We start from the raw sequence: 122,724 nt of genomic DNA on the forward strand, positions 1-122,724 counted from the left end.
TTTAGATTCCTTTTGGCAAACTCCAAGCGGGCTGTCATGTGCCTTTTACTGAGGAGTGGCTTCCGTCTGGCCACTCTACCATAAAGGCCTGATTGGTGAATTGGTGCAGTAATGGTTGTCATTCTGGAAGGCTCTCCCATCTCAACAGAGAAACTCTAGAGCTCCGTCAGTGACCATCGGGTTCTTCCTCTCCAAATGTCTATCTCATCCTCTGCAAGCACTCTCGACCGTGCATCTAGACCTAATAGAACACAGTAAATAAATGCATCAGTCTCAAGTCATGCATATTCATATAATTCATATATAATCTGAACTGTATCCCTTCAAACATCTAATAGGGCCATGTATGGACCAGGAGTAATACAGGAGTAATAAACCTAGTGTTACACGGAAACTACTTTTATAAAAAGGTTTCCCACATTCTCCTTTGGCAACCTTTCTTTGCATTGTTTCCCAAAATAGTGTCGTAAAAAGAGCATTAAGCCTTTGAATCACTTTTTTCCCGTGTTTGAATGAACAGAGAAAATTAAGTAAAACATTAACATCCCGGGACGTGTTCGTGCTCTTTGACATCACAAAGACACATTGTGTCGCTGTAGCTCATCCACCTTCCACCTCAGATGCGGAAGGCCAACATAGGCAGATGTGGTGGATTGAGACGCAGGCCATGCAAAAAAAACATATCTCCAGCTTAAACTGAAGGATTTTGATGCAGATTTCTTTATTATGTAACTTACATTGATGCTTGGGTGCGTCAACAGACCATTTTTAACTGATAATTGACAGACATGGTGGTGTAGCAGGAAGATCTGAATGCCATGAACCAAAAGGTTGTGAGTTCAAATCCCAGGTGAAGACGTGTTGAATCATAATTACTGTATAAATGAACATGCACAATGTAATCATGTATGTCAAAGTGTGTAAAATATGTAAGATGAAAGCACTGTGTGTAGGTATCCCTTACCTTGCCAATAGACAGGTTCACCAATCAGGTCCTTGATGGGCTTGGCAACAGTAACGAGGCGTAATGTGAATTACATTTTTTTGGTAGAACGTTTCTTTGGGACCATCAAGTGACGTCCTGAGAACTGATACACAGAAGTGGTCGAGCAACGTTCCCATGAAACGTGTCTAGAACATTAATATCTTACATTCTGAGAACATGGCAACCATGTTCTGTGTATGTTTGGTGGGACGTTGATGGAATATTCTCCTAACCCTTAGAAAACTGGACACATAAATGTTCTCACCACGTCCCAGAAAATGCATCTAGAACATTAATGTTGTATATTGTAACCACATTCTAGACAAGTTCTTCTGACATTAAGGGAATGTTCTCCTATTTTTAATACCAAAACATGCTAAACAGTTTCTCAGAATGTTTTTGCTAACATAGAATGTTCCCCCAACTAAAAGCACTATGGGTACATTATAGGTAACATTACAAAAACGTTCTCTCTCCCTATAATTGTTAGCTGGGAGGTTCCAACTCATTTCCAATTAATCCATATCTTCCAGTAAAACAACTTGAGAGTTCTTGGTTGCAGTTATTCACACATTTATTACTCAGGTCTAGTTTGTCACTCAGTTCCAAGGTTTGGGTAATGAAGACATTGATCGTAATCAGGTTATTTGAAAAGATTCGAGAACAATAAATTATGAGAAAAAGCTAACTAAAAAACAGCACAAAATTACTCAACAAAAATGCTAAATTAAAAGAAAACGTAAGATATGAAATAAAAAGGACACGGTTGAAAACGCTATCTCTGCTTGGCGTCTATGAAAGTCAGTTGCACCTGTTGCATTTATCTGACTGCAGCCCTCTTCCCAATTATCCCATTAATATAGGTTCTAAGTTGTGGTAACATAAATGGCAAGCAGGTGGGACCATAACCAGGTTTCTATGAACAAACATATTTACTTTTAGCAAATAATAGTCTAAAAACATTTAATAAAGAATTGTTAGACATTTTCTTTTATATCAAAAATGGTCTTTACAGATCCATTCACAGCTCTTTGTCTGTTGGCAATGTTAGTAACACCCACACAAACAGTGCTTTTAACAACTTACATACTTTACACACTTTGATAAACAGTTGAAATCGGAAGTTTACAAGCACTTAGGTTGGAGTCATTAAAACTTGTTTTTCAACCACTCCACAAATTTCTTGTTAACAAACTATAGTTCTGGCAAGTCGGTTAGGACATCTACTTTGTGCATGACACAAGCAATTTTCCAACATTTGTTTACAGACAGATTATTTCACTTACAATTCACTGTATCACAATTCCAATGGGTCAGAAGTTTACATACACTAAGTTGACTGTGCCTTTAAACAGCTAGGAAAATTCCAGAAAATTATGTCATGGCTTTACAAGTTTCTGAAAGGCTAATTGACATCATTTGAGTCAATTGAAGGTGTGCCTGTGGATGTATGGGAAAATCATGGGAAAATCAAAAGAAATCAGCCAAGACCTCAGAAAACAAATTGTAGACCTCCACAAGTCTGGTTCATCCTTGGGAGCAGTTTACAAATGCCTGAAGGTACCACGTTCATCTGTACAAACAATAGTACGCAAGTATAAACACCATGGAACCACGCAGCCGTCATACCGCTCAGGAAGGAGACGCGTTCTGTCTCCTAGAGAGGAACGTACTCTGGTGCGAAAAGTTCAAATCAATCCCTGAACAACAGCAAAGGACCTTGTGAAGATGCTGGAGGAAACAGGTACAAAATGATCTATATGCGTAGTAAAACGAGTCCAATATCGACATAACCTGAAAGGCTGCTCAGCAAGGAAGAAGCCACTGGTCCAAAACCGCCATAAAAAGCCAGACTACGGTTTCCAACTGCCCATGGGGACAAAGATTGTACTTTTTGGAGAAATGTGCTCTGGTCTGATGAAACAAAAATAGAACTGTTTGGCCATAATGACCATTGTCATGTTTGGAGGAAAAAGGGGGAGGCTTGCAAGCTGAAGAACACCATCCCAACCGTGAAGCACGGGGGTGGCAGCATCATGTTGTGGGGGTGCTTTGCTGCAGGAGGGCCTGGTGAACTTCACAAAATAGATGACAACATGAGGATGGAAAATTATGTGGCTTTATTGAAGCAACATCTCAAGACATCAGTCAGGAAGTTAAAGCTTGGTCGCAAATGGGTCTTCCGAATGGACAATGACCCCAAGCATACTTCCAAAGTTGTGGCAAAATGGCTTAAGAACAACAAAGTCAAGGTATTGGAGTGACCTCAATTCCATAGAAAATTTGTGGGCAGTACTGAAAGAGTGTGTGCGAGCAAGGAGGCCCACATACCTGACTCAGTTACACCAGCTCTGTCAGGAGGAATGGGCCAAAATTCACCCAACTTATTGTGGGAAGCTTGTGGAAGGCTACCCAAAACGTTTGACCAAAGCAAACCATTTAAAGGCACTGCTACCAAATACTAATTGAGTGTATGTAAACTTCTGACCCACTGGGAATGTGATGAAAGAAATAAAAGCCGAATCATTCTCTCTTCCATTATTCTGACATTTCACATTCTTAAAATAAAGTGGTGAGCCTAACTGACCTAAGACAGGGAATATATACTATAATTAAATGTCAGGAAATAAATAAATAAAACTCTGAGAATGTCCTCAAAAGGTCCTGACATGGTCCTCTGTGACATCCTCGTAACTTACAGGGAACTAGACAAAGGTCCCACAGAGAACGTTTACTTGGGACCATCACGCAATGTCCTAAGGACTAGTACATTTTATGTCATGAGAACATCCACAAAAGATCTTGACATAGTCCTCAGGGATGTCCTTGTAACTTACAGGGAACTAGACAAAGGTCCCCCAGAGAATGTTCCCTTGGGACCATCCCGCGACATCCTAAGGACTAGTAAAATTAAAGTCCTGAGAACATCATTAAAAGGTCCTGACATGATCCTCAGTGACGTCTTGGGAACTTACAGGTAACTAGACAAAGGTCTCTCAGAGAACGTTCTCTTGGGACCATCAAGCAACGTCTTAAGAACTAGTACATTTTATGTACTGAGAACGTCCTCAAAAGGTCCTGAAATGGTCCTCAGTAACATCCTGGTGACTTACAGGGAACTAAATAAAGGTCTCCCAGAGAACATTCCCTTGGGAACTTCACTCAACGTCCTGAGGGCTAGTAAAATAAAAGTCCTGAGAATGTCCTCAAAAGATCCTGACATGGTCCTCAGTGACGTCCTATTAACTTACTGGGAACTAGACAATGGTCTCTCAGAGAATGTTTCCTTGGGACCATCACGCGACGTCCTAAGGACTAGTAAATTTTATGTCCTGAGAACGTCCGCAAAAGATCCTGACATAGTCCTCAGTGACGTCCTTGTAACTTACAGGGAACTAGACAAAGGTTGCCCAGAGAACGTTACCCTGGGACCATCCCAAGATGTTTTATGGACTAGTACATTTTAAGTCCTAAGAAAGTCCTCAAAAGGTCCTGAAATGGTCCTCAGTGACATCCTGGTGACTTACAGGGAACAAAATAAAGGTCCCCCAGAGAACGTTCCCTTGGGACCAATCTGCGACGTCCTAAGGACTAGTACATTTTATGTCCTGAGAACGTCCTCAAAAGGTGCGTACATGGTCCTCAGTGACGTCCTTGTAACTTACAGGGAACTAGACAAAGGTCCCCCAGTGAACATTTTCCTTGGACCCTAACGTGATGTCCTTAGGACTAGTAAAATGAAAGTCCTGAGAATGTCCTAATAAGGTCCTGACATGGTCCTCAGTGACATCTTGGTAACTTGCAGGGAACTAGACAAAGGTCCCCCAGAGAATGTTCCCTTGGGATCGTCTCGCAACGTTTTAAGGACTAGTACATTTTATGTCCTGAGAAAGTCCTGAAAAGGTCCTGACATGGTCCTCAGTGACATTCTGGTGACTTTCAGGGAACAAAATAAAGGTCCCCCAGAGAACGATCCCGTGGGACCATCCCGCGACGACCTAAGGACTAGTAAAATGAAAGTCCTGAGAACATCCTAATAAGGTCCTGACATGGTCCTAAGTGATGTCTTGTGAACTTACATTTAACTAGACAAAGGTCTCTCAGAGAATGTTCCCTTGGGACCATCAGGCAACGTCGTAAGGACTTGTACAATTTAAGTCCAGAGAACGTCCTCAAAAGGTCCTGACATGGTTGTCAGTGACATCCTGTTGACTTACAGGGAAATAAATAAACATCCCCCAGAGAACTTTCCCTTTGGGACCATCATTCAATGTCCTAAGGACTAGTAAAATAAAAGTCCTGAGATTGTCCTCAATAGGTCCTGACATGGTCCTCAGTGAAATCCTGGTAAGTTATTGGGAATTAGACAAAGGTCTCTCAGAGAACGTTCCCTTGGGACCATCACGCGACATCCTAAGGACTAGTAAATTTCATGTCCTGAGAACGTCCACAAAAGATCCTGAAATAGTCCTCAGTGACGTCCTTGTAACTTACAGGGAACTAGACAGAGGTCCCCCAGAGTTCTAGAGTTTTGTAAAAGGGACGTCTTTGACTAGTGAGACTACTCTGTGAACATTTATGACTAGTGAGGTTAAGCCAAAAGCCTATGGTGTGAATTGTTTCATAAGGGTTTATGACTAGTGATGTTGATACTGATTAAAACTCTAGGGTGTAGGATATTATCAGTAATTAGATCAAATGTAGGTAATGTAAAAAATGAGTTACGTATCCCAGGAACTAACCCTGAGATAGAAATTAGAAAATATTCCTGCTGGTTATTAAAAAAAAAAAAAAAGTATATAACAACAAATTGATTAGTGTGTTTTGGGAACAGTACTATGTGAATGTGATATGTGAGAGAATTGGAGAGAATTTGAATTTTGGATAACAAGAGATTTACATTTGCATAATAAACTGATTGAAATTTGGGTAATACGTTTTTATATATAATGGTTATCTAGGGGTTTCCATCCATCACTGCCCATTTTAGTAATATCACAAGGTACGTGGTGCATTATTCCGATCACCAGCCGGGCAACGTCCGGGAAACCAAAGACTGGGTTCCGGGGGGAATTATGGTTGCAAAGCTCAAACTTTGCAGCAGCGGAGAGTCATTGGAATGCACATGGAGTTGTGTTGACCTGAGTAGCTAAGATTTATAATGTTATATATGGATTCTGTGAAGACATGAAGATTTTTTCTTTTTATTGTATGCGTGTATAATCGATTACTGGCGATATGATGAAGTAATAATAATAATAATATGCAAACTTGCACATACCCCTAACCAATAAAACTATAAATGCTTATGGGATTTCCTCCGTCCTGATAACACATTTTGAAAAAACATATGCCCTGTTAAATGTTGAACATGTAGAGATTAGTTTTTTAACTTAAGGCTAAAATGTATTGTAAAATGTTTATTTTCCAAACGTTGACGTTCTAAATCAATTTGTGAGTAGGCAAAATGGAAAGTGTCTGATTTCCTGTCTACGCCAGCTCAGGTACCAGACTTATTATGGACAAAGAGCGCCATCTACAGGAGACTGATGGATAGTGCAAAGCCAGTTACCTTAGAAAGCTCCCTCCAAAGTTTATATTTTCCCTTCTGAAATTGGCAAATGTATTTTATAAATTTGGCGCATTACATGTTCATCTTAAAATAATAGACACAAATTATTAAAGAGTGGAGGGAGGACAGTGGCCTCCCTGTTAACAGAAGTGACATGTTTTGTTTTGTCTATAATTTAAAACGTTTTGTTCACCTGGTAAAGTAACGTTCGACGGAGAGATTGTAGTGGGAAACAAGTATTTGAGTGGAAGAGAAATGTACTGGGTTATGGTGATTGAGAGGGCTTCTGAGTTAAAGTAAACAGATATGTAGACTTGTGAAAGTAACAAAGAAAGTGGGAAAGAAAGGAAATGGGAAGTTAGTTGGAAAGTAAAATGGAAAGTAAGAATTACAATGTTGAATTGTTTAGACTGATTAAGATTTCACGAAATGTTTATGTTCTCTTTAGGATAGGATGTGGTGTCCCTATCTCTCCATTTGAAATGTTTCCGGAGGCTGTTGCCTTGGGAGAGCAGTTAGTGAAATTCCGCAGTTCCATTAGGCATCAAGGTACCCACATCCGGTCATAAAGGGAGCTCCCAATTAAGTAAGGCCTGGCCACTTGTTTGTTTTTGTCCTATGTTTTACCACACATACACCAGCACACACACACACAAGCCGCCTGTTATGAAAGCTTTGTTAGTAGTGTTAATATCATGTTTGATTTATTGTATGGGGTCTTTTCATTTGGTTTTAGTGGGTTTTTCACAGGTTAGAGAGGGTGTACGTTAAGGGTCACACCAATTAAATGTTTAGACGTTTTTATTTTCAGAGTTTTAATGGTGTAAATGGATCTACCAGCCTCAAGAATGGCTCAAAAGTCATCTGCAAGGTACGTGACAGACAGCTGAGCCCAGAGCCCTTAATCAACTCTTCAGTGCTTTCACTCAACTTCCATTCCTCCCGTATAGAATGGAACATTAAATGGACAGTCCTCTGACCATTCCTTTTCACCTTCTTCTCACAGGTCGAAATCGATGTGCACCACAGAGCGCTCCCTTAGCGAAGTCATTGACGTCGACACAGAGGGTTCCCCTGTGTTCACGCCCGCTGCTGGTGCTGAGGCTTTCCAGGCTTTCCAGGCAAAGTATACGAAATAAGTAGTTACCAAGATGATCTCCCCTTTCCTGAACAGGAACTCCCTGAAGGTCATGGTTGAGGGACAGAGGTGTGAAACTCTTCCCTGAGGAGGATGAGACCACCACCATCTTGAACATCCAAAGAGGAATTGTCTCTGCCTTAATCGTGCCTGCTTTGACAACAGTAATTTCCTCACCTGCCAATTATTCTGTGACCTAACATAACAGTCATAAGGTCCATATAGGTCTGGTCATCAAGGCAATTGGATTTTGGGTGTGATATATCAGGGTGATAAATACCAAACAACAAGTTGTTAGAATGACACTAAAGCTGCAGGTCAAAGTCCTTAATAGCCTTGTCTCAAGACAGAATGGCTCCTCCTGTGCTCTATCTATTATATGGAGTTGATCATTCTGGATCTATATACTATTTATAGCCTTTTTAGTAACAGTCGTGAAAAGGAAACACAGATACCAAAGCACATTTTGTAAACCTAATAATCGATACTTCCTCTCCTGAAATGGATGTATGGACCTCGCTGAAGTCCTGTAGCTCACTTCATTTACCTTCTTGTTTACAAAGCTCTGTTCCACAAGCTTCCATCATACCTCACTTCCCTTTTGAAATATAAAAATATGAGATGCCAATGTTTGTCAACTCTTGAGGTCCCGCTTGTCGCCACAACATTTGGTAAATCCGCCTTTATTTTGAATGCATCACAGTTATGGAATACCTTACAAAACAAATGACACCTAGATTGCCTAGTGCCGATGGGGCAATTTAAAACTGCTAAAGGAGTTCACTGAAGTGTGTTGTTTTAATTGATTATTATAACTTGTTGTAATTACCTGATGTAACGTATTTATAGCTTTCTTGTAGTTTTTTATATATATTTTTGTTGTTGCTGTATTGATGTCATTTGTGTCCTCGGGGCACTATTGTAAACGAGACAGTGGTCTCAATTGGGTTCCCCTGAATAAATCAAAGTTATTAAAATAAATAATAATCTTTCACTCTTACAAAAACTCTCACAACTTTCAGGCCACCCTTCGCGGAGTGTGACACCGACTTCGCCGTTAACTCCAGGGAAGACATAGCCACTGACGTCACCGTCACCAGACACCTGTCCAAATGCGACAGCTTCATTGCCCAGAAAGATCACACCAGCCCCATGTCTATCATCTCTGGCATGGTAAGAGGAGGGAAAAAACCCAAATTTGATGGCGATCCTTTACAAAAAAACATTTGGTAATTATTCGATTAAGCATTACATTTGAATAGAATATAATAGTTGTATTAATTTACACCATAAACCCACCATGATTGTTGTTCCTGACAAAGTGTTTGATTCTGGTTCCCCATCAACAGCAATACCCACTGTCCAAGCTGATCAGCAGCACCCAGACTTGCAACTACAAGTTTGACAATCAGAAGAAGCACATGACTGCTGGATCCCGCACTGAGAAGCACATATTCCTGCCTTTCTCCCACCAGTAAATCCAGACAATTAAAAATCTGTTTTTCCAGTGAATAGTATACTGAGTCTGCAATAATGGTAGCCAAGATATGATCCTGGCCAGTTTGTCATTCATCAAATGTTCTTCCATCCTCTTTCCCAAATGTAGGTCTGAGTATGGAGTGTCAACACTGGTCAAACAGACTTTGACTCTCCTAGAGACTAGCAAGATCAACGAAAGAGTCTTCAACCACAGTGAGAATTTCCTCTCGTAGTTCCTTTTACTGTTCAACCTTAAAAACTTGACACAACTCAGCTTTTACCAAAATGATGAACAGTATGTGTACTGTACCAGGCGACCATTACAACATTTCTTCTATTTTACTCTCTGAAGATGAAGTCAACCTCAAGGGTCTGCCCATGGAGGCTGCTGAGGACAAAGCTGTCGTCCAAACCGGAAATGCTGCTCTTGCCACCATGAGGGAACTGAACACCCATGTCCAAGACCAACCAGGGCCACCAGCGTGCCAGCACCTTCCAGAGACTCGTGGCCGAACTCCGTGGACTGAAGGGTGACACTTTGAGCCCCGCCGTCCCCGAGATGGTGTCCGTGTCGCACACCCTGACCTGGCAGGCCCTGACTCATTGTGGTACCCCCGAGTTCACCATGGGACCTTAGGACCTTTGGGACTGAACCTATTGAGGTTGACACTGCCGTCTATGCCCTGGGACTCCTGCCCCACCCCTCCCGCCTCCTGGTCAAAGACATGCTCAGCATGGCTCAGTACAAACAGAGCAAGCCCATCATGTTTTCTCTAGGAAACGTTGTCAGAAAGTAAGTCCAAAATGTATACTGTACTTGGTTAACGATGGTGACAGACAATGACTTATGGTTTCAGTTTAGTTGAATAAACATTGTGGTCAAAATGTTCATTGCCACCCTCTTGTTTTGTGTTACTATGCTCTAACAGGCTGAGGGCAAAGTCACCCCCAAGATCGCAGCTGTGTCTGAGTTCCTCGCCTTCCTTCTGGCTGCTGAATGCACTGGAGAGAAGGATCTGACATTCCTGACCCTGAGGGTATGTTGTTGCTCAACCAATCAGCTTCTTCCCACCTAATCACATGGCATGGAAAGTTCGACATCATTGCTTGTTTATCTGAATCTCTCTTTATGTAATGGCGTCCAGGTTGTTGGAAACGTTGGAGAGGCCATGGAGGCTGCCGACGCCATCATGAAGACCACCCTGCTGAAGTGCATGAGACAGTCCGCCACAACCCTGTAGGTGCAGCTCGCCGCCATCGAGGCCTTCAGACGCCTGTCTGTGAACGATGAGGTAAACTATATGCAAAAAATATCAATAAAATGGGCCTGTATTCAAAAAGTGTCTCTGAGAAAAGTGATGATCTGGGATCACATACCCCCTTATCCATATAATGTTATTCATTATGATCTAAAAGGGCAAACTGATCCTATATCACCACTCCTACTGTGAAACTCTTTGTGAATAAGGGTTCTGCACTGATATACTGTAGCACACATTCTCCTTTCTCGAATGCATTGACTTATTAGCTGCCATTTTGTTTTCATTTCCAGGTTTGCTCTAACCTCCATTGAGTGAGCTCATACGCTAAGGGTGCCGTGCAGAAGAGACTGGCACCCTACCTGATTCTGATGAGGACACCTGAGGCAAGTGACCTGGAGCTAGTGAAGAAATACTGAAGGCATCGATGCAGGAGCAGAAACCAGAGGTCCAGGAGCAGAATGCGCTGGTCAAGGCCTTTGTGACCTCTCACATCTACAACATCATCCACTCCAATGACCCCGAGCACTTGAAGTATGTATAAACATCCTCTGAAACAGACTGTCATAATATTGACCACCAAACCAGTCAACTAGGGGCGGCAGTGGTTAGAGCGTTGGATCAGTAACCGAAAGGTTGCTGGATCAAATCCCCGAGCTGACAAGGCAAAAAATCTGTCATTCTGTCCCTGAACAAGGCAGTTAACCCACTCATCCCCGGTAGGTCATCATTGTAAATAAGAATTTGTTTTTAACTGACTTGCCTAGTTAAAAGGATCGGCCCCTTTTTTTCAATTTTCGCCTAAAATGACATACCCAAATCTAACTGCCTGTAGCATATTCTTAATACCATTTGAAAGGAAACACTTTTAAGTTTGTGGAAATGTGAAATGAATGTAGGAGAATATAACACATTAGATCTGGTAAAAAATAATACAAAGAAAAAAAACATGCGTTGTTTTGTATTTTTTTGTACCATCATCTTCCAAATGGAATAGAAAGGCCATAATGTATTATTCCAGCCCTGGCGCTATTTAGATTTTGGCCACTAGATGGCAGCAGTGTATGTTCAAAGTTTTAGACTGATCCAATGAACCGTTGTATTTCTCTTCAAAATATTGTATCAAGACTGCCCAAATGTGCCTAATTGGTGTCTTAATCAATTTTAAGCTCATAACTGTGCACTCTTCTCAAACAATGGGATGGTATTCTTTCACTGTAATAGCTACTGTAAATTGGACAGTGCAGTTAGATTAAATGTCTATTATTGTAATATTCATATGTAATACTTTGGAGGGATCAATATGTATGAACTGAGTTTGCACTGTCTTAGTCCCCAGTAGATGTCGCTCTCCGTCCATAATAAGTCTGGCACCTGAGACAACAGGGAAACAGATGCAGTCTCCATTTTGCCTACTCACAAATTGGTTTAGAAATCATCTTTTGGGATATCAATGAAAACTCCATCGGGAGAACAATAAATTGTAGTCTTAAGTTCAGAAAATCATGTTCAACATTCATTGGTTCTATTTAACATGGTATGGGCTTAAAAAAATCACAAACATTATAATTCCATTAGAATATCCTGGTCTCAGTTCGCAGGTACTGTTGCCACACGCGGACGCTATGGTGACTGGCAGGCCATGACAGCCACTGAGCATTTTGAAGCACAAACACCAGGAGATTTGGTTGAAAGGTTACAGCCAATCTACTAATGATGCGGCTGCTGACAACTCATATAAAGGGTCTGACCTTTTCGTTTGTGCCTCTGACACCAACACCAACCACTAGTGGGGGGGGGGAATACTATCCCAGACCCATGATGAGCCTCGTCGAGGCAATGTGGGGGGATCGAGACTACTACAACACTGTATGAGGCTGCCCGATCAGGAAACAAATCAAGTTGTAAACTTCCCCACGAGAACAAAGAGGAGCGGACAAGCCCCTCGACGGGGATAACCTTAGAATACATCTGAGATATCACTGAGGTGTTCCATACTTGTTGTAAAAGAAGTCCAGTGGACTTTCCACCTCCAAAAATAAATGGTAACAATAATCATTCCTTGCCATGTGTAGTCCCAACTACAATGCAACTAGTTGGGACTACACATGGCAAGATCTGGTAAAGGAGAAAATGATGGAAAAGAAAGAAGGAGAGACATGGAATATTTTTTGAATGAATATAGATTGGAGGATCGCACAGAACTTTTGGAAAGGATTGAGGAGAAAATGGGACAGGATGAGTGTGAGAATGAATTAAATGTGGTGGTGTTACACCCCTGAAAAAGGGGAGAAAGAATCACGATTGTGATACGGAATGTTTACTCATTGAACTTTTAGTGCAATGAGAAAAAGACCGCGAATTCTCCGTGAACTTGAGTGGAGACCAGAGCAATCGATCTAATGCTCATAGATTAAGAGCATTTAGTAGATCACAGATTAACACTTTTACCCACGACAACATAAAGTAATCAACATAACGTTTACACATTCCTCTCACAATTCGTACCCTTTGTATGCTTGACGGATTTTAACACAATTATATAAATGTTATCAATCTATCAACTAATACTGAATGCATGATCTTCTTAACCTTAGATGTTTTAAGATCCTCACATACTATGAACTTACTAATACTTTTTAATGTATAACAGGCTATTAGTATTTCCTTTAACCTGTCACACTGGCAGGTGCAGTGATGACTTCTGAGAAGAAGTTGAGTGTAGAGGGAAGTAGTGAGGTGAGGAAGGTGGGTGTCAAGTGCAAAAACAGGGATACGAGGATCGCCGAGTTCGGGCCTCATCCCAAGGATGATAAGGATGATTTTGGCCCAGTGGGAGTGAAATTTGTAGAGGGAATGGATCCTTACTGTTTGGTAGATCCATATGTGGTGTCAGGTTGGGTGGAGGAGAGGTTGGGGACTGTTGAGTTGGTGAAGGTAACTCTGAGTGACTCGTGATTATTTATTGTGTTTTCTCTGCCCAGAGGCAGAGGGCGCTCTGGATTACAGAGGCAGAGGGCGCTCTGAATTGTGACGTGCTTTGCAGGGTGCTGTTGAAAGGAGTGATAACAGGGGTGGCAAAAGTCTTGAGGATGAGCAGTTGAAATGGAAGAATACGGGTGTCTGTAACGCTTGCCGTTTGATGAAACGTAGATCTGGCGGGTAAACTGAGAAGACATTATATGTCATGCTGAGTTTTGATGCAGAGTCGTTACCAGACAAGGTCAAGATAGGAAGTGTCAGTTATCCAAAAAATATTACAGTGTTTTAGGTATCAAGGTTATGGGAATATTGCAGCAGTGTGTAGGAGAGAGATGCCAAGATGTGTGCAGGAGGGCATGAGACGAAGGAATGTGTGGTATCAGTGGAGAAAGTTGTGTATGTTAGTTGTGGGGGTGATCATGGGGCTGGAGATCGGAGGTGTCCGGTGAGAGAAAGGCAGATTGAGGTTGCCAGGGTTAGAGTAATACAGGAAGTTTCATAAGCCGAAGCAGTGAAGAGTGGTAGAGGAAGATGGGTATAGGGTGAGGTATCCTGAGAGGATTCCTGTGAGTAGGCAGAGATCAAGAGAGAGTGATGGGAAGAATATGCACTTCAGTGTTGATCACGATAGAGTGAAGGGAAGAATATGTGTTTCAGTAAGGTGGGCTATTTAGCATTTATAGCCATGGTTGTTAATTGTACTGCAGAAATTAATCAAAAGTCACAGAAAATAGAGGTTGTAGTGGCAGTGGCAGAGAAGTACTTGGGATTGTGAGGATTTACTGCTGAACAGCTGCAGGGGGTGTTGAGTGGTCTGGAGTAGAACTAGGTAGGGTTAAAACTTCTTAATGCTAGGCGTCCCGCTAGCGGGACAACTTCCGGTGACACTGTAGGGCGTACAATTCAAATAAATAATCATAAAAATGATGGATATTGAACATTTAGATACATACAAGTGTCTTATGACAGTTGAAAGCTTAAATTCTTGTTAATCTAACTGCACTGTCAGATTTACAGTAGGCTTTACAGCGAAAGCATGTCATGCGATTGTTTGAGGACGGTGCCCCACATCAAAATATTTTTCCACCGGCACAGGTTTCATAAATTCACAAATAGCGATTTAAATATTCACTTACTTTTTGAAAATCTTCCTCTGATTTGTCATCCAATGGGTCCCAGCTATAACATGTAGTGTCGTTTTGTTCGTTAAAATCCTTCTTTATATCCCAAAAAGTCAGTTTCGTTGGCGCCATCGATTTGAGTAATCCACTTGTTCAACATGCCAAGATAGGAATCTGAAAATCTACCCCTAAACTTTGTTTTAACAAGTCAAAATACATTTCTATTTAATCCTCAGATACCCTAAAATGTAATCAAACTATAATATTTCATACGGAAAGAAGTATGTTCAGTAGGAAACTAATATTAGCAGGTGCGCGTTGTCTTCATTGCGGGCGCACACGAATTTCCAAGCAGGTGTCCTTGTACTAAAACTCATTATTCTTACTCGTTTTGGAAGAAACAAGCCTGAAACCTTGAACAAAGACTACTGACACAGAGTGGAAGCTATAGGAATTGCATGCTGGGAGTTAGATTTAATTATTTCCCTATACTTTCCATTAGAAGAGCATGGGCTCTCAAAAAGAAATTCTGGTGGGTTTTTCTTTGGATTTTCTTCTACCATATCTATTGTGTTGTAGTCTCCTACATTATTTTAAAATTTCTACAAACTTCAGAGTATCTTCTTTCCAATGGTACCAATTATATGCATATCCTAGCTTCAGGGCCAGGCAGTTTACTTTGGGCAAGTCAGTCAGGCGGAAATTGAGAAAAAAAGGACCCTAGCCGTAAGAAGATTTAAATAGTGGAATGGGTGTTTTTTGGGGGGGGAGAGGCCTAATCAAATAAAATAAAATGCGCCAAATACGACAGAGAAATGCTTAACCAACAATGCAGTTTTAAGAAAAAGAAGTGTTTAATTTAAAATAAAAGTAGCAAATAATTAAAGAGCAGCAGTAAAATAACAATAGTGAGGCTATATACAGGGGGTACCGGTACAGAGTCAATGTGCGGGGGCACCGGTTAGTCGAGGCACCGGTTAGTTGAGGTAATATTTACATGTAGGTAGAGTTATTAAAGTGACTATGCATAGATAATAACAGAGAGTAGCAGCAGCGTAACAGAGGGGGGCAATACAAATAGTCTGGGTAGCCATTTGATTAGCTGTTCAGGAGTCTTATGGCTTGGGGGTAAAAACTGTTAAGCAGCCTTTTGGACCTAGACTTGGCACTCCGGTATCGCTTGCCGTGCGGTAGCAGAGAGAACAGTCTATGACTAGGGTGGCTGGAGTCTTTGAAAAATGTCCTTCATCTGACACCGCCTGGTATAGAGGTCCTGGATGGCAGGAAGCTTGGCCCCAGTGATGTACTGGGCCATACGCATTACCATCTATAGTGCCTTGCGGTCAGAGGCCGAGCAGTTGCCATACCAGGCAGTGATGCAACGAGTCACGATGCTCTCAATGGTGCAGCTGTAGAACTTTTTGAGGATCTGAGAACCCATGCCAAATCTTTTCAGTCTCCTGAGGGGGAATAGGCTTTGTCGTGCCCTCTTCACGGCTGTCTTGGTGTGTTTGGACCATGATAGTTTGTTGGTGATGTGGACACCAAGGAACTTGAAGCTCTCTACCTGTTCCACTACAGTCCCGTGCTCGGTCCTCCTTTTCCTGTAGTCCACAATCATCTCCTTAGTCTTGATCACGTTGAGGGAGCGGTTGCTTTCCTGGTCTCATCGTTGTCGGTGATCAGGCCTACTACTGTTGTGTCATTGTAAAACTTAATGATGGTGTTGAAGTCGTGCCTGGCCATGCAGTCATGAGTAAACAGGGAGTACAGGAGGGGACTGAGCACGCACCCCTGAGGGGCCCCTGTATTGAGGATCAGCATGGCGGTTGTGTTGTTGCTTAACCTTACCGTCAGAAAGTTCAGGATCCAGTTGCAGAGGGAGGTGTTTTGTCCCAGGGTCCTTAGCTTAGTGATGAACTTTGAGGGCAATATGGTGTTGAATGCTGAGCTGTAGTCAATGAGTAGCATTCTATTCATTTTAATGGTGGTAGCGTAATTTTCCTTTTTCCCTATTTTGTATTATTGTATCTAATAATTTAATGTACCGTAGATAGGCCGTAACTGAACTCACATACCAGTAAAGTAGGTGGCGGTATATGCACCTAAAAGTTGGATGCGATCTGCCAAGCAAATCCTAAAGAAGAAGAAGAATCTGCCTGGATTTAGGACCACACAGACACCACAGAGCGTGCTGACAGGCTGTGTGAAGGCAAAGCTTCTTAAAGGCTACCGTATAATACCAGCACGGGACGGATGAACAGAGGCAGCTGCTGTCGAGTTGTAAAAACAAGCTGAGCATAAACTGGCTACTCTTTCGTTGACTGATCTAGCTGGCAAGGTAACTGCTGTTTGACAGAAAAAATATATAGTATTCTCAGTGCTGAGCTAGTAGTATAACTGACTTGTTACGTTAGCTAATGTTTCATTCCCTCTCGACTGAAGTGAATGAACTACTAGCAGCTAGTTAGCTAGCTAATAGCTACCACAGCCAGTTCAGCTCTAGCTATCCTCTAGCAACAGCTGTTTTGTGTATAGAAATGTTTTGTAGCCTTTGTTTATTCCCATTTCAACACAAGTACATTTGATGATGTACTATTGTACCATTAGCTAGCAGAGCTAGCCAAAAGTTGGCTAACGTTACCTAGCTAGCTCACTAACTTTAGCTATTATTTTTACCCTCAATCACACTAGACCTGAATTAACGATGAAACCAGCGGCCAAAAGATTGAAGACCGATATTCTGACCTTTTTTCAATGCAATGTGAGTTTTTATTAGTTAGTATAGCAATGTAACATTATTGATCTGTCAGTTTCCGTAGCTAATTCCCTACTTTTCACACCGACACGGTATAAACAGGTCATGATGCACAGTCAGTACATAACACTATGCTCATAATTTCTTAGCAGGATCAGATGTAGGGAAGGATCAGACATGCAGGGAAGACTAGTCTACAGAGCTCAGGTGAATTTTGCAGTATATTATAACAATCAGTGAATGGTTTTAAAGTTACATCTTGAGTTGATGGGTAGGCTATAGTCTGGGGTATGGGAATAATGGTAATTTAAATTGTTGATCCCTTTATTCTATTCATGGATAATAAAATGTATAAATGTACACCAATGTAAATCTTTGTCATGCATCATCTGAGCAGGATCAGATGGTGACAGGGGTCTCATCAGTGTCAGGTAGCCAGGGAAGACCAGTCTGTGATGGAGCTGAGGTGAATTTTTGTATTTGTAAATACTGGACAAGCAAGGAGATTCAAAGATTGAAACTATTTTAAAGCAGTCTGACAAAACTCTAAGTTGTTTTCAAAACTGTATCAATGGTTGATAGAGTCCCGATGACACAAAACATGTAAAACAAAAATGTGAGGAAGACCTGGGAGACGCTATTGATGATGATGAATGGATACAGATATGTTAGAATGCACACTCATGTTCATATAATCTCAGACATAAACGACTGCAGTTTAAGACCATCCATATGTCATGACGTTGCCTGCTTGGGTATAGCAAGCCCCATCCCCCTCTCCCTGCCTCTCCCTGCCCCCTACAACCCATGCTATGGTCACAGAGAGACGTCGTAAATTCCTGAGAATCTCCTCATGGCCAAACAGTATTAGAGAGAGGGTAAACTTTCAGGACAAAGAGGTTTCTTCCACCTCACAGAGCTTGAGGTACGAACAGATTTCATGTTCCGGAAAAAGTATAAAAGATCGGTGAAGATTCCAGCTATTGACATGCCCGTTTGTCACCACGTGGGAAACTCATGGGAGACTGTGTGGCTACATTACCATACCGCTGTTTATATAATAACCTCAGATATGAGGTTTACATCTGATTGTTGTATAAAATGAATGAGTGAGTATGATACTGTTTGTATAATTGTGTAATATGATTTTGGACTGTTTAATGAAGAAAAATACAAATCCCTTTTGATTTGAACTAAATCCGAGGACCCGCCCCTGAGCCAGTTGGGTCAGACATCCTGGGACAGCCCCTTTCTGCAATTCCGAATTAAACCCAACTTTGAGAAATTATCAGCAGACCATGTTTTTTCTCCATAGGAGGAGAACGAAGGTTAAGTACCATTGCTGAATCTTTAACCATACCATGTGGTTAAACTCTTAGACGAATAAGAACAAGTCTTTGATATTGACTACTAGTCTGCAGCTAGGAATTCAGTATCATTGAACTCGAAGAACGACAACCGCCGAAACATCCATTCTATAACGAATGTCACTCTGAACTATCCACAATAACCAAGACAGAAAGACGGACCAAACTCTCCAACAAAAACTAACTTCTCTCCAGCGATCAAGACGACACACTGAGCGTAAATATATATATATTGATTGCAATTGTTCCCGAATGAGTGAGCGTTCATGTGTAAAGGATTAGCATGTCAATTGTTATAATTATGGACTCTGTAGTGACTTCTTAGTCGAACCCAATTTTCCCTTTGTCTAACAAGCCGCCATGCTGGTTCAGCCCACTAGGGCATATTTCTCCCATCATTTCATGTAACCATTTTAAGTTTGTTTGTTTGTTTATGCATTTCTGTGAATTACTTAGTTAGTAATAAATAAATAATTTAAGACAATTGATGTATGGATGACTCATAGTGAAGACTGGGTTCGTGCAGATAACCAACAATTTATGACGTTTGGAATGAGACTAACGTGAGGTAAAATAAATAAATCATTAATCAGAAGACTATTGATCAGATATGAAAATATCTGAAAGGTTATATTGGGAAATTATAACTTTGTAATCTGACTACTTTCCCTGGTGCCCCCAAAATTCATAGTTAATTAGTTACGTTATTAATCAGTTGATCGCGTAATCCCTAATTACAGGAATCTTTGATATAAATTATAAGTCTTCAATTTAATGATAGCAAAGACACGACACATAGAATGTACTATGTGCCAGTGAAACTGAATTTCATGCACACAGAAATGTAATTATTTTGCTGGAGGTGTAAAACGCAAAAGGGGACATAATTGCATATGTTATGGTCTTGTGAAGGCTGGCTGAATTCGGGCAAAGAGTATGTTCTTTTATCACAGGATGTTGACAGGTTCTCCCTTCTCCCTGTTATTGTTTGCTTGGAAATGTTGATACTGGAGACTTATCAGAAGAAATTGTGTAACCTAGCATTTACAGCGGCTAAGAAATGCATTGCCATTAATTGGAAGGTTGGTTATCCTCCCACAATGGATGAAATGAATGTCAAGTTATGTATCACTCCATTTGATTTATTACAAGATTAATGGTATACTGTGCAACTTTCATAAGGTCTGGATGCCTTATATGGAATACACTATGACAAAAGGAGTCTGTATTGAAAAGGGGAGATATCTATTTAAGCAATCCCTAACTGTTGGGCAGCTCAGTCCTGAACCTTAGGGGTCTGCCGTACCATTGGTTGACACTGGCCTTGGCATAACACACCTGAAACCAATAAAGAATATTTGACTAAGATCCTAAAGCTGAGTGGGGTGTGTTGGGGGCGCTGCAGGGCCGTGGACAGTAGTGGAGAGGGTAGTAAGTTTTAAGTTCCTCGGCGTACACATCACAGACAAACTGAATTGGTCCACACACACAGACAGCGTAGTGAAGAAGGTGCAGCGGTGCCTCTTCAACCTCAGGAGGCTGAAGAAATTTGGCTTGTCACCAAAAGCACTCACAAACTTTTACAGATGCACAATAGAGAGCATCCTGTCGGGCTGTATCACCGCCTGGTACGGCAACTGCTCCACCCACAACCGTAAGGCTCTCCAGAGGGTAGTGAGGTCTGCACAACGCATCACCGGGGGCAAACTACCTGCCCTCCAGGACACCTACACCACCCGATGTCACAGGAAGGCATAAAGATCATCAAGGACAACAACCACCCGAGCCACTGCCTGTTCACCCCGCTATCATTCAGAAGGCGAGGTCAGTACAGGTGCATCAAAGCAGGGACCGAGAGACTGAAAAACAGCTTCTATCTCAAGGCCAGCAGACTGTTAAACAGCCACCAGTAACATTGAGTGGCTGCTGCCAACATACTGACTCAACTCCAGCCACTTTAATAATGGAAAAATTGATGTAAAAAATGTATCACCTGCCACTTTCACTAGCCATCTGTTTCAATGAATGATGGAGCCGAGTTGTCTTTTTTTCCCAAAATGTTATTTAAGGTGCCCCAAAGCTTTTTACTGTCATTCTTTATATAACTTATCTTTGTTTCATAGTATAGTAAAAAAATATATTTTTTGTTTAGTCAAATGATTTCTTAATTAGCAGAACGTTTGCCAATCAGTTGGGCTTATAGACTTATTTGCCATACCTTTTGCCTCATCCCTCTTAACCATACAATTTTCCAATCCCTCATCAATCCAATGGGATTTAACAGTTTTTACAGTCATTTTCTTAATGGGTGCGTGCTTATTAGTAACTGGAATAAGCCATTTCATAAATGTGTCAAGTGCAGCATCTGGTTGCTCCTCATTACACACCACAGACCAGCAAATATTCTTTACATCATCAACATATGAATCACTACAAAACTTATTGTATGACCTCTTATACACTATATTAGAACCAGCCCTTGGAACTTTGGTTTTCCTAGATATGGCTATTATATTGTGATCACTACATCCTATGTATTTGGATACTGCTTAAAGCAAATTTCTGCAGCATTAGTAAAGATGTGATCAATTGTAACGGGGTGAGTGACTGGTTGCCGGGAAGTCAGGCGCAGGAGAGCAGAGATGGGTGATAACAGGAGAACTTTAATATACACCCTGGCCCAAAGGCACAGGCACAGCACAACCACAGTAACATGAACCGGATTAAACAACACAAACCTAGGTTTGAAACAAACCCCTATTGGATTAATAAATATTGTAAGACTCCAACCATCTGCCTCCTGTGTCTGCATCTGGGTCTTACCTTGTGTCATGATAATACGAACTGGCCATGACAGACCCAGCAGACTTCGACCAGCTCCGCCACGCTGTCTCCCTGCAGGCAGCCACCATTGGGAGACATCAGGAGTTGCTACAGGGCCTTTTGGAAGGGGCTCAGTTCCTTGACGGAACGCCACGACCATGGGTTAAAGGCTATTATGGAGCAAATCAGGGAGTTAGCTCAGACTGTCTGCCACCTCTGAAAAACCGCAATCACCAAGTAATTATTCTATTGTCTGTGGTGAGTTTGTACAGCCTGTCCCAACTCCCTGTGAACCCTGCTGACCTCCTCCAGAGCGATATTCTGGGAATCCTGGTACCTGCAGGGGTTTTCTTTCTCAGTGCTCGCTTATTTTTGAGCTACAGCCATCTTTGTTTTCTTCAGACCGATCGAAGATAGCGTATATAATTACGCTAATGTTGAGAAGGGCGCTCTCCTGGGCTACGGCAGTTTGGGAACAACAATCTGCCATTTGCTGTAATTTGGAGAAATTCATGGCAGAGGTGAGAAAAGTTTGTCTCCGGTATCCGGGAGAAAGGCAGCCAGCAAACTGCTTGACTTAAGTCAAAACCCCCGTAGTGTGGCAGACTACGCGGTGGACTTTCGCACGTTGGCTGCCGAGAGTGCTTGGAATCCGGAGTCTCATTTTGATACTTTTCTGCACGGATTATCTGAGGAGATAAAGGATGAGCTAGCTGCTCGGGAACTGCCGGTGGACCTTGACTTCCTTATCGCCTTAACCATTAAGATTGATGGACACCTAAGGGAACGCAAGAGTGAGAGGAGGTCTGGTCTCGTGCACCCGATATGGCGCGTTCACCTCCTATGAAATCTGGAGGTTTCAGAAGGCAGCTCTTCCGAGAGGAGTCGAGGCCACTCGAGCTCTCTTGTGAATCTACGATGGGCGAGTTGGATACTCCTGAGCCTATGCAGTTATGAAAAACTAGGCTCAGTTTGGGAGCGCTCACGGAGGTTGAATAATAACTGTTTTCTGTACTGTGGAGGGGCAGGACATTTTTATAGCTATCTGCTCTATTAGGAAACCCTTGTCCCTAGTGAGTACCAGTACTATGGTGAGTCAGACTGGGAGTTCCCTAATTTCCATCACCCGCACACCCTTTTATGTCCTTGTGCTGTGGGGAGACCAATCTAAGTCTCTCCGAGTGCTCATCGACTCTGGGGCTGATGAGAGTTTTTTTTATGGATGCCACTATTGCTTCGGAGCTTGGTATTCCCACTCACCCTCTCTCTGTCCCCATGGATGCTAGGGCACTGGACAGCCGCTCTATAGGGGAAGTCACCCATAGTACTGTGCCCGAATGATCAAACAGGCATTCTATTTTTGCTCTATTATAGTGGCCACTATAGTAGACATCGATCAAGTGCACAAGGCTACATGTGTGCAAAAATAACATTCACAGAGTAAACTTTTTTATAATTCTCCCTCACTCAGACAGACACAAGTGGTACTGTCAAGTTCAACACAACAAAAGCAATTTCTTTGGGCTACACTGCAGGTTACTACATTGTACACTTTTTACCTGTGGACATCTGTTCTACAATGTGCCAGCAGAGCATGATACTCTTTCTTGTCATAATTTATCTCTTTCAGGCAGAGAGTACACCTGGCATACCCCTTTTTATCCATTGTATTGAGTAAGAGGGAAAGTGTGGTGTTCCTTTCACCTCTATAGTGGCATCCAGCTTAAGCCAGCTCCAGCTACGCTTGATCACTGAATCCACTTGTTTAACATCCACTTGAAAATTAACCACATATTGTAGAGGGAAAACATGAGTTCACAGATAGTATTTAGTTCGTTAGCTAGTTAACTAGTCAACATTTCACACAGATTGCCAGGGTCCAGTAAGCAACTAACGCAAAGAACGGCAAGGAGTTGTAACGTTATACCAGATAATACTATAGCGAATTGGTTAGTTTACTGATGTTAGCTCATCTGATGTTGTACCGTTAGCTAGCTAAAGTTAGCTGTCTGACTTTATTAGCCAGCTAATCTTCACACAATGAACTCAAATATTTGATCAGTTAAGTTTGCTAATGTTGCTCAACATTTCTCTGGCTAGCTAATGGAGAATTCAATCCAGCTAGGAAGATAACGTCACTTAACAATGCTAACAATACTCGTTCCCTCACCTCAAACTTTCCAAATGCCAGTTATTTTTCAGTAACTGCTCATGAAGTACGCTTCATCACCTTCTCAGCCCTGTCTCCGTGGTCAGGCTTCTCACCTACCTCTTCGTTATTGTTCAGGGGACGCGCTGCTGTAAATGGCAAACTGCCTTTCTACTCTCTGTGTCTTTCCGCTGATGCTGTAACTAGCAAATTGGTTGTCTTATCTCTCTTCAGTTGCATTCTGTTGTTATGTGAACAATTGGTGTGAGCCTTGGATACAGCCAGTATTGTTCCAAACGCTCATCACTCGTTCTCATACAGCCAGTAGTTTATGTGAACGCCATCCCATCTGGTTTGGACTTAGTGGGACTATCATTTGTTTTTCAACAGGACAATGACCCAACACACCTCCAGGCTGTGTAAGGGCTATTTCATCAGGAAGCAGAGTGATGGAGTGCTGCATCAGATGACCTGGCCTCCACAATTCCCCGACCTCAACCAAGTTGAGATGGTTTGGGATGAGTTTGACCGCAGAGTTAAGGAAAAGCAGTCAACAAGTGCTCAGAATATGTGCAAACTACTTTAAGACTGTTGGAAAAGCAATCCAGGTGATGTTGGTTGAGAGAATGCCAAGACTGTGCAATGCTGTCATCAAGGCAAAGGGTGGCTATTTGAAGAATCTCAAATCTAAAATATATTTAGATTTGTTTAAAACTTTTTTGGTTACTACATGATTTCATAGTTTTTATGTCTTCACTATTATTCTACAATGTAGAAAATAGTACAAATAAATAAACTTTTGAATGAGTAGGTGTTCTAAAACTTTTGACCGGTATTGTGTGTTTAATTGTTAATGTAACAATTAACTCATTAGGAATTTGGGGCACAACGAGAGTGGTTGTTAAAGAGTTGCCATCTCCCGAATTAAACTCTCAGGTCTTTACCTATCACATCCATTATACAGTCAATGTATCAAATCATAACCTCTTATCATATCGTCATTCTGAACAGTCGTAACCTTCTTGGATCTGCAAAAACCCCAGCCTGACTTATGATTCAGTACTAGACAAATTGGTTAATTACTTATTTACTAGCTAACTAAATAATAGCACAGAATAAACATACACACGGACTGACACAATATGGTGGCTTTTTACACAACAACATGGAGATAGAAAGAGACACGTATCATTGATACACTTTAGAAACTATTCTCACAGTAATCATATACTTTGCACAAGAAAATTATGAATGTATTTACGTGTGACTGCCTTTGATCGCTGTTTATCTCTGTCGGAACCAGCCCTCCTTAGGAAGGTTGTTGGCCTTTCAGCATTTCGCTTGTATGGCTCTGATTGTCCGAAAGGCATCTCCCCTTTCCCGTCTTCTACTGTTGTTCACTCTGGAAGATGCTCCTTGGAAGATAGCTTGCCAGCCGTGTCAACAGTTCCCATTGGTAATGAGAGTAGTAGGACACAGTGATTTGAGGAGAGTAGTAGGATGGTCCCTCTTAAAATAGTTTTTCTAGATATTAGACTTAGAACAGCTCATCAGCCTGTAAGAATTAGAACAGCTTACCTGTAAGAATAATGAATACTGAGGGTAGCAGTGCAAGGTCTTTTTAAGCAGATTATTTGGATTATTAGCATATGAACTACTTGCAATTTGATAGCTGGACAATCGACACTATCCATCCAACCCATTTATTCAGATCTGGCAGTTCAAAGAGGATAGTTTCAAAGGTAATGGATTGGGCCTCGTTATTGTTCATTAGCAACATACGTTTGCATTCATTCTCTTAAATATCTTAAAATAGCCTATACTCTTCTTGTGCAATGTATAGCCTATTGTACTGTTTGTTGGTCTGCCTGGCTGGTGAGAATCTTAAGTTAATAAAATACTAAAATGGTCTTCTTCAGTTTGTGTGCCTATTATTATTCACCTGAGTGTCCTCACCAGCCACGGTAGGGCAGCACTTTACAACATTCCAATGTTATATTCTTGCGAATCTCTCAGGTATATTTTTTATTGAAAATGGGAACAATTCTCATGCATATTATCAAGACATGAGGTGAATATCAAAATAGTTTAAAAAGATGCCCTTGCCTTAAAGTTCAACCTTGGGTAGATCTTCAGTATAGCCTATAGCAGGGATCGGCAACTGGTGTCACACTTTTTCCCCATCCCTAATCAACACAGCTGATTAAATTAACTGCATTCTGAACTGAAAATCATGATTCGTTTATTATGATGTTTTCCTATATTAATTTTACTTATTAGACTGCTAACATTAATTCACGTCACTTCATGTTGAACGCAGAAAAAGGGAGAGCTCGGTTTGTTGTTTTGGAAAGTTTTGAAAGTATATTGAAAAGTTTCTTAGTAGCTAGCCTCCTTTTGAGTTTGGATCCCGTGACGTGGTTGGCATCCGTTATTGGGACTACTACTATCTGTCCAGTGATTCTGCTGAACAAGGCCGGGTCTGAGGAGCTGTTTGGTGTAGCAGCAAGCCTAGCTGCTAGCTAGGTGCCTATCAAGCTAGCGGGGTTTTCTTGAGGGCTTGAACGCAGCCCACGATGAGGTTGGCCATTTATCTTTAAATCTTTGTCCAAATACTGGTGGAGTCAACAAAAAATGTATTACATTTTTTTTACCACATGACCAGAGAGGTTCAGGACATGAAGAACAGTTGGCAGTTCGCCCAGGGTCAGCTCGATGAGTTTAAACAGGAGAACGCCAAGATGGCAGCAATCGTTAAGTCATTGAGAAAGGACATCAGTTCTGTATGTGAATCCATGATGGAGAAATCAGATTATCTTGAGGGACACTGAAGGTGGAACAACATGGTTGTGGAAGGAATTGCAGAGTCTTCATATGAGACCTGGATAGAGTGTGAGGGAAATGATATTTGAGAAACTGAAGATGGACCACAGGAAGATTGAGGGAGAGCGAGCCCACAGAACTGGTAAACCCACCACCAGCCCAGGTGACAGGCCCAGGCCGATAGTGGTCAAGCTCCTGAGGACAAGGCAGCTGTTCTGGAAAGAGCCAAGAACTTAAGAGGAACGAGGACTATCCTGAAGCTGTACACCAGAAGAGGAAAGAACTTATCCAAGCCATGAAAGCTGTCAGAGCGCGTGGGGACATTACTTACATCCGCTATGACAAGCTCATTGTCCACCCTCCCTCCCAAAAGTCTGAAAAGGATGAGAGAGCCAAGCCTATGGGTTCGTAGCTTCAACTCCCGCAGCACACGCACACACTTACACACACCAACTGATTAATGGACTGCTGAATGTATTTTATTTTTTCTTGCTTTGTTTGCTCTTTTCCATATTATTTATATCTCTGATAAGCTACCCAGGAAGGGGCTGAAAATAGCCCATATTAATATTGTCACGGCCGTCGAAAGAAGTGGACCAAAGTGCAGTGTGGTGAGCATACATTTCCTTTTATTTAAAAATGTCGCCAACAAAACAAGAAATCAAATAAACGACCGTGAAGCTTACGAGGGCTAAGTGCCACTAACAAAAGTCAACTACCCACAATCACAGGTGGGAAAAAGGGCTGCCTAAGTATGATTCCCAATCAGAGACAACGATAGACAGCTGTCCCTGATTGAGAACCATACCCGGCCAAAACATAGAAACACAAATCATAGATATAAAGAACATAGAATGCCCACCCAAATCGCACCCTGACCAAACCAAATAGAGACATAAAAAGGCTCTCTACGGTCAGGGCGTGACAAATATATGTAGCCTTACAAATAAGTTTCATGAAAACAATAACTTGTTAACATCAGATAACATTCATATATTAGCCATTTCCGAAACTCACTTAGATAATTCATTTGATGATCCACAAGGATATAATATCTATAGAAGAGACATAAATGCTTATGGGAGAGGTGATCCTGTATAAGCCAGCATCCCGGAGTCGCCTCTTCACTGTTGACGTTGAGACTAGTGTTTTCCGGGTACTATTTAATGAAGCAGTCAGTTGAGGACTTGTGAGGCGTCTGTTTTTCAAACTAGACACTAATGTACTTGTCCTCTTGCTCAGTTGTGCACCGGGGCCTCCCACTCCTCTTTCTATTCTGGTTAGTGCCAGTTTGTGCTGTTCTGTTAAGGGAGTAGTACACAGCATTGTACGAGATCTTCAATTTTTTGCCATTTCTGGCATGGAATAGCCATTTCTCAGAACAAGAATAGACTGACGAGTTAACACAACGTGCCATTGGAACACAGGAGTGATGGTTGCTGATAATGGGCCTCTGTACACCTATGTAGATATTCCATCAAAAAATCTGCCGTTTCCAGCTACAATAGTCATTTACAACATTAACAATGTCTACACTGTATTTCTGATTAATTTGATGTTATTTTAATGGACAAAAAATGTGTTTTTCTTTCAAAAACAAGGACTTTTGAATGATTGTTTATGTGTTAAGGCTTTTCAACACCTGCCATATCGTGGATTCAGAGTTATATATCTAATAGAACTCAAAGGGTTTTCTTTAATGGAAGCTTGTCTAATGTCAAGCATGCAAAGTGTGGTGTACCACAAGGCAGCTCTCAAGGCCAACAATTTTCTATTTTTACCAATGACCTGCCACTGGCATTAAACTAAGCACGTGTGTGCATGTATGCTGATGATTCAACGGTATACGCATCAGCAACCACAGCTAATGAAGTCACTGAATCCATAAACAAAGAGTTGCAGTCTGTTTTGGAATGGGTGGCCAGTAATAAACTGGTCCTGAACATCTCTAAAACTAAAAACATTGTATTTGGTACAAATCATTCCCTAAATTCTAGACTTCAGCTGAATCTGGTAATGAATGGTGTGGCTGTTGAACAAGTTGAGGAGACCAAATTACTTTGCGTTAGCTTAGGTTGAAAACTGTCATGGTCAAAACATATAAATGCAATGGTTGTAAAGATGGGTAGAGGTTTGTCCGTAATAATGAGATTTTCTGCTTTTTTGACACCACACTCCAGAAAGCAAAGTCCTGCAGGCTGTAGTTTTGTCTTATCTTGATTATTGTCCAGTCGTGTGGTCGAGTGCTGCAAGGAACACCTATGTGAGAATGCTATTCACTGATTATAGCTCAGCGTTCAACACCATAGTGCCCTCAAAGCTCAACACTAAGCTAAGGACCCTGGGACTAAACACCTCCCTCTACAACTGGATCCTGGCATTCCTGACGGGCCGCCCCCAGGTGGTAAGGGAAGGAAACAACACACCCGCCACTCTGATCCTCAACACAGGGGCCACTCAGGGGTGCGTGCTCAGTCCCCTCCTGTACTCCTTGTTCACTCATGACTGCATGGCCAGGCACGACTCCAACACCATCATCAACTTTGCCGATGACACAACAGTGGTAGGCCTGATCACCAACAATGATGAGAGAGCCTATAGGGAGGTCGGAGACCTGGTCGTGTGGTGCCAGGACAACAACCTCTCCCTAAACGTGATCAAGACAAAGGAGATGATTGTGGACTACAGGAAAAGGAGGACCGAGCACGGGACTGTAGTGGAACAGGTTGAAAGCTTCAAGTTCCTTTGTGTCCACATCCCCAACAAACTAGAAAGGTCCAAACACACCAAGACAGTCGTGAAGAGGGCACGACAAAGCCTATTCCCTCTCGGGAGACTGAAAAGATCTTCAAAAGGTTCTACAGCTGCACCATCAAGAGCATCCTGATTGGTTGCATCACTGCCTGGTATGGCAACTGCTCGGCCTCCGACTGCAAGGCACGACAGAGAGTAATGCGTACGGCCCAGTACATCATCAGGGCCAAGCTTCCTGCCATCCAGAACCGCTATATCAGGCGGTATCAGAGAAAGCCCCAAAAATTGTCAAGGACTCCAGCCACCCTAGTCGTAATCTGTTCTCTCTGCTACCGCACAGCAAGCGGTACCGGAGGGGCTAGTCAAGGTCCAAAAGGCTTCTTAACAGCTTCTAACCCCAAGCAATAAGACTCCTGAACAGATAATCAAAGGGCTACCCAGACCCCTCTTTTACGCTGCTGCTACTGTCTGTTCATAATCTATGCATAGTCACTTTAACTCTACCTACAGTTGAAGTCTGCGGTTTCCATACACTTAGGTTGGAGTCATGAAAACTAGTTTTTCAACCACTCCACACATTTCTTGTGAACAAACTATAGTTTTGGCAAGTCGGTTGTGTCATGCACAAAGTAGATGTCCTAAGTAATTTTTCCAACAATTGTTTACAGACAGATTATTTCACTTATAATTGTATCACAATTCCAGTGTGTCAGAAATGCACATACACTAAGTTGACTGTGCCTTTAAACAGCTTGGAAAATTCCAGAAAATGATGTCATGGCTTTAGAAGCTTCTGATAGGCTAATTGACATCATTTGAGTCAATTGGAGGTGTACCTGTGGATGTATTTCAAGGCCTCCCTTCGAACTCAGTGCCTCTTTGCTTGACATCATTGGAAAATCAAAAGAAATCAGCCAAGACCTCAGAAAACAAATTGTAGACCTCCACAAGTCTGTTTCATCCTTGGGAGCAGTTTACAAACGCCTGAAGGTACCACGTTCATCTGTACAAACAATAGTACGCAAGTATAAATACCATGGGACCACGCAGCCGTCATACCACTCAGGAAAGAGACGTGTTCTGTCTCCTAGAGATGAACGTACCTTGGTGCGAAAAGTGCAAATCAATCCCAGAACAACAGCAAAGGATCTTGTGAAGATGCTGGAGGAAACAGGTACAAAAGTATCTATACCAACAGTAAAACGAGTCCTATATCGACATAACCTGAAAGGCCGCTCGGCAAGGAAGAAGCCACTGCTCCAAAACCGCCATAAAAAAGCCAGACTATGGTTTGCAACTGCACATGGGGACAAAGATCGTACTTTTTGGAGAAATGTCCTCTGGTCTGATGAAACAAAAATAGAACTGTTTGGCCATAATGACCATTGTTATGTTTGGAGGAAAAAGGGGGAGGCTTGCAGGCCGAAGAACACCATCCCAACCGTGAAGCGCGGAGGTGGCAGCATCATGTTGTGGAGGTGCATTGCTGCAGGAGGGGCTGGTATTGGAGTGGCCATCACAAAGCCCTGACCTCAATCCCATAGAAAATCTGTGGGCAGAACTGAAAAAGTGTGTGTGAGCACGGAGCCCTACAAACCTGATTCAGTTACACCAGCTCTGTCAGGAGGAATGGGCCAAAATCCACCCAACTTATTGTGGGAAGCTTGTGGAAGGCTACCCGAAACGTTCGACCCAAGTTAAACAATTTAAAGGCTAATTGAATGTATGTAAATGTAACGGATGTGAAATGGCTGGCTAGTTAGCGGTGGTGCGCGCTAATAGCCTTTCAATCGGTGACGTCACTTGCTCTGAGACTGAAGTAGTGGTTCCCCTTGCTCTGCAAGGACCGCGGCTTTTGTGGAGCTATGGGTAACGATGCTTCGTGGGTGACTGTTGTTGATGTGTGCAGAGGGTCCCTGGTTCGCGCCCGGGGCGAGGGGACGGACGTACAGTTAAACTGTTACATAAACTTCTAACCCACAGGGAATGCAATGAAAGAAATAGAAGCTGAAATAAATCATTCTCTCTACTATTATTCTGACATTTCACATTCTTAAAATAAAGTGGTGATCCTAATTGACCTAAAACAGGGAATTTTTACTAGGATTAAATGTCAGGAATTGTGAAAAACTGAGTTTAAATGTATTTGGCTAAGGTGTATGTAAGATTCTGACTTCAACTGTACATGTACATATTATCTCAATTACCTCAACTAACCGGTGTCCCCGCACATTGACTCTGTACCGCTTCCCCCTGTATATAGCCTCGCTTGTTATTTTACTGCTCTTTAATCATTTTGTACTTTTATTTTCTATTTTCTATTTTTTACTTATTACTTATTTGTATTTATTTTCTTAACTTCTTAAAGCATTGTTGATTAAGGGCTTGTAAGTAAGCATTCCATTGTAAGGTCTACACCTGTTGTGTTGGGCGCATGTGACAAATACAATTTGATTTGAAAGACCTAGTTAAGCTGCAGCTGGCCCAGCATGTCTTGCTCTTCGTTGTAAATAGAAGGCTTATATAAATACGATGAATGCCAGTCTCTCTTGGCTAAGAGTTGAGAAGAGACTGACTGCATCACTTTTTATTTTTATAAGAAACCCCAAAATCGCAAATTGTTTGCATTGTCAGCTTACACACAGCTCTGAAATACACACTTACCCCACCAGACATGCCACCATGGGGTCTTTTCACAGTCCCCAAATCCAGAACAAATTCAAGAAAGCATACAGTATTGTATAGAGCCATTATTGCATGGAACTCCCTTCCATCTCATATTGCTCAATTGAAAAGATGAAGCAACACCTCACGGCAAAATGCCTCTCCCCTATTAGACCTATATAGTGTATTTATTGATATGTAGGCTACATGTGCCTTTTTAAAATGTATGTAGTTCTGTCCTTGAGCTTTTCATGTCTATTAATGTTCTGTATTGTTTCATGCTTTGTGTGGACCCCAGGAAGAGTATCTGCTGCTTTCACAACAGCTAATGGGGATACTAATAAAATAGAAAATATAAAAAATAAAAAATGGATGGGTCAAGGCAGACATTTTATATAAACATTGGATTTCTGTTCTGGAAATTCATAGTCCTTTTCGTTTTCAGACGTTTTGCTTTGGTAGGCTTACTCACTGATGTCAATACCAAAACTGGTAATTGTGACTTGATTCAATTGGAATGATGTGAATAATGATAATGATGATGGTGAGAGCCCAGTATAGCCTAACCCTTTAATCATATACTATTGTTAATTTATGTCTCTAAAATCACAATGTTTCAATTTCTATAGTCACGTGACAGGCTTTTTTAATTCATCCCCTGTCGACTGAAGTTCTGTCTGAAGAGAATGAACTAGCTAGCTAAATGTTACCACAGCCAATTCAGCTCTAACTAACTGTACCCAACTGTCATACTTGAGTAAAAGTAAAGATACCTTAATAGAAAATGACTGAAGTACAAGTAAAAGTCACCCAGTAAAATTCAACTTGAGTAAAAGTCTAAAAGTATTTGGTTTAAAATATACTTGAGTATCAAAAGTAAAAGTATAAATAATTTCAAATTCCTTACATTAAGCAAATCAGATGGCACCATTTTCTTTTTTCTTTACGGAAAGCCAGGGGCACACTCCAACACTCAGACATAATTTACAAACAAAGTATTTGTTTTTAGTGACTCCACCAGACCAGAGGCAGTAGAGATGACCAGGGATGTTCGGTTGATAAGCGCATGAATTTGACTATTGTCCTGTCCTGCTAAGCATTCAAAATGTAACAAGTACTTTTGGGTGTCAAGGAAAATGTATGGAGTAAAAAGTACAATATTTTCTTAAGGAATGTAGTGAAGTAAAAGTAGTCAAAAATATAAATAGTAAAGTAAAGTACAAACACCCCAAAAAACTTCTTAGGTAGCTAGCTCATTAACTTTAGTTATTATTTTTGCCTCAATCACACTAGACCTGTATCAAATGATAAAACCAGCAGCCAAACGATTGAAGAAAGATATTCAGAAATGTTTTGACAGCGCAATGTGAGCTTTTATTAGTCAGTATTACTGACTAATTCCCTACTTTTCACACTGACCCGGTATAAACATATCTACAGGCTACATTGTCATGGTGCACAGTCAGTACACAACACTATGCTCATCATGTCTTAGCAAGATCAGATGGTGACAGGTGTCCCAGCAGGGTCAGACAGTCAGTGAAGACCAGTCTACGGAGCTCAGGTGAGTTTTGCAGTATATTATATTAATCATTGAATGGATATAAAGTTCCATCTTGAGTTGATGGGTAGGCTACATTCCGGCGTCTGGGAATAATGGACATTTCAATTATTGAACAATGGATTATATTATTGGATAATATAATGTATAAATGTACACCAAGGTAATTCTTTGTCATTCCTCATCTGAGAAGGAAAAGATGGTGACAGCGGTCTCAGCAGGGTCAGGCAACCAGGGGAATACCAGTCTGTGACGGCGCTGAGGTGAACTTTTGCAGATACAACACACCAAACAGCAAACAGTGCAGCAAACACTGGACAAGACAAACTATTTTAAGGCAGTCTGACAACCCTTAAGTTTTATCTCCAAACTGTATCAAAGGTTGATAGAGGCTTTTCCCGATGACACAAAACATGTCAAACACAAATGTGAGGAAGACCTGGGAGACACTATTGATGATGATGAATGGATACAGATATGTTTGAATGCCCAGTTATGTTCCCGAGGGGGGCTCCCGACTGGCACAGCAGTCTTAGGCACTGCATCTCAGTGCAAGAGGCGTCACTACCGTCACTGGTTCAATTCCAGGCTGTATCACATCCGGCCGTGATTGGGAGTCCCATAGGGCGGCGCACAATTGGCCCAACGTCGTCCGGGTTTGGCCGGGGTAGGCCGTCATTGTAAATAACAATTTGTTCTTCACTGACTTGCCGATAGTTAAATAAAATATATATATATATATAAAATATATATATATATATATATATATATATATATATATATATATAATCTCAGACATATTCAGTTTCACTGGCATATAGTATGTTCTATGGATGGTCTTTAAACTGCAGTAATATATTATATTAGTGCAGTTTAAGACCATTCATAGAACATACTATATGCGAGTGAAACTGAATATCATGCACTCTGAAATGTAATTCCTCTGCTCAAGGTGTAAAACACAAAAGAGGACATATTTGCATGTTATGATCTTGTGAAGGCTGGCCGAAATCAGGCATTGAGTATGTTCTTTTATCTCAGCATGTCGACAGATTCTCCCTGTTTTTGTTTGCTTGGAAATGTTGATATTGGAGACTTATCAGAAGAAACTGTTTAACCTCTCTCAAGCCATTTTGTGGGTATTCATTGTTTCATAACTTAATTGTGTGCATTGTTTGCTGTGTATCAATTCCCCATTACATATCACAAGTAGTAGCCTACATTTGCCATTAATTCACATAATGTCTAATCTGCAATGTTTGTTTGGTTACGGTCATTTCTGTTAATGCATTCAATATATTATCAGGGCCTAAAATTAACTTTTTGGTCCACCAGCCGCTGTGTCAGGTAGATTTAAAAAATCGACCTGCTTTGTAATGTTTCTAAAACTATAAATGTATTACTAGTAAGAAGTTATGTGGTATATTGTTTCATTTTAGATTTTTTGTGGTCTTTTAACCAAAATATCAGTCAAAATTTTTTTTACCTGCCCCTTTAAGGGCGGGGGTTACCGTGGTAACGCGACTCAAGAGTCATGTGCCTGTGGGATTGAGTCTGACCAATAGCTGCGTTGTCTTCTCTTCCCTAGATGTTGAAACGGAAATGTTAAATAATAACCTAGTTTGTGAACAAAACAATGTAAATAGGCAAGAAACACAAGGACAAACTCTCTTCAGTAGACTTTCGTTTCAAGTAAATTAGACCAACTGTTCTACCAACTGTTATGCTGTGCACAGCGCTGCTAATAATGAATATTTCACGTGAACGCGCACATCCACTAGCCAGGCAGACCTGCGCTCGAGGTGGGATAGGCTATAAGATTTGTAGTTATTCGACTTTGTGCGATTAATTTAACAGTTATGAAACAAAACGGCAGAGATACTTTGAAAACAGTTACAGCAGCTTTTACTTTGCTATGTGGTCATACTTTACTATTTGTATTCATAAATGGGAGTGAAATGCTCGCACTGTGGACCCCTGGCCAACAGGCAACGTAGCTGGTGAAATGGAAATCTTACCCGCCAATGCCAAAATCTACCAGCATTTGGCAGGTGTTAATTTTAGGACCTGTATTATTATTACAGTCATTTACAGTTCTCATTGTCAGAGTGGACATGTGTTTTGCTGAACTCACAACCTATGCTACACTTGTGAGAAACACGTTTTTGTTTATTTCATTCCATTTATGAGTTTTGTCAATTTATCTTCTTGTTTGAAACGTTCCTGTCAATATTGAGTAAGGACCCAGCACCTGATTATGCATATAGAAGTAGGACTAGTCTACATGGCCTGCGAATGTGCCCAGCCATTTGGGGATGTCTGATAATTAACACCACTAATGAGCTGTGGAGCTTCTCAAAAGTATTTTTTCTTTAACTCAAACAGCAAGTTAACAAAGTCTGTTTTTAGAATCAATTGAGAATGACAACAGATCCTCCAGTATTTGAACAATATTTCCAGCTTTCCAACGATATTTACATTTTTCCCTTTCATGAAAAAATGTAATGCTCTGATCCACTGCAAAATATCTGATTACTTCGTATCCCTTGCACAAATAACCTACAGCTGTATCTGTCCTGAGGTCACTGGCGCAGGAAACTCTGAGGGCCCAGAATATATTATACAATGTTTCAAGCTTGCTATTACGAAAGGCGTCCCAGTTGATAGTTGGTACAATATTTAAAGTTTGTTGCAGACATGCCATGCCTAGTCAATGTGATTTATAGGATATTTATTTTTACCAAGATATTCTCTACCTGCAGGATGCAATGTTTTATGTATTGGCTTTATGTAGGCTATTTTTACATAGATGGCAATAAGTTAAGACATTCGTGAAGAGGGCACAACAACACCTTTTCCCCCTCGGAAGACTGAAAAGATTTGGCATGGGTCCCCAGATCCTCAAAAAGTTCTACAGCTGCACCTTCGAGAGCATCCTGACCGGTTGCATCACCGCCTGGTATGGCAACTGCTCGGCATCTGACCATAAGGCACTACAGAAGGTAGTGCGTATGGCCCAGTACATCACTGGGGCCAAGCTTCCAGCCATCCAGGACCTATATGATAGGCGGTGTCAGAGGAAAGCCCCCAAAAATGTCAGACTCCTGTCACCCAAGTCAAAGACTCTTTGTTTTCTCTGCTACCGCACGGGAAGCGGTACCGGAGCGCTAAGTCTAGGACCAAAAGGCTCCTTAACAGCTTCCACCCCCAAGCCATAAGACTGCTGAACAATTAATCAAATGGCCACCGGACTATTTACATTGACACCGTTTGTTTTGTACACTGCTGCTTCTTGCTGTTGATGATCTATGCATAGTCACTTCACACCTACCTACATGTACAAATTACCTTGACTAACCTGTACCCCTGCACATTGACTTGGTACCAGTACCCCCTGTATATAGCCTCGTTATTTTATTGTGTTACTTTTTATTATTTTTTACTTTAGTTTGGTAAATATTTTCTTAACTCTTCTTGAACTGCACTGTTGGTTAAGGGCTTGTAAGTATGCATTTTACGGTAAGGTTGTTGTATTTGCATGTGACAAATAAAGTTTGATTTGATTTTGATTTGATTTACTTTTAGATTTGTATCATTTTCACTTAGATTTAGATAGAATCTGGACCACAGACCATGATTTTGAGATACTGTAACGCCTTCTCCCGCTCTGCCTCCCTGGTGCTCGAGGGCGCCAGTCTGCCCTGCACTACGCACTTCTGCCACCATCATTATGTATACCTGCTTCCCTCGTCACGCGCATCAGTGATTCATTGGACTCACCTGGACTCAATCACCTGTGTTATTACCTCCCCTATATCTGTCTGTTCCCCAGCTCTGTTCCCCGCTTCAGCATTAACTGTTGTATGCCGCTGTGTTACCAGGTTCTGACGCTGTTCCTGTCCTGTTCTATGTCTGTGCAAAATTAAATGTTCCCTCTCTGTACTTGCTTCTCTACTACAGCGTCGGTTCTAACAGAATGCTGAAGCCACCAAATGAAGTATCAGGGAGTGCTAGCTTGTCGGTTGGTGGTGACGTCGGGTCCGCGGGCCGCCGCCGATGGAACCAAGGGTGCCTCAGCCGGCATGTTGGGCTTCCACGCCCCAGCTGGCTCGAGAGGTTTCCTTGCCCCGGTTGGCTTGGCAGGCGCCCATCCGACGTCAGGCCTCTGCTGGATCGTCAGGTTCATACACCTCAGCCGGCTCGTCAGGCATCTACAACTCAGCCGGCTCATCGGAATGAGTAGGTGTTGTGATGTCAACTTACTGTTAGAAAGTTAGAATAATAGAATACACAAGGTTGAATTTTCTAGTCACTCAATTAGTCCATGTCAGCAATTTTTTTTAGATTAGTAAGTTAGTCTAGTGGCTCAAGTTCATTTCCTGCAATTCTACACATTTTGCCATGGGGCGGAGAGAAACATTTGCAGTTTTACAGCTAATTTCCTGCAATTCTATACATTTTGCCATAGGGTGGAGGCAAATGTTTGCAGTTTTTAATATAACTGATGATCAATGGGCTCCACGTGTCACGACCTCCGCCGAAGTCGGCTCCTCTCCTTGTTCGGGCGGCTTTCGGCGGTCGACGTCACCGGCTTTCTAGCCAATGCCGCTCCATTTTTTATTTATCCATTTGTTTTGTCTTGTTCCCTGCACACCTGGTTTTCTGGTGTAAGGCTAGTGTAAGGCTCCTAGACACCTGCCCAGAGGTAAGCTACATCCCTTACCCGTTCCACAACGGCCTTGGTCACACCTGTCAGTGGATTTTCTGACGGATCTTCCTCCTTCACAGGGAAACACCACGATCCTGGTCGTTGTGGATCATTTTTCTAAGTCCTGTCGTCTCCTCCCTCTGCCCGGTCTCCCTACGGCCCTACAAACTGCAGAGGCCCTGTTTACACACGTCTTCCGGCACTACGGGGTGCCTGAGGATATAGTGTCTGATCGAGGTCCCCAGTTCACTTCGAGAGTCTGGAGGGCGTTCATGGAACGTCTGGGGGTCTCGATCAGCCTCACCTCAGGTTTTCACCGCGAGAGTAATGGGCAGGTGGAAAGAGTGAACCAGGATGTGGGCAGGTTTCTGCGGTACTATTGCCAGGACCGGCCGGGGGAGTGGGCGGCGTTCGCGCCCTGGGCAGAGATGGCGCAGAACTCGCTCCGCCACTCCTCCACTAACCTCTCCCCCTTTCAGTGTGTATTGGGGTACCAGCCGGTTCTGGCACTGTGGCATCAGAGTCAGACCGAGGCTCCTGCGGTGGACGATTGGTTCAGGCGCGTGGAGGAGACATGGGAAGCCGCCCATGGTCACCTCCAGCAGGCAGCGCTGCGCCAAAAGACCAGCGCGGACCGTCACCGCAGTAAGGCCCCGGTGTTTGCACCGGGGGACCGGGTCTGGCTCTCGACCCGAAACCTGCACCTCCGCCTGCCCTGCTGGGTCTGCGGTTTGTGGTGCCATTCAAAGTCCTGAGGAGAGTGAACGAGGTATGTTACAAGTTACAGGTTACAGCCCCGATTACCATATTAACCCCTCGTTCCATGTGTCTCTCCTCAGGCCGGTGGTGGTTGGTCCGCTCCAGGAGTCTGAGGTGCGGGAGGTTCCTCCGCCCCCTCTGGACATCACGGGGGCCCCGGCGTACTCCGTCCATTCCATCTTTGATTCAAGGCGTCGGGCGAGGGGCCTTCAGTACCTTGTGGAGTGGGAGGGGTACGGTCCGGAGGAGAGGTGCTGGATTCCGGGGGCGGATGTGTTGGACCCTGAACTGCTGCGGGAGTTCCACCGTCGCCGGCCGGATCGCCCTGCGCCTCGCCCTCCGGGTCATCCCCGAGGCCGGTGTCGGCGCGCGGGTACTGTCGCGACTTCCGCCGAAGTCAGTCCCTCTCCTTGTTCGGGCGGCGTTCGGCGGTCGACGTCACCGGCTTTCTAGCCATTGCCGCTCCATTTTTCATTTATCCATTTGTTTTGTCTTGTTCCCTGCACACCTGGTTTTCATTCCCCAATCACACTACATGTATTTATTCCTCTGTTCCCCCTCATGTCTTTGTGTGAAATTGTTTTGTGTTACGTGTCAATTTTGACGTGCTAGACTGGTGTTCGTTTATTCCGTGTTTAGTCACGAGGTATGTTTATTTGTTTGAACTTAATTATTGTGACTGTTTGCGCGTTTTGCACTTTTTCCTCTTGGCTGGAGATTTCGACGCAGGGGTGTCTGTCTGTTGGTTTCTCCTGCCTCAATAAAGTGTGCGCCTGTTCACAACTCCCTGCTCTCCTGCACCTGACTCCGCTCCCAGTATGCACACCATTGACACCACGCCGGTAGGTAATTCGACCATGCTTACTACAAGTTTAGATAGCTGGCCGCTAGACTAACTTACCAATCTAAAGAATGTTGGCTGACATGGGCTAATTGAGTGACTGCTGATGCACAACCAAATTTCTAAATTGCACCTTGTGTAGTCTATTAATCTAACTCTCAACAGTAATTTGAGACCCCAACGGAGTTCCCTTAAAAATATATATTTTAGGAGGGAAATTGGTCCGCTGGCACTTCAAAAGGGGATGCCAGTTGCCCATCCCTGCCCTATGCATATTTAACCCAATATCCTTGAACATTATAAATATGGTATTGACACTGACCCTGGAACTCACCCTGTATATACAGTAGCTTACTTACTTTCTCGTGTTCATCTTATTTCTATTTATTGTGTGTTTTTGTTCTACTTTAATTTTTTATAAATGTTGTATGGTTCTACTGATATTGATGACTGCATTGTTGGGAAAGAGCAAGCAAGAAAGACATTTCACTGTACTTGTGTAGGTGACAATAAAAACTGGAAACTAGAGTGGCCAAAAGTTTTGACATAAATCTGTTTGAAAATCTATGGCAAGACTTGAAAATTGCTGCCTAGCCAGGATGCCCAACACCTTGACAGGGCTTGAAGAATTTGGAAAATATTAATGGGCTAATATTGCACAATCCAGGTGTGCAAAGCTCTTAGAGACTTACCCAAGACGACTCACAGCTGTAATCGCTTCCCAAGGTGTTTCTTACAGTATTGACTCAGGGGGTTGAATACTTATCTATTCAAGGTATATTATTATATCAGTTAGGATCACCACTTCATTTTAAGAATGTGAAATGTCAGAATAATAGTAGAGAGAATTATTTATTTCAGCTTTTATTTCTTTCATCACATTCCCAGTGGGTCAGAAGTTTACATACACTCAATTAGTATTTGGTAGAATTGCCTATACATTGTTTAACTTGGGTCAAATGTTTCAGGTAGCCTTCCACAAGCTTCCCACAATAAGTTGGGTGAATTTTGGCCCATTCCTCCTGACAGAGCTGGTGTAACGGAGTCAGGTTTCAAATCAAATCAAAGTTTATTTGTCACGTGTGCCGAATACAACAGGTATTACAGTGAAATGCTTACTTACAGGCTCTAACCAATAGTGCAAAAAAGGTGTTAGGTGAATGTTATGAGAATTATGTTCTCAATGTTCATAAACTGAACCTCAATTAACTACTGTCTGCAACCCAGAATTTATAAGATACCAGTTGAAATGAAAACAGACAGAGGCCCAGCCAACAATAGTTGAATGTTTATTCACGAGGACGTCCTAGTCCGTTGTACAAAACCATCCATTTTATACTGGCTCCTTACGCACATACCTTCACACACAAACAGCAGGTATCCTACGCACATACTGTATCACTACCCAGCCGACAAAGATTAGGGAGACCGTGAGAAGTACTCCCTGTCCTCCCCCAAGATTAGGGAGACCGTGAGAAGTACTCCCCGCTCCTCCCAAATCTCTCAGAGGCCTAGCCAGGTCGGCACCGAATTTTGCACAGACAGTCTGTGTTTAAGATACTATAAAGATATATTGTACAGATATATTGTTTTACTCTAATTCTGACTAAAACTACACACATTAATTATAATTATACTGACTAAAACTACACACATCAATAATAATGTTATGATTCTAATCCATTTCATACAATTATAAGGTTTCAGAGTGAATTTCATCATTATCTTTCAATATTAAATTATTTTATCAGTGAACAATAGGTAAGTAAAGAAATAAAACAACAGTAAAAAGACAGGGTATATACAGTAGCGAGGCTTTAAAAGTAGCGATGCTACATACAGACACCGGTTAGTCAGGCTGATTGAGGTAGTATGTACATGTAGATATGGTTAAATTGACTATGCATATATGATGAACAGAGAGTAGCAGTAGCGTAAAAGAGGGGGTGGCGGGTGGCGGGTGGCGGGACACAATGCAGATAGCCCGGTTAGCCAATGTGTGGGAGCACTGGTTGGTCGGCCCAATTGAGGTAGTATGTACCTGAATGTATAGTTAAAGTGACTATGCATATATGATAAACAGAGAGTAGCAGCAGCGTAAAAAGAGGGGTTGGGGGGGGGCACACAATGCAAATAGTCCGGGTAGCCATTGTTCAGGAGTCTTATGGCTTGGGGGTAAAAACTGTTGAGAAGCCTTTTTGTCCTAGACTTGGCACTCCGGTACCGCTTGCCATGTGGTAGTAGAGAGAACAGTCTATGTCTGGGGTGGCTGGGGTCGTTGACAATTTTTAGGACCTTCCTCTGACACCGCCTGGTGTAGAGGTCCTGGATGGCAGGCAGGCAGCTTAGCCCCATTGATGTACTGGGCCATACGCACTACCCTCTGTAGTGCCTTGCGGTCAGAGGCCGAGCAATTGCCGTACCAGGTAGTGATGCAACCAGTCAGGATGCTCTCGATGTTGCAGCTGTAGAACCTTTTGAGGATCTCAGGACCCATGCCAAATCTTTTTAGTGTCCTGAGGGGGAATAGGCTTTGTCGTGCCCTCTTCACGACTGTCTTGATGTGTTTGGACCATTCTAGTTTGTTGTTGATGTGGACACCAAGGAACTTGAAGCTCTCAACCTGCTCCACTACAGCCCCATCGATGAGAATGGGGGCATGCTCGGTCCTCCTTTTCCTGTAGTCCACAATCATCTCCTTAGTCTTGGTTACGTTGAGGGATAGGTTGTTATTCTGGCACTACCCGGCCAGGTCTCTGACCTCCTCCCTATAGGCTGTCTCGTCGTTGTCGGTGATCAGGCCTACCACTGGTGTGTCGTCTGCAAACTTGTTGATGATGTTGGAGTCGTGACTGGCCATGCAGTCGTGGGTGAACAGGGAGTACAGGAGGGGACTGAGCACGCACCCCTGTGGAGCTCCAGTGTTGAGAATCAGCGTGGCAGATGTGTTGCTACCTACCCTCACCACCTGGGGGCGGCCCGTCAGGAAGACCAGGATCCAGTTGCAGAGGGAGGTGTTTAGTCCCAGGATCTTTAGTTTAGTGATGAGCTTTGAGGGTACCATGGTGTTGAACGCTGAGCTGTAGTCAATGAATAGCATTGTCACATAAGTGTTCCTTTTGTCCAGGTGAGAAAGGGCAGTGTGGAGTGCAATAGAGATTGCATCATCTGTGGATCTGTTTGGGCGGTATGCAAATTGGAGTGGGTCTAGGGTTTCTGGGATAATGGTGTTGATGTGAGCCATTACCAACCTTTCAAAGCACTTCATGGCTACGGACGTGAGTGCTACGGGTCTGTAGTCATTTAGGCAGGTTGCCTTTGTGTTCTTGGGCACAGTGACTATGGTGGTCTGCTTGAAACATGTTGGTATTACAGACTCAATCAGGGACATGTTGAAAATGTCAGTGAAGACACCTGCCAGTTGGTCAGCACATGCCCGGAGCACACGTCCTGGTAATCTCTCTGGCCCCGCAGCCTTGTGTATGTTGACCTGTTTAAAGGTCTTACTCACGTTGGCTATGGAGAGCGTGATCACACAGTCGTCCGGAACAGCTGATGCTCTCATGCATGCCTCAGTGTTGCTTGCCTCGAAGCGAGCATAGAAGTGATTTAGCTCGTCTGGTAGGCTCGTGTCACTGGGCAGCTCGCGGCTGTGCTTCCCTTTGTAGTCTGTAGTAGTTTGCAAGCCCTGCCACATAAGACGAGTGTCAGAGCCGGTGTAGTATGATTCAATCTTAGCCCTGTATTGACGCTTTGCCTGTTTGATGGTTCGTCGCAGGGCATAGCAGGATTTCTTGTAAGCTTCCGGGTTAGAGTCCCGCACCTTGAAAGCGGCAGCTCTACCCTTTAGCTCAGTGCGAATGTTGCCTGTAATCCATGGCTTCTGGTTGAGGTATGTACGTACAGTCACTGTGGGGACGTAGTCCTTGATGCACTTATTGATAAAGCCAGTGACTGATGTGGTGTACTCCTCAATGCCATCAGAAGAATCGCGGAACATGTTCAGGTCTGTGATAGCAAAACAGTCCTGTAGTTTAGCATCTGCTTCATCTGACCACTTTTTTATAGACCGAGTCACTGGTGCTTCCTGCTTTAATTTTTGCTTGTAAGCAGGAATCAGGAGGATATAGTTGTGGTCGGATTTACCAAATGGAGGGCGAGGGAGAGCTTTGTACGGGTCTCTGTGTGTGGAGTACAGGTGATCTAGAATTTTTTTCCCCTCTGGTTGCACATTTAACATGTTGATAGAAATTTGGTAGAACTGATTTAAGTTTCCCTGCATTAAAGTCTCTGGCCACTAGGAGCGCCGCCTCTGGGTGAGTGGTTTCCTGTTTGCTTATTTCCTTATACAGCTGACTGAGTGCGGTCTTAGTGCCAGCATCTGTCTGTGGTGGTAAATAAACAGCCACGAAAAGTATAGCTGAAAACTCTCTAGGCAAGTAGTGTGGCCTGCAATTCATCACAATATACTCTACTTCAGGCGAGCAAAATCTAGAGACTTCCTTAGATTTCTAGCACCAGCTGTTGTTTACAAATATACACAGACTGCCCCCCCCTCGTGCTGTTCTATCTTGCCGGTGCAGCGTATATCCCGCTAGCTGAATATCCCTGTCGTCATTCAGCCACGATTCCGTGAAACATAGGATATTACAGTTTTTGATGTCCTGTTGGTAGGATATTCTTGATCGTACCTCGTCTAATTTATTGTCCAATGATTGCACGTTGGCGAGTAGTATTGACAGTAACGGCAGCTTTCCCAGTCGCCTTCTCCGGGTCTTGACCAGGCCACCGGCTCTTTGTCCTCTGTACCTGCGTCGCTTCCTCTTGCAAATAACGGGGATGTCGGCCCTGTGGGGTGTTTGGAGAATGTCTTGTGCGTCGTACTTGTTGTAGAAGAAATCTTTGTCAAATCCGAGGTGAGTGATTGCTGTCCTGATATCCAGAAGCTCTTTTTTGCTGTAAGCTACGATTGCAGAAACATGATGTACAAATTAAGTTACAAATAATGTGAAAACCCCCCACATTTTAGCACAATTGGTTGGGCGCCCGTAATACTGCTGCCATTTCTTCCGGCGCCATTTTTAGGTTTGTAGGCCTCCTTGCTCGCACATGCTTTTTCAGTTCTACCCACACATTTTCTATAGGATTGAGGTCAGGGCTTTGTGATGGCCACTCCAATACCTTGACTTTGTTGTCCTTAAGCCATTTTGCCACAACTTTGGAGTATGCTTGGGGTCATTGTCCATTTGGAAGACCCATTTGCGACGAAGCTTTAACTTCCTGACTGATGTCTTGAGATGTTGCTTCAATATATCCACATAATTGTCCTGCCTCATGATGCCATCTATTTTGTGAAGTGCACCAGTCCCTCCTGCAGCAAAGCACTCCCACAACATGATGATGTCACCCCGTGCTTCACGGTTGGGAGGGTGTTCTTCGGCTTGCAAGCCTCCCCCTTTTTCCTCCAAACATAACGATGGTTATTATGGCCAAACAGTTCTATTTTTGTTTCATCAGACCAGAGGACATTTCTCCAAAAAGTACAATATTTGTCCCCATGTGCAGTTGCAAAACACAGTCTGGCTTTTTTATGGCGGTTTTGGAGCAGTGGTTTCTTCCTTGCTGAGCAGCCTTTCAGGTTATGTCGATATAGGACTTGTTTTACTGTGGATATGGATACTTTTGTACCTGTTGAGTTTGAGTTTATTTTTATTTTTACAGGGACCGTGCACATTAATCAATGTTTCAGTAAAAGTGCCGGTTTTAGCCAGCCGGCTAATTTTCAACCGCAGTCCCTGGGCAGGTTTCCTCCAGCATCTTCACAAGGTCCTTTGCTGTTGTTCTGGGATTGATTTGCACTTTTCGCACCAAAGTACATTCATCTATTGGAGACAGAACGCGTCTCCTTCCTGAGCGGTATGACAGTGCGTGGTCCCATGGTATTTATACTTGCGTACTATTATTTGTACAGATGAACATGGTATCTTCAGGCGTTTGTAAACTGCTCCCAAGGATGAACCAGACTTGTTGAGGTCTATAATTTGTTTTCTGAGGTCTTGGCTGATTTCTTATGATTTTCCAATGATGTCAAGCAAAGAGGCACTGAGTTCGAAGGGAGGCCTTGAAATACATCCACAGGTACACCTCCAATTGACTCAAATGATGTCAATTAGCCTATCAGAAGCTTCTAAAGCCATGACATCATTTTCTGGAATTTTCCAAGCTGTTTAAAGGCACAGTCAACTTAGTGTATGTAAACTTCTGGAACACTGGAATTGTGATAAAGTGAATTATAAGTGAAATAATCTGTCGGTAAACAATTGTTGGAAAAATGACTTGTGTCATGCACAAAATAGATGTCCTAACCGACTTGCCAAAACTAGTTTTTTAACATGAAATTTGTGGAGTGGTTGAAAAATGATTTTTAATGACTCCAACCTAAGTGTATGTAAACTTCCAACTTCAACTGTATATAACCTGACTGGGCATCCAAGAACTTCTGTGTCCTACAAAAAAAGTCCCCCCTCTATGTTGTTCCTGCATCATGTTTTTCATGTCTCTTTCTCCACTGCACCTGTTTCTAGACAATGTATTGTTGTTTTACAATTATTGTGTAATATCCTGACAGTTCTCTTGATAGAACCATCCCCATTTTAGAAACAAAAACTGTCTATCTTATCTCCCCCAGCTTAAACCAATAACGTACACAATACAGTAGAAGGGGAAAGAATTGTGTCATTGTTGTCTTAAACCACTAAGCTGACCACTGCAGACCACCTTCACATTTAGTAGGCCTACCAGTGTTTCCAGTCGTTTCTATGTAGTTGGGGTGTAATGGAAAGCAGTCTCCATAGTCATCCTGTTTGCCCTGTCTTTATATGTTTTCTGTCCTTTGAGCTCATTTCCTCTTTTTGTGCTGTCATACTATTTCCAGTGTTGTTTTTTTCTGTTTTATTTCTCCTCTTGCTTTTGATAGCTTTCCACACCACCTAACCCCTTCCTGCATCAGGGGTAGTTGGTGGTGTCCTGAATTGTTTTGCCATTTATCCTAAACAAGGCTGGAGTGAAAACATGCATGATGTGGGTGAGCTGCTGCTAGCAGTAAGCTATAGTTGCATTACATAAGTGGATTGTTTTGTGACCCTGAGGAACAGGAGACACATATGTCAGGGTTGAAATATATATATTTTTTTATCTCTATATTGCTGGTGATGTTAAATTCCTGACTTTGGAGTTAATTCTTGCTATGATGATCCACTATGAAACTGTCCCTATCAATTATGGGACAGATAGTTATACACAAAAGTAAAATAATGAGGTTTTACCCATGTGCATTTACAGTTTACATCCCCAGCAGAGGCCAAACAAATGGAATTCAACTGGCAGTAGGCTATACATTATGATCATATCTTTATTTAAAAACAATAGAAATAACAGTGACACAAACTTGAAGACAAAAACATATTGCACTTGTGGGGTCTTTTTGAAACTCCATATACAATATGCGAAATAATTGCATTCATTCTTTACATAGTGCTGCAGACCCTGTCATCTTAATGCAATGTCAACAATTTACACACAAAAAAACCCCACTGGAGGCAGGATGGACAGCCCTTTTGATCAGTATGAGAGCAGCTTGGCCCAAAAAAATTTAGTCTAAGGCTTACACTTCAAAACAGTCATGTAGGCGCCAACACTTTGAGCAAGTCGAATCTTTGCTTGAAAGCTGGGCAATAACCTCTTTCACATTAATAATGCAATGTGACCATATAAGGGGATAAAGCGTTCACTAAAACTCGAGGTTGTGCGTTGCTTTTCCCTTTTGAGCACTGCTTTCAGCTATAGGCCTATATTTCCCTCCACAGATTCCATAAATTGCCAAACACACTGGTTGCATATCAACAAGCCTTGGCCCCCGACACTCAAGTAGGCTACTTGGAACAAGATCCTCAAAGACTACAGCATCATTTCAGGCAACATCTTGAATATTTGACAAACGTATTTCTTCAGTAAATTCTAAATCACAGGGAGTGTCCGTTGTACTTGTATTTGATTATATATTCGAGTCAAATAAGGTAAATTGGTCAGAATAGATCCAGATCATTTATTTTTAACATTATGCTACTGGCTCGCAAGAAAGTCTTTAATGGGAGACACGCACGGAGTTTTTATTTATTTTTTACTTTTCAAGCACAAGGACAACAGGTCTTGATGGTGTTGGCAGCCGTGGGGCTATATTATCGCTTACGTCAGCCGTTCATTCAATCACAACAACAGACAGCAGTTTACACAACCGCTGGAGGGTTTTGATCTCTTCTGTAAAGCTGCACGTGTCGCAGTGTCGAACACCTCCCGAATACCATCCTTTGTTTTAGCAGAACACTCCAAATAGTCATATGCACTAATGCGCACGGCCATGGCGCGCCCGTCCTCTGTTTTCACGGGTTCCTGTTTCATTCTGGACAGCTCGGTCCTAACATTGTCGTCGTTGCGCAAGTCTCTCTTGTTGGCAACTAAAATAATTGGCACGTTGGGACAAAAGTGCTTAACCTCTGGCACCCATTTCTCGGGGATGTTTTCGAGGGAGTCCGGGCTGTCCACGGAAAAGCACATCAGGATGACATCGGTGTCCGGATAGGACAGCGGGCGAAGGCGGTCGTAGTCCTCCTGTCCAGCCGTGTCCCATAGTGCTAGTTGGACTTGCTTGGTGTCCACTTCAATGTCCGCCACATAGTTATCAAATACAGTTGGCACATAGACCTCAGGAAACTCGTCTTTGCTGAATACTATCAGCAAGCAGGTTTTCCCACACGCGCCGTCACCGACGACGACCAGCTTTTTTCGTATCTCTGCCATTTGTTGCTTTTGACACAGATAGACCACTTTCCCTTGATTCTAGCTTTTAAACAAATATGACATTCGAAAATAATTATGTATCAGCTGTCTTTGTGTTAGCTAGCTACGGATTCTGGCTATGAGTCTTGTTAAACTTCCCTGAATGTATGCTAGTGCGTTTAGCCGCTCGATTCGATAATTCCCAAATATTTATCCCTGTCCAACCACTGAAGCGCTTGCTTTATAAAGAGCACGGCGCTTTCCTAATATAGCAATCCAATCGTAACTACCGAGGTGATATCATCATTTCGAAAAAAGGAGGTGATTGGATCCCAGTCCTGCTTTGTCGGTAGGGGAGGGTAGTGTACCACGAGGATCATGTCTCGCCCAGATACCGACCTGGGATCAACTAATTTGGCAATGTCTTTGGAATATTTCCTACATTTTTTTCAATAAATGTTTCCTAATTCACAATCACATAACTTCATGTATGATTAGTCATTTGACATAGGCCTATATGCCACTAACCATCTGACAAACACATAAGGCCTATACTAAAGTAGGGCCAGCTCTAGGCCTACAAAAAAAATATGTTTATATTTCAATAAATTGTGTGTCGCAGCTGGCCATCAAATAACAAGATAACAATTCCCAATGCGACGTTTTTTTCCAGGGCCTACGCACGGGCAGGCCTATGTCCCCCATGTAACAACTTGCTTTCTCTCCCCATGAAACAAAGATGATAAAATATTGAAAAATTGCTCAAAATGGTTTTTGTTACACCTATGGAATTAGTCATATTGATTAAACATCATGAAAAATATTGATCAGCATTACTGAAATTTTACGCTGGACGGACTCCCTAGTAGACGTTCATTGATACAGAGAAATCATGCATACTACATGTAAATAATTGAGAAATTATGAGTGGGTCATTTTTCATAGTCTATTTTATTATAATCGCAAATATTGGCTTGTTTGACATGTTAGTGCGCAGGTCTAACGTACAACATGCATATAGACTGCAGGGAGGGCACTAGCGTGGTAGTCAAACTCCTTCATTGCACGTTCAATCGTAGCTAATCATTAAAACACCGATCTCCACGGAAACAAAACAATATACATTTCAACCACTGACATTTTGTACAAACATCGCTCTTCACTCTAAAAGACAGCGCGTGAGTATCTAAGTTTATATAATGCGATGTATTACGCATTCTCACTATTTTAAGTGTGGATTATTGCCTTGGTCGTTGAGTATTTCCCCTTTTGTTTAGCGGGTAAGGCCCCTCTGGAACTTGGAGGGGGGCCATGTTGTTAGTGTAGCTAGTTACCCAGCAATGGTGTTTTGTTAATACAGCTCACCAGACGGCATTTGTATGTTTCACTCGGTTAACAAGGTTTGCTTACTGTTCAACGGCGTTTGCACAACGGAGAGTTATGCCTTCATTGTATGCAGTTATTAAAATACACTAGTAATTTTACAGCGCTGATTTTATCAAACTGAAAAGGTAAGGGGCCTCCCTTACTCTGCCTAGCTAGCTAGGCTAGTAGCTAACAAACAAATTAAACGTTGACGCTAGATTTGCAAGTGAACTGGCAACGTTAGCTAGTTAATTTGGCTTCTGTCTACCGTTAGTTTAACGAACAAATGTGATAGCCAGGTAGCTAGGCATTATAGCTAATTAATATAGCTAATTATCTAGTTATCTAACTAGTTCACGAACGGTTGTTTTTCCAGTCTGAACCAATGACTGTGGTCTGAATTATGAAGCCAGTTGTCATGAACAGGGAAATCGTGAACGTAGCTAGCTACTGTAGTTAACTGTTTTTCTGACGTCAGTTTCATGCTAAACTAACCGAGTCTGCAAGCTATACAGTAGACGTCGTTTGTAGAGTTGGTTTAGCTAGCTAGTTAAAGTAGCCAGCTAGACACCTAACTACTCGTGGTATTCAACATTTTCGTGAAAGCAACAACCACACAACCAACATTAACGTTCGCTAACTAGTAATCTAGAGACTCTATGCGCCGAAATTGCCAGCTAACGTTAGCTAGCTAGCGAATGTTATCAATTTCGCGTAAAACGTGTTTGAATGACGTTACTACTAGCTAACGGTAGGTAGTTAAACTAACGTTAACGAACTAGATACAATATGTGGCTAACGTTAGCTAGCTACTAACTAGGTACACCGGCTTTCTACACTACTACCGTGTGTAATATTTATTTAGCTAGCAAAACACACACATCCGACAACGGCGACTTGAACACTCCAGCCAGACATTCATTGTTCGATTGGCTACGCTAACAAATTAGCTAGCAACGGTAGGCTGGCTAGCTAGCTATCCATCGATCTAACATTGTTTTGCTAGCTATATCCATAACGTTACATTGCTTTCTACTGTCTGTGATGTAGGTAGCGTATGTTCACGATTGATGTTAGTTAGTTAACTTTAGCTGTTTGGCTAAGAAGGCCAAAGCGCATATTACACGGACTTTCGGGACACTTCCGCAACGTAATGGAGTTAGCTAGCTAACCTTTCATAGCTAATTTAGCTTAAAATACGTTAATGTTAGCAATGTATAACAATGTAATAAATAAGTTGTCTAGATAGCCAGGTAGCTAAGTCAAAGCAGGGGCATGTAACGTCCCCAGAGAAGATTATGTTGCTGTTGCTAGCTAGAGACGATGCTTATTTATGACGCTGACAGTGCTTCTGCTGCAGTTCTGCAGACATTATAGCTAATTTATTAAACAAATAAAATAACGGAAACTGTCTTAACGTTAGGGACCAAAACAGTATATATATATCGATATTTATTTTACTAGCTACAGTTAATACACTTGTATGTTTGGTTGGTTCAATAAGCTTACGTTCAATATCAGAAACCTCAGCCTAATGTTTGACTAGTGCTATCCATAACCAATGTAAATCAACCCTCTGACATGTTCGATTAATTTCCCCTTCCATAGGCTTCCTCGTGGAATGAGCATTCCATGCAGCATCCTAGGTATGAATGACGTGGCCTGGCAGGAGACACGAGGTGGGATGCTGCACACAAACGGTGCCCCTGAAGTTGGGGTAGTCAGAGTTCATGGAGGGGGTTCCCTGGCAGCCATAGGGGGAGCAGGCCAGGGTCCCGGAGGGCCACACCCTCTGCAGGGCATGGATAGGGGCCCCAACCCCACCCCAGGCACCCCACAGCCTCCACTGAGTGGGCGCTCTCAGGACGATGCCACAGTTGGCTACTTCTTCCAGAGGCAACCTGGTGAGCAGTTGGGAGGTTGCACCCCTAGCAAGCACCGTTGGACTACAGGAGATGGAAACCACATTGACCAGGTATGAGGATTTTGCCAGGGCCAAACTGCTTTCTGTTTGATGAAGGTACAATATTTGAATGAAGCAAACCTCAAACCTTTTAGAAACGACTTTACCACCGCAGGGACCTTATGCCGTTTCAGCCCCAAGCATGACAGAAATTTCACAGGTCATGCTTATGTCTACAGGTTAATTTGCATAATTTAGTGCAATTAAGTTGGCACGTGTGCATCTTCGTTACTTTATCCAGTGTCTTATTTATCACACATGCACAGCGTTTAGAGCCTAGTTTGAGCAGAATAATATCACCTGTCAGACAGTGAGAGCTGCTGCTTGAGTGGAACGTGCTCTTAGAAACCCAGTCATTGCGCTGCAAATTGTAAATGCAATCGTGTGTTAACACTTGATGGCCACGGCTAAAAAGAGGATCTCAGCTTTCTAATGCTACTATTTTTATTTCTCAACTCCTAATTGAAGCCCGTGCTCCATTCGAGTGCCTAGGCAATGAATACGGTAGGTAGGCTACCAGCGCGTCACCAACCACCTTGCAATTGGAGTATGCATTGTTTTAAACCTGGATGTTTTTTACTTCATATTATGAGGCATGTCTTACCTTGCTCCAAAGTAGATGAGCCAAAATCCCATGACAGAAACATGGAGTCAATTATTTTATAAAGACTTCCTCATTTGCCATTGAAACCAGCATTTATCTCCTGTTCAATTGGTTTTCATATCTACTTTCTTTTGTTGTCCAGAAGCCAAAGGCACAAATCTAGTTAATCTTTTTGTTGCGTCTTTAGATTCCCCCATCTAATTTTAATCCCATATATGGAACTGTTTGCATCAGGTGCGCTATTTACAGTGCCTTCAAAGTTTTCACACCCTTGACTTTTTCCACATTTTGTTAAAGCCTGAATTTAAAATTGTTTCAATTGTCAAATTAGAAATGTGTATTTAGACCCCCCCCAAATGAAAAGGTTAAATGTCTTGTCAATAAGTATTCAAAACTTTTGTTATGGCAAGCCTAAATAAGTTCAGGAGAGTAAATTTGCTTCACAAGTTGCATGGACTCAATCTGTGCAATAATGGTGTTTAACATTACTTTTTTTAATGGCTACCTCATCTCTGTACCCCTCACATACAACAATCTGTAAGGTCCCTCAGTTGAGCAGTACAGTTCAAAAACAGATTCAACCACAAAGACCGGGGAGGTTTTCCGATGCCTTGCAAAGAATGGCATCTGTTGGTAGGTTGATTAACAAATAAACAAGCAGACTTTGAATATCCCTTTGAGCATGGTGAAGTTAATAATTACAACTTGGATGGTGTATCAATACACCTAGTCACTACAAAGATTCAGGCGTCCTACCTAACTCAGTTGCCGGAGAGGAAGGAAACCGCTCAGGGATTTCGCTATGAGGCCCATGGTGACTTTAAAACAGTATAATGGCTATGGTAGGAGAAAACAACTGAGGATGGGTCAACGACATTGTAGTTACTCCACAATACTAACCTAATTGACAGAGTGAAAAGAAGGAAGCCTGTCTAAAGTACAAATATTCCAAAAGATGCATCCTGTTTGCAACAAGGCACTACAGAAATATTTTTTAAAAAGTGGCAAAGCAATTAACCTTTTGTCCTGAATACAAAGTGTTATTTTTGAGGAAAATCCAATACAACAGAATATCACGCTCTACATTTCCAAGCATAGTGGTGGATGCATCATGTTATGGGTATGCTTGTAATCGTTAAGGACTGGAGAGTTTTTCAGGAACAAAAAAAAACTGAATGGAGCTAAGCACAGGCAAACACCTGCTTCAGTCTGCTTTCTACCAGGCACACAAATTAATTCACCTTTCAGCGGAACAATAACCTTAAACACAAGGCCACATCTACACTGGAGTTGCTTACCAAGAAGAAAGGAAATGTTCCTGAGCGGCCTAGTTACAGTTTTGACTTAAGTCTGCTTGGAAATCTATGGAAAGACTTAAATGGTTGTCTAGCAATGATCAACAACCAATTTGACAGAGCTTGAATAATTTTGAAAAGAATGTGCAAATATTGTACAATCAGATGTGCAAAGCATTTAGACTTACCCAGAAAGACTCACAGCTGTAATCACTGTCAAAGATGATTCTAACATACACTACAAGTGAAAAGTTTGGACACACCTACTCATTCAAGGGGTTTTCTTTATTTTTACTATATTCTACATTGTCAAATACTAGTGACAACATCAATAACTATGAAATAACACATGGAATCATGCAGTAACCCAAAAAGTGTTAAACAAATCAAAATATATTTGAGATTCTTCAAAGTAGCCACCCTTTGCCTTGATGTTTCTTTGCACACTCTTGGCATTCTCTCAACCAGCTTCATGAGGTGGTCACCTGGAATCCAGAAGCAAAAGGCACAATTCTAGTTATTCTTTTTGTTACATCTTTAGATTCCCCCTCTAATTTTAATCTCACATATGGAATGCATTTCAATTAACAGGTGTGCCTTGTTAGTTTGTGGAATTTCTTTCCTCCTTAATGTGTTTGAACCAATCAGCTGTTGTGACAAGGTAGGGGTGGTATACAAAAGATAGCCCTATTTGGTAAAAGACCAAGACCATATTATGGCAACAACAGCTCAACTAAGCAAAGAGAAATGACAGGCCATTACTTACAGACATGGTCAGTCAATCCGGAAAATTTCAAGTACTTTGAAAGTTTCTTCAAGTGCAGTCGCAAAAACCATCAAGCGCTATGATGACACTGGCTCTCATGAGGACCGCTACAGGAAAGGACGACCCAGAGTTACCTCTGCTGCAGAGGATAAGTTCATTAGTTACCAGCCTCAGAAATTGCAGGCCAAATAAATGCTTCACAGAGTTCAAGTAACACACATCTCGACATCAACTGGTCAGAGGAGACTGCGTGAATCTGGCCTTCATGGTCAAATTGCTGCAAAGATACGCCATCCCACCTGGTTTATGCTTAGTAGGATTTTCATTTGTTTTTCAACAGAACAATGACCCAACACATCTCCAGGCTGTGTAAGGGCTATTTGACCAAGAAGGAGAGTAACAGAGTGCTGCATCATAATACCTGGCCTCCACAATCACCTGACTTTCACCCATTTTGAGATGGTTTTGGATGAGTCAGACCGCAGAGGGAAGGAAAAACAGCGAACAGGTGCTCAGCATATGTGGGAACTACTTCAAGACTGTTGGAAATGCATTCCAGGTGTAGCTGGTTGAGACAATGTGTGTGCAATGCTGTCATCAAGGCAAAGGGTGTCTACTTTGAAGAATCTCAACTACAAAATTTATTTTAATTTTAACACTGGGTTATTACATTATTCCATATGTTAATTCATACTGTTGATGTCTTCACTATTCTACAATGTAGAAAATAGTAAAAATAAAGATACCGTTGAATGAGTAGGTGTCTGAACTTTTGACTGGTGCTGCTGTATATAAACTCAGGGGTGTGAATACTTATGTAAATGAGATTTGTTTGTTTAATTTTCAGTACAGTTGCAAACATTTCTAAACGGGTTTTCACTTCGTTATTGTGTGTGTGTAGAGGGGAGATCGACTTGGATCATTTTTGAATTCGGTCTGTAGCACGTGGAATAAGTCAAGGGGTATGATTACCTTCTGAAGGCACTGTATAGAAAGGTATTTTCCTGTGAAATTGCATTTTGCCAAATGTTTGAAATTATGTTTTTACATTTGCTGCTTCATTACAATAGTTGTAAATTCCATAATAAATCCTTTTGGCTGTGAGACGATTGGCTTGCCACTGCATGTTTCAATTAACCTCTGAAAATGTTAAATTCCTTGTATGTATGTATGCATAGTGTTTTCAATTGGTCACATTATTTTACTATTTGCTAAAAAAATTACCGGTTAACAAGGTTAGGTTAGTCGGCAGAAAAATTTACTGAAATTTGCATCCCTAGTTAAAATCTTTTTCAAAGTTGAGTGCAATTTTTTTTTTACGTTTAGGTTCCATTCCCAGGAAACGCCCAACTTGTAGACAACTGACTTGGGTTGTGTGTAAAGTTGGGGGGGGGGGGGGTCTCAGTCAGTGATCTCTTGCACAAGGGTATAGGCTTGGCTTATATCTAACACGGAACCCAAACCGGCTGCACAAATGTATTTTGTCCCCCTACACCAAACGCGATCACGACACGCAGGTTAAAATATCAAAACAAACTCTGAACCAATGACATTTAATTTGGGGACAGGTCGAAAAGCATTATTAAACATGTATGGCTAGTTAGCTTGCACTTGCTAGCTAATTTGTCTTATTTAGCTAGCTTGCTGTTGCTAGCTAATTTGTCCTGGGATATAAACATTGAGTTATTTTACCTGAAATACACAAGGTCCTCTACTCTGACAATTAATCCACACACAAAACGGCCGACCGAATTGTTTCTAGTTATATCTCCTCCTTCCAGGCTCTTTCATCTTTGAACTTATATGGTGATTGGCATCTACACTTTCATAGTATTACCACGACAACCGGCAAAACAGTTCGTCTTTCAATAACCCACGTGGGTATAACCAATGAGGAGATGGCACGTGGGTACCTGCTTCTATAAACCAATGAGGAGATGGGAGAGGCAGGACTTGCAGAAATTGTAATGACTTCTATTTTAGCCCTTGGCAACGCAGACGCTCGTTGGCGCACGCGTAATAATTGAATAACATATTCCCAAATTTATTTTGGTTTAGTCAGGGTATAATGTCAATGACTTACAAAGGGGAAAATAACATCTATTGTGTTTAGGGATGTTAACCGCTTATCGGTCTATAGTTTAATTTGCACAATTTAGTGGAATTAATTAGCCTCGTGTGTTTTCATTAGTCGCCATGCATCTTATTTATCACGCGCACAGTATATAGACCCTAGTTTGAGGGGAATGGCCTATCACTTGTTTTGACAGCATGAGAGCATCCTCAAAGCTAGTACTGAATTGAAATGTGCTTCTAAAAGCCCAGTCATTGCACAACAAATAACAAATCCCAATGGAATCGCAATATTTTTTTAACGCTTATTTCTCAACTCGTAGTTAAAGCGTGTTTCCCATTTGCCATTTGAGTGCATAGGCTATAGTCAGCGGTAGGCAGGCTATCAGCACGTCACCCATCACTTTACAATGTGAGCTTGAGGCATTAGTAATTTGAAAACTGATTAAGAAAATAAAATCTTAAAAAAAAATGTTTATTTACCTTCAGATAATGAGCCTTGCTTTGCTTCAAAGTAGCGTAGCCAAAATCCAACCATAAAGCGAGACGGAATTTCCTTCACATTTTTATTTGAATTTAATCTTATGAAGGCTTTTTAAGAACTACAGATTCCTCACTAATCATCTATAACCGTATATTATGCTCTAAAGAGTAACAATGTGACATAACCAATTTATTTGTTCACATTTATACATTTTTTATAGAGCATGAAGTACGGTTATTGATCTGACCTATTTATGCAGTGCTTTATCTCAAATATTTTTCATTGTGCTCCTTAACTTATTTGTGTGCGCAGAGCCCTGCTTGAATAATGCAACGCGGCATGTAGAAATGTTAATTACTGTTTGCAAAACTAGATTCATTACAGGCTTGAACACTTTACAATGCAAGGAGATACCAGTAGCTTCCAGTTTTGTAGACTTACCTACCTTAGGTTTCAGCTGAAGCCATCGTCAATTCACTACCCTAGTACTTTGTTTGATAATATACATAATTCAAAATATAGTGATTTCAAAGCTGATTGTCATTGCCATTAACTTTATTCATTCACTTTGTCTCCCTCAAGTCACTTCTCTCTCACTGTGAAGGACATCATTAGGTCTTAACGAGACAAACTTTATTTTATTTTTTATAAAACATGTGGTTGCTTCATATGAAGAAATGTTGATCAGTACAATAAGTCCCATATGGAAGGGGAACATCTGTAGCCCCATGAAATCAGCCAAAACAAGCAAAATAACTTGATGCATGCACACTCGTATTGAATATGCATTCTACGGTATTGTGAATTGGCTAAGTTTCATCTTGATTTACCCAGTTTATCAATACAGATTTACCATTAAATATTAATCCCAGAAAATGTGATTAACTCAGAGCGTTGAGACAACCTCCATCTTGTTTCTTGGCTGAAAGTACATTTGGCCAAACCTGTGCTCACCAAGTTTTGTCTTCAAAGTCTTTTCCGTTTGAGAAAACGGCCATGTCATTTGCAATATACAGCCTTTTCCGATACAGCAGAAAAATATAAATATGTGTAATGCGGAAACTAAATGACCTAGACTTTATTTGATGATTTCCCAGAAGACTGGGCCCTGAGGGACAACCTGAGGCCGTCGGCCTATTTTAATAACACCCGCGGACGTCTAGTAAGGGACCGTACATTTGCAATATGGAGATCCTCAATCAATCATACGGGAAATGCCACTCGCGTCCCTTATGTAGGACACCATAACAAAATTGGAAGAAAGCAAATGGATGCAAACTCCTGTAGTACTTGCAAGGTTCCTATAAAACGTCACACATTGACATTTTATTGGTGAACATGAGTCAACATTAAGAGTCTAAATAAATTAACCTGTTCATTGAAAAGTAATATAGAAATCACTTACCAGGGTTCTAGACAAACTTTTTCCACTGGTGCTACCAACTTTCAGTTGATGGCACCAGCACATGATTTGGTCGCACCAACAAGGACATGACCCGTGTCATTTTTTTTTTTACCAAAGTCAAATTGCTTGTATAAACAAAGTACATTAAAACCTCTTATGGCTAAGATCGATTTGACAACAGCCAGTGAAAGTGCAGGGCGCCAAATTCAAACAACAAATCTCATAATTAAAATGCCTCAAACATACAAGTATTTCACACCATTTTAAAGAACCTTGTTAATCCCACCACAGTGTCCGATTTCAAAAGGCTTTACGACGAAAGCAAACCAAACGATTGTTAGGTCAGTACCTAGTCACAGAAAAACAGCAATTTTTCCAGCTTAAGAGAGGAGTCACAAAAAGCAGAAAGAGACAAAATTAATCACTAACCTTTGATCTTCATCAGATGACACTCATAGGACTTCATGTTACACAATACATGTATGTTTTGTTCAATAAAGTTCATATTTATATCCAAAAATCTCAGTTTACATTGGCGCGTTACGTTCAGTAATGTTTTGCTTCCAGAACATCCGGTGATTTTGCAGAGCCACATCATTTTACAGAAATAGTCATCATAAACTTTAATATAAGATACAAGTGTTATGCACAGAATTAAAGATATACTTCTCCTTAATGCAACCGCCATGTCAGATTTCGAAAAAGCAAACCATGCAATAATCTGAGTACATCGCTCAGACAACAAAACCATGTTGGAGTCAACAGAAGTCAGAAATAGCGTTATAAATATTAACTTACCTTTGATCTTCATCAGAATTCACTCCCAGGAATCCCAGTTCCACAATAAATGCTTGATTTGTTCGATAAAGTACATTTGTCCAAATACCTCCTTTTTGTTCGCGCATTTAGCCCAGTAATCCAAATTCATGAGGCGTGAGCAGACCAAGTCCAAAAGTTCCGTTACAGTCCGTAGAAACATGTCAAACGATGTATAGAATCAATCTTTAGGATGTTTTTTTATCATAAATCTTCAATGTTTAAACCGCAGAATTCCTTTGTCTTCAGAAATACAATGGAACGCAAGCTAACTTTCACGTGAATGCGCCTGGTCAGCTCATGGCACTCTGCCTGACTCAAAGAGCCCTCATTCCCCCCTCCTTCACAGTAGAAGCATCAAACAAGGTTCTAAAGACTTGACAACTAGTGGAAGCCTTAGGAAGTGCAATATGACCAATATCCCACTGTATATTCGATAGGCGATGAGTTGAAAAACTACCAACCTCAGATTTCCAACTTCCTGGTTGGATTTTTTTCTCAGGTTTTTGCCTGCCATATGAGTTCTGTTATACTCAGACATCATTCAAACCGTTTTAGAAACTTCAGTGTTTTCTATCCAAATCTACTAATATCTTAGCTTCTGGGACTGAGTAGAAGGTAGTTTCCTCTGGGCACCTTATTCATCCAAGCTACTCAATACTGCCCCCAGCCATAAGAAGTTAAAGCTAAAAATCGGTAATACAGCACTACAGCACAGACCGCTTCACGTCAAAGTACATAAACCTACGATGTAAGGAAAGATAAATGGCTGGTTCTCTTTATCGTAATTTACGCAAAATTGTTAAACAAGTGTTTTTTTGAGGGGTCCCCCCCCAAAAAAGAGGTATAGATCCAGTTGCGGCGCGTTAAGGTGGGTTTCGTAGCTCGGCGTGATTTTCTGTACACACACAATGTGGAGTGACACAGTGTGGGGCTTGCAGACACAGAGCCTGCAATAGTTACCTGTGTTTGAACCATCAAAGAACAGTCAGACCTAGAGCTCTGAAACTTTATGAACCTGTTCTAGACCTCTACTTCATCACCCTCCCGGATCCGGGATCCTCCTCATCAAAAAAGCTGACTAGCATAGCCTAGCCTAGCCTAATGGGACAGGGATATAATATAATTTTCATGAAATCACAAGTCCAATACAGCAAATGAAAGATAAACATCTTGTGCCATTTCCGATTTTTAAAATGTTTTACAGCGAAAACACTATGTATTTCTATTAGCTAACCACAATAGCCAAACACACAACCACATATTTTCACCATGTTTCCACCGCATAGGTAGCTTTCACAAAACCGACAAAATAGAGATAAAATTAGTCATTAACCAAGAAACAACTTCATCAGATGATAGTCTTATAACATGTTATACAATACATTTATGTTTTATTCGAAAATGTGCATATTTGAGGTATAAATCATAGTTTTACATTGCAGCCACCATCAAAAATAGCACCAAAGCAGCCAGAATAATTACAGAGAGCAACGTGAAATACATAAATACTCATCATAAAACATTTATGAAAAATACATGGTGTACAGCAAATGAAAGATAAACATCTTGTGAATCCAGCCAATATTTCCGATAAAAATAAAAAAAAAGTGTTTTACAGCGAAAACACAATATAGAATTATATTAGCTTACCACAATAGCCAAACACACAAACGCATTTATTCACCGCAAAGGTAGCTTTCGCAAAAACCAGCAAAAGATATAAAATGAATCACTAACCTTTGGACAACTTCATCAGATGACAGTCTTATAACATCATGTTATACAATACATTTATGTTTTGTTCGAAAATGTGCATATTTAGAGCTGCAAATCGTGGTTATACATTGTGAATACATAGCAACATTTCCCCAGAATGTCCGGAGATATTTTGGACACTCACCTAATCTGACCAAAGAACTCATCATAAACTTTACATAAAAATACTTGTTGTATGGCAAATGAAAGATACACTGGTTCTTAATGCAACCGCTGTGTTAGATTTTTAAAAATAACTTTACCACAACATACAGCTTGGGTTATTGTGAGACAGTGCTCACCAACACGGCGGAGAATAGACATCAACATATTACACAGAAATACGAAATAACATCATAAATGTTGTCTCACTTTTGCTGAGCTTCCATCAGAATGTTGTACAAGGAGTCCTATTTTCAGAATAAATCGTTGTTTGGTTTTAGAATGTCCATTTCTTCTGTCGAATTCACGCCACAATGCTAGCCAAGGTTGCTAACATTCCCATCATCTCTTGGCGCAAAGAACGGAAAACTCAGTCCCAATAAACGTTCAATAAACTGATAAAACTCGGTTGAAAAAACCTACTTTATGATGTTTTTAATCATATGTATCAAATAAAATCAGAGCCGGAGATATTCGCCGTGTATACTGAACGCTTTTCAGAAGACAATGTCGAGGTCCCTCGCGCGCCGTCGAAGACAAAGAAAATACCGGGCCTGTCACTCCAAAAGCTCTTATTCGACCTCAGATCAAGCTAGACACCCCATTCCACCTTCCACTGCCTGTTGACATCTAGTGGAAGGTGTATGAAGTGCATATATATCGATAAATAAAAGCCAGTTGAATAGGCAGGCCCTGAAACAGAGCCTCGTTTTCAGATTTTTCACTTCCTGTATGGAAGTTTGCTGCCAAATGAGTTCTGTTTTACTCACAGATATAATTTAAACAGTTTTAGAAACTTGAGTGTTTTCTATCCAATAGTAATAATAATATGCATATTGTATGATCTAGAATAGAGTACGAGGCCGTTTAATTTGGGCACGATTTTTTCCAAAGTGAAAACAGCGCCCCCCTATTGACAAGACGTTTTAGGTCAGTTGTGCACGGTGAGTTATGTGGCTCTAGAAGGTTCTCAGACCGAGAAACAGCCTTGTCCATTTGCAATAACTTCAAATAATTTTTAATGGCGCGAGAATGACATTTAGAAAAGTCCCAGAATCACAAGGCTAGGTGCATTGAAACCACCTCGGCCCATAATAGACGACCCTAAAGTTTCTGTCCGATAGCTCTTTCAGGGACCCCGAGCAACGCCTGGGAAAAGTGAATTTTCAGCACTAATTAATGTCGCTGCTCGGGCTCCAAATGACCTATTGACCCGACACGCCGGATTCAGGGTCGACTCAGCTAGGCCTACACACAATGTCAGAACTGGACCCACGGCTCGAAAATAAGTAACTTTTTGATTTTTTTTAAATTGTTTTAACAGAAGGTGCTATGAATTGTGGGCTGACTCTGAAATATGTGAGTTGGCTTCTAAAAGAGTTGGACAAAGTGAGTTTGGTGTCAGTATGTCTTATTGGCTGACTTGATGGCAGTATAATATGTATGTACATTTTTATAATCCAAATGGACAGTGTACAGTTCCAATGTATTTAATGAGTGATTTACCATCACTAAATAGACTGGCTGAAATCAACACCAACAAGCGATGGAGAGGAATCACTATCACTGCTAGGCCATCCCGAGTTCAACGTGCCAGTCAATTGGGCATTTCTGCAGTATATTAGAGCATGTCCAATTCGTGTAGGGAAATGCCCATTGTAAGACATTGCAAATGGACAGTTTACATTTGTCCATTTCCAATGTATTAATGAGGTATTTTCCATCACCAAATGGACAGGCTGAAATCAACACCAACGAGGGTTTGGACAGTGTCCATTACACACGTGCTATGTTGTCAGTGTGAACATGCTCTTCTGGAAGTTGACTGTGTCCATTGCCAATATATATCCATAAGGAGTTCCCATTACGAAATGGACATGCTGAGTCAACAAGAAATTCTTACTTCCTATGATCAAACATAACAAGTAGACCTTCTAGGTTGATTTCAGGGATTAACGTATATGCCATTTGGACATGGTTAATTGACTTTTGGGTTCGGAAGCCGACTTCCTATGATCATATATGGCATATATATGGCAAACTCAATAAAATAAGAGACATGTCCATACGATTACTACATATGTATAATTTTACGAAAAAACCAGTCCAAAAAGCAGTTTTTTTGAGGGTTTAAAATTGTGAAAAGAAATTGAGATTTTGAACATTTCACCCTTAGGACCTGGGTCTTACCAAAACTAGCCTATTACGAATAAGGATACCATATTCACCGGGTCGAAGTGTGTGTGTGTGCTGTAACTGTCTAAAGGAAAATATTTTTTCCTATCTCAGGTTCGCACTGTGGATGAGATGAACTATGGTTTTCAAGCCCTTGCTTTGGAGTCCAGGGGCATGGGTGAGGTAGGTTGACATCTGCCACATTGCAAGTTTCTTCCCCCGTAAACTTAGGATAGGTTCTGTGCTACATCTTCCATTGAAGTCTTCCAGAATGTTCAAGTTGCCTTTTTGCCTTCTCTTTACAGATGCTGCCAGCAAAGAAACTGTGGGATTCGGATGAATTGGCCAAGGATGGAAGGAAAGGGATGCTCCTTGGAGAGGAGTGGAGGGTGAATGCCTGGGGATCTTCTCGTGAGTAGTTTTCTGTGCCTCTGCTGGTCTGTCTGTGTTTTACCCTCAGGTTTTTTGAGAACCGCAGTGATAGGAAGTCTATTGATCTGCTAGCAAGTAATTGCGCTAATGCTAACGCTAGTTAGCATTGGCTCGCAAAACTGCATAACTTTCTTCATACTGGACACAGAGACATAAACATGGTATCTATGAGTTCATCTGACTCGGAGGTAGTACCAAAATTGCCAATTCAACCCAAAATGTCCTATGCATAAATAAATAGGAGGCGTGGCCCGTATCCAGCTTGTCATACCTTCATTACCGACCTTGTGCCGTCCCGGGATATCCGGAAATACCGGCACTGAACACAAGTGCCACTGTTTACAATCCGCATTGTCTGTAGATTTTCAATACCTTGCTGGCTTGTGTGCTACGCCACTGCTTATTATAATATTATTTATTATTATTATGTGTAAAATCATATCCAGCTCAGGGTTACAGATATGCATTTGAAGGTCTCTATGGTGACCTTTTTTACAAGGAGCATGCGTGCGCCTAAGTAAATAAAATAAAATATTCCATACTTCTAACTAGATCACCTGGCGCATGCTGCACAACCATGAGTGACTCACAAGGCTCTGGTCTTGCATCGTTGTGCGCTTGTAAACAAAACGTGACTGGGGACCGCCGGTAAACTTCAGAATAAAAAATTGTGACCAGTGAAATGAACACGATCAGCTTTATCTCCTAATGTATTCCATGAGTTGACTGCAAGTATTTACTTAAAAAGTAGCAAAAAATATTCAAATGATTACAAAAAACTTCAATAGTTTCAACGGTATTGATGATATGGAAAAACCATCCCATGTCTATTTCCAAATACCCCGGTACACCGCCCAAGCCTAACAAATAGCCTTACAGTTTAGTGCGTGAAATTGAAGTACTGCATTTACTACTCAGTTCAACTGGTACCATCAAGACCATGCAGATAGCTTTTTCAAGAAACATGCTGAAACTCAAAATCTCCTTTTGTTGAATGCTTGGTCAACGCTATCTTCCTATTATGATCATGTCTCAGTCCTTGATGTCTCTATTCTTTGCTCCACCCCCATTCCTCTGATGAGCAGATCACTCAGTGTCCCAGCCTATCATGGTGCAGCGGCGACCCGGACAGGGTTTCCATGAGAATGGAGATGCCAGCTCCGTGCTGTCCCCTCGCTCTGAGGGCGGAGGCCTGGGAGTGAGCATGGTGGAGTACGTCCTGAGCTCCTCCCCCGGTGACAAGATGGATGGCCGTTACAGGAACGGTGGCTATGTAAGTCTTTCTGCCAAGGTCTCTTTTGCTCTTTCCTTTTTGCCAATCCATACAGAACCAAGAGAATACCTACATCCGGCTCAATAGATGTGTTGGCTGACTGTCACAAATGATGTACTTGCTTCAATGGGGCAGAAGTCTGTGTGTTATGATTATGGATGACCACATGGCTAGCAACAAGGACAAGCTGCCATGTGGGAAATCGTAGGTGGCTTGTTTCTGCTAGTTTTTGATACCATCTTGTTCTTGATACCATGTCATGTTTTCAGGTGATTTGACTGTCACATCTATGCTAATATGGGCCAAAATTTGCAAGCTAATGGTGTATTTGAGACAACGTGTGCATGTTTATTTATTTTCAATAAACATTGGAATCGAAATATAGTATAAATGTTGTCAACAATCTCTAAGCCAACCTCATCTGTGTTTCCCCCATAGTTGTGCACGTGTCGGTTTTGTGCCTAACCAGTCTATAGTGATACAAAAATTGTTTAGAGTTATTCCAGAAATGAAGCTTCAAATGTTCTTATTGCTTAGTGTTGGGCTCTACCCTCATGTTCTCCAATGGAGTATTGCGTCACTTTGGAGAAACAAGCCTCAATTTTGGGGGGTTTTGCAGGGCGGAGTGGACGTTGACACGGACAGGAGGGAGAAGGGCGACGCGCAAGACAAGACGTCTCCGTTCGAAGAGGACAAGAGCCCTGAAATGAAAGTGGGAGAGGAGAATGACGCCAATGGGAGAGGCCTGCTCAACGGCATGGACAGAGACTGCAAAGACTTCAAGTACGGTTCCCTGTTAATGGTTATTTGGGGGTGAATGGGGGAGGTCATGAAAGAATCATAAGATGTATTTACCAATCCTTCACTGCACTTGTAGTTTCCTCTGGAAAATGAAATCTATTTTAATTGAATTATGCAGATAAGACATTCAAGTCACTTCCAAGCTGTATTAGATTTATTTTTGGTTCAGGCAGTCAATGTCATTGAGACTTTGCTTGGAGACAGTTGTGAACAAAGCCTCAAAGACCATATTGTCACATGTACTTCTCCAGCCCCACCCCAGGAAGTCGCCAGGCCTCCCCGATTGAGGCGGTGGAGAGGATGGGTCCCGGCCAGGCCGGGCTGGAGATGATGACTCAGCACCAGCACCACGCACAGCACCATGCCATGCAGCCCCAGAATCCAGCCCAGAACAAGCCCCAGCAGCAGGAGGACTTCCAGAGCCAGGAGACTCAGAACATAGGCAGCATGGAGCAGCAGCAGGGCGTGGAGTCCCTCCAGTTCGACTATGCTGGCAACCAGATCCAGGTGGACTCCTCAGGCACCCCCGTCGGCCTGTTTGACTACAACTCCCAGCAGCAGGTGGGTTGAGCTAGGGACCAGATTTTTATCAATGCCTAGATAAACCTGCTTGAGGAGTGGAAACTGCCGTAGAACAAGTACACACTTTTTAATGTCTGTTTTCCAGTTGTTCCAGCGGTCCAACCATCTGACTGTCCAGCAGCTCACTGCTGCCCAGCAGCAACAGTATGCCCTGGCTGCTGCCCAGCAACAACACCTTGGTAAGTTGTAGCTTTATTACTTTAGACAGTGTATGTACTGTGGATTTATTTATACTTCTACTTGGCTCCAAACGGTACACGTACGTACAAGGATTAGAGCATGTTTGTGCAAGATTTGGTAGTCATAGTTAGAATTATTTGTAAGTGAAAAATTTACAGAATGCCATACTAGTTTGAGTTTGACGGCTGTTTCATGTGTTATTCAATATGCACGCATGGTTAACTGTTTTCTCCAGCCGGCCTTGCTCCCGCGTTCGTGCCTAACCCATACATCATCAACGCTGGACCCCCCGGAGCCGACCCCTACACCGCTGCAGGACTTGCCGCAGCAGCTACACTTGCCGGTTAGCAATCCACACACACATACAGTGGTGGGAAAAGTACTCACTTGTTATACCTGATTAAAAGTAAAGATACCTTCATACAAAATGACCCAAGTGAAAGTCACCCAGTAAAATCTTACTTTGGTAAAAGTATTTAGTTTTAAATATACTTAAGTATCAAAGTACAAGTATAAATCATTTCAAATTCCTTATATTAAGCAAAGCAGACTGCCACATTTTCTATTTTATCTACAATAATTTTCCTGTCCTGCTAAGCATTCAAAATATAATGTACTTTTGGGTGTCAGGGAAAATGAATGGAGTAAAAAGTACATAATATTGTTTAGGAATGTGGTAAAGTAAAAGTTGTCAAATATAAGTACTCCCCCTTCCCTCCAAAAAATACTTAAGTATTTGAATATACTTAAATATTTGAAAGTACTTAAGTATTTTACATCACTGCACACATACACTGTACTCATACATGGCACCTTTTTCACTCAATGTGTACCGTTAATAGCTTCTTGATCCGCACTGACGTAACAATCTTCTACGTTAATGAATGCAACAATTTTATCAAATTGTTCATGCCACAGGTTTGGTAGTAGTAACTGAGGACTCCCTTCCCTTAGGGCCTACAGTGGTTCCCCCCCAGTACTATGGTGTTCCTTGGGGCGTGTACCCTGCCAACCTCTTCCAGCAACAGGCGGCGGCTGCGGCTGCCAGTCACAATGCTAACCAGCAGGCATCCAATCAGGGACCAGGGACGGGACAGCAACAAGTAAGCATTTCACCAACTTACTGGAGAATTAATTTAAGTATCAATGAGTTATGATGGAGAATTTAAAGGGATAATGATTGTATTTGGAGCATGTGACAAATAGTTTGATTTGATCTTATCATTTGTCATTGCAGTCATTTTTTAATGAGGTTGGGGTGCTCTTCTTTCCAGGTGATGCGTGCCGGGAACAACCAACGCCCCCTCACCCCTGGTCAGGGCCAGCAAAGCCAGCAGGACTCCCTGGCAGCAGCCGCCGCCAACCCGGCCCTCGCTTATGCTGGTATGCCAGGTCGGTGACACTATACACAGAGTAGCGTTAGTTTAGGAGCAGACATAAGGGCTTTTAACACTGCCAAACCAAGCTATGCTGAGCAGGCCTGGTTAAGCATCTACTTAGGCCGTGTCTAGACTTTACAGTTCATGCAGCTTTATTATTCTGATCATGAAATTCCCAACGTGTCATGCATCTACACCTACATTTTAAATGTGTTTACGGTGTGTCCGGATTCCCTTTCCCCACGCTATATTCAAATGCCCGTATGTATTCTACAAAAGGTGTAATAGGCTAAATATGATAATAACATAACTACTGATGGCAGTAGCGAACTACTGTAGCTTACTAGCCAGCGAACCTCTAAAGCTAGCCAGCAAGCAGCAATAAAAGGGATTGCAAAAGGGTTAGAATAACTAGCCCAAAACTTTTGATTCTCTAAATATTAGCTAACTGGCTCACATTTGAGGCCAGCAAACACATTCCTCACATGCTAGGAACGTATTTCCTTTGTTATAATGAAAGGTGCCTCTCGGTCCCAAAACAGATTTTCTGGAGACTTGTGGGATGAGTTCTGATGACGTCGCCCACTATTCGCTTTCGGTGGCCTGTTTGCTTCCAGACTGAGAATATTCGTTCATACTGTTGGAATACCTTTTGTGTGCATACTCCTTCAACCTGCCTTTCTCTTGCTTATGATTATGGTGCCATAAGATAGCTACTCTTCAGTGCCCTCACGCTCCCTCTCGTAGGTCACACACCTGGCTGGTTTTCATAAGTGCGTTTCCCCTCAGTGTGTCTGTCTCCTGCCCACCCAGGTTACCAGATGCTGGCCCCCGCCGCCTACTACGATCAGAATGGAACCCTGGTGATGGCCTCCGGAGCCCGTGGCGGTCTGGGAGGGCCTGTCCGCCTGGTCCAAACCCCGCTTCTCATCAACCCACAGGCCGCAGCGCAGGCTGGTGAGTACCAAGGGTTGTCTGGCCCCATGCTTTCATAATGTTGCAGTGTGGGAAATGGTGCCTTTTTAAAGGAGGCTTAGCAGCCAGTGGAATGAGTGCCACATTTAGTGTGAACACACTGTGCTTGTGGAAATTTGTCAGGATTTTATAATCTCCGGACTCACACTTGCAATGACGTGAATGAATTGCTAATGCCAATGGTCCTGTCCCACAGTTTTATGGCACTAACCCACCTCCTGTCCTCTCCCAATGGGCACCACACTGAGCTGTGTTGACCTAGTTTTGATCTCTTTTCATCCCTCTCCCTCCATTTAGCCGCTGCGGCGTCAGCGTCCGGCTCGGGCAACAACATGTCGGGCCCTCAGCCCAACGGCCTGTACCGCTCCATGCCGCAACAGCAGCCCCAGAACCAGGGCCTGCCCTCCAGCTCCTTCTATGGCACTGCGTCGGTGCCGGCCAGCTCCCAGAGCAGCTCCCTGTTCTCCCACACATCCCAGGCCCCGCAGCCCACCTCCTCCCTGGGCTTTAGTGGCACTGGCGGCTCCCTGGGCGTGGGCCTGGGCTCGGCGCTCGGAGGCTTCGGATCCTCAGGTTAGTGGAGAAGGAACTTGCAGCTTCAGGTTAATCATTGTACATATGCAAAAAGCATGCATAAAATGTAATGCCATGCACCACAAAAAAAGTATACTTTTCTCTTGGCAATTAACTGAGTTTTTCAAGATAATGCATTCGTCACAGAGAGAAATGTAATTTCAGTCTTCATCTGTCTCTCCCTCCCGTAGTGTCGAGCTCTGCCAGCAGCAGCGTCTCTCGCCGGGACTCCCTGCTGGCAAGCTCTGACCTGTACAAGCGTGGCGGCAGCAGCCTCACCCCCATTGGCCAGCCCTTCTACAACAGCCTAGGCTATTCCTCCTCGCCCAGTCCCATTGGCCTAACTCCGGGCCACTCCCCCCTCACACCACCACCCTCTCTGCCATCCTCTCACGGCTCCTCCTCCAGCCTTCACCTGGGTAAGGCCGCAAGTTTAAAAATAAAAATCAATATTTTTTATTCGCGCATATACAGTTGTGGCCAAATATATTGGCACCCTTGCACTTTCCTTAAATAATTCACTTTCTTCTCAAATAAGTTGAAATTGGAAGAAACTTTTGGTCTCACCTTATTGGATTTAATATTGCAGGAACATATTGTATTTGGGGGAACTTGGGTTAATAATTTTTTTATTTCGAAAATAAAGACCAATGGCACGGATAACATTATTGGCACCGTGGAAGTAGTGCACCCCAGAGGGGAGCAGCACAGCCTTGGACCAAAATAACTGCAAACAAGCACTACTTGTCGCTATCAATGACCTAGCTACACCTTTCTACTGGCAATTTGGTCTACTCTTCAACAGCAGCAAACTGTGCCCTCAACCAACTGCTGTTTTCAGATCTTGCCATAGGGCTTTGCTGGCCATTTCAGAACAGTCCATTTGTTTCTTTAACCATTCCTGGATGCTTTTGGATGTGTGTTTGGGATCCACAGAACATTTTTCCAGGATTTAAGCTTCAGGTGGGTTTTTGAGAAGTTCTTGTCTCCTTCAGCAGCGGGCTTTACCAAATGAAGCATTCAAAGAAAAGAACACCCACTGCTTTGATAACTTATTAGACAAATATGGAATTATTTAAGAAAAGTGCAAGGGTACTGATATATTTTGCAGTAAACTATACATGAACTTCACTCAACCACTATTTTGCGTAACTGTGCTGCTGTACATGCAACATCTGTAGAAATAGGACTAGAGTCTGAATTCAAGTTAACGTAGTGAGGGTGGAAAAATTATATTTCTATAGCAACACCCATTCATCGTTTTGTTCCTCCCTGGCATCCCCAACCCCCAGGCGGCCTGACGAACGGCAGTGGGCGCTACATCTCGGCAGCGCCGGGTGCGGAGGCAAAGTATCGCAGCGCAGGAGCCACCTCCAGCCTGTTCAGCTCCAGCAGCCAGCTGTTCCCGCCGTCGCGGCCCCGTTACAGCCGATCGGACGTCATGCCCAGCGGGCGAAGCCGCCTGCTGGAGGACTTCCGCAACAACCGCTTCCCCAACCTGCAGCTGCGTGACTTGCCCGGCCACATGGTGGAGTTCTCCCAGGACCAGCACGGCTCCAGGTGGGTGATAGACGTACGGATCAACGGGGACACACACACACACACACACACACACACACACACACACACACAGTGATACACAAACACATCCGTTGCTGCATATTTCACCCTCCTATCATGCTCTTGAGACACTTCCTTATCACTATATGATGTTTGTGTTACCACTGAAATTCCCTTCCCATGTCCCTCCTTCCTCTTCCCTGTCTGTCTCCAGGTTCATCCAGCAGAAGCTGGAGAGGGCCACCCCCGCCGAGAGGCAGATGGTGTTTGGGGAGATCCTGCAGGCGGCCTATCAGCTGATGACCGACGTGTTTGGCAACTACGTCATCCAGAAGTTCTTTGAGGTGGGGACCGTTGTCACAGTTGTAGGGTTACATTTGATGGTACTTGGGATACTTGTGTCATCATTGAATCATAACCATACCAAGTTTTAATGTGCCTTCCACCAGTATGTGTCTGATTTTAGCTTTTTACTAACACTGATTTTGCTAACACCGATCTTTTTAATATATATATATTTAAAAAAAAAAATAAGGTTAATCATGACGTGGTTGTCTGAATGACTTGGGATGCACCTATTGTAAGTTAATGTGGATGAGAGTATTGCTTTAAAATGCATGCAGTACCAGTCAAAAGTTTGGACACCTACTCATTCAAGGGGTTTTCTTTATTTTTACTATTTTCTACATTGTAGAATAATAGTGCCGACATCAAAACTTTTAAATAACACATGGAATCATGTAGTAACCAAAAAAGTGTTTAACAAATCAAAATATATTTGAGATACTTTAAAGTAGCTACCCTTTGCCATGATGAAAGCTTTGCACACACTTGGCATTCTCTCAACCAGTTTCACCTGGAATGCTTTTCCAACAGTCTTGAAGGAGTTCCCACATGTTTAGCTCTTGTTCGCTGCTTTCCCTTCACTCTGCTGTTCAACTCATCCCAAACCATCTCAATTGAGTTGTGGTCGGGTGATTGTGGAGGCCAGGTCATCTGATGCAGCACTCATCACTCTCCTTCTTGGTCAGATAGCTCTTACACAGCCTGGAGGTTGGTTTTGGGTCATTGTCCTGTTGAAAAACAAATGATAGCCCCACTAAGCGTAAACCAGGTGGGATGGCGTATCGCTGCAGAATGCTGTGGTAGCCATGCTGGTTAAGTGTGTTTTAAATTATAAATAAATCACTGACAGTGTCACCAGCAAAGCACCCCCACATATCACACCTCCTCCGAACCACACATGCTGAGATCATCCGTTCACCTACTCCGCGTCTCACAAAGACACGGCGGTTGGAACTGGTCTAATGTCCATTGCTCGTGTTTCTTGGCCCAAGCATGTCTCTCCTTATTGGTGTCTTTTAGTAGTGGTTTCATTTCTGAGGCTTTCTGCAGCAGAGGTAACTTGGAGTCTTCCTTTCCAGTGGCGGTTCTCATGAGAGCCAGTTTCGTCATAGTGCTTGATGGTTTGTGACTGCACTTGAAGAAACTTTAAAAGTTCTTAATTTTCCGCATTGACTGACCTTCATGCCTGAAAGTAATCATGGACTGTCGTTTCTCTGTTTGTGAGCTGGTCATGCCATAATATGGACTTACCAAATAGGGCTGTCTTCTGAATACCACCCCAATGGGTTTTGACTCCTAAACTTGAAATATTGTTAATTCAGGTCTCCTATGGAAATTAGTGCCATTGTCTGGTTTCTACACCAGAAGTTAATGGTTATCTGTAGGAGGAATGTATATGGTGGAGACAATTACTCAGTACATTGCAAGCTTAAAGGCAATCACATGGTTGCAGTCACTGATAAGGGTGGGGAATGGGGGCCGAGGTCCGGTCACTTTAAGGGAGAAGGAACAGTTTATTGCCCGCATCACTTAACTTCCTGCTTAGTAATAAAGATGTAATGTTTAGAGGGAAGGAGAATACTTCACCCAATTTGGGGTGTGTGTGTACATACATACATACATACATACATACATACATACATGCATGCATACATACATACATACATATACATACACACACACACACACACACACACACACACACACACACACACACACACACACACACTTGTGCTGGTGGAAACAAGTCTTTGTCTGTTCAACTGTCCGACCCTTTGGGTGAATACAACACAACTGATTGGCTCAAACGCATTAACTTCTCTGCGCTACGGATCTCTTTAGCGGGATCATTTTCCTAAACAACCGCTGAATTGTAGGGCGCAAAATATTACAAAAAATATTTATAATCATGCAATCACAAGTGAAATATAACAAAACACAGCTTAGCTTATTGTTAATCCACCTATCGTGTCAGATTTTGAAAATATGCTTTGCAGCGAAAGCAATCCAATCTGAGTGTATCAATCAATGCTAGAACAGCTAGCCCCAAATTAGCATGGTCAGAAAAGCAATAAAATGAATCGCTTACCTTTAATCTTCGGATGTTTGCACTCACGAGACTCCCAGCTACACAATAAATGTTCTTTTTGTTCGATAAATATTACTTTTATAACAAAAAAACACCATTTGGGTTGCGCGTTATGTTCAGAAGTTCCGTTCGACGAAAATTCCAAAGAGTATCCGTAATGTTCGTAGAAACATGTCAAATGTTTATTATAATCAATCCTCAGGTTGTTTTTAACAAACATAATCGATAATATTTCGACCGTAACCTATTCAATAAAAGAGAGAAAGAAAATGGAGAGCTACCCCTATCGCGCGCAGGAACTAATCAGAGGACACCTGACTAGTTTTGAAAAATCTCGCTCATTTTTCAAAATAAAAGCCTGAAACTATGTCTAAAGCCTGGTCACAGCCTGAGGAAGCCATTGGAAAAGGAATCTGGTTGATACTCCTTTAAATGGAAGAAGGACGGGCAAGGAAACAGATTTTTTTTTATTTTTTATATAAATTGAAAATTACAAAATCGGTTCCGGGTTAGATTTCCTCAGGTTTTCGCCTGCAGAATCAGTTTTGTTATACTCACAGACAATATTTTGACAGTTTTGGAAACTTTGGAGTGTTTTCTATCCTAATCTATAAATGATATGCATATTCTACGATCTGGACCTGAGAAATAGTCAGTTTACCTTGGGAACGTTATTTATAAAATAAAAAAAATAAAATAAATCTGACCCCTAGCGTCAAGAGGTTATTAAGGAAAGACATTCCACAAAATAACTTTTAATAAGGCACTCCGGTTAATTGAAATGCGTTCTAGGTGACTACCTCATGAAGCTGGTTGAGAGAAGGCCAAGTGTGCAAAGCTGTCATCAAGTCAACGGGTGGATACTTTGAAGAATCTTAAACAAATCTAAATGTATTTGATATTTAACACTTTTGGTTACTACATGATTCAATGTTTTACACTGCTCAAAAAAATAAAGGGAACACTTAAACAACACAATGTAACTCCAAGTCAATCACACTTCTGTGAAATCAAACTGTCCACTTAGGAACACTGATTGACAATACATTTCACATGCTGTTGTGCAAGTGGAATAGAAAACAGGTGGAAATTATAGGCAATTAGCAAGACACCCCCAATAAAGGAGTGGTTATGCAGGTGGTGACCACAGACCACTTCTCAGTTCGTATGCTTCTTGGCTGATGTTTTGGTCACTTTTGAATGCTGGCGGTGCTTTCACTCTAGTGGTAGCATGAGACGGCGTCTACAACCCACACAAGTGGCTCAGGTAGTGCAGCTCATCCAGGATGGCACATCAATGCGAGCTGTGGCAAGAAGGTTTGCTGTGTCTGTCAGCGTAGTGTCCAGAGCATGGAGGCGCTACCAGGAGACAGGCCAGTACATCCGGAGACGTGGAGGAGGCCGTAGGAGGGCAACAACCCAGCAGCAGGACCGCTACCTCCGCCTTTGTGCAAGGAGGATCAGGAGGAGCACTGGCAGAGCCCTGCAAAATGACCTCCAGCAGGCCACAAATGTGCATGTCGGCTCAAACGGTCAGAAACAGACTCCATGAGGGAGGTATGAGGGCCCGACATCCACAGGTGGGGGTTGTGCTTACAGCCCAACACCGTGCAGGACGTTTGGCATTTGCCAGAGAACACCAAGATTGGCAAATTCGCCACTGGCGCCCTGTGCTCTTCACAGATGAAAGCAGGTTCACACTGAGCACAGACGTGACAGAGTCTGGAGACGCCGTGGAGAACGCTCTGCTGCCTGCAACATCCTCCAGCATGACCGATTTGGCGGTGGGTCAGTCGTGGTGTGGGGTGGCATTTCTTTGGGGGGCCGCACAGCCCTCCATGTGCTCGCCAGAGGTAGCCTGACTGCCATTAGGTACCGAGATGAGATCCTCAGACCCCTTGTGAGACCATATGCTGGTGCGGTTGGCACTGGGTTCCTCCTAATGCAAGACAATGCTAGACCTCATGTGGCTGGAGTGTGTCAGCAGTTCCTGCAAGAGGAAGGCATTGATGCTATGGACTGGCCCGCCCGTTCCCCAGACATGAATCCAATTGAGCACATCTGGGACATCATGTCTCATCCACCAACGCCACGTTGCACCACAGACTGTCCAGGAGTTGGCGGATGCTTTAGTTCAGGTCTGGGAGGAGATCCCTCAGGAGACCATCCGCCACCTCATCAGGAGCATGCCCAGGCGTTGTAGGGAGGTCATACAGGCACGTGGAGGCCACACACACTACTGAGCCTCATTTTGACTTGTTTTAAGGACATTACATCAAAGTTGGATCAGCCTGTAGTGTGGTTTTCCACTTTAATTTTGAGTGTGACCCCAAATCCAGACCTCCATGGGTTGATAAATTTGATTTCCATTGATAATTTGTGTGATTTTGTTGTCAGCACATTCAACTATGTAAAGAAAAAAGTATTTAATAAGAATATTTCATTCATTCAGATCTAGGATGTGTTATTTTAGTGTTCCCTTTATTTTTTTGAGCAGTGTATTTCATAGTTTTGATGTCTTTACTATTATTCTACAATGTAGAAAATAGTAAAAATAAAGAACCCCTTGAATGAAATGAGTAGAGTCAAATTTTTACTTACTGTATATTCAGCAGTGGTGGGCCGTCAGGGCCAGCAAGGCCTTCTCTGCTGGCCTAAACATCAGAATATATATATTTGTAAAATATATTTTCCCACAAATATGTATTAAATTAATCCCCAGAGTAAGAATTATACTCTTCATTTCATAGCTTTCCTCTTGGTTGCACTGCTTCCAGCCCCAGGTTGAGATTTGGAGGGCTGGTCTTTATGTTAGATCTTTTATCCAATCATATTCAGCCATCATGTGTTGCCAGAGGTCTAAAATCTGCCCTCAGGCCTTCAGAATCAACAGTGCGGGCGCTTGTAGCTTAAAGTGAATGGAAATGAAAATTTAGTGTCAACCAATCAGCTTTAGAGTTGGCTATTGTACGCCTGCTAGCTGGCTCCAGTGTTACACAGGAGCCAGCTAGCAGGCGTAGTGCGTGCACGTCTTTTGATTGGATTACCAATATTGAGAAGCAGGTCCTATGGGCAGGTCTATGCAGATCCTCAGAACTAGGAAACTGAATTTGATAAACAAATTAATTTGCGTACGACTAAGCTGTTTTTTCAACCCACAATGGCGGAAGGAGGAGAAGATATCGATTTGGTCGAGGATATAATTATAACGCCATTCTCAAGACGAACCTTTCAAGAAAAGTTAGACGTAAGGAGAGGTCGCCCGACGCTACAAAGCCTGTCACAGGCGGGAAAAGGGTTCGTTCGCCACTTTCAAAGTTCCAACTACGAGCGCTATCAATGGCTAACAGGCTCCGAGAAGCACTGCAAACTGTACTGCTGGGAATGCCTATTATTTGGTGTTTGGAGCCACACTGGCTTTGCAAACTTGAGTTGTCTAACCAAGGCAGCAACGAGACACCAAAGTATGGCTGGGCACTTACAAGCAATGGTGCTTTTGAAAACTTTTGGGGACACCAGAGTGGAGCTACAGCTCAACGAACAATCACGCAGGGCAACGGAGCTGCACAATGAAAAGGTGAAGAAAAATTGGGAAATATTGAAAAGACTCATTGATTGTGTCATTTTTTTGGGTAAACAGGAACTTTCTTTTAGGGGACACGATGAAAGTGCTGACTCCACAAACAAAGGGAACTACGTGGAGCTTCTTTCTTTTCTTTCTGAAAGCAACACAGATTTACAATACCACCTGTCCACTAACAAAGTGTTCATTGGGACGTCAGGCAAAATACAAAATGACCTAATTTATGCTATTGCTGAAGTGATGGGAGAAGAGATCATTTTACATTTACATTTAAGTCATTTAGCAGACGCTCTTATCCTTATCCAGAGCGACTTACAAGTTGGATCAAAATGGAGATTAAAAAAGCTCCCTTTGTTGCTGTTATGGTGGACGAGACAACAGATGTGGGAAATGCAGCACAGCTCTCACTCGTCCTGCGTTATGTGACGGACACGGGAGTCAAGGAGCGATTTATCCGGTTTGAAGATGTGACAAGCGGCAAGCGAGCTGATGACATTGCCGCTCTTATTTTCCGTTTCTTGGAGGAAAATGAATGTAGTCTGGATAAAGTTGTGGCACAGTTTTGATGGCGCAGCAGTCATGGCATCTGGACTCAATGGGGTGCAGGCTAAAGTTAAGGAGAGGGCACCGATGGCCTTATTCATTCACTGCTATGCACATCGACTAAATTTAGTACTGACTCAAGGAGCCTCAAAGCTTAAAGAATGCAAGGTCTTCTTTGCCAACCTCAATGGCCTTGCAGCATTTTTCTCACAATCCCCTAAGCGCACGCAACTGCTGGATGACATCTGCAAGCGTCGTCTTCCTAAGGTTGCACCAACGAGGTGGCAATATACATCTAGATTGGTCAATGCAGTCTTTGAAAAGAGAGTTGCCCTAAAGGAGCTGTTTAACCACTTACTGGAACATCATGATGACCATGACGGGGATACTGTGCTTATGGCTGATGGATTTAATGCACGTTTGGATGATTTTGAGTTTTGTTTTTTGCTTGAAACATTCAATGGGATTTTTAATTATTCGGATGTGCTTTTTGGAATTCTACAGAAACAAACTTTGGATGTACAATTCTGCCTGACAAGGGTAAACGAGTTTTGTGACACAATTGAGCGAGAGAGGTGCAGGTTCAGTCAAATCTACGATGACACAGCGCGCATCTCAAGTTCACCCAGTGCACGCAGAGGCCCAGCACAAGGAGACCCTCGCACATACTATCAACAACTCCACAGCAATATTCTGGATAACATTCTTTGCCAGATAAGAAACAGGTTTCAAGACCACGAAAAATTAATGTTTCTCTCCCTCCTGGACCCCCGGCACTTTCAGACCTACCGGAAAAAATTCCCGCAAACAGCCTTCTCCAGCTTAACAGAGAGTCACGGAACACTGTTCGACCTATCCAAGCTAAAAACAGAACTGACTGTAATGTATGCTATGACTGATTTTGAAGGGAAAAGTCCCTCTGATCTCCTTGATTTCCTTAAGCAGAAAAATCTGAATGAGGACATGGGGCAACTTTACACATTGGCATGTGTGACAGTGACTATCCCTGTGTCCACGGCTTCTGTCGAGCGGTCATTCTCGGCCTTAAAGCGAATCAAAACGTATTCCAGAAATGCTACTGGACAGACTCGGCTTTCAGCATTAGCCTCCATGTCGATAGAAAAGGACTTATTGGTGGAACTAAAACGCACAGATAGACTGTACAACAGAGTCATTGAAGTCTTCTTGAGGAAAGAAAGGAGGAAGGATTTTGTGTTCAAATAATCAGTCTTTGGTGAGTAGGCATACAATGCATGCTATTTTTTATTAAATGTGTATGTATGTTTCGCATTTTATTTCGTTAATATTAAATAGCCTATATATTAACAAAATAAAATGGCAAATAGCCTATGTTGCAAATTATTTGTTTTCTTCTATTTTCAGTGAATAGTTATCATCACGGTGAAACTGCTTTGGGTGCGACAATGCGCTGTTTAGTGAACACACTGTATTTATTTATTTTTTGACTTAAAGCTCAAAGTTTGTGGACCAGAAATGGATAGAAGAAGAATATTAATATAACTCTGTTGCACTCGACTATGTTCTTGCCTATTAGTTGAACTGTACTGTATTGTACTCTTCCCCTGCAATTCTCTGAAAAAAATGTCTATTTCAAGGTGACGCAACGCCTGGTTATACTGCGTTTCTGTCTAAATGTATAGTGTCTAGAGCCATGGCATCATAATGATGGTAATAAGAGGTGGATTAATTCGGGTGGGACTGTGTAGGACCTCACTGAAGGCCCAGGCGCCAGGCCCACGGCACGCTACTGATATTCAGCAAACACTTTTTTTTATTTTATATATCCAAAGTGACTTAATCATGCTTTCATACATTTTCGTGAATCAAACCCACATTGTGGTGCTGCAAGCACCATGCTCTACCAACTGAGCCAGAGAGGACAGGTCGTCATAATTTTGCATCATCATTGAAATGTTCTCTGTGCAGTTTGGCAGTGCAGATCAGAAGCTGGCTCTGGCCACCCGAATCCGCGGCCACGTGCTGCCCCTGGCCTTGCAGATGTACGGCTGCCGAGTGATCCAGAAGGCCCTGGAGTCCATATCCTCCGACCAGCAGGTAATTGTAAGTGGATCTTCACTTCTCTTCTGATTTTTTTTTTTGGGGGGGGGGCTTTTAGGACGAGTCCCAAATGAATCCCTATATACGATGCACTATTTTTGACCAGAGCCCCATGGGTCCTGGTCAAAAGCTGTGCACTATAAAGGGAATAGGGTGCTGTTTGAGACATTGCCCTGGTGTTATTGTTAACTGGTTGTCTGAGTGTGGTGTACTCTCCAGCATGGGGGATGGATACCTATGTATTATGGTCCTGTTGTCGTCCTCTTTGAATTGCCCTTTACATTGAGGACTATGGGTGACAGACAATCTATCATCAACGAGCCATTAGAAGGAAAATGGATGTGTACTGTAGAAATGACTTGGGCATTCTATTTCCATGGAATTAACATAGACTGGCTGAAAATGTTCAGAAGATCTATGGAGGGAGAGCTGGATGAATTACTCCGCTCTCTATCCCCTTCCTCAGAGTGACATCGTGCGGGAGCTAGACGGCCACGTGCTAAAGTGTGTGAAGGATCAGAACGGAAACCATGTGGTGCAGAAGTGTATCGAGTGTGTTCAGCCCCAGGCCCTGCAGTTCATCATTGATGCCTTCCAGGGCCAGGTGAGAGCCAATTCATTAGGTCATGCAATGGAAAACTGTTTGCAACATTAAAGGAAAATGTGTTTCTGATAGGAGAATTTCATGTCCCTTCCTGTTATGTAGTTTTTCCCCCTATGTTTAGTGATAAAATGTACCCGTCCCAGAAAACATCAACCCAACCGCCAGTCACATTGTGTTCAGCAGGGCACACTGCATCAAAGCAGTATCCAACAGGGAAACAATAATATATGTTCTCATTGCACTAGTTCCAATAGCTGTACCTGCCCCTTTCTGAATGTTTTTCACCTACTGAAAACGACCCAGACACGCACATATTATTCAGTTTCCCCCTCAGGATTCAATGTATGGACCAGCCTTTTCAAGTGTTAAAAAATGTACAAACATTTCCTAACATCCACATATTCCTATTATTTAATACATCTTTAACACATTTTGTTGACGTGTGTCGTCTCCCCTGCAGGTGTTTGTGCTGTCCACCCACCCTTACGGCTGCAGGGTGATCCAGCGGATCCTGGAGCACTGCACCCAGGAGCAGACCCTGCCCATCCTGGAGGAGCTGCACCAACACTCTGAGCAGCTTGGCCAGGTAAATGCAGCCAGGCGAGCCCTAGTCTCAACTCCTAACTAGACCCCAGTCGCTCACACATGGCCAATGTAATGCTTTGCACGGTTTTTGCTGGATCAAAAAGGGGCTTAGGTGGTGGGTATAGCATGGGCCGTGGCTGTATTTTAGAGGCCCACATCTTGGCCGTGTAGATGTTTTCATATTTAAGCCAATTTCCTGCAATTCTACCTATTACTCCATGGAGCTGAGAGAGTTTCAGTTTAAAGCTAGTTACCTGAAATTCTACAAATTGTCATCTAGCTGAGAGAGAGAAAAATCAGCAGTTGCAATGTCCATTTCTGGATGTATAAATTAATGATATGTACCCATTGACTATTAGCTTCATGAGGTGGTCACCTGGAATGCATTTCAATTAACAGGTGTGCCTTGTTTGTGGAATTTCTTTCCTCAATGTGTTTGAGCCAATCAGTTGTGACAAGGTGGGGAGGGGGGTATACAAAGATGGCCCTATTTGGTAAAAAACCAAGTCCATATTATGGCAAGAACAGCTCAAATAAGCAAAGAGAAACGACATTCCATAATTTCTTTAAGACATGAAGGTCAGTCAATATGGAACATTTCAAGAACTTTGAAAGTTTCTTCAAGTGCAGTCGCAAAAGCCATCAAGTGCTATGATGAAACTGGCTCTCATGAGGGCTGCCACAGGAAAGGACGATCCAGAGTTACCTCTGCTGCAGAGGATAAGTTCATTAGATGTACCAGCCTCAGAAATTGCAGCCCAAATAAATGCTTCACAGAGTTCAAGTAACAGACGCATCTCAACATCAACTGTTCAGATGAGATAGTGTGAATCAGGCCTTCATGGTCGAATTACTGCAAAGAAACCACTACTAAAGGACACCAATAAGAAGAGACTTGCTTGGGGCAAGAAACACGAGCAATGGATATTAGATCGGTGGAAATCTGTCCTTTTGGTCCGAGTCCAAATTTGAGATTTTTGGTTCCAACTGCCGTTTCTTTGTGAGACGCAGAGTAGGTGAACGGATGATCTGAGCATGTGTGGTTCCCACTGCGAAGCAAGGAGGTGTGGGGGTGCTTTGCTGGTGACACTGTCAGTGATTTATTTAGATTAAGGCACACTTAACTTCTCTAGGATATGGCCAATAGCCAGGGAAAATGTAGAGCGCGAAATTAAAAAAAAATGATATAAAATCAAACTTTCATTAAATCACACATGTAAGATACCAAATTAAAGCTACACTCGTTGTGAATCCAGCCACCATGTCAGATTTCAAAGGCTTTTCGGCGAAAACATAAGATGCTATTATCTGATAGCACAATGTCAACAAAGAGAGAGTAGCATATTTCAACCCTGCCGGCGCTACTCAAAACGCAGATATAAAATATAAAACATGCATTACCTTTGACGAGATTCTTTTGTTGGCACTCCAATATGTCCCATAAACATCACAAATGTTCCTTTTGTTCGATTAATTCCGTCCATATATATCCAAATTGTCCATTTATTTGGCGCGGTTGATCCAGAAAAAAAACAGCTTCCAATTTGCGCAAAGTCACTACAAAATATCAAAGAAATTACCTCTAAACTTTGCCAAAACATTTCAAAGTACTTTTGTAATACAACTTAAGGTATTTGTAAACGTTAATAATCGATCAAATTGAAGACGGGTCTATCTGTTTTCAATACAGGAGAGCAACAAACTAACCCTACTTTTTTAAGTCTTGCGCAACTCTCAAACAGTACACATGACGTTACACTGCTTCCTGATGGCCTTCTTCATTGCACAAATGAATAACCTCAACCTATTTCCTAAGACTGGTGACATCCAGTGGAAGCGGTAGGAACTGAAAACAGAGTGATTAGAAATCCAGTATTCCAATGGAAACTCATTGAACAGACAGTGACTTAAAAAATAATATATATGGTTAATCCTCAGGGTTTTGCCTGCTACATAAGTTCTGTTATACTTACAGATATTATTCAAACAGTTTTAGAAACTTCAGAGTTTTCTATCCAAATCTACTAGTAATATGCATATCTTATATTCTGGGGATGAGTAGAAGGAAGTTGAAATTGGGCACGCTATTTATCCAATAGTGAATTTGCTGCCCCCTATCCTAGAGAAGTTAACCAGCATGGCTACCACCGCATTCTGCAGCGATACGCCATCTCATCTGGTTTGCGCAATGACCCAACACACCTCCAGGCTGTGTAAGGGCTATTTGACCAAGAAGGAGAGTAATGGAGCGCTGCATCAGATGACCTGGCCTCAGCCCAATTGAGATGGTTTGGGATGAGTTGGACCACAGAGTGAAGGAAAAGCAGCCAGCAAGTGCTAAGCATATGTGGGAACTCATTCAAGACTATTGGAAATGCATTCCAGGTGAAGCTGATTGAGACGATGTGGGTGCAAAGAGTGCAAATCTGTCAAGGCAAAGGGTGTCTACTTTAAAGAATCAAAAATATATTTTGATATGTTTAATACTTTTTGGGTTACTACATGATTCCATATGTGTTATTTCATAGTTTTGATGTCGTCACTATTATTCTACACTGGAAAATAGTAAAAATAAATGCTTGAATGAGTAAGCGTGTCTAAACTTAGGACTGGGACTGTTGTGTGTACACTACCGTTCAAAAGTTTGAATGTTAGAAATATCCTTGTTTTTTAAAGAAAAGCACTTGTATTTTTAAAATAACATCAGTGTGGACATTTAATGTTGTAAATGACTATTGTAGCTGGAAACAAGAATAGATTGGCGAGTTTCAGAAGGAAGTTCTTTGTTTCTGGCCATTTTGAGCCTGTAATCGATCCCACAAATGCTGATGCTCCAGATACTCAACGAATCTAAAGAAGGACAGTTTTATTGCTTCTTTAATTAGAACAACAGTTTTCAGCTGTGCCAGCATAATTGCAAAAGGGTTTTTCAATTAGCCTTTTTAAAATGAGAAACTTGGATTAGCTAACACAACGTGCCATTGGAACACAGGAGTGATGGTTGCTGATAATGGGCCTCTGTACACCTATGTAGATATTCCATAAAAAATCAGCCGTTTCCAGCTACAATAGTCATTTACAACATTAACAATGTCTACACTGTGTTTCTGATCAATTTGATGTTATTTTAATTGACAAATGTGCTTTTCTTTCAGAAACAAGAACATTTCTAAGTGACCCCAAACTTCTGAATGTGTGTGCGCATGTTTTGTTCTTGTGATGTTTTCATTGTTAATGTGGCTGTGCAGCATGTCGTGTTCATTAGGGCACGAAAGGGTGACTGGGGGGAAGGGGGAAAAAATGGGCTTTTCTCATTGAACAAGTCAGGAAAGCCCCTTGTTTCAGTACGTTTTCTTCCCTATGGTGCCTAATGAACATGACCATGCTCAGTGTCCATTTTTATCCTAAGGTTAATGATATTCATGCTGGCAATGACTTCTACCTATGATGTTTATTTAACCCCCCCGCCCCCACTTATTCCATCTAGAAATATCAAGGCGTTTCATTGGAGATGACACCCAAAACATACTATACAGTGTCCAGCGATGCACTGTTCAAGGTCAGCAATTCGCCTCCCACGCGGACGTACTCCTCGTGTCGCCTCCCTCACTATTCCTCCTCCATATTTCTCTTTCTCAATAACCAGTCTGCTCTAACACTGTAGAGGCCTTTTACCTTCACCAAACTCTCTATCCCTCTTTTCAGACCTCCTCCTAAACTCAGAGCACGCCTCTTCCTTCTTCCGCCGCCTCCCTCTCCCCTCCTTTTTCTTGTTCCTTTGTTTAGAATAAATATTTCTGTCCTGTCACGTAGAGGATTCGCAGCACCCCGCTTCTCAGCTCTGTTTGGATAATCTCTCTGGTCACAGACGCCTCCTGATTCTAAGTCTTTTTCCCCCCACCTCTCTCCTGCCTGCCTTCTCTGATTTTTAGTTATCAATACTTGCTAGAAAGACTCCCCAAGTCAAGAGCTTTTTTTAGCCACAATTTGGACCCCCAACATTGACATTGTCCCATATGTTTCGAACTTACTGTGGTTTCTTGGATTTTAGGGTTAAAGTCCATCAGACCATGTTGAGCAATGAAGCAAAATGGTTGGGCAAAGTTTGTAAATCAAATCATGTAAATTGCTTCAAATAATTGGGAGGGGGACATCTGTAGTATGAGGCATGCTACTAATTTCAGGTGGTCAAATGTTGTCGAGTCACTATTGATATCTGGTCAGGTGAGTTTGTTCGTTTTCCTGCACAGCTTTAGGTATATTAAGTTATTTTTCCTTAAAACCACACCCATAACTGTCTTATCACCTGTCCCTGAAGGGGCAAATATGCTGCTGGTTCCACATGGACCTGAATAGGCCTGTGTCTAATGCAAATCAGAAGCGTCTTTCTTGTCGTTTGACCTTCAGCAATCTGCGGTGATATTTAATAGTTTTATAACATTTCAATGGTGCTTTTCATAAGGTTCTCAAAGCTTGTCGAAAACCGAAAAGCAATACATCATGAGTAGCCTAGCTGTAGTTGGGTCAACCAATAGAGGCCAAGTCTGAGTGCATCCTCCCAAAGATGGAGGGGGACAGTTCATGTCTTGATCAGAGGAAGATGGTCAGGGAGATGATGGATGAAGAGTCTGGTGACGATCGTGTTGAGGTCTACTCAGAGAACCAGCCGGAGTTGTGTAGTTACTGGACTTCTACTCCGTCACAATGTGTAGCACCCACTTGGGTGATGTCTCAGCAGCTCTGGGCCCCAGAAGCTCACTACACACAGTTCACAGTAGTAGCCAGTCATCCTCACGATGAGCCCTCTGCCTCCGTACTGCATTCCTTTTACTGCATCTCCCATGCCGCTTAAGCTTCAGGTGACTTTTCAATTGAATTATTCAACGGTCAGGAACTAGCAGGCAGGTGAAACAAAGCTGGTACCGTGTCCAGATGCATCATTCAAACAAAAACAATTAGCTAGCCAAGCCAGAAAGTGTTGACCTGCCAGTCAATCTGCACATTCTGGCAAACAACCACCAGAAATATTATAATAAATAAAATGGCTGATAAAAAAACATACAATTTAACACTTACCAGTAATTAAATGTGGACACCTGCTAGTACTAAGTAAAAGGGTCTGAATACTTATGTAACAATTAAAAAATATATATATATATTGATTAAAAATAAAAATAAATATTTAACCAGGCAAGTTAGTCAAGAACATTCTTATTTACGATGATGGCCTAGGAACAGTGGGTTAACTCATGTTCAGGGGCAGAACGACAGATTTTTACCTTGTCAGTATAGGATTCGATCTAGCAACCTTTCGGTCACTGGCCCAACACTCTAACCACTAGGCTACCTGTCGCCCCATATAAATGTTCAAGCATTTCTAAAAACTGTGTTCGCTTTGTCATTATGGGGTATTGTGTTTAGATTGATTACCTTTTTTTGTATTTAATCAATTTTAGAAAAAATATTTAATGTAACAATGTGGGAAAAGTCTGAATACTTTCCGCATGCACTGTATGTGACCTATCACCGGGATTCGGTCCGATGTAGCAATTTGATTGTACTTAAAATAAAAAAATGTATTGATAAAAGTAGACTTAGCGCTAGAAATGGTATCATACACTACAGTTTAGGGAAAATGGGGAAGTAATTCTGCTTTGAAAGTTGATAACTCTGTAACCCCACTTTTGAGGAAAATGGCCCTTGAATGTTTTGGGACATCTACTGGAGAGCTCTTCGTCTACACCCATTCAGCATCCTTCACGCCCTCATAAGCTTTAGCCCCACCCATCTCTTTAAGGATTCACATGAGGCCATGTGCTATACCGACTGAGTAGTGTAGTAAAAACCCAAAGATTTCAAGACTAAAAGTAGTAGCCTACAATAAGGAAACTCCAGATAAAAATACATTATCTTGGCCTATATCCTAATCTGACTTTGGTGCAGGTCATGTTCTTCCCATTACCTCATTAGTCTCTGGTAAACACACCCCATATCAAGGTGTATTTGTCACATGCACAGGATACAGAAGGTTACTTGCATAGCAGCAATATCAAAAACAAAGTGTCCAGATGGAAATATTTTATCATTATTAGATGTCGCTAACCCGACACGTGTAAATTGTACACGTGTTAATGAAATAAAATAATGGCCATACACACCTGTCTAACTTGATTGGTCATTGATGGGTCATCTGGAATCTAGCTAGCTACAATGAACAGGCATAATCCCAACTCCCTACGAATAAACATGTTCATAGCTGTAGTATGACTCTGCAAGTAGCTGAAGCGAACCAACTAAACTCAGCAACAACAACAAAGTCCCCTTTTCAGGACCCTGTCTTTCAAAGATAATTTGTAAAATATCTTTATTGTAAAGGGTTTAAACACTGTTTCCCATGCTTGGTCAATGAACCATAAACAATTAATGAACATGCACCTGTGAAACGGTCGTTAAGACACTAACTGCTTACAGCAGGTAGGCAATTAAGGTGACTGTTATGAAAATTTAGGAGACGAAAGAGGCCTTTCTACTGACTCTGAAAAACACCAAAAGAAAGATGCCCAGGGTCCCTGCTCATCTGCATGAACGTGCCTTAGGCATGCTGCAAGGAGGCATGAGGACTGCAGATGTGGCCAGGGCAATAAATTGTGATGTCCGTACTGTGAGACGCGTAAGACAGAGCTACAGGGAGACAAGATGGACAGCTGATTGTCCTCGCAGTGGCAGACCATGTGTAACAACACCTGCACAGGATCGGTAAATCCGAACGTCACACCTGCAGGACAGGTACAGGATGGCAACAACTGTCCGAGTTACACCAGGAACGCACAATCCCTCCATCAGTGCTCAGACTGTCCGCAATAGGCTGAGGCTGGACTGAGGGCTTGTAGGCCTGTTGTAAAGGCATGTCCTCACAAGACGTCACCGGCAACAATGTCGCCTATGGGCACAAGCCCACCATTGCTGGTCCAGACAGGACTGGCAAAAAGTACTCTTCACTGGCGAGTTTCTGTTTTGTCTCACCATGGTCGGATTCGCGTTTATTGTTGACGGCATGAGCGTTACACCGAGGCCTTTACTCTGGAGCGTGATCGAGGTGGAGGGTCTGTCATGGTCTGGGGCGGTGTGTCACAGCATCATCGGACTGAGCTTGTTGTCATTGCAGGCAATCTCAACGCTGGGTATTACAGGGAAGACATCCTCCTCCCTCATGTGGTACCCTTCCTGCAGGCTCATCCTGACATGACCCTCCAGCATGACAATGCCATACTGCTCGTTCTGTGCGTGATTTCCTGCAAGACAGGAATGTCAGTGTTTTGCCAGCGACGGGCCCGGATCTCAATCCCATTGAGCACGTCTGGGACCTGTTAGATCGGAGGGTGAGGGCTATAGCCATTCTCCCCCCCCCCACAGAAATGTCCGAGAACTTGCAGGTGCCTTGGTGGAAGAGTGGGGTAACATCTCACAGGAAGAACGGGCAAATCTGGTGCAGTCCATGAGGAGGAGATGCACTGCAGTACTTAATTCAGCTGGTGGCCACACCAGATACTGACTTACTTTTGACCCCCCCCCCCCCCCCCCTTTTTTTCAGGGACACATTAAATTTCTGTTAGTCATATGTCTGTAGAACTTTTTCAGTTTGTCTGTTGAATCTTATGTTCATACAAATATTTACTCATGTTAAGTTTGCTGAAAATAAATGCAGTTGACAGTGCGAGGACGTTTCTTTTTTTTGCAGAGTTTAGGTTCAATGTTAGCTAGCTAACATTAGGCTATAACTAGCAATGCAAATGGTTTTCTGATTCTAATAATATTACTACACATACGCTTAAAGTTCGCTAGCTAACAGTATGCTTTAACTTGCAATGAAGAAAATTGCTGACAAAATTAGGAACGTATAGTATCTGAAAATGTAGCTAGACTCTTACTTAGAAATCTGGTTTCCCAATGAAAACTAATTGAAAAGTGACCTCACACAAAAAAAATCTAAATGGTTTGTCCTCGGGGTTTCGCCTGCTAAATAAGTTCTGTTATACTCACAGACATGATTCAAACGGTTTTATAAACTTGTGTTTTATATCCAAATCTACTAATAATATGCATATCTTATTTTCTGTGGATGTGTAGCTGGCAGTTTAATTTGTGTATGCTTTTCATCCAAACGTGAAAATGCTGCCCCCTACCCTAGAGAAGTTAAGGCACATGAGGGTTCACATGCATTTTGATAAGTATAAAACATAATCTAATGCCTATCCTGTGAAGTAATGACGTGCGATATAGGCCCAGCTTCCTGAGACGGGTCACATATTTTCAGGAGCTCTCGGCTTAGGTTGCTACTAAGGTGCCTTAGCCGCTACATAATTAGGGCTTTTGCTACTATGGGGTGTCATTTATAGATGTCTGTGTCAAAGGAAAATCTCTCGACTATCTGAACATTATTGAATCCGTAGTGTGGGTTATCTAAATGATATTACATGATGGTGAAATTTACTATTTTTCTTTTGGTGTGAATGGGAAATGTGATCCCACACTGTCTTTTGCTTTCATCGCCCCCTGCAGGATCAGTACGGCAACTACGTCATCCAGCACGTCCTGGAGCACGGCAGACCCGAAGACAAGAGCAAGATTGTGGCAGAGGTCCGCGGGAAGGTGCTCCTCCTGAGCCAGCACAAATTTGCGAGGTAAGGCAACACAAATCGACCCCTTTTTTATTTTTTTATAGCTGGTGAGAGTGAGACTCGTGAAGATGTGCTTTCCAGTTATGCCATTCCAATGAGGCCCACCTCCAATTTTAAAGTGACCCTAGCCTCCACTGAGTGAGACAAATTACGTTCATGGGCGGTTTTCCAATGAAGATTTTCCCACGGACTTTCAATGGAGATGCTCCATTGAGTTAAGCCGGGCGGACATTACCGTAATTGCTGGACTATTAAGCGCACCTGAATATAAGCCGTACCCACTGATTTAAAAAAAAAAAAAATATGTATTTTGTACATAAATAAACCGCACATGTCTATAAGCCGCAAGTGCATACCGGTACATTGAAACAAATATACTTTACACAGCCTTTAAATGAAACACGGCTTGTAACAAAAATAAATAGGCTTTTAAACGAAACACGACTTGTAACAAAAATAAATAGGCTTTTAAACGAAACACGTCTTGTAACAAAATTAAATAGGCTTTAACGAAACACGGCTTGTAATAAAAAATTAAAAAATAGCAGTAAACAGTAGCCTACCAAGAAAGTCAAACTTCATTGCGGTGGCGATTGTTTTGGCTTTCAGTCGGATCTGCACAGTTGAAACGCCTCGGCCGTCTGCTCTCTGTGTGTTGACCCAGTCTTCAATCTCATTTTCTAGTTCGGGCCATCCGCTTTTCTTCCTTGAAAGCTTTTGTTGTCTTTTTGCACTGAGTCCGTTCCTCACGCTGCTGTTTCCAACGTCTTATCATAGACTCATTAAGGCCAAGCTCCCGTGCAGCAGCTCTATTTCCTTTTCCAACAGCCAGATCGATCGCCTTCAACTTGAAAGCTGCATCATATGCATTTCTCTGTCTTTGCCATGATGAGGGTGACAAAATGACTACCGTAATCAGAATGATGGGAAGTTTGAGCGCGCTCGATTTACGTCACATTATGTGATGGTGCTCAGTTTTTTGGCGGCGTGAATCTTGTGAAAAAAAACATAAATTAGCCGCATCATTGTATAAACCGCAAGGTTCATAGCGTGGGGAAAAAAGTAGCTGCTTATAGTCCGGAAATTACGGTACAAGTTTTTTTTGCCCGATCTACGGCCTTTCGATCAGCTCCCAGCGCATTTTTTTCGATTCAGAGCAAACCCGACGTAAAACTTAATGACACAACCCATAAAGTGTAGCACTTACCCGATTTTGCGGTTGATGGCTGGATCCGGGCGTAATGATTTTCAAACATTTTGAATATATTCAGCCATTATTGCCAAGTGTGAGCAGTGCTCAGAGCAGATGCGAGCATGTCCCACCGTCAGCCAATCAGCTACTCGGAACTAATATAAAGATTCTGGCAGATGCTATAAGGTCCCCACATGTAAGCTGTATAAGTATTTCTTTTTTCCCATGTCCAACAAATACCTAAACAGCAATAAGTAAAGCTGTGCCGTGTTAGTACGCCACTGACAGAATAAGGGAATATGCGAAGTGTTATGTATGTGGCTATATGAGAAGTGTATGACAAGGGTAATGTGTTATGTTGATTGTCTTTTGTATACAGCAGTACTGTGTGTCTAAGACAATTTTCCCCATGGAACATTGAAGTTCATCCTACCTCAAGTTAATCTCACTCACACAAAAAGCTGGGCTAGGTTACATGTCGCATTTAAAGCTGTTCTTACCTCGAACTCTTTCTGCAAAACCGTTAATCCATATTGTCCTCTTCACGTGCCCAAATTTGCTGCTTTCTTGCTTTTGTCTTTAGCTTTTTCTGAGCATACAATCAGTGATGTAGTGCTATATTTTTAAGGACAGAACTGCATTTTTATGTCACCTATTGAACTATGTAATTTTATAATATACATTGCGTGCAATGTATCACCAAAATAGAATAACTGCCTATTCCTACACATGGCTCAAATACATTTTTCTATTTTTAAAATCCTCAAACACCAAATTAGGCCTACCTTTTAAAAAAAATGATATGCTATCATCACTGTCAATCGTGAATGATAATTCTTCACATTTAACAGGTGCTGCGTCCATGCTGCAACTGCATGCTGACTATTTGATCCCAATCAGTTTCATGGGAATTAGCATTTCTATCTTCTTGAATGATGTAGGTCAAAATCTTGCTTAAAGCCCCCAAAAGGCTAGGGCCGGCTCTGACTGCATGTGTCGGTATACACTCATCTCAGCCAATCATGGCTAGCAGGAAGGTTGCTGCCCTTTTTCCGTGGCTAAACCAACTAGTCTCGTAATTTAACAATTTTATTCTTATTTACAGATGGCATACAAGTTTGTTGTTAAGGCACATGAAAGTTCACATGTTCCAGAAGGCATTTTGGCGAACAAATCCATTTAGATTTTTTTCTCTTTTTTTTAATAGTTCAAATGGCTTTCCTGTGAAGTAGTGATGCGTGACATACACCTAGTTTCCTGAAAATAGTAATGTTTCAGCCTTTAGCTTTTTAATTAAGGACTAGGCAGACTCTGTGTTCAGGACACCGGCCCGTATAGTTTGTTTTTAACTGAGCCCACGTCTCTCCCTAAGTAACGTGGTAGAGAAGTGTGTGATCCACTCATCCCGTGCCGAGCGGGCCCTGCTGATTGACGAGGTGTGCTGCCAGAAGGACGGCCCCCACAGCGCTCTCTACACCATGATGAAAGATCAGTACGCCAACTACGTGGTGCAGAGGATGATCGACATGGCCGAGCCCGCCCAGCGCAAAATCATCATGCACAAGGTGGGTTGACATATACCATCAAGTGAATTCACGGTAAACATTTTGCTACATAAACAGCTATTTCTCATTGGAGAACTTCAGGTTAGTCCCTCCCTGTTTCGGCCTGTTTGGTTCCTCGTGAGTACACCCAACGTTTCCCATTGTTTGTTAATTTAGATCAGTTTAATTTAGGCCAGGTATTGCTATAAAACCAAAGGTTGGTGGTACTTTTGGTACAGCATTTCTAGTTATCCAAATTCTAATTGTTACCCATAGCAGTCTCCTTTCCATGTGGTGTGAAAAGTATTTTACACTGAACAAAAATATAAATGCAACGAGCAATGATTTTACTGAGTTACAGTTCATCTAAGGAAACTAGTCAATTGAAGTAAATTCATTAGGCCTTAATCTAATCTATGGATTTCACATGACTGGGAATAGAGATGTACAGTTGAAGAGATGTATAGAGATGTACAGCGTTATTAAAACTTGTTTTTCAACCACTCCACAAATTTCTTGTTAACAAACTATAGTTTTGGCAACTCGGTGAGGACATCTACTTTGTGCATGACACAAATAATTTTTCCAAAAATTGTTTACAGATTATTTCACTTATAATTCACTGTATCACAATTCCAGTGGGTCAGAAGTTTACATACACTAAGTTGACTGTGCCTTTAAACAGCTTGGGAAATTCCAGAAAATGTCAGCCTATCAGAAGCTTCTAAAGCCAGTTGACGTCAATTGGCGGTGTACCTGTGGATGTATTTCAATGCCTACTTCAAAGTCAGTGCCTCTTTGCCTGACATCTTGGGAAAATCAAAAGACATCAACCATTGTTTTTAGACCTCCACAAATCTGGTTCATTCTTGGGATCAACTTCCAAACGCCTGAAGGTACCACGTTCATCTGTACAAACAATAGTATGCGAGTATAAACACCATGGGACCACGTAGCCATCGTACTGCACAGGAAGGAGACTCGTTCTGTCTCCTTGAGATGAATGTACTTTAGTGCAAATCAATCCCAGAACAACAGCAAAGGACCTTGCGAAGATGCTGGAGGAAACGGGTACTAAAGTATCTATATCCACAGTAAAACGAGTCCTATATGGACATAACCTGAGGCCGCTCAGCAAGAAAGAAGCCACTTCTCCAAAACTGCCACAAAAAGCCAGACTACTGTTTGCAACTGCACATGGGGACAAAGGTACTTTTTGGAGAAATGTCCTCTGGTCTGATGAAACAAAAATAGAACTGTTTGGAAATAATGACCATCGTTATGTTTGGAGGAAAACAGGGGAGGCTTGCGAGCTGAACACCATCCCAACCATGAAGCATGTGGCAGCATGTTGTGGTGGTGCTTTGCTGCCGGAGGGACTGGTGCACTTAACAAAATAGATGGCATCATGAGGCAGGAAAATTGTGGATATATTGAAGCAACATATCCAGACATCAGTCAGGAAGTTAAAGCTTGGTTGCAAATGGGTCTTCCAATGGACAATGACCCCAAGCATACTTCCAAAGTTGTGGCAAAATGGCTTAAGGACAACAAAGTCAAGGTATTGGAGTGGCCATCACAAAGCCCTGACCTCAATCCCATAGAACATTTGTGGGCAGATCTGAGAAAGCGTGTGCGAGCAAGGAGGCCTACACACCTGACTCAGTTACACCAGCTCTGTCAGGAGGAATGGGCCAACATTCACCTAACTTATTGTGGGAAGCTTGTGGAAGGCTACCAGAAACGTTTGACCCAAGTTAAACAATTTAAAGGCAATGCTACCAAATACTAATTGTGTATGTAAACTTCTGACCCACTGGGAATGTGATGAAAGAAATAAAAGCCTAAATAAATCATTCTCACATTCTTAAAATAAAGTGGTGATCCTAACTGACCTAAAACAGGGAATTTTTACTGGGATTAAATGTCAGGAATTGTGAAACTGAGCTGAAATGTATTTGGCTAAGGTGCATGTAAACTTCCGACTTCAACTGTACATCTGTTGGTCACAGATACTTTTGGTCATGTAGTGTATGTGGACACCTCGTCGAACATTTCATTCCAAAATCATAGGCATTAATATGGAGTTGGTCCCTCCCCTTTGCTGCTGTAACAGCCTCCACTCTTCTGGGACAGCTTTCCATTAGATGTTGGAACGTTGCTGTAGGGACTTGCTTCCATTCAGCCACGAGCATTAATGAGTCCGGTACTGATATTGGGCGATTACGCCTGGCTCGCATTCGAATTCATCCCAAAGGTGTGCGGTGGGGTTGAGGTCAAGGCTCTGTGCAGGCCAGACAAGTTCTTCGACACTGATCTCAAAAACACTTTTCTGTATACACCTTGCTTTGTGCATGGTATCTTTGTCATGCTGAAACAGGATAGGGCCTTCCCCAAACTGTTGCCACAACGTTAGAAGCACAGAATTGTCTAGAATGTCATTCATTGTATGCTGTCACATTAAGATTTTCCTTCACTGGAACTAAGGGGCTTAGCCCGTACCATGAAAAACAGCCCCAAACCATTATTCTTCATCCACCAAACTTTACAGTTGGCACTCTGCATTCGGACAGGTAGCGTTCTCCTGGCATCCGCCAAACCCAGATTTGTCCGTCGGACTGCCAGATGGTGAAGCGTGATTCATTACTCCAGAGAACGCGTTTCCGGAGTCCAATGGCGACGAGCTTTACCCAACTCCAGCTGACGCTTGGCATTGCACGTGGTGATTTTAGGCTTGTGTGCGGGTGTTCGGCAATGGAACCCCATTTCATGAAGCTCCTAACAAACCAGTTGTTGTGCTGACGTTGCTTCCAGAGGCAGTTTGGAACTTTGTAGTGAGTGTTGTAACCAAGGACAGACGGTCCCGTTCTGCGAGCTTGTGTGGCCTACCGCTTCGCGGCTGAACTGTTGCTCCTAGACGTTGTCACTTCACAATAACAGTACTTAGTTGACCAGGGCAGACATTTTACTAACTGACTTGTTGGAAAGGTGGCATCCTATGATGGTGACACGTTGAAATTTGACTGCTCTTCGGTAAGGCCAATGTTTGTCTATGGAGATAACATGGCTGTCTGCCCGATTTTATACACCTGTCAGCAACGGGTGTGGCTGAAATGGCAGAATACACTAATTTAAGGGGTGTCCACATACCTTTGTGTATATAGTGTACCTTTAAAAAAATGGAAGGGGTGTAGATCAGAACCAGTCAATATATGAGGTGACCATTTGCCTCATGCAGCATGACATCTCCTATGCATAGAATTGTTCAGGCTGTTGATTGTGGCCTGTGGAATGTTGTACCACTCCAATGGCTGTGCGAAGTTGCTGGATGTTGGCAGGAACTGGAACACTCTGCCGTACTTGTCGATCAAGAGCATCCCAAGCAAGCTCAATATTTGACATCTGAGTATGCAGGCCATGGAAGAACTGGGACACGTCTCCAGTGCACAGCTGAACACTGTATGCTGGAGAAGACTCTGTTATTTTTTATTTAAAACAAACCGCTATGCATTAAATACGAATACCAAACTTTGTGGATTTACGTGATGTGGTTAGCTTTTAACAGCTAGGAAACACCGCTAACCAAACAGTGCTAGGTGGCTGTACTACAAAGACACCGGTTGTCATCGTGGGAAAGACACGTTCACTTTTGAAAAACAACTGGTTGCAGTAAAGAGCCAACCTGGATACTAAGGAGATCCTGGGGGAAATCGACGAGTATCAACAGCTTTACGCTCTGGAGGAACAACCTACTCCATCATGGAAAGATCCGGCTACCTCACAAAAGAATCCAACAAAAAAAGATATTAATCGACAGACGATTTACTTACTGTTGAAGTAGAGGCTAGTGCTGTTGCTGGAATCCATGCAACACTGAAAGTTGTGTGAGGAGGTAGCAGGGGGGAGTTTGGCTAAACTCCAGAGTGAAATTCTCATGCTCCAAGGAGGGAACAAGGCACTCGCAGCCGAGGTAAAAATTCGCGATTCCAAAATGGATTGTCTCCTCACGGAAAACAGGGTGATGAGGGAGTTGCTACTAGACATACAAAGCCGTAGCATGCATGAAAATGTAATATTTTCTGGGATTCCTGAGGACGCATCCAATAATCCAGAGGGCGCGATCAGAGAATTCATGCATTCGCCTTGAAACTTTCTCTAGAGACTAAACAAGACCAAGGGTCCCCGACCGATCTTCACCAAATTTGAATAATATCAACAAAAGGAGCTGATCAAAAGCAAGCGAAGGGTGCTTGAAATGGACGGGGGTTGAAAGGGGGGTGAGTGTAACGGATGTGAAATGGCTAGCTAGTTAGCGGGTACGCGCTAATAGCGTTTCAATCAGTTACGTCACTTGCTCTGAAACCTAGAAGTAGTGGTTCCCCTTGCTCTGCAAGGGCCGCGGCTTTTGTGGAGCGATGGGTAACGACGCTTCGTGGGTGACTGTTGTTGATGTGTGCAGAGGGTCCCTGGTTCGCGCCCGTGTCGGGGCCAGGGGACGGTCTAAAGTTATACTGTTACACTTAGATGAAGTTGCGTGGGAAAAGGAATCGGGTGGTGAAATTTTGTCATGGACAAAATAACTCAAAAGGTGTGATATTAATTAACAAAAATGTTGATCTGAATGATTCGCGAGGAAAGTGGACGAAAAATATTTGGCCCATCTATATGGTCCAAATCAGGATGATCCATACCAATTTTCTTTTTTTTAATTTTTTTTTACTTACAGGCAGCAAATTATCAAATCATTATGTTGGGAGACTAAGTGTTAAGTACCTCAATGGACTGTAAAAGAAATCAATCTACAAACTATCGTCACCCTGCGCTTAAGGAAATTAAAAAATATTATGAAAACATTAGAAATAGTGGATATTTGGATACTATAAAACCCTGACCTAGTGAGCTATGCATGGACTTAATCAAGCTAGTTGTTTTGACTACTTTCTTGTCTCTCACTCTTGCATCAGAGGTTAAAGTTTTAATAGGAGACCGAATGCGATCGGATCATCTAATTGGCCTTCACATAACTCCTATAGAATTTCCACGTGGACAGGGATATTGGAAATGTAATCAAAGTTTACTGGAGGATAACTTAGTTAAAAATAAGACAAAAGAATTTAACAGAATTTTTCCAGTATAATATAGATTCAGCAAATCCCCTTATTGTTTGAAGGTACCTTTAAAGGTATCCCAGAGGTCATTCAATATTCATTGATAATAAGGCAGTTTCTGGCTAAAGAGACAGACAGGACTAACAAGGGAATACATCAACTAATAGTACAGGTAGATACAAAATAAGAGGAAAAACAAAGCACTAGAGGGACATATTGAAGACCGACCGAATGTAATCTATTACAAAAATTAGGCTAACTGGATGGAATATGGAGAAAAATACACACGATTCTTCCTGAGTCTCCAACACAGGAACGCTAACACATAATTTGCAGAAACTCGTTACTGAAGACGGAGTCTTATGATTCTCCGAAGCTAAATATTTTAAGCAGGTGTTCTTTTCTGTCTCATCCTCTCCCACTGAATGAAGATCATGGTAAGGAGTTCTTTCCAAATAATACAAAAAATGAACAAATGTACAGAGATCAGTGCGAAGGCCAAATTTAGAGAGGAAAAACTGAGGCTATTAATTCCTTTCAGTCTGGAAAAAAACCTGGGCTTGATGACCTTTTGATGTACTAAAAGCTCCATTGTTAGATTGTTTTAACTACTCCTATAGAAATGGTAGTCTGCCAGGTACTCAGCAGGAAGGTCTGATTTCACTATTATTAAAACAAGACCCAGATAGACAGACAGGATCTTTATATTTGCTATCTAAGAAACTGGAGGCCCCTTACACTTCAATGTTGTGATGCAAAATACTAACAAACTGCATAGCACTCAGAATAAAAATGGTTTTACCAGGTATTGTTCATCCTGATCACAGTTTTTTTTTACATGGATGATACATTGGAGATAATGTACTACAAATACTAGAAATAATAGAACATCATGAAACATCTAAGAAGCCAGGCATGGTATTTATAGTGGATTTTGAAAAGGCATTTGATAAAGTATGACTGGATTTTATTTATAAGTGCCTGGATTTTTTCAATTTCGGTGATTCTCTTTTATAAAATGGGAACCCCGTTCCGCTAGCGAACCCCTCGCCAACAGCCAATGAAATTGCAGGGCGCCAAATCCAAATCAACAGAAATCTCATAAATCAAATTTCTCAAACATACAAGTATTAGGCACCATTTTAAAGATACAATTCTCGTTAATCCAGCCACAGTGTCTGATTTTAAAAATGCTTTACAGCGAAAGCTCCACAAACGATTGTTAGGTCACCAAGTCACAGAAAAACCCATCCATTTTTCCCGCCAAAGAGAGGAGTCACAAAAAGCACAAATGGAGATAAAATGAATCACTAACCTTTGATAATCTTCATCAGATGACACTCAGGACTTCATGTTACACAATACATGTATGTTTTGTTCGGTAAAGTTCATATTTATATCCAAAAATCGAATTTTACATTGGCGTGTTACGTTCAGTAGTTCCAAAACATGCAGTGAAACATGGAGAGAGCCACATGAATTTACAGAAATACTCATTATAAATGTTGATGAAAATACATGTGTTATACATGGAATTATAGATAAACTTCTCCTTAATGCAACCGCTGTGTCAGATTTCAAAAAAACTTTACGGAAAAAGCATAATCTGAGTACAGTGCTCAGAGCCCAAACCAGCCAAAAGAAATATCCGCCATGTTGCGCAGTCGACATTAGTCAAAAATAGCACTATAAATATTCACTTACCTTTGATCTTCATCAGAATGCACTCCCAGGAATCTTAGTTCCACAATAAATGTTTGTACTGTTTGATAATGTCCATCATTTATGTCCAAATAGCTTCTTTTGTTAGGGCGTTTGGTAAACAAATCCAAACAACGTTCAGGTCCAGTCGGACAAAAAGTTATATTACAGGTCGAAGAAACTTGTCAAACTAAGTATAGAATCAATCTTTAGGATGTTTTTATGATAAATGTTCAATAATGTTCCAACCGGAGAATTCCAGTCTGTAGAAAGCAATGGATCGAGAGCTACCTCATGTGAACGCTCGTGACTGAGAACGAGGCTGCTGCCAGACCCCTTAGTCAAACAGCTCTCATCCGGCCCCCCTTCACGGTAGAAGCCTGAAACAATGTTCTAAAGACGGTTGGCATCTAGTGGAAGCCTTAGGAAGTGCAAAATAACCCATATCCCACTGTGTATTCGATAAGGGCTGAGTTCAAAAACTACAAACCTCAGATTTCCCATTTCTTGTTTGGATTTTTTCTCAGGTTTTTGCCTGCCATATGAGTTCTGTTATACTCACAGACATCATTCAAACAGTTTTAGAAACTTCAGAGTGTTTTCTATCCAATACTAATAATAATATGCATATATTAGCATCTTGGACTGAGTAGGAGGCAGTTCACTCTGGGCACGCTATTCATCCAAAAGTGAAAATGCTGCCCCCTATCCCAAAGAAGTTAAACAAGGTTGTCCGCTGTCACTATATCTATTTGTTATGGCCATCGAAATGCTAGCTATTAAATTCAGATCCAATAACAACATTAGAGGATTAGAAATCCAAGGCAAAAAAACAAAGGTGTCCGTGTATGCCGATGACTCAAGTTTCATATTAAGTCCACAAGCTAGATCCCTGCAATGTCTCATTGAAGATCTAGATAACGTTTCTGGCCTTTCTGGACTAAAACCTAATTATGATAAGTATACCATATTATGTATTGGATCTTTAAAAAATCTAACTTTCACATTACCCTGCAGTTTACCTGTAAAATGGGCTGACGTTGAAGTAGACGTACTTGGTATTCATATCACAAAGATAGAAATTAGCTCTCCACAATGAATTTTAATAGAAAACTTGTAAAAATAGACAAGATCCTGCAACCATGGAGAGGGAAATACCTGTCTACTTGTGTAAAAAATGTCCCTGAATAACTCAGTCATATCTCCGTTTGCTCACTTATGGCGCTGCCTACTCCTGATTTTTGTTTTTCAAATCATATGAGCAAGAAATATTTTGCTTTATCTGGTACGCTAAACCAGACAAAATAAAGCGTGCCTGTCTATATAATGAATATGAATTGGGTGGGTTGAGATTAAATATAGAAGCACTAAACCTCTCTCTAAAAGCTTCACTTATTCAAAAGTTTTACTTGTTCCTTAAATGGTTCTCAAGTAGATTACTAAAATCTCATCCTTTGTGCAGATTGCCATGTCTGATTTTCAATTAATGAAAAGGATACTTTTTTTTCAAACAAGCATTGCAGAGCTGGCTACAATTTCAATTTCATCCCCCTGAAAAGATAAGCCATAATATTTATTGTAATATATGTTATCTCAAATGTGCTGGTTGATTAAAATACCTGTAATTATGGGAAAGATGTTTGAAACGTGTATTTTGTTCTTAAATTATATTGTAATGTTGGAGTTATCAGAATTGTACGGGAAGGTCTGCTCAATCCAAGAGCACAACCAGTTGATTACAGCATTACCCCAAAAATGGAGGAGGCAGCGGGATGAGGTGGGAACTGGTCTGTCTGCTCAATATAAAGGATCAAAACTTGCGGAGGAATAAAAATAGCATAAATAGAAAAGTTTGAAGTTTCATTTGAGGACCAGGATGTTGACAACTGTGCCATACAGATTGCAAAATGGTTGGGAAGAGATTTTTGATGTACCGATTCCATGGCACCGGGTGTATGAGCTGATATACACTGCTCAAAAAATTAAAGGGAACACTAAAATAACACATCCTAGATCTGAATGAATTAAATATTCTTATTAAATACTTTTTTCTTTACATAGTTGAATGTGCTGACAACAAAATCACACAAATTATCAATGGAAATCAAATTTATCAACCCATGGAGGTCTGGATTTGGAGTCACACTCAAAATTAAAGTGGAAAACCACACTACAGGCTGATCCAACTTTGATGTAATGTCCTTAAAACAAGTCAAAATGAGGCTCTGTAGTGTGTGTGGCCTCCACGTGCCTGTATGATCTCCCTACAACGCCTGGGCATGCTCCTGATGAGGTGGCGGATGGTCTCCTGAGGGATCTCCTCCCAGACCTGGACTAAAGCATCCGCCAACTCCTGGACAGTCTGTGGTGCAACGTGGCGTTGGTGGATGGAGCGAGACATGATGTCCCAGATGTGCTCAATTGGATTAATGTCTGGGGAACGGGCGGGCCAGTCCATAGCATCAATGCCTTCCTCTTGCAGGAACTGCTGACACTCCAGCCACATGAGGTCTAGCATTGTCTTGCATTAGGAGGAACCCAGGGCCAACCGCACCAGCATATGGTCTCACAAGGGGTCTGAGGATCTCATCTCGGTACCTAATGGCAGTCAGGCTACCTCTGGCGAGCACATGGAGGGCTGTGCGGCCCCCCAAAGAAATGCCACCCCACCCCACGACTGACCCACCGCCAAACCGTTCATGCTGGAGGATGTTGCAGGCAGCAGAACGTTCTCCATGGCGTCGCCAGACTCTGTCACATGTGCTCAGTCTGAACCTGCTTTCATCTGTGAAGAGCACAGGGCGCCAGTGGCGAATTTGCCAGTCTTGGTGTTCTCTGGCAAATGCCAAACGTCCTGCACGGTGTTGGGCTGTAAGCACAACCCCCACCTGTGGACGTCGGGCCCTCATACTACTCATGGAGTCTGTTTCTGACCGTTTGAGCAGACACATGCACATTTGTGGCCTGCTGGAGGTCATTTTGCAGGGCTCTGGCAGTGCTCCTCCTGCTCCTCCTTGCACAAAGGCGGGGGTAGCGGTCCTGCTACTGGGTTGTTGCCCTCCTACGGCCTCCTCCACGTCTCCTGATGTACTGGCCTGTCTCCTGGTAGCGCCTCCATGCTCTGGACACTACGCTGACAGACACAGCAAACCTTCTTGCCACAGCTCGCATTGATGTGCCATCCTGGATGAGCTGCACTACCTGAGCCACTTGTGTGGGTTGTAGACTCCGTCTCATGCTACCACTAGAGTGAAAGCACCGCCAGCATTCAAAAGTGACCAAAACATCAGCCAGGAACTGAGAAGTGGTCTGTGGTCACCAGCTGCAGAACCACTCCTTTATTGGGGGTGTCTTGCTAATTGCCTAATTTCCACCTTTTGTCTATTCCATTTGCACAACAGCATGTGAAATTTATTGTCAATCAGTGTTGCTTCCCAAGTGGACAGTTTGATTTCACAGAAGTGTGATTGACTTGGAGTTACATTGTGTTGTTTAAGTGTTCCCTTTATTTTTTTGAGCAGTGTATAAAACGATGCAAGATTCCAGACTTCGTGCTTTTCAGCTAAAATTATTATATAGAATTCTTGCCACAAACAAAATGCTCAGTATTTGGGGCATAAAATCATCGAAGTTCTGCAGATTTTGTGAGGATACAGAATCAATAGACCATTTTATTTTGGTATTGCCTTCAGGTAGCCTGTTTCTGTTCTCAGGTTCAGGAATGGCTGAAAATGCATAACATGTATCTAAAATTGACCCTAGAAATAACTGTTAGGAGATCTGGAGAATCCGGGTCAGTCAATTACTAATACTCTTAGTAAAAATATTTATCTTCAACTTGAAATCTGTGGATTCTATTTGATGGATTGAAATTGTACGTAAAACATCACAGCATAGTTGAAAGATATATGTTGCGTATAAATCCGAAGAGGGTGGGCATCAGCGATAGGTGGGATGGGCTGAGGGTTGGGATGTGGAATTGGAGACACGTGGGATTGGAGTTGCTGGTCGGGATAGACTGATGGTCAAGATAAAAGTATAAAAAATAAGTTTGAATGGCACTGAGGGGGAAGTGTTTTTTTTTACTGCTAATGCAGGTTTGCCTGAGGCTGATGCCGTTCGGGTGCTTGTACACATGCATATACACACACTCATGCAAATATATACACACACACACACACACACACACACACGTAGATAGTGCTAGACATGCACTCAAACATATACAGTTGGCCTTGCTGTTATGGTTGTATTAGTCCTTGATGTCCTTGTTAGGGGTTTTTTGCATTTTTTTTCTTCTTCTTTATAGTAAATGTTCTTGTTTGTTGGTGCATTGGGGGGTGTTCTTGGGGGTTAATGGAATTAATGTTATTATTTTTTTTAATTGCAGGGGAGGGGTCACAGATGTTTGAGGGGCAGCTATTGGGGAACTGTGGGGTGGGGATCTTGGAGGGTTCCCGTCCCTGTTTTTGGCCTTGTGGGAGATCTATCGACATGCCCTTGAGCAGGGCATTCACCCTGCATACTTCTTTGTGGCTCTGAATGGGAGTCTGTTGGATGAGTGGTGTAGCTGTTGAGTGGCTTCACTGCAAGTATATTGTATGTTTTGGATAAAAAATGTAATTTAAAAAATACAAAAAAGAACTTGGACATTTTCAGCTTCCAGGAGTTGTGTACAGATAGATCCCTTGCGACATGGGGCTGTGCATTATTAGATGGAGGCGGATAAATGGCACGACAATGGGCTTCAGGATTTCATCACTATCTCTGTGCTTTCAAATTGCCATTCATTAAATGCAATTGTTTTTGTTGTCCACAACTTATGCCTGCCCATAACTCCACCGCCACCATGGGGCACTCTATTCACCACGTTGACGTCAACAAACCGCTTTGCCTGTACATTTGAAACCAAGATTCAGACGTGACGAACACACTTCTCCAGCGTGGCCGTCGAAGTTGAGCATTTTCCCACTGAAGTCGGTTACGACGCCGAACTGCAGTCAGGTCAAGACCCTGGTGAGGGCGACTAGCACACAGATCAGCTTCCCTGAGATTGTCCGTACAAACGGTCAAGCATTCTTCAATTGTGCAAACCCAGTTTCATCAGCTGTCTGGGTGGCTGGTCTCAGACGATCCCGCAGGTGAATAAGCCCGATGGGGAGGTCCTGGGCTGGTGTATAAATGCAATGTGTAAAGTGTGGGTTCCATGTTTCATGAGCTGAAATATTGGATCCAATCAATTTTCTGTTGGCATAAAAAGCTTCTTTCTCTAAAATTGTGCACATATTTGTTTATCTCTTTTAGTGAGCATTTCTCCTTTGTCAAGATAATCCACCCACCTGACAGGTCATATCAAGAAGCTGATTAAACAGCATGATCTCTACACAGGTGTACCCTGTGCTGGGGGCAAAAGGCCACTCTAAATGTGCAGTTGTCACACACCGCAATGCCACAATGTTAAGTTTTGAAGCGAGCGTGCAATTGGCAAGCTGACTGCAGGAATGTCCACCAGATAATTTAACCAGCCTCGCAACCTCAGACCACTTGTAACCACGCCAGCCCAGGACCTCGACATACGGCTTTTTCACCTGCGGGATCGTCAGACCTGCCAGCTGATTTAAACTGAGTATTTCTGTGTGTATTAAAGCCTTTTTGTGGGGAAGAACTCATTCTGATTGCCTATGCCTGTCTCCCCAGTGGGTTGGCCTATGCCCACCCATGACAACTTGTATGGAAAATTACTGAGGATAATGGTGGACAATATTGCCGCTCCTATTTGCCATATTTTCAATTTAAGCCTACTAGAAAGTATGTGCTCCCAGCCTGGAGGGAAGCAAAAGGCTTTCCGCTACCTAAGAATAGTAAAGTCCCCTTTACTGGCTCAACGAGCCGACCAATCAACCTGCTGCCAACCCTTAGTCAACTTTTGGAGAGAAAAAAATATTGTCACATGCACCGAAAACAATGGGTACAAGCACTGCTCTACCTTAACTAGGGCCTGCCATGTTACTTCTGTTTTGTCTCACCTGGACTACTGTTCAGTCGTGTGGTCAGGTGCCACAAAAAGGGACTTAGGAAAATTTTGCAATTGGCTCAGAACAGGGCAGCACGGCTGGCCCTTGGATGTATACAGAGAGCTAACAATAATATGCATGTCAATCTCTCCTGGCTCAATTTGGAGGAGAGATTGACATGTTGAATGTACCGAGTTGTCTGTCTGCACAACTCGAGACACCCATGCATACCCCACAAGACATGCCACGAGGTCTCTTCACAGTCCCCAAGTCCAGAACAGACAGTGGGAGGCGAACGGTACTACACAGAGCAATGACTACATGGAACTCTATTCCACGTCAAGTAACTGATTCAAGCAGTAAAATTAGATAAAAAAAAAACAAAAACAGAATGAACCTTATGTTACAGTGGGGACTGAAACGACACACACATGCATACACACGATCACATACGCACTCCACACACGTATACATGGATTTTGTATTGTAGATATGTGGTATTGTTTGAGTAGGGGCATGAGGGCACACTCTATTGTAATGCTTTAATTTTGCTGGACCCTAGGAAGAATAGGCAGCAGCTAATGGCTGCACCCCTGCCCAGTCAGATTTCAACTGTAGATTACAGCCTCATTTATTTAAATTGACTGAGTTCCTTGTGAACTGTAACTGAAAAAATTGCTGCATGTTGCGTTTATGTTTTTGTTATGTATACATGACCTTTTGCTGTTGTAAAGCACTTGAGTCAAATCAATACAAATGTTGACACGGACATCGAGTGGCGACATTACGATCTGCTTTTCACTGCAAAGTTTGAATTTGTGAGCTGAACAGTTTCAGATTGAGACAGTTTAATTCCTTCAGCCCGTGTTTATTAGTGTACTTGTGGTGCTTCAGCACAAACACTTCTGCATTCTTAACCACTGACATAGATAGCCTTAGATTTGTCTAACTGAACAAGTGTTTTGTATTTTGAAGTTAATTGTGTAAACCAAGTTTACACAAATAATTTATAGTGTCTGATTCTTTAAGCACAATAAGTTTGGTTTTTATATTCATTCCAAAAATATATATATTGGTGACTTTTGCCTCCCCAAAATCTGAAATATTTTGCCTCCCTAAACAGACCTGAAAGTCCCACACCGGTTGGTTTAGTCCTAACACAAAAAACATTTTCTCCGTTAATACATTACAATTTCACGGAAAATGTACATTGATCCTTCATTACAAATGTACAATACTCCATTTAATAAGAATGTGTATCCACAGTCTGTGTTGTCCTGTTACGTGGAATGTTGGCGAGATTGACTTTTGCTGTCCAATCACTTTTTTAATCTCTTAGAATCCTTCAAGACAATGTTTAAGTGGGAGGCAGGTGGCTTAGTTCACAACAAGGACTTTTAAACCTGTGTGGCCAGTACCACTATAAATGTTAATGATTTCATCTTTGTTCTCTGCTACCCCAGATCCGACCCCACATCGCCACCCTGCGCAAATATACCTACGGCAAGCACATCCTGGCCAAGCTGGAGAAGTACTACATGAAGAGTGGCTCTGACCTGGGGCCCATTGGCGGGCCCACCAACGGCCTCATGTAGACCTATCCTCCCTCTCGTGTCCCTTGACTAAAGAGCACAGTAGGAGCCCACCCCCTTTTTTCTAGTTCTGTAAAGAGGCGCTCCATCAGGGCTGACCTTTGACATACCCTTTGTGTCCCCCATTTTGGGGGAATTACCACTCAAAATTATTCAACTTCACCTAAGAAATGTTGTGACATCTGACACTCTAATGCCATCCTCGGAGCTGGTCCCCTACGTGGCCGGTGGGGGGGAGGGGGGGTGCAGACTGTCTTGCAGGCAATCTCTTGCGGGTAAAGCACAACCCGCCCCCATTGTTTATGATGTAATAGATATAACTGGCTGGTTTTTGGTATATAATCTTGTACATTTTTGTTTTTTTACTTTGTAAATCCCTTTGTAGGGAAAAAGGAGAACTGCATTTGCTGAAAATGTACAATTCTTACAATTACACCAGCAAGTGACTTTATAAGGCCAAATTTGAGTGATCCTTTTAAACAATTTTCCATTTGTTTTTGTACCCAGACTTAGTATCAGCTGTTCTAATTAAAAGCCTAGGTGTCTTTCTACTACCACACAATGATCCCAATGCAAAAACAGCTGATGGATCCATTTCTACTTATAGCACTGCATAGTATGAATAGATTATGAAACCGATCTTTCCCACCGGTTACTATGTCTTTCGTGCCAATGAGTTAGTCACCCATTGGTCTGTATTGGACCAACTAAAATACTTTGCTTTGGAGAGCTCTGTGCTTAAATTTTTTGGGGTGTGTCATCCAGTTGGCTGCTCGTGATTGTCTCGATTTTGTTGCGTCTTTTTTCGCAGACCGGGGTGTAAGGCCTACTCTCCGTCTCATGCTGTTGGTGAACAGCTTGCAGTTGGCTTGATTTGATTAGTTGGCTCCAGTTGATGACTGGCATCGTTACTAAACGGTGTACTTTGAGAAATGAAAACATGCACTGTTGCATCCATAGGCAGTGATTCCACTATACTCCACCTATACCGTCTTAAGCAAAAAATGTTTTGCCGCCCACTCAATGGTTACTTGGGGGCTACACCGGACACGGCTACGTAAGACGTTTATTCTTTTTCAGAAGCAAAGCATGAGGTCGGGTTGTATAGTGAAAGTTTAACCTGGTTGTAATATTTACATGAAATGACCGTAGCGGGGCTTTGGGGGGGGGGGGGGGGGGTTATGGGTGGGTGCAGGTTAAGCATAGGCATGCTTTGACAGGTTTTTATAACTTGGAATGATTTTTCTTTATCATGTTATGTGGGACATCTTGTAGTTTGAGATGAACACTGCCCTAGAAAAGGTATCTTTATGTACTGAATATTCATCTCTTGCATAGAAGTAGCTTAGCAAAAATGTATAGCATCTTTATGTATGAGTAAATATTAAATTGTTGCTTTTTTTGGTAGGGGGCTTTGGCCTAATGATGGCACCCTCACCACATGCAGTTCAGAGCAGTAGGACGACTTTATTATTATTATTTTTAAGTGGCTCATTCCAGGTGTGTAAAGTTGAGAATAGATTTGGGGATGAGCTGAGAAAAGGATCCTTGTTTATAGGATTGTGAGACCGTCATAGAGGTGGTTTTAATTTCGTTCTTCTTTTTTATTTTTTGCAGTCTGAATATGCAAGCGATTTGGGTATTGGGGCCGTCTAAAAAGCTATACAACTCATCTGTAATACTAGTAGTATTGGCTTTTGTTTTTTGCTTCATATGAATAATTGTAGAATACATGTAGTATATGTGCAGTTAATAAGTGTAAGTTTATTAGTTGACAAAAAAAATTATAGTTGTGATGTTTGACAGGCCTTGCTAAATTGGTAGTGATGCTTTTATTTCGTCTGTACAGTTGTACATTTGTAAACGTTGATGCTGTAAATGGGATGTCTTTTACACTTTTGGGGGGGAAAAATTGCAAAAATGTGCATTTTGATGTGTGTATATTCATCACTCCTTTCCCCTAAAATATAATGTATACAGTTTTATTTGATCAAGCGTTATTTTAAAACTATTTTTATGGCTTCACAATCTGACTTGTTTTTTGTTTTTAATCTGTTATGAAAAAGGTTGGCCTTGTTTTGTATGCGGAGCTGTATAACATCTCCTGTTGATATTGTCTTTCTGACATGTGACAGTTTAAAGGAACACCAATGCTCTGTACTTAAAATGAGGCTGCTTCCGGTCCTCTCTGCTACCATGGAAAACTTCACAGGATATGACAGAATTATTTTTGTACAGAAGAGGGCTGTATTTTGGAACAGCTACTACCTTGTAAGTGAAAGAAATGTAAGATATTGTCAATTATATAAATATGAACATATGAGTTTTGTCACACTGTCAAAGTCATGTACATTTTCAGGTGGCCTTATGTACATTTCCAGATGTTAGATGAAGAAAAAAATACTCATTTTTTGGGGGGAAGCAGAATTGTGACTATGTATGATTAAACCGTTCTAACATTTGATAACTTTGTTCTGTGCCTTTCATTTCCATATCTTGTTTCTGAAGTTGTTGTGCAAACTGCAGTACATGAATTGGACTTGAAGTTGTTTTGACATGAACCTGTTTCGAGCAGCAGATGCTGTTTGTCAGTCACCAGTTAGCCTACTTCATTATCAGTTGTTTCATAAAGGAGTTTCTAACGGGTTGCTGAATTTTATTTTATTTTATTTATTTTACCGTTATTTTACCAGGTAAGTTGACTGAGAACACGTTCTCATTTGCAGCAACGACCTGGGGAATAGTTACAGGGGAGAGGAGGGGGATGAATGAGCCAATTGTAAACTGTATGTTCACATTCCCTAGAACAGACTTTTAATTTGCACGATATAGCCTATATCTACAAGGAAGAATAGTTGTCTGACTCACCCTGTGTCTATAACGGTGACATGATCACTGTACTACAGTTATTTTTTATTTAACATAACTAGGCAAGTCAGTGAGGAACAAATTCTTATTTTCATTGACTGCCTAGGAACAGTGGGTTAACTGCCTTGTTCAGGGGCAGAATGACAGATTTTTATCTGTACCTTTTTTTACTTTTGTTCCATGATAAATTCTTTCATTTGGTATTTTGTTGATGCACTCATTTGACTGGTAAGGCGAAAGCAACTAAGTAGAGAAGTTGGGGGAGGTGCATCTGCGACAGTCTGACACTGATGCACCTCCAACCCCCCCCTCCCCCCATATCACACTAACAAACTGAAAATATACTGTATGAATGTTTTACAATCAGTTGGTGAGAGACTGCCTCAAATCATGTTAATTTGTAAATATACTCTATACAATAATTGGGGCAAAGTTGGGTCCTGTTTCAGTCACGTCTTTGGTCACGTTCGTGTGGGTCAAACGAACACCCTAATGATTGGTTGACAATAGAGCTACTGCAGAAACTTGCAGTCAATACTACATGACCTTGGATCACATGATTTTTGTAAAGTTCATGCAGTTGACATGTAGGCGAAGGTCAGACAGTTTTTCTTCCCATAATGCAACACACTTTGAAAGTAGGACTGGGAATTGCCAAGGACCTCACGAAAAAATATCACAACACGTATGTGCCGATACGATATATTGCGATTCTATATGTATACTGTGATTATTGCGATTCATTGTCCCAAACATATTGCTAACCATATGTCTTCTATAAAGGGACAAGAGAGCATGAGGACATTAATTTTGAGCAGTCATGGAAATAAAAGTGCTGGAAACAAATTGTCTCCCCTATTTTAAAAAGATGGGAAACAAGCTATGAAGGAAAAATTGTCGTTTTGGTGCAGGTACAGCCAAATAATGCACAAATAATATTAAAATGATAGTCAAAAATAAATTTTAAAAATGAAGTAAAAAACGCAGCCAAAGTGATTTACATGTTATGAATGTAAATTTGAGCTGTGGACATTTCTCTGTCACCTCCGCTATGACGTTGCATTGAATGAACATAGGCTTAAGCATAAATATATGCAGTGTGAAATATGAAATACCTTGTGATCGATTGCTTGTTAATCTTTTATAAGTATTCACAGTAGGCCATTGAAATTCTATGTATTTTATCATTAGGCCTATGAGATAGTATATGGAGGATCAGCTCTCAGACAGGCTTTCAAGAACATAAAAAAATATGTTGAAAAAAGCAGCAAGCTATGGTATTGCACAATACAGCTGTCTGGCAGCCCACCTTTTGTGTGTCTGTCTGGGCCCGTATTCATAAAGCATCTCAGAGTAGAAGTGCTGATCTAAGATCAGTTTTGCCTCCTAGATCAGCACTCCTACTTTGCTTTATGAATACCGACCCTTATGTTCACGTTCAGATCCCACCGTCTATGGTTCAGATAATTGTCCAACATGGTTTCCATATGTTTGATACCGTTCCATTGATTCCATTCACGCGGAACGAGGGAGAGCTCGGTTTGTTGTTTTGGAAAGTTTGTTGTTTTGACTCAGAGGCTACTGGCTACATTGAGACCCAATCACTGGACACTTTAATACATGGAAGTCCTGCAGGCTCTAGTTTTGTCTGATCTTGATTATTGTCCAGTTGTGTGGTCGAGTGCTGCAAGGAGAGACCTATTTAAGATGCATTAATATGTTGAAAATCCCAAATTGTTTGCCTAGTCAGTTTACACACAGCTTTGACACACACACTTACCCCACCAGCCCTGCCACGAGGGGTCTTTTCACAGTCCCCAACTTGAGTTGGACCAGTCCCTCTGCCTCCCCAATAAATGTTGATCTGTCGTTTGGGGTAAAGGACTAATATGAGAAAGGAAAGGGGCATATCATTGTGGCCCTGGTACAAAATCAAAGGTCTGAGTGCACAGAGATGCTTGGGAATATGGTCACTACGGGGGACCATGTTGTGGGTGTATATCTGACCTCCATCATCTAGGATGTGATAATGGTTAATCAAATCTCCCCGTTTCATTTTTTTGCGCAGTTTTTCAGGCCTTCTCATACAGCTGCATCTGTATATGCATTCGTAAATCAAGACCTTTCTTGATTTGGGCTCTGGGATGGTGCAGCTGTTGAGGATCTGAGTCTATGGTTGTTGTGGGGGAAAGGGGTTGAGTGGGTGTGTGTGTATCCCACAACTGTTGCGAGGGAGTCAAAGATGTTAGGGACAATATAGGATGATTCACAATAATTGTTTTCCAATATAATAATTGCTTGCCATAATGTAATTTTGGTAATGGCGAGACTGGTGAGAGGTAAAAATCCTTTGCATGAATTGCCTACATTACTACAAATATTAATAGCTAATTATATATAATACAAATCGAGGTGAGGGCGATGGAAATGCATTTGGCGGTTGATCTACTTCTGTTCTGTGGGTGGCACTGTGTGCTCTTTTCGAAGGATGAGTCCCGGTCTCTCCGGGGCTATGGGATCCGGGTGGTCGGGGGTGGTCTGCCGGGCATTGGGATGACAGCCCAACTCGGGATGAGGAGGGCTTTTAGCGGGTGGAATAGGGGGGACAAATTGGAGGTTAACTTAGTAGCAATGCAAATATCATGGTACAGCTATATAGATACTCAATCATCATGTTACTTTTTAATGGTACGTTTACAAACATATTTTGATAAATAGAATTGAAACCTGTGTCTCATTATGGTAAGTGGTGAAATAAGTATAGCCAGTTATAATTGTAATGGCTTAGCAGATAATAAGAAAAGACGATCAGTATTTACCAGGCTAAAAGAGAATGAATATACTATCTATTGTTTACAGGAAACTCATTCAACAATTTTAGATTAAGTTTTGTGGAAAAAGGACGAAATATATTTCTCCCATGGGCATAGAAATTCAAAAGGGTGATGATATTAATTAACAGTAATTTTGTGGTGCAAATTGTCCAAACAGATCCTCAAGGTAGATGGATTATTTTAAATATGTTATTGGACAATAAACAGATATGGCTTATTAACCTATACGGTCCAAATAATGATGATCCAAGCTTCTTTGAAAATATATATAAGAATTTATCAACTCTACAAGCAACACTAGATTCTTATTATGGTGGGGGGTTTTAATACGGTTTTAAATACCTCTATGGACTGTAAAGGAAATCACACTACAAACTATCACCCTCAGGCACTTAAGGAAATCATGAATGTCATGGATATATTGGAATTAGTGGATTTATGGAGTCTTAGATACCCTGACATAGTGAGATATATACATGGCGGATGCTTAATCAAGCTAGTCGCCTTGCTTACTTTCTTATGTCATTCTCTCTGGCACCAAAAGTTTAAAAAGTGTTGATAGGGGACAGAATGAGGTCGGATCATCACATCATTTGCATATATATTACTCTTACAGAATTCCCACGTGGGCGAGGATATTGGAAATTTAATCAAAGCCTACTGGATGATAACTTGTTTATAACTAGGACAGAAGAATTTATAACAGACTTTTTACCGACATAACATAGGTACAGCAGATCCCCTTAATGTATGGGACACTTTTAAATGTGCCTTTAGAGGCCATGCAATTCAGTACTCATCTATAAAACAAAAGCAATTTAGATCAAAAGAGTCCATATGTCACGACTTCCACCGAAGGTGGCTCCTCTCTCTGTTCGGGCGGTGCTCGGCGGTCGTCGTCACCGGCCTACTAGCTGCCACCGATCCATTTTTCCTTTTCGTTTGGTTTTGTCTGTTTTTGTTATCACCTGTGTCTAATTAGTTAATTTCGGTGGGTTTATTAACCTCCGCTGCCTGCTAGTCTTTATGCGGGATTATTTTGCTGTTTAGCACTGTTAGGGGTGTGTTTGCGCCACAGGGTTTTTGTTTGTTCTCACAGTCGTTGTACCGTTGGCACTGTGTTTAGGAGTAGAGGTTTCTCCTCCGTGTGTGTCGTGATTTTTCCCCGCCTGTTGTTGGTGGGTTGGGACTTGAATAAACGACTGTGCCAACTGGAATTCCTTGCTCTCCTGCTCCTGACTCCTGCACCTACCTCTTCTTAGGAGGCACCTGACACCATATTAACAAAGGAAATTGAAGGACTAACAGTACAGTTAGATAGAAATAAAACTGTACCATAGAGGCACAGAATAAGTTAGAGGAAAATCAAAAAGAAATGGAGGAAGTTATTCAAGAAAGATTCAGTGCCTCCCGGGTGGCGTAGTGGTCTAGAGCACTGCATCGCAGTGCTATGCTGCGCCACCAGAGTCTGGGTTCGCGCCCAGGCTCTGTCGCAGCCGGCCGCGACCGGGAGGTCCGTGGGGCGACGCACAATTTGCTTAGCGTCGTCCGGGTTAGGGAGGGTTTGGCCGGTAGGGATATCCTTGTCTCATCGCGCTCCAGCGACTCCCGTGGCGGGCCGGGCGCAGTGCGCGCTAACCGAGGGGGGCGGGTGCACGGTGTTTCCTCCGACACATTGATGCGGCTGGCTTCCGGGTTGGAGGCGCGCTGTGTTAAGAAGCAGTGCGGCTTGGTTGGGTTGTGTTTCGGGGGACGCATGACTTTCGACCTTCGTCTCTCCCGAGCCCGTACGGGAGTTGTAGCGATGAGACAAGATAGTAATTACTAGCGATTGGATACCACGCAAATTGGGGAGAAAAGGGGATAAAATTTTAAAAAATTTAAAGAAAAAAGAAAAAAAAGAAAAAGAAAGATCCAGTGTAATATATTTTAAAAGTAAAGCGAACTGGATGGAATTTGGGGGAAAATGCACCAAATTATTTTTCAATTTTCAACATAGAAATGCTACCAATTTATTTTTATTGAAACTTGTTACAAATGATGGAGTCACACATGATTCACCAAATTATATTTTGAAAGAGGAAGTAAAGTACTTTAAGAATATGTTTTCGTTTCAGTCTCCTCCATCTCCACTAACCGAAGCAAATTGCATGGATTTTTTTCCTATTAATAATGTAAAATTAACATCTGTACAGAAAGACTCATATGAAGGCCAAATTACAGAGGAGGGACTTCTTGATGCAATTAAAGCCTTTATGGCTGGGAAAACTCCAGGGCTGGATGGCTGTAATGCGATGCTACTGGCGGCAGAGAAGTCAGGCGCAGGAGAGCGGAAACTGATTTACAACGGTTGTGTGTAATAACCATAAACCACCGTCAACAGAATAATACAATAAATGGGTCAAATGGGTTGTGTTTCGGAGGACGCATGACTTTCGACCTTCGTCTCTCCCGAGCCCGTACGGGAGTTGTAGCGATGAGACAAGATAGTAATTACTAGCGATTGGATACCACGAAAATTGGGGAGAAAAGGGGATAAAATTTTAAAAAATTAAAAGAAAAAAAAGAAAAAGAAAGATCCAGTGTAATATATTTTAAAAGTAAAGCGAACTGGATGGAATTTGGGGGAAAATGCACCAAATTATTTTTCAATTTTCAACATAGAAATGCTACCAATTTATTTTTATTGAAACTTGTTACAAATGATGGAGTCACACATGATTCACCAAATTATATTTTGAAAGAGGAAGTAAAGTACTTTAAGAATATGTTTTCGTTTCAGTCTCCTCCATCTCCACTAACCGAAGCAAATTGCATGGATTTTTTTCCTATTAATAATGTAAAATTAACATCTGTACAGAAAGACTCATATGAAGGCCAAATTACAGAGGAGGGACTTCTTGATGCAATTAAAGCCTTTATGGCTGGGAAAACTCCAGGGCTGGATGGCTGTAATGCGATGCTACTGGCGGCAAAGAAGTCAGGCGCAGGAGAGCGGAAACTGATTTACAACGGTTGTGTGTAATAACCATAAACCACCGTCAACAGAATAATACAATAAATGGGTCAAACAAAACCCGATAAATACCAGCATACCGTGCACAAGCACTACAACAAACAATTACGGACAAGGACATGGGGGGAAACAGAGGGTTAAATACACAACATGTAATTGATGGAATTGGAACCAGGTGTGATGGAAGACAAGACAAAACCAATGGAAAATGAAAAGTGGATCGGCGATGGCTAGAAGGTCGGTGATGTCGACCCCCGAACGCCGCCCGAACAAGGAGAGGGACCAACTTCGGCAGAAGTCTTGACAAAGGCATACCAGTGGAAGTATAGCAACTTTTTTGATATACTCAGAGGACCATTATTAGCATGTTTAACCACTCCTATATATTGTAAATGGTAGATTATCGGACACGCAACAAAAATGTCTGATTTCATTATTACTGAAACAGGATCCAAGTGGTATATATAAAGATCCAGTCCATTTAAAAAAATTGGAGGCCTCTTACACTTCAGTGTTGTGATGGAAAAATTCAAGCTAAATGCTTGGCACATAGAATTAAAAAGGTATTGTCAGATATTCTTAATCCTAATCAGACAGGTTTTTTACATGGATGATACATTGAAGATAATATAAGACAAGTACTGGAAACAATAGAATACTATGAAATATCGGGGAAACCAGGCCTGGTTTTCATAGCTAATTTTGAAAAGGCTTTGGATAATGTACGACTGGAGTTTATATATAAATACCTAGAATATTTCAATTTTGGAGAATCTCTTATAAAATGGGTTAAAGTTATGTATAATAACCCTAGGTGTAAAATAGTAAATAATGGCTACATCTCAGAAAGTTTTAAACTGTCAAGGGGAGTAAAACAAGGTTGTCCACTATCGGCATATCTATTTATTATTGCCATCGAAATGTTAGCTGTTAAAATTAGACCCAACAATAATATTAAGGGATTCAAAATCTGTGGCTTTTAAAAACAAAGGTGTCATTGTACACTGATGATTCATGTTTTCTTTTAAAACCACAATTAGAATCCCTCCACAGCCTCATAGAGGTTCTAAATACTTTTGCTAACCTCTCTGGATTAAAACCAAATGATGATAAGTTTAGTATATTACATATTGAATCACAAAAAAATTCAACTTTTACATTACCGTGTAGTTTACCAATAAAATGGTCTGACGGGGATGTGTACATACTAGGTATACAAATCCCGAGAGAAAGAAATTATCTCACTCCAATACATTTTTATAGAAAGTTTGCAAAAATAGATAAGATCTTGCTACCATGAAAAGGAAAATACCTGTCTATTTGTGGAAAAATCACCCTGATTAATTCTTTAGTCATATCACAGTTTACCTATTTGCTTATGGTTTTGCCTACACCTGCTTTATAAATTATATGAACAAAAAATATAATTTTTTATTTGGAATGGCAAGACAGACAAAATTAAAAGGGCCTATTTATATAATGAATATGAATTCGGAGGGCAGACATTATTACATATTAAAACATTAGACCTCTCACTAAAGGCATCAGTCATACAAAAATTATACTTATATCCAAAATTGTTCTCTAGTAAATTAGTAAGAAAGTCTCACCCCATGTTCAAGAATGGCCTTTTTCCCTTTATTCAGATTACAACTGCTCACTGTCGGTTATTAGAAAATTAAATCATCTCCAAAATATCGTTGTTTTTTTTAAACAAGCCTTAGAAAGTTTAATCCATTTCAGTTTAATCCACCTGAAAAGACAAAACAAATAATACAACAAATATTGTGGTTAAACTCAAATATAATAATTGATTAAAAAACATATTTTTCAATATTTTTTTTAAAAGGGTATGATTTTTGTAAATCATAAATAGGACTGGTGGAGTTATATCACTCATGCAGCTAACACAGACATGTGGTAATGTCTGCTCTACCCAAAATTACAACCAACTAGTTGCAACATTACCACAAAAATGGAAGAGGCATGTAGAAGGGGGGAAAAGTAAGGAACTTGTCTGTCAGCCCTGCATTAAAGACCATAAATGGTTAAAGAAAATTGTGATAAATAAAAACATATACCAATTTCCTTTAAGGAGCAAAAACTTTACAGCTGTGCCATTTACAGCTGTGCAAAATAGTTGGGAAGAGTTTTTCGATGTACCGATTCCATGTCACATGGTTTATGAATTGACACGCAAAATATAGCCGGATTCAAAACTTAAAATGTTTCTATTTAAATTATACAAAATTCTTGCACCAATAGAATGTTATATATATGGGGGATACAATCTTCCCAGCTCTGCAGATTTTTCTGCGAGGAGGTAGAGTCATTAGATCATTTATTTTGGTACTGTCCATATGTAGCTCATTTTTGGTCACAGGTCCTGGAATGGCTGAAGAATTGGAACATTTACCTAGAACTAACGCTGCAGATAGCAATACGTGGTGATTTGAAAAGTCATAGTCAATCAATCAATAACATAATAATAATTTAACAAAAATGTTTCTTTAATTTACAATCTGTGGAAGCTACAAGAATAGAAAGGTTCAGTACTTTTGTGAAGCATGACAGCACAGTTGAAAAATATATGGCAAATAGAAATCCAAAATGGATGGTGTTAAACGATAGATGGGAGGGGTTGAATGGAGCTGAAGGGTGGGACTAATAACAACAAGATAACCAATGTAAAACATACTGGGTTTGTGAAATGTATATAGGTTCAGAAGAAGGACTAAAAACAAACAAAATATAACTATTATAAAATAGATTGTCTGTAAAATGTGTATAATATGTATAAACTGAAGGTAGAAGCCTAAGTGTTATTGTTTATTAGTTTACACCATTTGGGGGAGGGGTGGTAGGGTTTGCGGGGAATAATAAAGGTATATATTTTTTTTTAAGTGTGTATATGTATGTATATATGTATGTTTATATATGTAGATATGTGTATATGTATGAATGCTTATGTATACATATATATATGGGTATTTATTTATGTATATGGATATATATTTACCCCAAAAATATATGGGGGATTGGAAATGATGCAATTACATTGATGGAAGCAACAATCTATCCCCAATATTAAAGCTGATCTGCCCCTTAAAAAAAATATATGATAAAGGACATTTGAATAGTGCAAAAGTATTAGTACATTTTGGCTTATCCTCGGTGCAACAAAGTGCTGAGTCTGGCATTATGTCAGACATAATGGCTGAGTTTACACAGGCAGTCCTTTTCTGATCTTTTGCCACAGATCAGAATTCGACTGCCTGTGTAAATGCAGCCAATGTAGAAGCAGGGCTCTATTTTCGGGCTGGCGGCAACGCGGTGCTAGTGTCAAACGCATGCTCTTTAGCCATTTCGACTTGTAAAAGCCAGTGCTCTGCTGTTGGTAATTTACCTGTTCTATATCAGCTCTGAGGTGGGAAGGGTGGAAATATTTCCTTAAAAATGTGCATCAATGTGCCAATTTCAAGCAACGCTACTGGTGATATTAAAGACACATGTAAAGCTGGTCTTAGCGGTAATGCAATTGGGGTTATGGCATTGATTTTGCCAGTGGAGGCGCACACTGTAGGGCTGGGACGATACCAGTATCGCGATTCGTTTTTTAGGAAGGAAACAAAATACGAAGTGGATTTACTTCTTTAGGAAAACAAACTTAATGTTGGAAACAAACATCATTATGTTGTCATCCACAGTCATATTTATTTATTTTCAAGTGAAAGCACATAATATTTTACAAACAGCAGGTTTTTAAAGGACCAAAGTGTTTGCTCTGCTTCGGGTTTTCATTTTTGCCATGCGAATACGATGTGCGTTTTCATTTTTCGAAATGCGAACAGAATGTGGGTAGACTAATATTTCCATGTTGAAGTCAGAATTTGATTACAATTATGCTCTGACTTTTTAGGCCTTATTATTGGCCTAGTGAATTTAGTCTTGCTTATTGACTACATTTGGCATGTCCATGTCCAGACTGCAATTTACAGTAGGCCTAGACCCTATATCAGTGTGAATGCTACAGCCTATGTTTAACAATGTATTACCATATTGAAGCAATGCAGTTAAGACAATGTAGACCACAAACATGTTCAACATATTTAGCAAATATGGGGCAGGCTATTTAATGAACTAGGCTATAACGGACTAACATTCGAATTGGAGTTGATGACAACACAATGCATAAAAGACCGCAAATACACAACTTGAAGCAACCAAATATTTAGCCATGGAGCACTTTCTGATTGGCCAATGAGGTGTCAAGCCTCGACACACCCACAACTTGTTTATTCACCTAAACCCAGCCCTTTCGCACCATCGCCAGTTACTGCACCCAGTTGTGAAAGCTACCACCAGCGCTAAGATTTCCTGTTGCGTTACGCTTGTTAAAATAGAGCCCACAATCTTATCTATGCTCAATCACATTCACATTTTTGGTGAAAAATTACAAAAAAAAAATTACAAGATTCCGCTCTGAAAAGTACATATCAGTGTCATTTTTCTTCTCAATGTGCAGGATTACAGTTGCATCTTAAAAAGCTGTGCGCTCATGTGTGATGATAGTGTTCATGTGTGATAATGACAGTGTCATGGACACAACTGAGTGCATATCACTCACCATTATTGTGAAGAGATTAATTTCACAGACCTATTAATTTCACAGGGCATGAAGAGTAAAATCTATTATTTCTTCTCAGTATCACCATGATACTGTCATAATATTATGGCCTAATTCTATGTCTTTTAATTAGTGAAAGAATATCATAAGAAATAAGAAATTCAACTATTTTATTTTACAAATTTGTATTTTTCTTTATTTCACCAGGTAGGCAAGTTGAGAACAAGTTCTCATTTACAATTGCGACCTGGGCAAGATAAAGCAAAGCAGTTCGACACATTCAACAACACAGAGTTACACATGGAGTAAACAAACATACAGTCAATAATACAGTAGAAAAATAAGTCTATATACAATGTGAGCAAATGAGGTGAGATAAGGGAGGTAAAAAGGCAAAAAAAGGACATGGTGGCGAAGTAAATACAATATAGCAAGTAAAACACTGGAATGGTAGATTTGCAGTGGAAGAATGTGCAAAGTAGAAATATAAATAATGGGGTGCAAAGGTGCAAAATAAATAAATACAGTAGGGGAAGAGGTAGTTGTTTGGGCTAAATTATAGATGGGCTATGTACAGGTGCAGTAATCTGTGAGCTGCTCTGACAGCTGGTGTTTAAAGCTAGTGAGGGAGATAAGTGTTTCCAGTTTCAGAGATTTTTGTAGTTCATTCCAGTCAATGGCAGCAGAGAACTGGAAGGAGAGGTAGCCAAAGGAGGAATTGGCTTTGGGGGTGACCAGAGAGATATACCTGCTGGAGCGCGTGCTACAGGTGGGTGCTGTTATGAGATAAGGGGGGACTTTACCTAGCAGGGTCTTGTAGATGACCTGGAGCCAGTGGGTTTGGCGACGAGTATGAAGCGAGGGCCAGCCAACGAGAGCGTACAGGTCGCAGTGGTGGGTAGTATATGGGAATTTGGTGACAAAACGGATGGCACTGTGATAGACTGCATCCAATTTATTAAGTAGGGTATTGGAGGCTATTTTGTAAATGACATCGCCGAAGTCGAGGATCGGTAGGATGGTCAGTTTTACGAGGGTATGTTTGGCAGCATGAGTGAAGGATGCTTTGTTGCGAAACAGGAAGCCGATTCTAGATTTAACTTTGGATTGGAGATGTTTGATGTGAGTCTGGAAGGAGAGTTTTCAGTCTAACCAGACACCTAGGTATTTGTAGTTGTCCACATATTCTAGGTCTGAACCGTCCAGAGTAGTGATGCTGGACGGGCGGGCAGGTGCAGGCAGCGATCGGTTGAAGAGCATGCATTTAGTTTTACTTGTATTTAAGAGCAGTTCGAGGCCAAGGAAGGAGAGTTGTATGGCATTGAAGCTCGTCTGGAGGGTTGTTAACACAGTGTCCAAAGAAGGGCCAGAAGTATACAGAAAGGTGTTGTCTGCGTAGAGGTGGATCAGAGACTCACCAGCAGCAAGAGCGACATCATTGATGTATACAGAGAAGAGAGTCGGCCCAAGAATTGAACCCTGTGGCACCCCCATAGAGACTGCCAGAGGCCCGGACAACAGGCCCTCCGATTTGACACACTGAACTCTATCAGAGAAGTAGTTGGTGAACCAGGCGAGGCAACCATTTGAGAAACCAAGGCTATCGAGTCTGCCGATGAGGATGTGGTGATTGACAGAGTCGAAAGCCTTGGCCAGGTCAATGAATACGGCTGCACAGTATTGTTTCTTATCGATGGCGGTTAAGATATCGTTTAGGACCTTGAGCGTGGCTGAGGCGCACCCATGACCAGCTCTGAAACCAGATTGCATAGCGGAGAAGGTGCGGTGGGATTCGAAGTGGTCGGTAATCTGTTTGTTGACTTGGCTTTCGAAGACCTTAGAAAGGCAGGGTAGGATAGATATAGGTCTGTAGCAGTTTGGGTCAAGAGTGTTCCCCCTTTGAAGAGGGGGATGACCGCATCTGCTTTCCAATCTTTGGGAATCTCAGACGACACGAAAGAGAGGTTGAACAGGCTAGTAATAGGGGTTGCAACAATTTCGGCAGATAATTTTAGAAAGAAAGGGTCCAGATTGTCTAGCCCGGCTAATTTGTAGGGCTCCAGATTTTGCAGCTCTTTCAGAACATCAGCTGACTGGATTTGGGAGAAAGAGAAATGGGGAAGGCTTGGGCAATTTGCTGTGAGGGGTGCAGTGCTGTAGACCGGGGTAGGGGTAGCCAGGTGGAAAGCATGGCCAGCCGTAGAAAAAATGCTTATTGAAATTCTCAATTATAGTGGATTTATCTGTGGTGACAGAGTTTCCTATCCTCAGTGCAGTGGGCAGCTGGGAGGAGGTGTTCTTATTCTCCATGGACTTTACAGTGTCCCAGAACTTTCTTGAGTTTGTGTTGCAGGAAGCAAATTTCTGCTTGAAAAAGCTAGGCTTGGCTTTTCTAACTGCCTGTGTATATTGGTTTCTAACTTCCCTGAAAAGTTGCATATCACGGGGGCTGTTCGATGCTAATGCAGAACGCCACAGGATGTTTTTGTGCTGGTCAAGAGCAGTCAGGTCTGGAGTGAACCA

The 122,724-nt window shown here is 41.9% G+C and overlaps 2 protein-coding genes and 1 pseudogene across 16 annotated transcripts; 2 read left to right on the top strand and 1 right to left on the bottom strand.

Annotated features, from left to right (window-relative positions):
* The first annotated feature begins 7,405 nt into the window (after positions 1-7,405).
* On the top strand, positions 7,406-12,365 carry LOC139582297 (apolipoprotein B-100-like; annotated as a pseudogene).
* A 34,769-nt stretch (positions 12,366-47,134) lies between these two features.
* LOC139583177 (rho-related GTP-binding protein RhoB) lies at positions 47,135-48,811 on the bottom strand. The gene has a single exon (XM_071414004.1). It carries the CDS (start codon positions 48,597-48,599, stop codon positions 48,009-48,011), a length of 591 nt encoding a protein of 196 aa, XP_071270105.1. The 5' UTR covers positions 48,600-48,811; the 3' UTR covers positions 47,135-48,008.
* Positions 48,812-49,594: 783 nt separating this feature from the next.
* LOC139583176 (pumilio homolog 2-like) lies at positions 49,595-109,323 on the top strand. 15 transcript variants are annotated; one of them, XM_071413988.1, is made up of 23 exons: positions 49,595-49,756; positions 51,552-51,918; positions 63,559-63,627; positions 63,750-63,855; positions 64,962-65,149; positions 65,769-65,932; positions 66,202-66,511; positions 66,618-66,711; positions 66,948-67,055; positions 67,667-67,815; positions 67,987-68,104; positions 68,881-69,048; positions 69,364-69,639; positions 69,831-70,058; positions 70,932-71,199; positions 71,414-71,543; positions 79,707-79,841; positions 80,305-80,442; positions 80,903-81,028; positions 84,515-84,586; positions 89,587-89,708; positions 92,270-92,462; positions 106,728-109,323. In XM_071413988.1, exons 2-23 carry the CDS (start codon positions 51,565-51,567, stop codon positions 106,857-106,859), a joined length of 3,648 nt encoding a protein of 1,215 aa, XP_071270089.1. In that variant the 5' UTR covers positions 49,595-49,756; positions 51,552-51,564; the 3' UTR covers positions 106,860-109,323. The 15 variants fall into 15 exon arrangements, with proteins under 15 accessions (XP_071270089.1, XP_071270093.1, XP_071270096.1 ...); XM_071413992.1 differs by having other exon boundaries at positions 79,707-79,835; XM_071413995.1 differs by having other exon boundaries at positions 68,905-69,048.
* The last annotated feature ends 13,401 nt before the right edge of the window (positions 109,324-122,724 follow it).

Source organism: Salvelinus alpinus, chromosome 8 (assembly GCF_045679555.1).
Source record: "Salvelinus alpinus chromosome 8, SLU_Salpinus.1, whole genome shotgun sequence".
Taxonomy (NCBI): domain Eukaryota; kingdom Metazoa; phylum Chordata; class Actinopteri; order Salmoniformes; family Salmonidae; genus Salvelinus; species Salvelinus alpinus.

Excerpts from the sequence above, each read along its gene's own strand:
- LOC139583177 (XM_071414004.1), bottom strand. The coding sequence starts at position 48,599 with ATGGCAGAGATACGAAAAAAGCTGGTCGTCGTCGGTGACGGCGCGTGT.
- LOC139583176 (XM_071413988.1), top strand. The coding sequence starts at position 51,565 with ATGAGCATTCCATGCAGCATCCTAGGTATGAATGACGTGGCCTGGCAG. Across the intron at positions 63,628-63,749 it reads AGTCCAGGGGCATGGGTGAG|ATGCTGCCAGCAAAGAAACT; the intron begins GTAGGTTGACAT and ends TTCTCTTTACAG. Across the intron at positions 70,059-70,931 it reads CTCCTCCAGCCTTCACCTGG|GCGGCCTGACGAACGGCAGT; the intron begins GTAAGGCCGCAA and ends CCCAACCCCCAG.